Genomic DNA, 144,179 nt, shown 5'->3' with positions numbered 1-144,179 from the left:
GCTGGCTTTTACTCAGGAGAGCGGGACAAGGAAATCCTTCTCTGTTCCTGCAAAGGACTTCCTCTGTGCTGACCCTCTCCTTGTCCATACTGTTCATGTGCAAACTACTTCTCAGAAAGAAGGCAACACAGTCATCCAGGACAATGAGGCAAGCTGGCTCCCCTTCCCCTTCCATACCACAGCTGGCCAGTCACCAGTCTTCCAGGGAATAAAGGCCATCTTTCCTTTGGTACTTCAGAGCCTCAGCACTCTGAGCACAGGAGCAGAGTGGGAGTTTCATGCCTATCCGGGTGACCTCCCTGGGTTTCTGACAGCTCTCTAGCTCCTAAGGAAGAAAAAATAGTCGGAAATGCAGTAAGGTGAAGGAAATGGGCACAAGGAGGGCCAAAGCTCGGCATATCCTGTGGTAATTGGGATCCACTTGGAAAAAAGGTGTCTTACTTCCTTTGCCACTGGCCAGAAAGCCAACTCCATGCCCAAATCTCTCGTCCAACCTACACACAAACATCTGCTGCAACCCTTCCATTGGCCTGGGTCTCTACATGCTTCTGGAACCCACTGAATTAAGGAAGATGGAGCCCAGTGGCCAAAATCTCTCCCACTGTCTCAAGGACTGAGCCAAACTCCCAGGTGGAAAGCAGAGGATAAGACCGTGAGACACTGCCTCTGAACCTATGGTGGGAAGAACCTTGTTTCTAGAAGAGATCAAAGATGAGTAAAGGTGGATAAGGAGAGTCAGAGCTCTTCAGAGATTGGAAGGGGAATTTATGTAGGAAAGGAATGGTCCAGCACCAGCTCCTGGCAAGGTGGCTGTGGGAAGAAGAAACAGGGGTTTCTGTTGCCTCAGGCAACAGTGCCGTCTAGCGTCCACATCTTGGAGCCCTATCAGCAACAGGCCTGCCTTCTTCCTTCAGAAGGACCTAGAGAGCCCTGGACTTTGCTTTTCTTACTTTTCCCATCATTGAATGGAGTGAGCAGTGAGGGTGTTGTGGCCATAACGTGGCCTCAGGTCTTCTTCTAAAGTGGGGAAAGGGTCACTGGGCCCTCTTCCTGTAAAGGGCTCTTTGCTGACAACCTTCTGTTGTTTCCTGCTCCTGTGTGAACTGTCTGCTTTTCAGAAGGAAGGAAACTCCATCAGGTAGAGAAAGGAGGCAGACTGGCTCCCTTCCCCTCACCCCTTGCTAACAACAGCCAATTACCAAGGTCAAGGATTGGAGTTCTCTACTTTGGGATAGCTGATGCTCATGGCTGTCCCTGAGCATGGAACTGAGTGGGAACCTGATGTCCATTACTTGGTGCCGGCTGAGTGCCAGCTCCATGGCTCCTCAGGTTGAACAAAGACAGAGTCAGAATGACAGTAAAGGAGAAGGAATGGCTCCAGCCTGGAAAAAGGGCATTCAGTATTTCCGGGAAATAAACTTTATTTTCCCTAGGTATGAGGGCCAGCTCCCCACTAATACACCTGGCGTAGTCTCCGCACAGTTCTCAGCTGGACTTCTTCGAATGGCCTAGGGCTCTGCATGTCCATGGATTCCTAAAACCAAAATATCAGGGCCTCTGGGGCTCAACCTGTGCCACAAGTCACAAGGGCTGGTCCACATTGGACATTTGCAAGCTGGTGCTATGACTCTCCGCGACTGAATTCGTGGAGATCACAAGAGGAACCGTGGTGGAGAATAAAGCAATGTCATGAAACTTCAAACCCCGAGAGCCAGACACTCTGACCAGCACTGTATATTAGCACGCTCGCTGGCTTGCTCAAGCATCAGAAGAACCCTTAGTCACCTTGACTAAAGGAGTACCCAAAGGATGCCCCTTGGGGCCCTGTGGGCAAGAGACCCACATTATCCCTTAAGACATAGAGGGAAGCTTTGGCTTCTGTTGTCCTTTCTGCACATCGTATCAGTAGACAGGGGCACAGGTTATTCTGAGTCATGGAAACATATGCTTCCCTGTGATGAATAGGTTTGAACGAGGCTATGGTGCAGCATTTATTCAAAAGGCTTTTGGCCTACCCCAGGTGCCAGCTGAGAGAGGGACAGTTCTGTGGCCCTTACGTGTGAACAAAAATTTATTTTGAAACACAGCCATGGGAAGAAAATGACTACGTGGACCCAAGTGCGACCTTCCAAAGGGAATTGGATCAGTCTGGAAAGGAGATGTCTCATTTCATTTCTTCTCAGTGCAAAAAGGAGACCAGCTCTCTCCTGCAACCTCTGGCCCAGCATACATACAAAAGTTCTCCATTGGGCATCTTCCAATGACCCAGGCCTCTTGAAACCAGATGAAGTGGTGGTCCTGTTACCAAACCCTTTGCACACTCGCAAGGACGTCACCACACTCTACAATTGAAAGCGGAGCCCGGTGCTCTGAGACTCACTTGGCATGAACCAAGGGAGAAACCCCTTTGAAAATAGAGCAAAAGGGTTCAAAAGGATATTCGGCTTGCTAGAGTCTGTTGTCAGATGAAGGGAATGGGAGACTGTTATGAATGAAGTGACTAGCACAATCTTTCAGCAAGTTGACTGTCTCAGGAATTAGAAAGAGCCAAGGGCTTCAGTAGAGTGACCTCTCTCCAGGCCACACCTGAAGCACTGTTATCATGAGGCCTCCATTATTCCTTTAAATAGAGAGGGAAAGCCCTGGTTTTCGATGTCTTTCCTGCCATCCCATCGGCAGATAAGGTCAGCAGAGATGTAGCAGGGTATGTGTGGAGCACTGGTGTGTTGTGTTTAGGTGTGTGGTGTATGGAAAGGGCGTGTGTAGGTGGTTTATAAGCAGTATGTCCCTGGAGGGTGTGTGGTGTGTGCATTTCTGTGCATGGCATATGTGAAGTGTGTGTGTGTAATATGTGTGCTGTATAGGTAGTGTGGTGTGTGTGTGGTGTTTGGACTGTGTGATGGATATTTTGTCCATGTGATGTAGTGGGTTGACCATGTTACTTGCAAATTGTGCGTGTCGTTTCTATATGTGGTGTATGTCCCATGCGAGTTTTAAGTAGTATAAAAGCATTCTCCATAGGATTTTTGAATGTGTCTGGTACTTGCGGTATGTTTGGATGTGTTTTGTCCTTGCGTGATGTGTTTGGTGTTTGTGTGTTTCATAGGCACCGTGGGATGCTGAAGTGTGGTGTCTGTGGTGTTTAAGAGGTAGTTGTGTGGAGTGTGCTTGGTGTGCAGACCTTGGTGAGTGTTGACTAAATGTTGGTTGTAGTGCAGTGATGTGAAACTAGATGGTTGTTTGGTGTATTAACTGGGAGACAGTTTCTCAACATTGTTGTTTCACAGGGTTGAGGATATGGCACTTTCCTTAGAGTTCCTTGCATAGGTTTTCAAACACTTCTCACGTAGTGAAACAAGATGTTAGGGGAGAGATGGTTTCTCCATAGTTTTATTTCAAGGAGTTGAAGGTGTATGGTACTGTCCCTATACGTTTAGGCCTAGATTTTCAAACACTTCTCAGGTGGGGAAAGAAGGGGTTAGTTGAAAGATGCGATCTCCACAGTATTTTCTCACAGTGTTGCTTATATGGAACTCTTTTTTCTTTCCCGCATAGCTGTTCAAACCCTTGTCACTCAATGAAACATGGTGTTACTTTAAAAATAGTTTCTCCACACTATTGTTTCACAGTGTTGAATTCGGCACAACTCTAAAAACATGGCTTGGAGTTCACCTCTTCCATTTCAAACACTTCTAAGGTAGTGAAAGAAAATGTTAGTTGCAAGGTCCTGTCTCCATGTGTTGTGTCACAGAGTTAGGTACATGGCACTTTCCTCATAGTTGCCCACTTAGGTTTTCCGACACTTGTTACACAGGGAAATGAGAGATTCATTGAAAGATGGTTCCTCCACAGTGTTATTTCACAGTGCTGAGTCTATGCCATTCCCTTATATTTTCTGCATAGGTTTTCCAAGACTTCTTCCTTAGTGAAACAAGTTCTTTGAAACGTGGTTTTCTCCACAGTATCATTTCACCAAACGGAGTATATGGCACTTTTCTTATAATTCCTTGCACATGTTTTCAAACATGTCTAAGTGAAACAGGAATTTGGTTGAAAGACAGTTTCCCCACAGTGTCTTATCAGAGTTGAGTATACACTGGCCCTTTCCTTATGGTTCCCTGTAAAGGTTTGGAGAAACGTAACTCTGAAAGAAGACATTAGTCAAAAGACCGTTTTATTTCAGAGTTGAGCATATAACACTCTCACTGTACTTTTAGGCCTAGATTTTTCAAACACTTCTCAATGAAACATTATATTAGTTAAAAATGGTTTCTCGAGAGTGTTGTTTGCGAAACAGAGTTAAGTGTATGGCATTTGCCTTAGAGTTTGCCGCTTACTTTTTCAAACACTACCAACTTGGTGAAACAAGAGGTTAGTTGAATGGTGCTTTCCCCGCCGTGTTTTCTTCTTTCACAGAGTTGAGGTGAGGTCACCGTCCTCATAGTTCCCTGCTTGGGTTTTCAAACAATTTTGAAACAGGAGTTTCAAAACACCTGAAGCAATGCATTAGTTGAAGGATGGTTCCTCCACAATGTTATTTCATACAGTTGAGTAGATAGCATTTTTTTTTAGAGTTGCCAGGACAGGTTTTCCAACACGTCTAACTTAGTGAAACAAGAGGTTGGTTGAAAGACAGTATCGCCATAGTGTTTTTTCTGAACTCAGCCTGGGATCCTTTCCTTAAAGTTCCCTGTAAAGGGTTTCAAACACCACTTGATTTGAAAGCAGACTTTAGTTGAAAGGTAGTTTTCTCCATGGTTTTCCTTCAAGGAGTTCAGCATATGGCACCATCATTGTATATTAAGTCCTAGATTTTTACTCACTTCCAACTTAGAGAAGATGTTACTGGAAAGGTGATTTGTCCACAGTGTTTCTTCAGAGAGGTGAGTGTATGGAACTTTCTTTAATGTTTTCAAACGCTTGTAACTCAATGAAACATGGTGTTAGTTTAAGAATGGTTTCTCCACACTGTTGAATCTATGGTATGGCACTTGCCTTCGAGCTCACCACTTACATTTTCAAACACTTGTATGGTAGGGAAAAAATGATCATCTAAAAGTCGTTTCTCCACGCTCTGTTTTCCAGAGTTGAGTATATACACTTTCCTCATAGTCCAGCATAGGATTTCAGACAGTGGATACTTAGTGAAACAAGGAATTAGTGGAAAGGTGTTTCTCCCACCATATTATTCACAGCAGTGAGTCACTGCCATTCCCCTTTATTTTCTGCATAGGTTTTGGAAGACTTCTAAGTACGTGAAATAAGAAGTTACTTGAAAGACGGTTTCTCCACAGTATTATCTCACCGAGATGAGTATATTGACTTTCCCATAATTCCACACACAGGTTTTCAAATACGGCTAGCTAAGATGTTGGTTCAACAAGAAGTTGGGTGAAAGACCTGTTCCCCAGTGTTATTTTCGGAGAGTTCAACTTCCTGAAACATAATGGTAGCTGAAAGATGGGCTCCCCACAGTGTTGTTTCACAGAGTGCGGATATGTCACTTTCCCATTATTCAGTCGCATTGATTTTCGAAATGCGTTTTTAGACACAAGAAGTTATTTGAAAGATGGTTTCCGCACAGAGTTGTTTTGCAGAGTTAAGGTTGTGGCACTTTGCATATTCTTCCCTGCATATGTTTTCAAACACTTCTAACACTGTGAGGGAAACAGGTCGCTGAGAGAAATTTTCTCCACAGTGTGGATTCACACAGAGGAGAGTTCATGGCAATTTCCTTATACTTGCCTGCAATAGAGTCAAAGCCTCCTAACCTACTGAAACAGGGAGTTGGTGGAAAGACGGTTTCCCCTTGTGTTTTCTCAGGGTTGACTCTATGGCCCTTTGCCTAAGTTCTCAGTGTAACCTATCAACCCCCTAACCTAGTGAAACAGGATGTTATTTGAAAAGCGGCCTCCCCGCTCTATTTCACAAAGTTGAGTATATGACAGTTTCCTTACATGTAGTTCCCCACATCAATTCTCCAAGTGTGAAATGAGTTGGTTGAAAGACCATGTCCCCGTTTTGTTTTTCACAGCATAAAGATTGTGGCCTTTTCCTTATACTTCCATCTAAAGGTTTTAAAACACTTCTAACTGGAAAGAAGACGTTAGTTGAAAGACGGTTTTCGACAAGATTTTAATTCAAGGAGATGAGCCTATAATACTCTCGGTTTACATTTAGGCCTAGATGTTCAAACACTTCTAACTTAGGGAACAACGTTATTTGAAGGGTCATGTCTCCGGTATTTTTTTTTCCTCACAAAGTATATATCACTGCCCTCATCATTACCTGCCTAGCTTTTCATACACTTCTTAGTGAAACAAGAGATTCTTTCAACATCGTTCCTCCAGAAGGTTATTTCACAGAGTTAAGTTGAAGACACTTAATATTCCCCAGATTAGGTTTTTCAACACGTCTAATGTTGTGAACCAAGAAGTTGGTTGAAAGTGTCTCGATAGGTTTTCTCCCAGAATTAAGTATAAGCCATATATTTCTTATACTGCTTATAGTTCTCTGTAAAGGATTTTAAACACCTCTCATTGTGAAGCCAGACTTTCGTTGAAACGTGGTTTCTCAGTCGTTTTATTTCAAGAAGTTGAGTGTATGGCACTGCCTTTATACACTTAGGACTACATTTTCAAACACTTCTAACTTCGTGAAGGAAAGTTTTCAGTAAAAGAGGCTTTCCCGACCATAATTTTTCACAGACTTGAGTCTAGAGCTTGTCTGTTATCATTTCTGGCTTAGGTTCTCACACACTTGAAACCTAGGGAACAAGGGGTTAATTGACAAAAGCATTTCCCCCCACAGTGGTGGGCATAGGGAACTTCTCCTGAATGTTCCCTGCTTAGGTGCTCAGACACTTCTCAATGAAACAAGATGTTTATTTAAAAACCATTTCCCTACAGTGGTTTTTGTAAACCAGAGTTGAGTATACGGCACTTGCCTTAGAGTTCGTCCCTTATTTCAAAGACTTCTAACTTCGTGCGACAAGTTTATGGATGCAAGCTGGCTTTTCCACGTGTTTTGTCACGTTGGAGGAAATGCCACTCTGTCCAGGAAGACCCGAATAGGTCCTCAGACACTTCTACTTAATGAAGCAAGAAAGTAGCTGAAAGATGGTCCCTACACTATCATATTTCAGAGTTGAGTAAAAGGCACTTTCTTAATAGTTACAAGGACAGGAATTCCTACACGTCAAAATTAGTGAAACAAGAGGTTGGCTGCAAGATGGTTTCTTTTGCTGAATTAAGTAGAAGGCCCTTCTGTTTTAGTTCCCTGTAACTATTTCAAACACTACTCAAAGAGAAACCAAAGGCTAGCTGAAAGATCGTTTCTCCACAGGGTTCCTTCAAGGAGTGAAAGTAATGGCACTGTCATTATACATTTTAGGCCAAGAATTTCAGTCACCCTTAACTTCCTGAAAGATGTTGCAGAAAGACGCTTGGATCACAGTGATTTTTCACAGAGTTAAGTGTATGGCACTTTCATCTTAGTTGACCGCATAAGTTTTCAAACACTTCTTAGTGAAACAAGAAATTATTTGAAAGATAATTTCTCCACAGAATTATTTCAACAAATTGAGTCTATGGTCCTTTTTAATAATTCCCCACAACCATTTTCAAGCATTTGCAACTTAGTGAAAACACATGGGAGGTGAAAGATGGTTTCCTCAAAGTACAGTTTCACAGAGTTCAGAACATGGCACTTTCCTCCTGGGCCGTGCAAGGTTTTTCAAACCTTTCTAACGTAGTGAAATGAGATGTTAGTTGAAAGATGGTTATGCCACAGTGTTGTTTCAGAGAATTGAGTCTATGGAACTTTCTGCATAGGTCTGCACAGTTTTCAAACACATTAACAAAACCATATGTTGGTTGAAAGTTCACCACGGTATTTTTTCATAGAGTGGAGTATAAGGTAATTTCCTGCTAGTTCCCCACATAGGTTTTCATACACATCGAAATTAGTGAAAAAAATAGTTGAAAGATGTCCCAGAGTGTTCTTTGACAGAGGTGAATATATGGCCTTTTCTGCATAAGTCCATGTAGCTTCCCACATTTCCCATAGTGAAACCAGATGTTAGTTGAAAGATGGTTTCCCCTGACTGTTGAGACTAAAAGTTGAGTCTATACCACGTTCTGCTTAAGACCAGCATGTTTCCCAACCCTTATAACTTAATGAAACAAGATGACAGTGAGTAAAAAGATGGTTTCCTCACAGTCTTTCATTCTACTGACTATATGGCTCTTGCTGTGTTGGACTTGCATTTGTTTTCAAACATTTCTGAGTGAAACAAGATTGTTTAAAGACGGTTTCCGCAGTTGGTCACTAGAAAGATGGTTTCCTCACTGTCATGGGTCACGGAGGTGTGTATACTGCACTTTCCATAAAGGCTCCGTATCACTTTCAAAAATTTTAACTTCGTGAAACCAGATGTCAGTTGAAAGATCCTCCTGTCACCACATTGCTGACATTGGGGTTCAGTTGATGCCTCTTTCCGTATAGGCTCGCCTGGGTTGTCAAACACTTCTACCTTAAGGAAACCAGATGTTCCTTGAAAGACGGTTTGCCGACAGTGTTCTTTCACGCAGCAAAGCACAAGGTTCTATCACACTAGGACAGTGCGACGGGCTCAACTCTGTCAAAAAACACCGTGGGGAGACAGTCTTTCAACTTTCGCCTCGTTTCACAAAGCTACAACTGTCTGAAAACCCATCCTGTATACCATGAGGGAAGTGCAATAGCCTCAGTTCCGGGAGACACCTCGGCGAGAAAAGCATCATCTTCCAACTACACACGTTTGTTTCACTACGTTAGTAGTATTTGAAAACTACGCGGGGCCTACAGGGAAAGTGCCACACACACACTCAAGTCTGTTAAACGAAACTCTGGGTAAACAATCTTTCGCCCAAAGTCAGGTTTCAGTAAGTTGCAGGTGTTTGAAAACACGTGCGGTGCCTAGGCGGATAGTGCCACAGGCTCCACTCTGTCAAACAACACTGTGGGCAAACCGTCTTTCAACGACCGTCTCGTTTCACAAAGTTAGAAGTGCTGGAAAACCCAGGCGGGGCCTAGAGCCAACGTGCTGTCCAGTCTGTATCACAGTCAACCCTGCATAACAACCCTGGGGGATTTCCTCTGTCAAGTAGCCTCTTGTTTCACGTAGTTACAAGTGTTTGAGAACCCGTGCGCCACTTACGGAGCAAGTGCCAAAGACTCAACTTTGTGAAACGACACGGAAGGGAAACCCTCTTTCAACTACCACCGCGAGTCACAAATTTGGCAGGGTTTGCGAACCCATGCAGAGTGCCAGTTATACGCAACTCTGTCAAAGAGCATTTTGACAGAGGGCGAAACCGTCTTTCAACTAATGTCTCACCTCACTAAGTTAGAAGTGTTTGGAAACCATGGCGGAGATTGCAGCAAGTTCCATGGACTCAACTCTTTCATGCAGCACTTTGGGGAGATGAATTTCCACGAGCCACTCTTTTCAACAAGACTTGCTTGAAAAACCAAGGCGGGGCCTACCCCGAAAGGGCCCTGGGCTCAGCTCTGGGAATCACTCTGGGGAAACCCTCTTTCAGCTCACAGCTGCACTTCACCAGCAGGCAGTGTTTGCACACCATCCAAGGCCCAGGCCGTATATTCCATAGACTCCGCGCTGGGAATCACTGTGGGGAAACCATCTTGCAACTAACGTCTCCTTTCACTCAGCAGTTTCTGAAAACTCCTGCGGAGCCCAGGCAGGAAGTTGCATACACTCACGTCTGAAGCAGCACTTTAGGGAACCTGCCAGTCAACTGAGGGTCCCTTTTCACTAAGTGACCTGTCTTTGAAACCCGAACGGGTCACACACTCAACTCTCAGAAACGCTGTGGGGTATCCCCTCTTTCGACGAAAGGCTTGTTTCCCTGAGTTAAGAAGTGTCTGAGAACTTAGGTGGGGCCTACAAGGCAAGTGCCATATGCTGAACTCTGGGAAACGACACTGTCGGTAAAGCATCGTTCAACGGACATCTGCTTTCTCTAAGAAGTGTTTGGACTCCACTGCAAGGCCTACCCACCAGGTGCCATACCCTCGACTCTGGGGGGTGGGGGAAGTTTGGCGAAAACATCTTTCAACTAGCGTCCGGTTTCACGAAGTTAACTCTCGCTCGCAAACTATGCAGGACTTCATGCGGAAAAGTGCCAGACACTCAACTACGTGATCTAACGCTGTGGTGACACAATCTTTCATCTCTTTACGCGAAGTCGGTCGGAAGTGCCGGAGACTCGAGGTGGAGCCTACGCGGGAAGTCCATACACTCAACCCTGTGAAACAGAACCCTTTCACCTAAAGTCAGGTTTCAATAAGTTGCAAGTGTTTGAAAACACATGCGGTGCCTAGGTGGACACTGCCATAGGCTCCACTCTGTCAAACAACACTATGAGGGAAACCATCTGGTTTCTCATCTGGTTTCACACAGCTAGAAGTGGTTGAAAACCTATGCGAGGCCTACAAGGAAAGTGCCATCTATACTCAACTCTAAGAAACCACATTGTGATGAGAAGACCTTTCAACTGACATTCGGTTTCGCTAAGGTAGATGGTATGGCAGCTCGAGGCGGCCCGTGCGGACAGTGCAATGTACTCACCTCCGTCACACAACACTTGGAAAGCCATCTTGCAGCTAACGTCGTTCTCACTGAGAAGGGATTGATATGTATGCGGGGCCTCGGCGGAAAAGTGCCACGCACGCAACTAGGTGAACAACGCTGTGGTGAAATCAGCGTGCAACTGTCATCCCGTTTCACAAAGAAGCGTTTGAAAACCCATGTGGGGCCTACCAAGTGCCATGGAGTCAACGCCGTATAACAACACCGAGGGGAATTCATCTTTCGCCTAACTCCTCGTTTCACGGAGGCAGAAGTGGCTGCAAAGCTCTGCGGGTTCTACCCAGAAAGTGTCACGTCCTCAACTTTCGCAACCAACACTGACTGTGCTCAAACCTCTCAAATAACTTCTGGGGTCACTTGTCCCAAGGGTTTGAAAACCCTATGCAGAAGCTACAGAGGAAGTGCCTTCCAGTCTACTCTGGGAAAAACGGTGGCATAGCCAGCCATCTTTCATTCTACGTCTCGCTTCACAGATGTAGAAGTGTTCGAAAACCTATGAGTGACCTACGTGGACAGTACCATACACTCCACTTTGTGAAATGACGCTGAGCTGCAACCATTTTCGATGGAGATTGAGCCATGCTCTCAGCTGTGTGAAAGAGCACTGTGGGCAAACCGTCTTTCAACAAATATCTGTTACCCTAAGGTAGAAGTGTTTCACAACCTAGGCGAGCCTACACGGAAAGAGTCATCGACTCAACCCCGAAAACAACTATGTGGTGACAGGAGGATCTTTCTAACTGAAAACGGGTTTCACTTAAGTTTAATAAGACTTTTGAAAATGATACCAGGCCTAGGTGAAAGTGCACTAGACTCACCTCTGTGACCCGTGACAGTGAGGCAACCATCTTTTAAGTGACCTTGGGATGAGCTTCACTTCAGAGATGGTGAGGGCACAAGGGAGGCGGCCGCTAAGGATCAGTCTTTGGCTGTAAATGCCACAAACGTCGATGGGCCCCTGGTCAGGGATGCCTCAGGATCCCTTCGGGCAGCTGCAGCCAGGCCTGGGAAACGAAATGCTGAGCTTCCAGGTTCCATTCTGAGTGAGCCGGCACCGCTTCTGGACGCCAGGCGCCTGGTGTTGTCAGACTTTGGATTTGGTCCCCATGGAGAGAGAGCCTTACCTAGGGCTGGGTTCGGTCCAGGGAGGTCGCCAGGGCCGAAGAGACTCTTGCCTCGTGATCTCCCTTGAGGGCTGAAGTGAGGGCCCATGAGACAGGGCAGCTCAACTGGAGGGTTAGGGTTCGAGGCTGGCTTAGGTTTCGGTGGAAGGTTCCATTTCAGTGTAGGGTTAGGGTTAGGGTTAGGTCCTAGTAGGCTCCAGGGACCGAAACCACAGTAGGGCAATGGTCTCCCTGAAGGGCTGAGTTGAGGGCACAAGGGAGTGTGACTGTCGGGATCATTTTTTTTCTGCCAAGGCCACACAAGTCGATGGGCCCCTAGTCGGGGAGGATTCAGGAATCCTCTCGGGCAGCTGCAGCCGGGCCTGGGAAACGACATGCTGAGCTTCCAGGGTCCATGCCGAGTGAGCCTGCACTGCTTCTGGACCACAGGTGTGTGGTGTTGACAGACTTTGGGATTGAGTCCCATGGGGAGAGAGCCTTAGCTAAGGTTAGGGTTCGGACCAGGGAGGTGACCAGGTTCAAAGCGATTCCGATCTCTTTATCTCCCTCTACGACTGAAGTGAGGGCCAATGCGACAGGGCGGCTCAAGTGTATTCTTAGGGTTCGAGGCCGGCTTAGGTTTCATGGGGGTTTCCGGCTCGGGGTAGGGTTAGTGTTAGCGTTAGGTCCAGGAGGCTCCAGGGGCTGAACCCACAGCAGGGCAGTGGTCTCCCCGAAGGGCTGAGTTGAGGGCACAAGGGAAGGTGATGGTCAGGATCAGTCTTTAGCTACCAAGGCCACATAATTCGATGGGCCTCTGGTAAGGGAAGCCTCAGGAATCCTCTCGGGCAGCTGCAGCCGGGCCTGGGAAACGACATGAGCTTCCAGCTTCCATCCCGAGTGAGTCTGCACTGCTTCTGGACACCAGACACGTGGTGTTGTCAGACTTTGGGATTGGGTCCCCTTGAGGACAGAGCCTTAGCTAGGGTTAGGATTCTATCCAGAGACGTCGCCAGGGACCAAGAGATTCCGGTCTCGTGATCTCCCTTGAGGGCTGAAGTGAAGGAACATGCGAAGGGGCGGCTAAAGTGGAAGGATAGATTTCGAGGCCAGCTTAGGGTTCGGTGGAGAGTTCCTGCTCAGGGTAGGGTTAGGTTAGGGTTAAGTCCCAGTAGGCTCCAGGCCGAACCCACAAAAGGGCAGTGGTCTCCCCGAAGGGCTGATTTGAGGGCACAAGGGAGGATGCTGGTCACGATCAGTCTTTGGCTGCCAAGGCCACACACATCGATGGGCCCCTGCTAGGGGAAGTCTCAGGAATCCCTTCGAGCAGCTGCAGCCGACCCTGGGAAGCGATTTTGCTTCCAGGTTGCATGCCTTGTGAGCCTACACCACTTGTGGACTCCAGGCTCCTGGTGTTGTCAGACATTGGTATTGGATCCCCATGTGGAAAGAGCCTTAGCGAGTGTTAGTGTTCCGTCCAGGGACGTCCCCAGGGCAAATGCGACTTCGGTCTCATGATGTCCCTAGAGGGGTGAAGTGAGGGCCCATGCGACAATGTGGCTCAGGTGTAGGGTTAGGTTTCGAGGCATGGTTAGGTTTTGGTGGAAGTATTGTTTTGGGGCAGGGGTTAGGGTAGCGTTAGGTCCCAAGAGGTCTAGGCGCCGAGGCCACAGCAGGGCAGTGGTCTCCCCGAATGGCTGAGTTGAGGGGACAAGATATTGTCCCCGTCAGGATCAGTCTTTGGCTACCAAGGCCACACACGTCGACCGGAGCCTGGTCAGCGAGGCCTCAGATTTCCTCTCAGGCAGCTGCAGCCTGGCCTGGGAAATGACATGTTGAGCTTCCGGGTTGTAACCCGTGTGAGCCTACACCGCTTGTGGACCCCAGACGGGTGGTGTTGTCAGACTTTGGTTTGGGCCCCGTGGGGACAGAGCCTCAGAAAGGGTTAGGGTTCGGTCCAGGTACGTAGCCAGCTCCTAAGCGATTCCAGTCTCGTGACCTCCATCAAAGGCTGAGCTGAGGGCCCATGCGACCGGCCGACTCAAGTGTAGGGTTAGGGTTCGAGGCAGGCTTAGGTTTCAGTGGAGGGTCGTGTTTCAGCTTAGAGTATGGATTAGGGTTAGGTCCCAGGAGGCTGCAGGCTTCGAAACCACAGCAGGGCATTGGTATCCCCGAAGGGCTGATTTGAGGGCACAAGATAGGTCATCAGTCAGATTAATCTTTGGCTGCCAAGGGCACACAAATCAATGGGCCCTTGTTCGGATAGGCCTGAGGAATCCTCTCGGCCAGCTGCAGCCGAGCCTCTGAAACGACATGGTGAGTTTCCAGATTCTATGTATAGTGAGCCTGCACCACCTGTGGACCCCAGGTGCGTGGTGTTGTCAATTTTTGGCATTGGATCCCCATGGGGAGAGAGCCTTAGCTAGGCTTAGTGTTCGGTCCAGAGACGTCGCCAGGGTCGAAGCTACTACGGACTCGTGATGTCCCTCGAGGCCTGAAATGAGGACAATGAAACGGAGCGGCTCAAGTGGAGGGTTAAGGTTTGAGGCAGGCTTAGGTTTTGATGGAGGGTCCCGGTTCGCGGTAGGGTTAAGTTTATGTTTAGGTCCCAGGAGGTTCCAGAAGCAGAACCCACAGCAGGACAGAGGCCTTCCTGAAGTGCTGAGATGAGATCCCAAGGGAAGATGCCTGTCAAGATCAGTCGTTGGCTGCCAAGGCCACACATTTCGATGGGCCCCTTGGTCGAGGATGCCTCAGGAATCCTCACGGGCAGCTGCAGCCTGGCCTGGGAAACGACATGGTGACCTTCCTGGTTTCATGCTTTGTGAGCCTGCATGGCTTGTGGACTCCAGGCGCCTGGTGTTGTCAGACATTGGTAATGGGTACCCATGGGGAGAGAGCCTTAGCTAGGCTCCAGGTTCGGTCCAGGGACGTAACCAGGGCCGAAGCGACTCAGGTCTCATTACCTCCATTGAGGGGTGAAGTGAGGGCCCATGCAACGGTGTGATTAAAGAGTAGGGTTAGGGTTAGAGGCCGGCTTAGGTTTCGGTGGAGGGACGTGTTGTGGGGTAGGGTTAGGATTAGGGTTAAGTCCCAGGAGGCGCCAGCCTCTTAACCACACCAGGGCAGTGTTCTCCCCGAAGGGCTAGTTGAGGGCACAAGGCAGGGTGCCGGTCAGGATCATCTTTGGCTGCCAAGGCCACACACGTCAATGGGCCCCCGGTTTAGGAGGCATCCGGAATCCTCTCGGGCAGCTGCCGCCTGGCCTGGTAAATGATATGGTGAGCTTCCAGGTTCACCAGACACGTGGTGTTGTCAGACTTTGCTTTTGGGTCCCCATTGGGAGAGGGCCTTAGCTATGGTTAGTTTTCGGTACAGGGACGTTGCCAAAGCCTAAGTGATTCCGGTCTCATGAATTCCATCGAGGTCTGAAGTGAGGGCCCATGCGACAGGGCGACTCAAGTGTAGGGTTAGGGTTCGAGGCAAGATTAGTTTTCGTTGGAGGGTCCCTGTTCGACCTAGGGTTAGGTTTAGGGTTAGGTCCAAGGAGGCTCCAGGCGCCAAACCCACAGTAGGGCAGTGGTCTCCCCGAAAGGATGAGTTTTGGGCACAAAGGAGCGTTCCAGTCAGGATCAGTCTTTGGCTGCCAAGGCCAAAGACATCGAATGGCCCCCAGTCAAGGAGGTCTCCGGATTCCTCTTGCGCAGCTGCATCCCTTCCTGGAAAATGACATGGTAAGCTTCCAGATTCCATGACACATGAGCATGCACCGCTTCTGGACCCCAGGCGAGTGGTGTTCTCAGTCGTTGGAATTGGGTCCCCAATGCAGAGACAGCCTTAGCTAGGGTTGGGTTCAGTCCAGGGACGTCGCCAGGGCCAAAGCGACTCCAGTCTCTTGATCTCCCTCGAGGGGTGAAGTGAGGGCCCATGCCACAAAGCTGCTCAATTGCAGGGTTAGGGTTCGAGGCAGGCTTAGGTTTCGGTGGAGGCGCCCTGTTCGGAGTAGGGTTAGGGTTAGGATTAGGTCGCTGGAGGCTCCGGCTGCCGAACCCACAGCAGGCAAATGGTATCCCCGAAGGGTTGAGTTGAGGGCACAAGCGAGGGTGCCGGTTAGGATACGTCTTTTCTGCCAAGGCCACAAGTGATTGGGCCACTGGTCAAGGAGGCCTCCGGAATCCAATCGGGCAGCTGTAGCTGGCTTGTGAAACGACATGGTGAGCTTCCAGGTTCCATGTCGGGTGAGCCTCCACCGCCTGTGAATTCCAGACTCGTGGTGTTGTCAGACATTGGTATTGGGTCCCCATTGGGAGAGAGACTTAGCTAGGGATAGGGTTCTTTCAAGGGACGTCGCCAGGGCTGAAGCGACTCCGGTCTCATGACCTCCATCGAGGGCTGAAGTGAGGGCCATTGAGATGGGGAGACTCAATTGTAGGGTAACGGTTGGAGGCAGGCTTGGGTTTCGGTGGAAGGTCGCGTTTCGGGGTAGGGTTAGGGTTAGAGTTAGGTCCCAGTAACTTCCAGTCTCAGCACCCACAGCAGGGCAGTGGTCTCCCCGAAGGGCTGAATTGAGGGCACAAGGGAGGGTGCCGGTCAAGATCAGTGCCCGCCAAGGCCACACACGTCTATGAGCCCCTGGTGGGGGAGGCCTCAGGAATCCTCTCAGGCAGCTACAGCCGGGCCTGTGAAAGGATATGTTGAGCATCCAGTTTCCATGCTGAGTGAGTCTGCAGGGATTGTGGACACCAGGCTCGTGGTGTTGTCACACTTTGATATTGGGACCACATGGGGAGAGAGTTTTAGTTAGAGTTGGGGTTCGGACCAGGGACGTCGCCAGGGCTGAAGTGACTCCACTCTCGTGATGTCCCTGGAGGTGTGAAGTGAAAGCCCAGGCGACGGGGTGGCTCAAGTGTACGTTTAGGGTTCGAGGCCGGCATAGGTTTCCGTGGAGGGTCCCTGTTTGACCTAGGGTTAGGATTAGGGTTAGGACCCAGGAGGACCGAGGTGATGAAACCACAGCAGGACAGTGGTCTCACACGAGGGCTGAGTTGAGGGCACAAGGTAGGGTGCCGGTCAGGATCCGTCTTTGCCTGACAAAGCCACACACGTCGATCGGCCCGTGGTCGAAGAGGCCTCCTGAATCCTCTCGGGCACCTGCAGCAAGGCCTGGGAAACGACATGGTGAGCTTCCAGGTTCCAAGCCGAGTCAGCCTGCACCGCTTCTGGACCCCAGGCGCGTGGTGTTGACAGAAGTTAAATTGGGTCCCCACCGGGAGAGATCATTACCTAGGGTTAAGGTTCGGTTGAGGGACGTCGCCAGGGCCGAAGCAACTCCGGTCTCGCGATCTCCATCAAGGGCTGAAGTGAGGGCCAATGGAGCAAGGAGCAGCGTTATGGTTCGAGGCAGGCTTAGGTTTCTGAGGAGGGGCCCGGTTCGGTGTAAGGTTAGGGTTAGGGTTAGGTCCCAGGAGCCTCCAGGCGCCGAAAACACCGCAGGACAGTGGTCTCCCAGGAGAGCAAGGGCACAAGGGATGGTTCCGGTCAGGATCAATTTTTGTCTGCCAAGGCCACACACGTGATTGGGAAAATGGTCAAGGAGGCCTCCGGAATCCTCTTTGGCAGCTGCAGCTGGCCTGGAAAACGACATGGTTAGCTTCCAGGTTCCATGTCGAGTCAACCTACACCGCCTCAGGACCCCAGGCGTGTGGTGTTGTCAGACGTTGGAGTTCTGTATCCATGGGGAGAGAGCCTTAGCTAGGGTTAAGGTTCGGTCAAAGGACCTCTCCAGGGCTGAAGTGACTCCGGTCTCGTCATCTCTTTCGAGGGCTGAAGTGAGGTCCCATGCCAGAAGGCGGCTCAATTGCAGGGTTAGGATTCGAGGCAGGCTTAGGTTTCGGTGGAGGGTCCCGGATCGGGGTAGGGTTAGTGTTAGGGCTAGGTCGTAGGAGGCTCCAGGCGCCGAACCCACAGCAGGGCACTGGTCTCCCAGATGGGCTGAGTTGAGGGCACAAGGAATGCTGCGGGTCAGGATCCGTCTTTGCCAAGGCCACATAGGTTTTTGGGCCCCTGTTCAAGGAGGCCTCCGGAATCCTCTCGGGCAGCTTTGGCCGGGCCTGGGAAACGACATGGTGAACTTCCAGGTTCCATGCCGAATTCGAGACCCCAGGCGAGTGGTGTTCTCAGACGCTGGAATTGGGTCCCCATGGGGAGAGAGCCTTAGCTCGGGTTAGGGTTCATTCCAGGGACGTCTCCAGGGCCGAAGCGACTCTGGTCTCGAGATCTCCCTAGAGGTCTGAAGTGAGGACCCATGCCAGAAGGTGGCTCAATTACAGGTTTAAGGTCGAGGCAGGCTGAAATTTCGGTAGAGGGTCCCGGTTCGGGGTAGGGTTATGGTTAAGGTTCGGTCCCTGGAGGCTCCAGGCGCCGAACCCACAGCAGGGCATTGGTCTCCCCGAAGGGCTGAGTTGAGGGCACAAGGGACAGTGCCGGTCAGGATCCGTCTTTGCCTGCCAAGTCCACACACGTCGATCGGCCCGTGGTCGAGGAGGCCTCTGGAATCCTCTCAGGCAGCTGTAGCCGGGCCTAGGAAACGACATGGTTAGCTTCCATTTTGCATGCCGAGACAGCCTGCACCACTTCTGGAATCCAGGGGTGTGGTGTCAGATGTTGGAATTGGGTCCCCATGGGGAGAGAGCCTTAGCTAGGGTTAGGGTTCGTTCCAGGGACTTCGCCAGGGGCGAAGCGATTCCGCTCTAGTGATCTCCTCGGGGGCTGAAGTGAGGGCCCATGCCAGAAGGCGGCTCAATTGCAGGGTTAGGTTTAGATGCAGGCTTAGGTTTTGGTGGAAGGTCCCGTTTCGTGATAGGGTTAGGGTTAAGGTTAGGTCGTAGGAGGCTCCAGACGCTGAACCCACAGCAGGACAGTGGTCTCCCTGAAGGGCTGAGTTGAGGGGACAAGGGACGGTGCCGGTCAGGATCCATCTCTGGCTGCCAAGGCCACACACATCGATCGGCCCGTGGTCGAGGAGGCCTCCTGAATCCTCTCGGGTACCTGCAGCAAGGCCTGGGAAATAACATGGTGAGCTTCCAGGTTCCAAGCCGAGTCAGCCTGCACCGGTTCCGGACCCCAGGCGAGTGGTGTTCTCAGACGTTGGAATTGGGTCCCCATGGGGAGAGAGCCCGAGCTAGGGTTAGGGTTCATTCCAGGGACGTCGCCAGGGCCGAAGCGACTCCGGTCTCGTGATTTCCCTCGAGGGCTGAAGTGAGCGCCCATGCCAGATGGCGGCTCAATTGCAAGGTTAGGGGTCTAGGCAGGCTTAGGGTTCGGTGGAGGGTCCCGGTTCAGGTAAGTTTAGGGTTAGGATTAGGTCCCAGGAGGCTCCAGGCGCTGAACCCACAGCAAGACAGTGGTCTCCTCGGAAGGCTGAGTTAAGGGCACAAGGGACATTGCCAGTAAGGATCCGTCTTTGGCTTCCATGGCCGCACATGTCCATCTCCCCGTGGTCGATGAGGCCTCTGGAATCCTGTCGGGCACATGCAGCCGGGCCTGGAAAACGACATGGTGAACTTCCAGGTTCCATGCCGAGTCTTTCTGCACCGCTTCGGGACCCCAGGCGAGTGGTCTTCTCATATGCTGTAATTGGGTCACCATGGGGAGAGGTTGACTTGTGCTTGACTAGGTTTAGGGTTCGTTCCAGGGATGTGGCCAGGACCGAATGGACTCTGGTCTCCTGATGATCTCCCTGGAGGACTGAAGTGAGAGCCCATGCCAGAAGTCTGCTCAATTGCAGGGTTAGGGTTCGAGGCAGGCTTAAATTTCCGTGGAGGATCCCGTTTCGGGGTAGGATTAGGGTTAGGGTTAGGTCCCATGAAGCTCTAGGCGCCGAACCCACAGCAGGGCAGTGGTCACTTGAAAGATGGTTTCTTCACTGTCACGGGTCACAGAGGTGAGTCTAGTGCACTTTCCACCGAGGCCCCGTGTCAGTTTCAACAGTCTTATTAAACGGAAGTGAAACCCGGTGTCAGTTGGAAAGGTCCTCCTGTCACCCCATCGTTGTTTCGGGGTTGAGTTGATGCCTCTTTTTCCGTGTGGGCTCGCCTAGGTTGTCAAACACTTCTCCCTTAGTGAAACCAGATGCTCGTTGAAAGACGGTTTGGTTTGCCCACGGTGCTCTTTCGCACAGCTGAGCGCAGGGCTCTATCCCCCAAGGCACCGCCCGTGTTGTCAAACACTTGGTAACTGAGCGAATCCTGGTGTGAGCCGAAAGATGGTTCCCCCTCAATGTTGTTGAACACAGCTGGGTGTACGGCCCTCTCGACGTAGGCCCCGCATGGCTTTCAGCCATGACTAATGTCGTGAAACGAGAGGTTCGTGGCAAGATTGTTCCCCCCCACAGAGCTGTATTCACAGAGCTGAGTACCTGGCAACTTCCCTGCGTTACATTGTTGCCCGCAAGGGTTTCCGTACAGTACTAACTTAGTGAACGAAGATGTTAAGTGGGAAGACGGATGGCCGCAGTGTCCCTAGACAGGAAAGGAGCGTAGGGCACTTTCTGCATCGGCCCCGCGTAAGTTTTCAAACACCTCTAACGTGGTGTGCCAAAATGTTAGTTGAAAGATCTTTTCAACACGCCGTGGTTTGTCCACTTGCGAATGTAGCCCTGTCCCTATGAGCCTCGCCTAGGTTTCCAGACACTTCTAACTTAGTGAAACCAGAAGTTGGAAGACTGTTTCTCCCGTGTTCTTTCACGGAGTTGGGGGCATGGAACGTTCCGCTCAGATGCCGCACAGGTTTTCAAACACGGCAATCTTTGCGAAACCGGGTGTTACTTGAAAGATGGCTCCCCCACAGTGTGGTCTTACAGAGTAAGCGGCCCTTTCCGACTAGCACCCTCATGGGTGGTCCTACACGTCTAACGTACTGAAACAAGATGTGGGTTGAAACCCGGTCTCCCCCAAATGCTCTTTGACCCTATGGGAGTACAATGGCACTTTTCGCCGAAGCCCCGCACCGGGGTTCAAACAATTCTAACTTTGTGAAGTGAGGTGGCAGTCGAAAGATGGTTGCAGCTCAGCGTCGTTTCACAAAGTGGAGTGTATGGTACTGTCCGCGTAGGTCGCTCATAGGTGTTCGAACACTTCTACGTCTGTGAAGCGAGACGTAGACCGAAAGATGGCTGGCCATGCCACCGTTTTTCCCGGAGTAGACTGGAAGGCACTTCCCCTGTAGCTTCTGCATAGGGTTTTCAAACCCTTGGGACAAGTGACCCCAGAAGTTATTTGAGAGACGGTTTGAGCACAGTCAGTGTTGGTTGCGAAAGTTGAGGACGTGACTCTTTCTGGGTAGAACCCGCAGAGCTTTGCAGCCACTTCTGCCTCCGTGAAACGAGGAGTTAGGCGAAAGATGAATTCCCCTCGGTGTTGTTATACGGCGTTGACTCCATGGCACTTGGTAGGCCCCACATGGATTTTCAAGCGCTTCTAACTTTGTGAAACGGGATGACAGTTGCACGCTGATTTCACCACAGCGTTGTTCACCTAGTTGCGTGCGTGGCGATTTTCCGCGGAGGCCGCGCATACGTATCAATCCCTCCTCAGTGAGCAAAAACGACGTCAGCTGCAAGATGGCTTTCCAAGTGTTGTGTCACGGAGGTGAGTACATTGCACTGTCCGCACGGGCCGCCTCGAGCTGCCATACCATCTACCTTAGCGAAACCGAATGTCAGTTGAAAGGTCTTCTCATCACAATGTGGTTTCTTAGAGTTGAGTATAGATGGCACTTTCCTTGTAGGCCTCGCATAGGTTTTCAACCACTTCTAGCTTTGTGAAACCAGATGCGAAACCAGATGGTTTCCCCCACAGTGTTGTTTGACAGAGTGGGGCCTATGGCAGTGTCCGCCTAGGCACCGCACGTGCTTTCAAACACTTGCAACTTATTGAAACCTGACGTTAGGTGAAAGGGTTCTGTTTCACAGAGTTGAGTGTATGGCACTTCCCGCGTAGCCCCCACCTCGAGTTTCCGGCACTTCCGACCGACTTCGTGTAAAGAGATGAGAGTTGAAAGATGGTGTCACCACAGCGTTAGATCACGTAGTTGAGTGGCATTTTCCGCATGAAGTCCTGCATAGTTTGCGAGCGAGAGTTAACTTCGTGAAACCGGACGCTAGTTGAAAGATGGTGTCGCCAAACTTCCCCCCCCCCTTCCCCAGAGTCGAGGGTATGGCACCTTGTGGGTAGGCCTCGCTGTGGTGTCCAAACCCTTCTTAGAGGAAGCAGATGTCCGTTGAACGATGCTTTACCGACAGTGTCGTTTCCCAGAGTTCAGTATATGGCACTTGCCTTGTAGGCCCCGCCTAAGTTCTCAGACACTTCTAAACTCAGGGAAACAAGCGGTTCGTGGAAAGAGGGAATACCCCACAGCGTTTCTGAGAGTTGAGTGCGTGAACCGTTCGGGGTAGGCCCCGCATTGGTTTTCAAAGACAGCTCACGTAGTGAAAGGAGACCCTCAGTTGACTGGCAGGTTCCCTAAAGTGCTGCTTCAGACGTGAGTGTATGCAAACTTCCTGCCTGGGCTCCGCAGGAGTTTTCAGAAACTGCTGAGTGAGTGAAAGGAGACGTCAGTTGGAAGGTGGTTTCCCCACAGTGATTCGCAGCGCGGAGCCTATGGAACGTACGGCCTGGGCCCTGGATAGTGTGCAAACACCTGTCTGCTGGTGAAGTGCAGCTGCTGTGAATTGAAAGAGGGTTTCCCCAGAGTGATTCCCAGAGCTGAGCCCAGGGCCCTTTCGGGGTAGGCCCCGCCTTGGTTTTTCAAGCAAGTCTTGTTGAAAAGAGTGGCTCGTAGAAAGACAGTCTCCCCAAAGTGCTGCATGAGAGAGTTGAGTCAATGGAACTTGCCGCAGTCTCTGCCATGGTTTCCAAACACTTCTAATTGAGTGAGATGAGACGTTAGTTGAAAGACGGTTTCGTCCTCTGTCAAAATGCTCTTTGACAGAGTTGCGTATAACTGGCACTCTCCGCATGGGTTCGCAAACCATGCCAACTTTGTGACTCGCGGTGGTAGTTGAAAGTGGGTTTCCCTTCCGTGTCTTTTCACAAAGTTGAGTCTTTGGCACTTGCCCCGTAAGTGGCGCACGGGTTTTCAAACACTTGTAACCAAGTGAAACGAAGAGCTGCTTGACAGAGGAAACCCCCCACAGGGTTGCTATGCAGGGTTGACTGTGATACAGAGTGGACAGCACGTTGGCTCTAGGCCCCGCCTTGGTTTTCCAGCACTTCTGACTTTGTGAAATGAGACGGTCATTGAAAGACAGTTTCCCCACAGTGTTGTTTGACAGAGTGGAGCCGTGGCACTATCCGCCTAGGCACCGCACGTGTTTTCAAACACCTGCGACTTACTGAAACCTGACGTTGGGCGAAAGATTGTTTACCCAGAGTTTCGTTTAACAGACTTGAGTCGGTGTGTGTGGCACTTTCCCTGTAGGCCCCGCGTAGTTTTCAAATACTACTAACGTAGTGAAACAAGCCTGTGTAGTTGGAAGATGATGGTTTTCTCGCCGAGGTGTCTCCCAGAGCTGAGGCTATTGCCCTTCCCTCACGGTATCCAGGGATGGGTCTTCAGACAGTTGTAGCTTTGGGAAACGAGGCGAGAGTTGAAAGACAGTCTCCCCGCGGTGTTGTTTGACAGAATTGAGCCCGCGGCACTATCCGCCTACCTATAATACTGTCACTGGGTATTGGGATTATGTTATGAATTGTTAGGGACCAACAAATTTTCAAACTATTCTAAACATTTTTAATTTCTGACATTTGAAATGGAACTCACAAACTTCTCTTAACATACATGAATGAATAAAGAAGATGTGATGCATTCACAGTAGAATATTATTCAGCTACAAAAAATATTAAAAAGTAAAATTATAACTAGCTACATAATGCATGAAGCTTGGAGATATTATTCTAAGTAAAAAGTGTCAAACAAAAAATGATTTATAGTATGATTCCATTTATATGAAATATTCAGAATGGGTAAATCTATGCAGAGAGAGAACATATTAGTGGCTGTCAGGGGCTAAGGGAAAAAGGCAGTGGAGAGTGCTTATTTAACAGATATAGGAATCTCTTTATGCTGTAATTTTTTTGCAACTTGACAGAGGCAATGATTGCACAACGTTGAAAATCAGTGCTAAATTTCACTGAATTGTACACTTTAAAATTTTTAATTTTATTTTATGTTAATTTTATATGAATAAAAAATATAATAGTTTGATTAATTTCAAGAAGCAGAAACTGTGAGCAGAAACTGTCTAGACCACTTGACATAATGAACTTAATTGTATTGTTAAGCTACACATTTCCCCTTTATTCTTTGGAATTTGTCCTGATTATATGATGTCCTATATGATTATAGGACTTTCAACCTCAAAAATTATGCATTGAGAAGAAATACAACATAGGACTGTAAATGCCTCAATCTTTCTCTAATAATATTGAGGCTTGTGCATGACATTGATGTTATATAAGACCCAAAAGTAAAGCCCAGTATTAGGTGGTACCTTGACATCTGGTTAAGCCAGAAGGTCCTTGAATGACTAAAGTGCAGTTTCTCCTCCACACTCTGCTCTTGTGGATAAAGTCCCTTACCCAAGCAATCCTCCTTATCAAGAAACAAGGTACAGTGCCTACTTATCACCGCCAATCTGCACAATCATTTGTTCAATCCAGTAACATCCTCCCATGGGAATGAGAGGAAACCCCCACAGGCTTCAGTTCTTCACTCTTTTCAGAAGTGCAATGCCCATGTGTAGCATATGGTGTTCTTCCTCCTGAGTATATGTGACTAACAAACAACTGACAAGCTTATCTTTCCAGTGTCAGGTGTCACGTGTTTGGTCAACCACCTAATTCTAGAGTGAGATGCTCCCTTGCCTTATGAATAACAGGTGATGAAAATAATTGGTATCAAAAACAAGGTGGCCCAAACAAGACCAATGACACCTAGTCAGCTTTAACTAGCTTCTCTTGGCTAACTGATGCCATGATACGGTGAAGGCTGCCTGAGGGTGGACCACAATTTGTAGGCTTGGGCTTACAAATAGATACTTGCTTTTCTCTATTGATTAAAATGGTGCATATAGTACTTCTATAGCCCTTATCCAGATCCTGCCTCACCCAGGGAGCCCATGTTAGGGTTTGTTTTTACCCCTTTCATGCTGCCCCTCCCTGCTCATAAAGTCCTATGTATTAAGGGATGACACTCTCCAAAATTGCCCTGAGGAGGTGTTTGATGGAGGTGCTCTTGACTGTGTCACTTTGAGCAGAGCAGCCTCCTCTGCAGTGCCTGCTGCCACTGCATTGTCTTAAATATATGCATCCGTGCTACCCTAGAAGGATTATCTATAGATAACATTTTTCCTCTCGTCCTGAAAGTCACAGCTTAAGGGTTCTCACTCACAACAGCAGAAGCTCCTCCACTTTGGAACTAAGGAGGACCCCACATTCTTGATACTATAATCTTCCTCCGACAGCTCTTGCTATTCAGTCTGTAAAGCCCTATGTGACCCTGCATGGAATGTGGTGTCTTCCTCTCCCAAGATGTGGGTATACATGACTAAAGAGCTGTCAATATCATCTATCCACTCTCAAGTGTCATGTGCTTGGTTATCCCCATTAACTCTATACTGAGAGCTCCTCCTTCACCAATGAGGAGAACCGGAGTTGGATAAAACTCTTGCATAAGAAATTTCACCTGTTTGACCTTCAATGCCCTTACATTAATATAATGTTCTTGGACTCAATTTGAGGATTATCCAGAAATATGCATAGCAATTATCTGGAGAATTGTTTAAAGTCAATAGTGCACTGTTCTAAGACAATTCTCATTTGATGACTGTGGACTGGGACAGCTTTAAGGTTAAAAAGTTTACACCAGAAATTCATATAGTTGATAATCATTGGTGTGGGGATTCCTAATGGGTCTTTATTTATACCCCCATGGTCTCACACAGGGACTGAGGTACTGAATACAGGAGCAGGTACACTCAGAGAAGTCTTGAGTCTTCTCAAGAACCTTGAAACCTTAAGTAAGGAAACCCAAAAATAAGTTTTCTAGGGCCACCTAGGTATAGCTTTTGTGGTTGTATCTTAGATTATCAAGATAAATAAAACAAAATTCAGGCAAAATATATTTTCACAACCCACAATGGCTGGGCTTTTAATATACCATTCAGGGAATAATAATTCTCCTCTACTACAAAGGTGCCCAAACCTCGGCAAGGACATTAATGTCATGAAGACAGCTGGAAAAGACAAGAGGGAACAATCATAAGACAAAACCAGAGAGCAGGCAGAGCAGGGATATGATGAAGATGCAGCTCAGTCTTTGGGGGTGGGAGGGAGGGGGTGGATACTGGCAAAATAACAGCCATGGAGATCCAGGCCCTTACTGGACATGTTTTCTGCCTCTGCAGGGACAGAAAGGCTGAGAGGCCATTGCCTTCCACCACCTTCTGGTATCTGGTAGGTAGTCTGGTGTTTACAATCCAAGAGGCAGAAAGTAACAGCAAGAGTTCTGTGTCCCTCTGGAAGTGGCTACAGGCTTCAAAGGGAAGTTCTAAAAGGTGGATTTTTCTCCAGAAGCCAAATATACTTCATACAAGCTTGTTGTCCTTGGTTTAGCCTCCTAGAGCACACTAGATGGGCAGGAGGAGAGATGAGAGAAAAGGAGGAAATACTGTTAGTATTTTCACTGCCAGCAGCACAAGTGAAAAGGGAAACTCAGGACATGTGAGTGAATACTGGAAATTTAAATAGGGATGAAGTTATTTCCCAAAATCTTAGCATATTCCAAGATATGACTTTCATTATTGGTGGTTTAACTTTAAAGAAAACAAGTTATTTTCATTATTTACAAAAATAAAACACAATCCAAAGCTTCAAAGACCCCGTCCAAGAGAGAGAGAGAGAGAGAGAGATTATTTTCATTATTTTAAACTCAATGGATTCTTTTATCTTTTCTTCTCATTTGAGGAGGATAGAAAGTTAGATGTATGTACCTAAGCTAACCAACCCCTTTCACTCTCAGAAGGATGCCCACATTTGAGATAATGAGTATGAAGGTATTTTATTAGAATTCCAATTTATACAAGAAGGGATCTGAAATATTTTGGTAGAATTATTTGTCTATGATCTTCAAATGGATCTTCTTTGACCTAACAGTACACAAACTCTCCCTATGGGAATGTTTCCCTTCCAGGGACCATCTTGGGAGAGTTGGGTTTGATTTTGATAAGGTATGTTATGTTCCTATGCAGAATCCTTCGTGGTCATTACAAAGTGGAGGAGCTTATCCTGTTGTGAGTGAGATCCCTTAAGCTGTGACTTTCAGGACGAGAGGGAAAATGCTATCTCTAGATAATCCTTCTAGGGTAGCATGGATGCGTATATTTAAGACAATGCTGTGGCAGCAGGCACTGCAGAGGAGGCTGCTCTGCTCAAAGTGACACAGCCAAGAGCACCTCCATCAAACACTCCCTCAAGGCAATTTAGGAGAGTGTAATCCCTTAATACATAAGACTTATATGAGCAGGGAGGGGCAGCATGAAAGGGGTAAAAACAAACCCTAACATGGGCTCCCTGGGTGAAGCAGGATCTGGATAAGGGCTATAGAAGTACCATATGCATCATTTTTATCAATAGCTAAAAACAAGTATCTATTTGGTTAATCTATTGGTTAGGAGATAAAATATGTATGTGCTATTAATAAAGAGTATTTATTTTTTAAATGTGAGGGGTTAGGGAGAATATCAAGCAGGCTCCATGCTGTCAGCACAGATCCCATGATGGGGCTCAATCGTACAAATCATGAGATCATGACCTCAGCCAAAATCAATAGATGCTCAACTGATGGAGCCACGCAGGCCCCACGATAATAATATTTAACAGTATTAAATAATTTTATGCATATTTATATGGGTGTGCACACACAAATACACACACACACTACATACATGTATATATGCAGAGAGCTATATCAATGCTTCTCTACTTAGAGCAAGCATTTTCTTAACAAATGTTACTAAAAAATAAATGGGGGTGGTGTCTGTGGTGAAAAAAAATTGAAAAATTCAGACCAGCAGATATCCATCACAAGGCCCTTCAGAGATCCTGATATGCACCATGTTTCTCAAACATATTTGACTACAGAAATCTTTTTCCCAAGTCTTCTATTGGAAAAGCTGATAAAACAGGAGTGGTAAAAAATAGTTTCTGCATAATGGGGTTATGTATAATTTGTATTTTGTACTTTCTCTCTTTTGCTTATTTGACAATGCATTTTCTACAATGAATATATATTGCTTTTGTCATGATGGCCAAAAAAAATTTCAACAAAATGCAAACTTGTCCTGTGTCAGATTAGCCCTGATTTTATGAACAGTGGGAGGACTCAGCTTGAAGGTGAGGACAGAAGTTGTCATTCCCTGGGAAGGAGAAAAGAGGCAGAGGCTGGGCACATGAAGTGACAGAGTATGAGCACAGCTGTAGTAAGGCTGCCTCTTCTCCCAAGCAACCCCACCGCCAGGCCCTTCCTCTCTTCAGGTTTTTGAATACCTGGTTCTTGTTCAGGTTTTAGCAATAAGAATAGCAGATGGAAGTGAACATGACAGATATTGCTCTGAAATTAGGGTTGGAGGGAGAGTGGCTACAGAAGGGCTGAAACACAGCTAGATGGGCCCATCAGCAACACTAAACAACAGATATTTATTTCTGTGAAGTAAAGGGAGACACAATGGGCTTGAATTTGAAGGGGTGAGGATGCATTTTTTGGTCAGAAAGGAGGAAGAGGGGTCTGGCAAAGGTCCACTGCAGAGCCTGTAGAATGTCAGGTATCCTTCATCTCAGAGTCATTGACCTTACCACAGCCAGGCAGGAGGAAAGCACTGATCCATCTAGCATCAGGTGGCCCCCACAGCTTACTCATCCTTTGACTCAAGGGACCACTTCAGAGGAACACTAGTGGAAGAGTTAAGACTAGTCATTTTATTTTAAAATTTTATTGTTTGAACACCTCATTAAGCTCTTCTGTTCTCTAAGTGAAAGACTGTTTTATTGACTGAGATTCTCTCTCCATATTTCACCTCCCCCTCTGCTGCTCCTGGTACATGCTGGTTCTGCCACCATTTCTCCCCATGATGACCACATATCAGCTGAGTTGCCTGGGTCCAACTCCTCTCCCAAGCTGGAGGCATCTCCTCATCTGCACTTCTATCCCTTGCATCATGTCAGTAAAAGTGTCTTCCCTGATTAGGAGATATTAAGGTGTCAAACAGGTCCTGACACAAGGCCACAGGAGAGAAGGAGAGAGGATGAAAGGAGGAATCAACAGAGTTTATTTATGAAACTATTTACCCCTCTGCAGCTTCCCTGGCTGATCTAAGAATGGTTCCAACAGGCTTTACTGTTGATGTTAGAAGAGGTACAGGTGGGAAAGGGGAGGAAAATGAAATAATAAGAGGAAAGGAAGTGATGTTTTTCTCAGAGATTAGTTATTATAGTAGGTTATTATTCTGCTTCATTGTTCCAGGGAGCTTATTTGTACTTCCATGATTTTTTGAAATGTTAGAGATCTGTTTAGACAATAGATCCATATTTCATTAGGGTTTTAAATAATTATTTTCATGGGGCACTGATAAGATGGATAAAGTCAAATGGGAATGATCTTACAGTGGGTGGCTCTTTTGTTGATTGAAGGGAGCAAATTAACAGCCACATCACCCTGCAGGGGATGACCAGCTTCCTGATGTAGTGTCCTATCCTCTGCCTGGCTCATTCACATTGTGAAATGCAGTAATGGAATGAAAGCTTAGGAGACATTTCTGTCCAGCTCTAGCTTTCCCTCAGTGGTGCCCCCCATCTGGCCTTGATTGTACCACAAAAGCATGAAGAGACACACACACACACATGTGTAAGATTCTCAGGAACTTCTCCATGTTGAAGCAGAAAGACAGATGATTTGCCAGACAACTGCCAGGTGATTGCCAGGACTAATGCAATTAAAGAAAAGTTGCAAAGATAGTACGGAGAGAATGTGTATACACTTTACTGAAATTCCTCAGTGTTGACATCTTTCATTACTGTGTTATAATTGCCAAAACTAAAAAACTGTGATTAATAAATATTAACTTCATTCAGATTTTGCTCATGTTTCCAGTAGTATTGTTTTTAATATTTCCTTACTTTGACATTACAAGATGCTTCAGGATCATCTTGCATTTTCCATGTCCCTTCTATAGAATTAACCATTTCTCCAATAATTATTTTCTGTTTTATTGTAAAATGATATTTAGAAACAGAGATCTGGATGGTGGGAATACTCTTTATTACTGGGGTATTACTGCTCTTAGATCTCAGTGGACAGAGATACAAAATATGTGTATGCATCCTAACCCATGTACGCACACATATCAAGTCATGCCAAAATAATTCTATAACCTAAAAATCCCCTATGTGACCCACTGCAGTTAATCACTTTCTGTTTCCTCAATCCCTGGCAAACAGTAATCTGTTTTTTTTTTTAATTTTTATCGTTCCACTTTCTCCAGAATGTCATAAAAATTAAATCATACAATACATAGTCTTTGTGGTTTGGCTTATTTCACTAAGCAAACTGCAGCTAAGCTTCCTCTGTGTTGTTTCATGAATAAACTATTCCTTTCTTTTTATTGTTAATATTATATGTGATGGATGGACTAGAACTAGTTTATCCCCTTATGTTTTGAAGGACATCATGGTTGTTTTCTGTTTTTAGCATTTGTGAGTAAAGTTGCTATAGACATTCTCATGTAAGTTTTTGTGTGAATGTATTTTTTTTCTTTTTTTTTTTTTACATTTTATTTTATTCTGAGAGTGTGAGCAGGGGAGGGGCAGAGAGGGAGACACAGAACTGAAAGCGGGCTCCAGGCTCTGAGCTATCAACTCAGAGCCTGATGCAGGGCTCAAACCTATGAATGTGAGATCATGACTTGAGTCAAAGTTGACCCTCAACAGACTGAGCCACACAGGCGCCCCATGAATGTATTTTTTTTCAGTGCACTTGTATATATAGCCAGTAGTGAGATTGCTGGTATGCTGGTGTTTACATTTAATATTAAAAGAAATTCCCAAACTGTCCTTCAAAGTTACTGTGCTATTTTAAACTCACACCAGTAACAAATGAGGTATTGTCATGTTTTTTTCCCTAAAATAATTCTAATAGGTATGTTGTAGTATCTCATTTCTTTTGTAACAAATTATGTGGAACGTCTTCTCTCATGTTTATTTTCTATACACATATCTTCTTTGGTGAATTATCCATTCAGTTAATTTGTTTAAGATTGGTTTTTTTTAATTGTTGAATTTTAGGTGCTATTTATATATTCTAAATAAGAGTCTTTAGTCAGATTTATGCTTTGCAAACCAACTTCCCCTATCCATACAGTGGGTGACTTTCCAGTCTTTTAATAGTATTTTTCACAAATATTTTTCAATTTTAATAAAATCTAATTTTACCTAATTTCTTTTATGGGCAATGCTTTTGGTATCCTTCCATTTGTATTTAAAGAAAGTCACTTTATTCCTGTCTTTATCATCACATATATTATTTAAGTGCCAAGTGTAATGCCTAGCAAATAATTATTGATACATTGGATGAATACACAAGGTAAAAAAAAAAAAAGAATAACGTTTGTAATGAGAAATTTTCAGACAGAGGAAAAACTTTCTTGGCAGAAATCAGTCTGCCACTCCCACTCCCCACGGACCTTTCCCCCATCAGAAATTCAGCTCTTTACTCTTTTATGCTGAATGGAGCTTATCTCAATGGAGAACAAATATAATAGGAGTTGCCTGAGCTGCCATGATGTCTTAGGAAATGAAGCTCTCAGAATGGAAAAGGTACCCAGATGTTTGCCAGTCTCACAGAAGTGAGGACAAGAACAGCCTGTTTCACAATAATTTACAAAACCTAGCTGAAAAGAACAACTGGGAGCTGCTTTCTCAAAGAAATAGTATTTATTAGTAATACTAATAGTTTTATCTGGAACACTGAAACAATTTGAGTTCAGTAGTAATTGTGATTATAAAATCTTCCAGGGCAATGTACAGCAATGATATCATATAAAGTTGAAGTCCCTGTGGATCCTGGACAGTGAGTGCCAGATAATAGATCAAAGATATTTATGAATTTTTCCTTGAGTGATATTAAAAATATAAATTCACCTCAAAGCTTTCCTTTATTATTTATCCATGGAAAAATATTTTCACTTACAGTGTGATTAATTTACATTGAAACACAAGAGTGATTTTCATTGAGTGCTGTAGCAATTGCACTACTAGGTAGTTATCCAAGGGATACAGGAGTGCTGTTTCAAAGGGGAACATATACCCCAATGTTTATAGCAGTGTTATTGACCATAGCCAAAATATGGAAAGAGTCCAAATGTCCATCAACAGATGAATAGAGAAGATGCGGTATATATATATGGAGTATATATAATGGAGTATATATAATGGTGTATTACTCAGCAATCAAAAAGAATGAAATCTTGCCATTTGCAGCTATGTGGCTGGAAGTAGAGGGTATTATGCTAAGAAATTAGTCAGAGAAAGACAAATATCATATGACTTCACTCATATGTGAAATTTAAGATAGAAAACAGATGAACATAAGGGAAGAGAAGCAGAAATAATATAAAAACAAGGAGAGGATCATAACAGACTCAGATATCCTGCTGGTATTTTCTCACCTGCCTTACCATTCTTCCTCACCAGGCCTTTCCCTTTGTGTTTTCCCTTCTTTCCTCTGTGAGAATGTGATTAGTATAGAAAATCTTAGTGTTTATTTTCTGTCCCCCAAGAATGTTACTTGTTTCATTACTTTATATGGAGTTCTCTAAAACTAAAATTACAGGAACAAAATCTTTAGAAGACCCAGAGATTTACCTTATAAAAAAGGGGGCTCTTTCATTCTTCTCCTCATCTCCAATTAGAGATAATAATGAGACTATTCTGTGGACTACATTTCCCATAGGGGATCAAAGGAGGTTCATGGGCAGGATTCAGAAAACATGTGTGACACCTCCAATCACTCCTTTCACTGTTATCCATTTTGAAGCTTCTCTGTCCAAGAAAAACCCTCAGCAGTAGTAAGAATAGGGGAGGACATCCTAGAGAAAGCAGAATGGCAGAAGGCCATAGAACTGGGTTCAAAGAAAACCGACTTCCCCACATTTAAGTCATTAAAGACACAGTTGTGACAAATAGTTCCCTGTACAATGACAGAGTTCTACCTAAGTTCAGACCTCTCCTCTTTATTTATCTGCTTGAGGGTCTTCTCTAAAACCCTCTCTAGGCCCGACCTACCTACAAACAGATACAGTGCAGAAGTGCAAAGTGTATTATGTAAAACGTGTAGGAAAGCCCATGGACAAGTATCAAGATAAACAATTTGGGTGGTATTCGGTACACTTCTCGGAGGCAGAATTGGGCCCTTGAACCGTTAGCAGCAACTTTGATAATTTACCCTTGATTGGCCTTTACTCTCTTCTACTTCATTCTCTCTGCTTCCTTACTTCAACTTCCTAGAATCCCAAAATAAACCATTACCATTCAGGTTTTTATCTCAGGTGCTGTTTTTGAGAATCACTCAAACTAAAATACCAGGGCTATTTTCTTTCTTTTACTGGTACAACTTATTCTACCAATAAGGCATAAACCCAACTCTTCAAACATCGTCTCTACCTTTATAGTTTATGTCAATAACCATGTTTCCATTGCTATGAAATTCACCGTTATTGTTGGCCATCTCATAATACACTTGAACCATTTCATTTTTGATCTAGATTACAAATCACAAATGTCACATCTCTGTTTTGTGTACTCTGCTGCTATAGCACATATAAAAGTTTTGAGTTCTATCACTGAATAACTTTATGACCTTGAGTATGTTTATCAACTTCTTTGAACCTTAAAATCTTTACTAAAAAATGTGTACTATAACTATATTTCAGAATCATTATGAAGGTTGAATAACATAGCATACTCCCAATACCTAGATTCTAGCCTCTAAGTGCTATTTCCCACTAAAAGAGGCATGGTTCTTTGGAGAAGTTACCAATTTCAGGTGAGAAAATGTACAAAATAATCCTAGGATATATTTTTGTACTATAAAATAAGATGTCATATGAGAGACACAGAAGTCTACTATTAACAGGGCTCTTATTGTCCCAAAAAGTGACAATCTGAACATAAAAAAACTAACTGATACAGATTGAAACAACAAAATATATACGAATTCATGAGTTTATAAAATAATTTTTGAAAATTTTGTTTAGTGCTGAAGGTAACTAGTGCACTAACTCATTACTCTGAATAATATGAATAACTGTGTGTTTTTACTTTTTCTGTCTTTTTTGAATAAACTGTAATGTAGCATAAGCAAATGCTTTATGAGTAAAATACTTTTTTTTAATTTTGGCTAATAAAAACAGAAGAAATGAGTAAATTTTTCAAAATCAACATTTTCTCAACTATTAACTAATGGATATAGACGATGATAATTAGTAGGTGCTAAAATCATTAGACAGAAAATCAATTGAGCAATTGATAATAGAAATGCCCTATAGAATAGAATGCCTATAACAGATTAAACTGACACCATTTGAGCCCCTGATCAATCTCGAATTATTAAATGTGTGATAGCTAGATTGTACAAGACTCACGATGCAATTCAATAGGAGATATTCAGTGCCAAATATAAAATATTTTTGTCTTTGAAATAAAACCTAAATCTAACCAAGGCTCTAGAACTGATTACCAGTTTATAAGGCTAGTATAACAATTAAACAAAATCACAATGAAGCAATTGCCCGAATTCATAACATGGGACCATTAATAGGGCAAATGTCCTAGTCTATAGTAAAATCAACAGCTTCAAAAATTAAGAGTGTGATGTTACGAAATCAAAGATAATTAAGTAACATAAAATGCTATGTGTGGACAGGATCCCTATTCAAACCAACCCCTATAAGATTTTTTTAAGTTTATTTATTTTGAGAGAGAGGGAGAGAGAGAGCAAGCAGAGAGAGAAGGAGAGGAAGAAAATCCCAAGCAGGCTCTGCCCCACCAGTGCATGGAGCCTGACATGGGGCCCAAACCCATGAACCATGTGATCATGACCTAAGCCAAAACCAGGAGTCAGAGATTTAATGGACTGATCCACTCCGGTGCCCCAAGAAGATATTTTTGGGTATGAGATGATTTTAAAAATTAATAAGCTTGTTAGATGTTATAATGGCATAGTTTGTTAAATGTTATCTTCTATTAGATGTAAATTTCTTAGATATTATTATGACATCAAGTTATAATGTCACAATGACTTTCTATTTTCCATTAATTTCAAGAACATTCACAGTTTCTAGCTGGAATATTTTTTATAACTGTTTTAAAGCCTTTATCAGATAATTCTACTCTCTGGGTCAACAAATGTTGGCATATTGGCTTTTCACATATGAGTTGGTGTTTTTCCTGGTTTTCCCTAGGCCAAGTAATTGGATTTTATCTTGGACATTTTGAATATTTTTTATGATATTCTTGTTTAAATCTTGATAATCTTGGTAACTTTATTTTTGAAGGCAATCAAGGAGATTGGGTACAGACCACACATTCTGATGGACTTCTGTGGGTTGTGGTTTCCACCTCAATTCCAATTTCAAATTTTTTGAAGTGCTATTCTGGTCTGTCCTAATGTCAGTCACCCAGCAGGTAGTGTGACACCTGGATAATTGCCCATCTTTTAGTTACATTCTCTTGGCATGCTGTTTAGAGTCATATCTATGCATACACAGCTCACGGCCGAGCCTGGAGTTCATAAACGACTTTATGGGGTCACTTTTCCTAGTTCTTCCCTCCCTTCAGCCTCACAATACTTTCCAGTTTTCCAGGACTCTCCTTTGTGGCCCTCTGGCCAAAAGACTAGAGTTTTATTCACGTCCACTCTGCCAATCACTTTCCATGACTTCACCTATGTTTGGGTACAAGTGATTGAAAGAGAGGGAGGGAGGGAGAGTGAGAAACAAATGGGGATTTGTTCCACATGTTCAAGATCACAGCTTTTCTTATAAAGAAACTCTTAACTCCTTAACTCTTATAAAGAGTTCTTTCTTATAAAGAAACTCTTAACTCCTTAAGAGTTAAGGCCCCTGTGATCCTGGCTGCCAGGAGACCCTTTTCCTGTTCCTTCAGCCAGAATTCGGAAGGCTGCTCCTGGAGCTATCTTTTTTCCTGTGTCCACAGTCCACGTCTGCCTTTAAAGCTGCCTTGAAACTTGACTGGGGGATGTTGAAGGGAAGTAATGGGTGAAACCCACCATCGGTTTGATGTTAGTGTAAATTTTGATCTTTTCTTCCAATCACCTTATTTACTTATTTTTTTAATATAAAAATTTTAATGTTTATATATTTTTGATAGAGAGGGCGAGCAAAATGGGGAAGGAACAGAGAAAGAGGAGACAGAATCAGAAGTAGGTTCCAGACTCTGAGCTGTCAGCACAGAGTCCCATGAGGAGCTCGAACTTATAAGCCATGAGAATTGACCTGAGCCAAAGTCAGACACTCAATCAACTGAGCCACCCAGGTGCCCCACTATTTACTTCTCAAAGTAGCTCCAATCATTCGTTCCAGGTTTTTATAACTGCACTAATTGGGAGAAGCAGAGTGAAGTGATCATACCACACCTTTCATAACTGGAATCTCTCTCTTTTCTACTGAAAGGACTACTTAGAGACGAAGTTTGATGCACACTCAAAAGGTTACCAGTGTGGTATATTAATAGTCATGTTTTTCTTTTTTTGATTTACTAAATCACTGAAAGTAGTTTTTAATATATCTTGATATTTCACCATAAATATTTTAGCAACTATCTCCTAAAAATAGGAAAATTCTTACTAAAATACAATGAGCCCACTCAGTTTAATTTTGAAATTATCTAATACATAATTTATATTCAAATTTCACACACTTTTTAAAAAATATACCCATTATATTATTACCGTACTTTAAAAAAGCCAAACTCAATGATATATGAAAATAATTATTTTTTAATAAAATCAATTTTACATGCTTATTTCTTCAAAACAAGGTATTTACACCTGTAAGAATGACTAAAATAAAAAAGAAATATCTAGTGCTGGTGAAGACATGGAGGAAAAAGAACACTTGTGCACTGTTGGTGGGAATTCAAACTGGTACATCCACTGTGGAAAACAGTATGTTCCTTAAGGAATTCAAAATAGAACTAACCTATAATCCAGTTATTGTACTACTGGGTATTTGCCCCCAAAATACAAAAATGTACAAGTACCCCTATGTTTATTGCATTATTAACAATAGCCAAATTATGGAAGCAGCCTACATGTCCATCAATAGGTAAATGGATAAAGAAGATGTGATATATACATATATATGTATATATATGTGTCTGTGTGTGTATATATATATACACATATGTGTGTGTGTGTTTAGCCATAAGAAAGAATGGAATCTTGCCATTTGCAACAACATGGATGGAGCCAGAAAGCTTAATAAATGAAATAAGTCAGTGAAAGAAGACAAATACCATATGATTTCACTCATATGGAACAATTAAGAAAAAAATCAAATGAGCAAAGGAAAAAAGAGAGAAACTAAAAAACAGACTCTTAACTATAGAGAGCAAGCTGATGGTTTAAGAGAGTCAAGTTATTGGGGGAAGAGTTAAATAGGTGATAGGGATTAAAGAGTGTACTTGTGATGAACACAGGGTGATGTATGGAAATGTTGAATCACTATATTGGACACCTGAAACTAATATAACCCTGTATGTTAACTAACTGGAATTAAAATAAAAAGCTTTAAAAAGATCCAAGAAAGATTCATATATTGAAATTTCATTAATTTATTTTTAAAAGTTATTTTAAGGGATAGATTGATTCCTCTATACATTTCTCTTCATATTTTTTGTTTTAGTTTTGTTGTTAAATAAGAAAGAAATTGTTTTTCAATGTGAAGTTTCCCATACTATAGCTTTTACTTATTTCATTCCTGTGTTATTGATAATATATAGTTTCTTCTGACTCCTGTATATCCTGTCAACAGTATCTTTTTTTAGGGTGTACTATCTCTCTTTTTTAGAAATTTTATTTATTTACATTAAGGGAGAGTGCAAGTGAGGGGAGGGGTAGAGAGAAAGGGAGTAAAAGAATCCCAAGCAGGCTCCATGCTGATGAGCCACCCAGGTGCCCCTTATCAATAATATCTAAATGTTTAACTAAATTCAGTTTTAAATTTTGGGCAAAAATATTTTCTAGGTTATATTGTGTACCGGTCTAGAAAATATATAATATCTTTTAAAAATGTTATCAGTCATTAGTGATTGTACTTTTTTTTTAATTTTTTGGTCAACGTTTATTTATTTTTTGGGACAGAGAGACAGAGCATGAACGGGGGAGGGGCAGAGAGAGGGAGACACAGAATCGGAAACAGGCTCCAGGCTCCGAGCCAACAGCCCAGAGCCTGACGCGGGGCTCGAACTCATGGACCGCGAGATTGTGACCTGGCTGAAGTCGGACGCTTAACCGACTGCGCCACCCAGGCGCCCCAGTGATTGTACTTTTGAATCATTTTATAAGAAGTTGACAAAATGTGATACTCTTTCTGTCATTCCACCTTTAGTTACTAGCTGGGATAGTTCTATGAAGATAAATTTACCTTCATAAACTATTTATCTTTAGTTACAGTTTGTATAGGAAAGAAAACTTAAGTGTTTACATATTTCTCTGTATTTATAGTTTTTAATATGATGAATTTATTTACATTTTTTGACAATGATGCTGCTTTAATAACATTAATAACCACACCACTTTTTGTTTTAAAAACATTATGGACTCATAAACGGAATTTGTTTCTATCCATTTCAGTTAATGTTTACTGGTTCTCAAGTGATCTCTTCTTTGGCCAGTGGGAGCCCCATTTAGTTGATTCTGAGTCTGTTAACATTACTTTAGTCACATTAACAAATACATTGCTTTCTAGTATGGTAAGATGTCCTAGGTTCATTTGGTACATTTCCAGTTAAGTCTTTAATCAATCTACTTTTCTTGGAACTGTTATGTGTCCACTGCCACTAAAGTGGATATTTTGCCTAAGTATTTGTAGATAATATATATTGATTTAAAGATGAAATAAATCATAAAGTCATGTTGGTAATGCCAATTCAATTTATGACTACAAGATTTTTATTTACCTTACCAATCTTATATCTTTAAATGTCTCCTTCACTGAAATTTATGGTTTTCAGTGGCATCAGGTTATTAATTTTCCCTTTAAATACAAACACAACCATCTCAAAGTAAGAATACCATCACTACTATATGGCTAAATAAGATGTGATATATATATTCATTCCATTATAATAAAATAAAAATTACTCATACACACACACATATACAACAGTGGAATATTACTCAGCCATCAAAAAGAATGAAATCTTCCCATTTACAACAATGTAGATGGAGCTAGAGTATATTATGGTAAGCAAAATAAGTCAGTCAGATAAAAACAAATACCATAGGATTTTACTCATATGTGAAATTTAAGAAACATATAGACAAACATAGAGGAAGGAGAAAAAAAGAGAGAGGGAAGCAAACTGTAATATACTCTTAGCTATAGAGAAAAAAACTGAGCATTAATGGAAGTGGGCAGGGGATGGGCTAAACAGGTGATGGGTATTGAGGAGGACACTTGTTATGATGAGCACTGGGCATAATAGGTAAATGATGAATCAGTGAATTCTACTCCTGAAACCAATATTACACTATATGTTAACTAACTACAATTTAAATAAAAAATTGAAAAAATAATGAAAACAACCATGAAACAAAACAAAAAAAAAAGAATACCATTACTATGTCAACAAAATAAAAAAGTAAACTAAAGAATGGAAGGAAATATTTGTCCATCATATAACGAATGAGAGTCATATCCAACACATATAAGGAACTCAAAAAACTCAATAGCAAAAAACAAAAACAAAAACAAAAAAAACAACAAAAAAACCCCAAAACTGATTACAAGGTGGGCAGAGGAACTGAGTAGACATTGTTTTTTCAAAGGAGACATATAGTTGGTCAACAAGTATAGTTTCCCTATACCTCAATATTACTGATCATCAGGGAAATGCAAATCAAAACCACAGTGAGATATCATCTCACACCAGTTAGAATCATTAACATCAAAAGACAAGAAATAAGTGTCCCCAAGGATGTGGAGAAAAGGGAATCCTCATGCACTATTGGTGAGAATATAAAGTGGTGTAGCCACTATGGAAAACAGTGTGACGTTTCCTCAAAATATAAAAAAAAATAGAACTACCATTTGATCCACCAATTCCACTATCTGAGGGAAATAAAAACACTAACTCAAAAGATATGTGTACTCCCATGTTTATTGCAGCAGTAATTACCATAGGCAAGACATGGAGGCAACCTAAGTGTCCACTGAAAAATGAACAAAGAAATTGTGATTTTATATATATATATATATACACACACACATATGTATGTGTATATATATATCACAATTGTTTGATATATGTATATATATGTATAAATATCACATGGAAGTCATAAAGAAAGGATGAACACTTGCCATTTGTGACAATATGGATGGACTTTGAAGACATTATGCTAAATGAAATAAGTCAGATGGAAAAAGATAAACATCACATGATTTCACTTATATGTGGAATCTAAAAATAAAATAAGAACACTCATAGATACAAGAGAACAGACTGGTAGTTGCCAGAGACAGAAGATGAAGGTGGACAAAATGGGTGAAGGATGTCAAAAGTTATAAACTTCCAGTTATAAAATAATGTCATGAGGATACAACATATGTCATGGTAATTATAGTTAACAATAATATATTGTATATGTTAAAGTTGCTAAGGGTATATTTTAAAAGTTCTCATCACAAGGAAAAAATGTAACTATGTATGGAGATTAATATTAAGTAAATTTTTTGCGGTGATAATTCTGCAACATGCACAAATTGAATCATTATGGTTTATACTTGACACTAATATAGTACCTTATGCCAATTATGACTCAATTTTAAAATATAACTTTAAATTAAGACATTATGAAGAGATAGAAAAAATGGTTAAATCTTATGCCAAATAGCAGAATTTAATCAAACTTGCTTTAAATATCTGTCTCCTTTTCAGGTCCTTGCACTCAGTTCCATATTTTTCCACCTTTAAGTCTTTTAAACTTTTAAAATACCCCTCCATTATCCCAAACAATTATGTTAGAAATCATATCTTCCACACCGTAGTCTGCAAAGCTAACGCCCTCACATGTCTTCTGGGGGTTCTCAGATTTCAACGTTAAAATTTATATTTGTAAGTCTTGATTTGTTTACAGATTTATTCTACCTTATTTCAGATAAAATGTAATGATATCTTTATTTTAACATATATTTGCAAAGAGAAACAGAGAAAGAAAATACAATAAAACATTAACTACTATTAAATTTAACTTGTAAAAATGTGTTTGCTATACTATTCTCTATTTTTCTGTAAAGTTGAAATCCTTTCACAATTAAAACAAACAGCCAAGCCTTACTAGTAAGTTTCCTTGAGTCCCAATGGCAATATTTATGTTCACATCATCTCCAAGATTCTTATTTGTTAGCTTAATATTTTCCTCCTTATTAAATGCCTGATAATCCCAGTTTGCTTTTTATTAAATTTTCCTCAAACTTCTAACTTTTAGCCTGTCTTCTGCAACGTACTTTGTTCTTGATAATTAATATTTTTTTCTTAATTAAAAATAAAACAAACAAACAAAACAGAAGAATACCACAGTGAAGTTTTGGGATAATGGTGGGTGGTCCACAGCTGATGGCCAAGAAAGAATTCTTGAAGACATCTTTGGTGCAAAAAAGGTGATTTTATTAAAACATGGGGACAGGACCCATGGACAGGAAGAGCTGTACTGGGGTCGTGACGGGTAACTTATTATATACCCTCAGGTCGGGAAGGGGTCAGTGATAGAATGTCTCTAAGGTATTTTGGAAGCAAGGTTTCCAGGACCTTAAGGGGCTAGCTGTTAGGGAAACAGGAAAATACCATTTATTACCATTTACTAAAACTTCAGTCATGAAACCCTTCACATGTAAATCATGGGGCCATAAGCTTGGAGTAGGATTGCCAGCAAAAATCTTTGGACAGTTGAGATAAAGGAAGTAGACTTACAGGATCCTCAAGGTTGGGATAATGTTAAGCTAAAATTCTCTTTTTCCCCTAGGAAAGTGAGGCAGCTGAGCTCCTACAGGGAGGTCACTCTGCCAGATTCAAGGACGTGTTGGTGGGCTGCAGACACTAAAGGAATTTAATTTTTCTTTTGCCTTGGTTTCCCACATCACCATGGAATCCTTTTCTTTGTTTCTGGGTAGCCAGGAGTGTCCAAGGAATATCACACATATTCTACTGGGGCGGAGGGAGTGCTCTTAGCCTGTATTTTGCTCTCAGCTTGCCCCACACTCTCTCATCATATCTCCCTGAACAAATTCAACCCTTATATTCTAAGGTTGCTGAAGGTCTCATCTTCTGTAGCTTCTTCCTGCTGAGTAGGGGCATAGAGTTGTAGGTACAATGGTATATGGGTCAATATTGATCAGTTGGGGAAAATATAGGAAAGTTACAAAAACATAGAGGCAGCTGAATCCAATGGGGGCAACATGTATGAATCTCCTCGAGTAGAAAAGATCATCTGTTGGCTTGAACTTGAAGTAATGGAGTCTTGGCACCAGGCAGAGAGACATGGGAGAAAACAACAAAACATAATTAGAATAACTAGAAATATTAGCCTAAATGAAAGTCCTTTGGTAGCTGACAAAAATCCTCCAGTCTAGATGTTTAACCAATCATTAAAGGAAATAGAGTGATTGTTTAAAGTGCCAATTTAAGTATTCATGTCAGTTAGAAATCCAGAAATATTTCTGTGGTAATCTGGAATGTATACATAGCATTTTGTTTTTATGAGAGCACAAATTCCACCTTATGCAGCAGTTAAAACATTTATTTCCATTCTCTTTTGTAGCACAGTTTTATGCATTTGAATTATTTTAGTATTTAATAATATGATATTTTGAGAGTCATTTAAGGTCTTCAGTGGGTAACAGGTGGTGTTTAGCCATCATATAGACTCTGTTTTGTTTATTAAGCCATCAAGAATTAGGGGCGCCTGGGTGGCGCAGTCGGTTAAGCGTCCGACTTCAGCCAGGTCACGATCTCGCGGTCCGGGAGTTCGAGCCCCGCGTCAGGCTCTGGGCTGATGGCTCAGAGCCTGGAGCCTGTTTCCGATTCTGTGTCTCCCTCTCTCTCTGCCCCTCCCCCGTTCATGCTCTGTCTCTCTCTGTCCCAAAAATAAATAAACGTTGAAAATAAATTAAAAAAAAAAAAAAAAGAATTAATAAGAGGTACTTCTACAGAAACAAGAAAAAATATAGGTTAACTGTTAGAGCATATTACAAACCGGGTGTCCAACAGTGCTGTCAGTAAGATATTTAGATGTCAGCCTTGAAGCCTCCTCAGATGGGAGTGAGAACAGGCAGCAGGAATCAGATTGGTCTTTCCAGTTTGTAACTCAAATGTCTGTGGTGATCCTCTGAAAGACCTATTGTAAGAAGGAATTGTTAGCAGAAATTGGGGAAAGGGGGATGAAAAAGAAAGGTACCACTATCATAAGAGAAGTTTGAAGTCTTTCACATGTTTACAGGAATAATAAAGGCACACTAGTTTGCTCATTGATTTCCTGTAAAGGGGTACAGGTTTTACTTAGATACAGGAAGGAGCCCATGAAGTATACCCCTCAAACTTTACCGCAGTTGGAGTACATATGACCAAGTAAGGACCCTTTTATTTTGAAGTTAAATCCCTTGTTGCATAGACTTGGTCAGATAAACCAAATCTTTGGGGTTTATATGGGGTGGGTTTCTAGTAATGTCAGATTAGGTTTAGAAAGCATATGGTTTGCATATTTAGAGATTTATGAGTTAACTTGGCCTCAAGTGCATAATTTAATAAATCACTATAGTCTCTATCGATAGGTTTACAACAAGAAAATATTTTTATATACAATCATTGGGGGAATCCATCCCATATTCCAGTTATTTAAATGATATGTCTATGGGGTTATTATTCCCACAGAATAACAAGCAAGATTGTCTATACCTGTGTTATTGTGACAATTTTTCTAAAGTTTACCACAAGTTGTCTAGTTTAGGCAAACAACAAACAATTAAAGATATCAGAACTAGAATTTAACATCCATAAGGGTGTATAATTAAAACATAGTTTTTCTCTCTAAAAACCTTCATTTTTGGAGATAACCAAATCAAGACTAATTAATTTGTAAAATAAGTCCAGTTTTAACAAACTTGGCCTAATTATTTACATAAGCTCAGCAAGAATAGCGATTGATCATAAGGATCTTTTAGTTTGCTTTGCTGGAACATTTTATAAGGAATCTCCAGATAGAATTTTTAGTAGCCTCTCCAGGCCAGAAGCCAAGCCAAGTAGTTGCCATTGGACATGTCTACCATATGTCTAGAACTGGGTGAATTCCTCTTCATGAGGTCCCCCAAGATATCCTGAGGTGCCTTCACCTGCCAGGAAGTGACATTCTTTACTCACCTGGTAAGGCTTCTGGGAACTCTGTAAGCAACATTTCAAAGAGGCTTTATGGGTCCATGTTTCATAAAGTCAACCTTAGTTCTGTAAAGTTGTAAGATCATATCTGAGTCTATGCATGTCTCTCAAATATGATATTTCAGTCAAAACGTTGGTAAAATAACCAGTAATTCCAATGGTGTCCTGTTAAAAGATGAACAGATTCTTATTGAATTTATGCAAATAATTGTAATTTCCATGAAAGAAAGAATACTTACTGAGTTTTTGAAGTTTAGAGGTTTCAGGTAGAGGGAAAAAAATCAATGCTTCAGTTTAAAAACAAATACTTTATGACATTTCTGAATATCATAGATATCTTAAGAAAGTTTTCTTAATCTGAAAGAGCAAACATTAGAGAACCAGCAATACTATAAAACCAGAGTCAGAAAAACTGCAATCTTAGTTCATTTAGTCCCATTTTCTTAATTCTTATTCAGTTTGAATGCAGCCTTTTTAGTTTTGAAAAGTCTTACCCATTTTAGTTTTAGAATTTTAAAGATGTCAAATACCTGTTTGTGTCTTAAAAGTCCTTTATTTTGAGGATCTGATGGAAAATCATTATGATGCAATTGATAAGGAAATGTGGTTATTTCTAGGACACATAACACTTCTAATCATAAATATCAATTGATGAATTTATTAACAAAATATTAAAACTATAGGAATTGCAGTTTATTTGAGCAGTCATAGCATTTACCCAAACAATACAGCTTAAGGTTTACCATTATATGACAGTGCTTTTCCAAGTAACTTAGAATACCAAATAAAAAGGTCCATTTGCCCTGTTTACTAAGGCCAGTGTTACAGATCAGTCCTTTCCTAAATTTTGCAATCCAAAATGTTTCCAGTGGTTTAAAAAGGCATCTCAAGGGAGAATCCTTGGGGACAGAAGAAGCTTCCATGTTCCTCCTAGAGAGAAAAGTAGACAGAAATGTAGAGAGAAGGTCCATTGCCAGATGAATCCCCCTGACTCCCAGTTGGTGTCCCACACGCAGGATATGTCAGAGGTTCCTGGAATCAAAGCAACCTGAGGCATTCCTCAAACGAAGTTGCTATGATCACTGACCAGCCAACTAAGGGCCCCTGAAGGAGGGATGCCAGCATTCTCCCCATCCCTCCCACTTCCCCATTGCATTCTAGACTAAAAATAGGTACCAGCACATGGACCTGAGTTTGCCTTACTGAGATAGCACAGAAGAAACCACCATTTTTAAGCCATGAAAAACTCTAGAAATGTTTAACAAGAGGAAATTAACTAAGTTTGTAATTTAAGTGGTAGTAGAGGACATTAACTGAAAAGAGTAAAGGAAAAACTCCATCATGATCTAAATGCATTTCAACACATATATTCTTTATAGCCAACTTCCCTAAGAAACAGTCCCGAGTTGGGTTTTAATTCAATTGGGTACTGGTTTTGGCTAGCTCCCGATGGAGGTCTTGAGGCCTGAGCTGATAGATCAGAGATGTGGAGGGGATCACATTAGACCAATGAGGAGGAAATCTCATATGGGAGTCTTAAGATTGGCAGCCATGCTAGTCACTTAGATAGCCATCCCATACCCAAACCAGACAATTTTGTATAAGGACAGGAATAAAGAGAGGACATCAAGTTTCTGGGTCTTATACCATTCTGGCCAGGGTACCAACTTTCAGCAAAAAAGAAGGCTTTCTCCTCCCCCATAGAGTAGCCATAAGATAGAGGATTCCATCCTGAGCAATTGACATAAAAGTGTTCCAGTAAGACCATACTTCTTGAAAATCCCATGATGTGAGAGTAAAGGAAGAAAAGAACAAGTATTCAGCAAATTTGCACCGAAGCTCAGAGTTCAGATGAAAAGATTCATAGCCCCACACATTGGGTGCTAAATGATGAGGTTTTGGGATGATGGTGGGGTGGTCTGGAGCCAACAGCCAATAAAGAATTCTTGAATACATCTTTGGTGCAAAAAGATGATTTTATTTAAACATGCGGACAGGGCCTGTGGGCAGGAAGAGCTCTACTAGGATCGTGACAGGTAACTCATTATATACACTCAGGTTGGGAGGGGGTTAGGGATAGAGCAAGTGTCTAAGGTATTTTGGAAGCAAGGTTTCCAGGACCTTGATGGTCTAGCTGTTGTTAAGGAAATGCCTTTTTTTTACTGTTTAGTAAAACTTCAGTCATGAGACCCTTCAGATGTATATCATGTTTGAGTATAGTTGGCCATTAAGCTTAGAGTATGATTTCCAGCATATATCTCGGGGGAGCTGAGATAAAGGAAGTTTCTAAAGGAATTTTTATATGTTAAATTAACCTTACAGGATCCTTGAGGATGGGATAATGTTAAGTTAAAATTCTCTTTTGCCCCTAGGAAAGTGTCATTGAAGCATCTGCTGATTTCAAGGATTTGTCAGTGGGCTGTAGGCACGAAGAGAATTTAATTTTCATTTATTTTGTTTTCCTACATTACCACAGCAAGTACCTAAATACATTTCCTTTGTTCTTGGGTAGCCAGAAGTGTCCAAGAAATATCACACATATTCCACCTGGGGCAGGTAGTGCTGTTAGCCTGTATTTCGCCCTCAGCTTGTCCCACATTCCCTCATCAGTATCACTACTCTCAGGTTTAACTCCTCACACAATGCCACAAGCTCCAGACCTAGTCTCCATTTCTATAGCAAAACTTACCTGATATATATTTCATGTAGAATTATGACAAGGTGTCTTATAAAATATTTAAATTTGTGGATTTTTTAGAAGGCAATTGTATTTCAGGATCTTACTTTTCCAACTGATTGGAACTGATTCCAACATATTTGCAACTGATTTAATCACAGGATGATGTCCGTTTTTGGGGGGATATGAAGAGGTCCTTAGTGAAAGCAGAATATGCAGATAAAAGCAGATGTACACTTCACTCTGGAGAGGAACAGCCCTGTTTCCTAGTGACATCGGTTACCTACATGAAGTGATCCTCTTACCCAGGGTCTAAGTCCAGAGCCACAGTGATGACATCATCATTTAAAACCTATGTTACCCCACTGGCTGCTCTGAAAAGCCATCTTTGCATTGTCCAAGGGGATGGGTCTCCTGCTGGCTGCAACCACCTCCATCTCGAACTCTGGACACTTTATTGCCAGAATTCTCGAACGCTTGTTTTCCTTTTAATCTGCTGTATCAGGTCATAGAAGTGCCCCATCCTGTCACAAGTAGTTGTGGACATCAGCTTTGATATCACCAGCCAGGACTTACCAGAGAAGAAGGAAGTTGTGGAGGAGTTGAGAATGGAAGAGATGTGCAGGCTGATGGGAGCTCTCAAGAGGAAAATGTGGAACTGGGGGCCAAAACCTACGTAGATGAAAAAGGGAAAGCAGTGGGGAGGAAGAGGAGGAGGAAGGATACAGTGAGGAACAAGATGGAGAAGAAGGTGAGGAGACTGAGGCAACCATGGGCACATGGCAGCTGAAGATGATGAGGATGAAGATATGGACACCCTGAAGCAGAAGACTGAGGATGACTGAACAGCAAAAAGAGAAAAACTAAACTTAGCAAAAACAAAGCCCCCACCCAACCCCATAACATGCACAGCTTCTGCTTCCCATCTCAGACTCTAAACAAGGTCACCTTTGAGTGGGCCATCCTGCCCAGTAGTCCCACATGGGCAGCGCTGTGGCAGGTACTACTCATGCCTTGCCACCCAAAGCCACAATGGGAATCTGCAATGGGAGAAAAAAAAGAACCAAAATTTCCAAGGCGCTGTTATTTTTCTTAAAATAATTTAAAAAGGAAATTTTGTATTTTTTATTTACATTTTATATTTTTGTACATAATTTTAGGGGTCAGCCATTTTTAATGATATTGGATGACCAAATTAGTCCTCAAAGCATTCTCTTTCCTACTTCTGACTTTACCTGTGGTGTGACCATGTTCATTATAATCTCAAAAAAGAAAAAAAACTTGTAAAAAAAAAAAAGCAAAACCAACAGCAACAAAATATCTTATTCCAAGCATTCTAGTAACTTTTTTTGCATGTACTTAGCTGCACTATAAATAGTTTTTATGAGATTGTTAAAAAGGCCAAAGTTAAAAGGTTTCTTTGTTTTTCCTTTTTTATTTATGAGGTTGATGGGTTTTTGTTTGTTTATTTGTTTGTTTTGGCCTGTTTGACGTATGTGTGAGACAATTTTGTCCAAGAAGCTGGAATTTTGTTTTGATAAGTTGTTCTGACAACAAAAAAACAAAGCAAATAAAACCTGAGTATAAGTGAGATCTCTTATTTAACTATAGGCGCCAACAATTAAAACCAGAAACAGACATTACTGCTTAAGTTATGTTCTAACTAAAACTAACTGTACTTTTTTCTTTGTTGTTTTTCTTGTATTTTTTTAATTTTTATTTTTTAATTTGCGTCCAAGTTAGCTAGCATATAGTGTAATGATTTCAGTAGATTCCAGTGACTCATTCCCTATGTATAATATTCAGTGCTATCCCTATAAGTGTCTTCCTTACTACCCCTTATTCACTTAGCCCATCCCCTTACCCACAACCCCTCCATCAACCCTCAGTTCTCTGTATTTAAGGGTCTCTTATGTTTTGTCCTCCTCTCTGTTTTTATATTATTTTTGCTTCTCTTCTTTTATGTTCATCTCTTTTATATATTAAATTCCACATATGAGTGAAATCACATGATATTTGTCTTTGACTAATTTTTCTTAGCATAATACACCCTAGTTCCATATATGTTATTGCAAATGGCAAGATTTCATTCTTTTTGATTGTCAAGCAATACTCCATTGAATATATATATATATAATGCCTTATTTATCTATTCATTTGTTGATACACATTTAGGCTCTTTCAATACTTTGGCTATTGCTGATAGTGCTGGTATAAACATTGCGGGCACCCCTTTGAAACAGCATACTTGTATCTCTTGGATACATACCTAGTAGGGCAATTGCTAGGTCAAAGGGTAGTTCTATTTTTAACTTTTTGAGGAACCTCCCTAGTATTTTCCAGAGTGGCTGCACCAGTTTGCATTCACTAAAGTAGTGCAAAAGAGATCCTCTTTCTCCACATCCTTGCCAAAATCTGTTGCCTGGATTGTTAATTTTAGTCATTCTGACTGGTGTGAGGTGGTTTTAATTTGTATTTCGCTGATGATGAGTGATATTGAGCATTTTTTTCATGTTTCTGTGAGCCACCTTGATATCTTCTCTGGAAAAGTGTTATTCATGTCTTTGTCCATTTCTTCACTGTATGATTTGTTTTTTGGTTGTTGAGTTTGATAAGTTCTTTATAGAATTTGGGTTCTAACCCTTTATATGATATGTCATTTGGAAATATCTTCTCCCCCAAAGAAAGAGGTTAGAGTGGAAGAGAAGCAAAGCATAAGAGACTTTAAAAACTGAGAACAAACTGAGGGTTAATTGGAGGTAGGAGGAAGGGGAGGGTGGGTGATGGGTATTGAGGAGGGCACCTTTTGGGATGAGCACTGGGTGTTGTATGGAAACCAATTTGACAACAAACTTCATATATTGAAAAAAAAAAGGAAATATCTTCTCCCATTCCATTGGTTGCTTTTATTTTGATGATTGTTTCCTTCACTGTGCAGAAACTTTTTATTTTGATGAGGTCCCAGTAGTTCATTTTTGCTTTTGTTTCCCTTGCCTCTGGAGACGTGTTGAGTAAGAAGTTGCTGCAGGCAAGATCAAAGAGGTTTCTGCCTGCTTTCTCCTCTATGATTTTGATGGCTTCTTGTCCTACGCTTAGGTCTTTCATCTATTTTGAGTTTATTTTCGTGTATGGTGTTAAAAAAGTGGTCCAGGTCCAATCTTCTGCATGTTAGTGTCTAGTTTTCCCAGCACCACTTGCTGAAGAGACTTTTATTCCATTGGATACTATTTCCTGCTTTGTTAAAGAATAGTTGGCTATACATTTGTGGGTCGATTTCTGGGTTCTATTTTCTGTTCAGTTGGTCTAAGCATCTGTTTTTGTGCAGTACCATACTGTACCGATGATTACAGCTTTGTAATACATGTTGAAGTCCAGGATTTTGATGCCTCCAGCTTTGGTTTTCTTTTTCAGGATTTCTTGAGCTATTTGGGGTCTTTTCTGGTACCATACAAATTTTGGGATTTTTTCTTTCTAGCTCTGCTGTTATTTTGATGGGGTTTGCATTGAATATCTAGATCGCTTTGGGTAGTATCGACAATATTTTTCCTTTAAATCCATGAGCATTGAATATTTTCCCACTCTTTTGTGTCTTCTTTGATTTCTTTCATAAGTGTCTATAGTTTTCAGTGTATACATTTTTCACCTCCTTGGTTGGGTTTATTCCTAGGTATCTTATGGTTTGGAATGCAATTTTTAATGGTATCAAATCTTTGACTTCTCTTTCTGTAGTTTCATTATTGGAGTGTAGAAAAGTAACTGATTTCTGTGCAAAGTTCTGAAACTTTGCTGAATTTGTGGATCAGTTCTAGCACTATTTTGATCGAATCTTTTGGGTTTTCCACATCGAGTATTATGTCATCTGTGAAGAATGGAAGCTTGACCTCCTCCTTGCCAATTTGGATAACTTCATTACTTTTTGTCTGATTTCTGTGTCTAGGACTTCCAAAACTATGTTGAATAACAGTGGCAAGAGTGGACATCCCATTATGTTCCTGAACTTAGCGGGGGGAAGCTCTTAGTTTTTCCCCATTGAGGATAAATATTAGAGGTGGTACTTTCATATATGGCTTTTATGATCTTGAGGTATGATCCTTCTATCCCTACTTTCTTGAGGGTTTTTATAAAGAAAGGATGCTGTACTATGTAAAATGCTTTCTCTGCATCTAGTAAGAGGATCATGTGGTGCTTGTCCATTCTTTCATTGATGTGATGTATCACATTGATTATTTTGCGGATATTGAACCAGCCCTGACTCCCATGTGTAAATCCCACTTGGTCGTGGTGAATAATTCTTTTAATGTAATCTTGGATCCATTGACTAGTATCTTGATGAGGATTTTTACATCCATGTTCATCAGGGAAATTGGTCTGTAGTTTTCCTTTTAGAGGGGTCTTTGGTTGTGGTAATGCTGGCTTCATAGAATGAATTTCGAAGTTTTCCTTCCATTTCTATTTCTTGGAGTAGCTTCAAAAGAATAGATATTAACTCTTTAAATGTTTGGTAGAACTGCCCTGGAAAGACATCTGGCCATAGACTCTTGTTTTTTGGGAGATTTGTGATTTCTAATTTGATTACTGGTGATGGGTCTGTTCAAATTTTCTATTTCTTACTGTTTCACTTTTGGTAGTTTGTATGTTTCTAAGAATTTGCCTCTTCTTCTAGATTGCCCAATTTATTGGCATATAATTGTTCATTATATTCTCTTATTATTGTTTATATTTCTGCAGTGCTGGTTGTGATCTTTCCTCTTTCATTATTTCTTGATTTTATTTATTTGGGTCCTTTTCTCTTCTTTCTTGATCAAACTAGCTAGGATTTGAGCTGTAAGCACAGACAATTTTGTCAATTTTGTTAATTCTTTCAAAGAACCAGCTCCTGGTTTCATTGATCTACTATTTCTATTTTTGTTATTTTGATAGCATTGATTTCTGCTCTATTTGTTATTCCTTGTTTTCTGCTAGTTTTGGATTTCATTTCCTGTTCTTTTTCTTAATCTTTAAGATATAAGGTCAGGATGTGTATCTGAGACCTTTCTTCCTTCTTCAGAAGGCCTGGATTGCTATATTCTTCCCTTTTATCACTGCCTTTGTTGTGTCCCAGAGGTTTTGGCTGTGGTGTTATTTTAATTGGCTTCCAGGTACTTTTTAATTCCCTCTTTAACTTTTTGGTAAACCCATCAATTCTTTAGTAGAATGTTCTTTAGTCTTCAAGTATTTGTTTTCTTTCCATTTTTTTTTCTTGTGGTTGATTTCAAGTTCACAGTGTTGTGGGTTGAAAAAATGCGTGGTATGATCTTGAACTTTTTGTACTTGTTTAGGGCTAATTTGTGTCTCAATGTATGATCTATTCTGGAGAATGTTTCATGTGCATTTGAGAATAATGTGCATTTGTTGCTTTAGTATGAAATGTTCTGCATATATATGTTTATATTAAGTCCATCTAGTCCAGTGTGTCATTCATAGCTATTGCTTCCTTACTGATTTCTGTTTAGATGATCTGTCCATTGCCACAAGTGGGGTGTTGAAGTGCCCTACTATTATGGTCTTATTATCAGTGAGTTTCTTTATGTTTGTGATTAATTGATTTATATATTTAGGTGTTTACATATTGGGGGCATAAGTGTATAATTGTTAGGTCTTCTTGGTGGATGGACCCCTTATTTATGATATAATGCCTTTCTTCATCTCTTTCTTTTAAATCAGTCTTTCTTTTAAAATCTAGATTTTTCTGAGGGGCATTTGGGTGGCTCAATTGGTTGAGCGTCCGACCTCAGCCCAGGTCATGGTCTCGTGGTTCACAAGTTCGAGCCCCATGTCATGGTCTGTGCTGACAACTCAGAGCCTAGAGCCTGTTTTGGATTCTATGTCTCCTTTCTCTGCCCCTTACCTACTCAAGCTCTGTCTCTCTTTTTTTCTCTCTCTCAAAACAAACATTAAAAATTAAAAAAAATAATAAATAAAATAAAATCTAGATTGATATAAGTATGGCTTCTCTGGCTTTCTTTTGGTGACCATTAGCATGAGAGATGGTTCTCCATCTCCTTGCTTTCAATCTAAAGGTGACTTTAGGTCTAAAATGGGTCTCTTGTAAGAATAATATAAATGGATCTTGTTTCCTGACCCATCCTGTCTCCCTATGTCTTTTGATTGGAGCATTTAGTCCATTGACATTTAGAGTGAGTATTGAAAGATATGAATTTATTGCCATTGTGTCAACTGTAGAGATGGAGTTTCTGGTGGTGTTCTTTTCAGTCTTTGTTGCTTTTGACTTTTTTTGTCTTTTCTCCCCTCAGAGAGTCCCCTTTAAAATATCTTGCAGGGGTGGTTTAGTGGTCACAAACTCCTTTAGTTTTTGTTTGTGTGGAAACTTTTTATCTCTCCTTCTTTATTGAATGACAGCCTTGCTGGATAAAGAATTCTTGGCTGTGTATTTTTCTGATTTAGCACATTGAATATATCCTGCCACTCCTTTCTGGCCCGCCAAGTTTGTGTGGATAGGTCTGCTTTGAACCTGATCTGTCTTCCCTTGTAAGTTAAGGACTTTTTATTCCTTTGTAGCTTTCATGATTCTTTCCTCATCTGTGTATTTTGTGAATTTGACTATGGTATACCTTGTTGATGGTTCGATTTTGTTGGATCAAGTGGGAGTTCTTGGAATTTGATGGCTGTGCCTTTCCCCAGATTTGGACAGTTTTCTGCTGTGATTTGTTCATATAAACCTTCTACCCCTTTTTCCCTCTCTTCATCTTCTGGGATCCCTATGATTCAGATATTTTTTTTTCTAACGAGCCACTGAATTCTCTAATTCTTATATCATTTTTTTGTCTTAGTTTCCCTCTTTTTCTGCCTCATTATTATCCATAAGTTTGTCTTCTACATAGCTGATTCACTGCTCTCTTTCATCCATCCCTGCCACCGTGGCATCCATTTGAGATTATATCTCAGTTACAGCATTTTAAATTTCATCCCTACTAGATTTTACTTCTTTCATCTGTGCAGAAGTGGATTCTATGGTTTTATCAACCCTAGCGAGTATTCTTATCATGATTCTAAATTCTGGTTCAGACATCGTGCTTGGATCTCTACTGATTAAATCCTAGCTGCCATTTCTTTTTGTTCTTTCCTTTGGAGTGAATTACTTTGTTATATCATTTTGGAGGAAGAAAAAATTAATAAAAAAAAAGTTAAAACATTAAAAGCAAGACCAAAAAAATCAAAGAAAGGATTCTAGGTCCTAGATGTGTTCAGTCTGGTTGTTGAAAGAAGCTTGATTGAATTGAGAAGAAAGGGAAAGAAAAGACAGAAAAGAAGAAAGGAAAAGAAAAGGAAAGAAAAGAGAGGAAAATAAGGAAAACGTTTGAAAATTAAAAAATAATACAATTAAATAGCATAAAATGAAATGATGAAAATAAAACAATTTTAAAAATTTACAAAAAAGTAAAAAAACAAAAAAAATAAAAAATATTTTCTATAAAAATGGAAAATGAAAACAATTTTTTTCTCTTTCTGTATTCATGAATAAGAAAACAAAAGAAAAGTAATAAAAAGTAACAGATGGACTAGTGAACAAATGGAATATGATTGAAATTGCCTCCAGTTTTCCTTAGAAGTCAAACTATGAAGCACTTTGTAGTCTGCAATGTAATCAGTTGGAGGGGCTTGTGCTTTTCCTCCAGAGCGCAGTTGGCAAAGTTAGACATGGCTTGGTGTAACTGCTCCATTTTCCACTAGATGGTGCTGCTTAACTTACTGGGGTGGATCCTTGTGGTGTGTGTATGCTTGTATGTGCATGCACCGGAGAGGTTAAAATGGCATCACCCAGCTACTTAGTCTCTGGTATCAGAACTCTGTGCTCTCACCAACCGGCAATCGAGCACCCCTCCCTTGTCAAGCTTCCATCCACTCCCAACTCCTACACCATCCATGACCAAGGCATCAGCCTGCTAAGTGGCACCTCCCTCCTGAGTTTTATCTCAGATGGGGCTGTGTTTCTAAACCCCTCACTCCTGAGGTCCCAGCAGCTTTGATCCTCTCAGACCCTTTGAGAGAAGTTCTCACTGTGCAATGACCAGGTGCCAGCCTGCCCCCAGAAACGTTCACATGACTGTGCTGCTGCAGATGCCCAGAGACTGCAGCAGATGCCCAGATACTGCAGCAGAGTGCCAGACGACCCCAGAAAAATTTCACGTAATTATGTACCAGCATTTCAGGGATTATGGTTAATCTCAACATACATCTGGTGCCAAGCTTCAACACGCCTTAATGTCCTATTCCAACACCAGCAAATGTGGCTATTCTCCAAGACCTGCTGGGACCTTTGCTTGTGGGGAAGCTGCACAGCCTCTACCAAATGTTCCCCCAGCAGGGGAACTGCCTTTCCATGTGTGACCTGAGGACCCCTCAGACCTTTCTGTCTGCTCCTGGTGATTTGCCCTTCCTACCAGAGCTCCACCAGGTATTGGGCTGTGGATTTTCAGACTCTGCACTCCCTTGTTCATAGAGTTTAAGGGTATCCAAACCCTCACCTTTATCCTTTGTCCTTTATCATTTCTCCCTTTCTTGGTAAGTTCCTTATGGGTGTTTCCACTCTTTCTCTTTTTCTCCATCTGCTATTTGGGGGAGTGCTTTTCCTGTATTCTCCCCAATCTCCCTCTCCTCAAGCAAAAACAGCTCCCTACCCACCAGGGTTTCTCTTCCCCCCAATTCACCTCTCTGCACTGTGTACCTTCAGAGTTCTGTGGTTCAAGTTATGCATACTATTGTGTTAATCCTCAGATCAATTTTATAGGTGTTCAAGATTGTTTAGTGTTGATCTAGCTGCATTTCAGCGAATAGGATTCAAAAAATTTCCATGCTGTTCTGCCATCTTCCAATTGCATTTACTTCTTATTGCACTTTCTTGATGCACTGGTGAAGGTGTTTGGCTATGACTGAAACATCTCTACCACCAGACCAGAAAAGCCCTGGTAGCAACAGAATTCTTAGAAGACCACACCCCACACAACTCTTTCCCTGTACATGATCATTGGCTGAGTACATACCAACCCCACCCATGATCACAAGCTCTCTGCCTACTCCCTTGCACATACCACCATTGAACCTCTCCTTATAAAAATCTAAGTATCCATCATGTAGGTGGAGAGATGGATTGTTAAGGCTTTAGACTGCCACCTCCTCCTGGCAGTGGGCACCCAAAATCAATTTCTCCACTTCTTTTTTCAAAACCTTTATCTCTTGAGTTGTTCCACAACAGTGTTGGAAAACCTAGCTAGGAGCTGTGCCTTTGATTTCTCCAGCCCTTTTGAGATACTATGGGTCAGGGCACTTGATTATGGCAGTGTACCAGGGCTTACCCATTTATTTCCTGAGTTGGTGACTATGATAGATCATTGAGTAAAATGGGCATTAGTGCCCAAATGTATTTCTTTTCCCATGAGGATTCTTAGTATTAAATGTGAAAATAGATGTGAGCATATTTTAAAATTCTAAATATCTATTCAAATGTAAGCATTGATAATTACACAATAATACTAGCTATCATTGATTATACCATAGGCTAGGCATCGTTTTAAAATCTATATTTGCTTTACCTTGTTAAGTAATAAAAAAATTCAACCTGGTAAATTTTAAATATTTAATTGACTTTGTTAATCAATTAAAGAATTTGTAGCATCTCACCTAGCAAACAGAGGGAAGCTCCAAAGGGCCATATAAAGGAAAATGTTATTAAAGGATAAGAAAATCATAAAAAGTGAAAAAAAAGGATTATTTCAGATGAAGTCACCTTTTGGGAACAAAAGTGTCTTAGGTGAATTGCCTCATATTCCTTTGTGTGATGAGTAGGGCCCATGTGACAGATTACCTTGTTGCTGATCAGAAAATTTCTAACTGACCAGTGAAAACTATAATTTCTGGGGGAGGTTGAAACTATAATTAGTTTAGGTATTATGCCCTGGTTTGGTGATGTGGCCTAATAAAAGTGGCTACATCTTGGGCATATGGTTTCCTTAACAACTTCTAATGTTTTCATCTGAGAAATTATCCCCATGATATGAAGAAAAAAACAAACTACTTGCATTGACTACATAATCTCAATCCAAATTACCTTTGCCCAGTGTGCTCTGTGATGCTGGGGCTGAAATTTTTCAAACTACATGTTTATAGACACCTTGTCAACCGAGTTTCAGTCAGTTCCTGACAATAAGAGGCACTGGAATGTGACTGGAGACTGCAGGTTGGGAAGAGTCTCTCTATTCTGATTCCTACTGTCATGTTGCAGCAACAGTCTGGAACTGCAGCTCCTTACCTTTAGCCTCCTTAATATTCTCACAAATCAGAGCATTAGCTACATGTGACATCTTAGGATCCAAGACATAAGTTTTTCTTAGAAGTTTTAACTCGAATACAAGTTAGACCTCCACAGTTCTGAGAATCAGATACTTGGCAAACCCACAAAGTTTTCAGCACTTGACAGATGGTACCTCTTTCTGACTACTGGAATTCTGTAATGTCACTTCTATTTTGTTCCCCAAAGACTAGGAATAACAAATCTTTTTAATTTCTGAGTATCTAGGTTACCTTAGTATCTACATTTTATTCCATCTGTCTTCTAACACTTATATATCTAATTTCTTGAATTTTATTCCACTCTGGAAACTCTTGAGAGTTTTCTACTGCCTGAACCAGTGCACCTGCTAGAAGCTTCCTAGGATAGTTAGTGCTATCCTCCAGTGCTACTAACTCCAAATATCTATGTTCTTTCCTTTCTTTTACACTATATTTAAAATATTAATGGTCAGCATTAATCAAATGTCTTAAGTTCCAGATTCGTATCAGGAGCATTACATGTGCCATTATAAAATTTTTTAACGTTTATTTACTTTTAAGAGAGAGGCAGAGTGTGAGTGGGGGAGGGTCAGAGAGAGAGAGGAAGACACAGAATCTGAAGCAGGCTCCAGGCTCGAAGCTGTCAGCACAGAGCCCGATGTAGGTCTCGAACCTACTTACCATGAAATCATGACCTGAGCTGAAGATGAATGCTTAACCAACTGAGCCTCCCGGTACTCCAACATATGCTTTTTTTAAAGGGGACATTTTTATCCTCTTTGGCTGAAACCCTCCTGTGTTTGCAGACTACCAATGTTATAAGCACAGTGAACCTCTAGCACTGAGATGAAAACGTCAGGCCTTTCCTAGACTATTTTGGAGATAGAATAGACTCATGTTCAGCTCTGTCAGTTTTCATGACCATTCTTGACTTCTGGGAACTACAGATGCTCCCCCTGAGGGACAGCTACCAGGAAGTCAAGTTCCTGGGGGAGGTGAGGGAAACAGTGCAGGTGACAGAATTCCAGCACCTATGAGGTTGGAGATGCAGAGTAAGCTGGAGTATTTGATTCTCCCAACTGTTTTTGACAGCTTAATTGAATCTATAAAACCCTTAGCATACAATTCCAGCTTGCATATTTAGTGAATTTACTTGTTCTAAAGTCAATTAGGTTAATTTCCGGTACTACACCTAAGACTCCTGACTGATAACAGTTTTAATTCTGCAACAATTTTGCAGGATAGGTCAAATCTGAATTTTCAGATAAGAATCCTGAGACTTTGATGTGTTAGGTCATCTTGTCCCAAATCACAAAGTAGGCTTGTGTCTGAGCTGAGATGCAAAATCATGTCTAACTCTAAAGCTTTTATTCTTTAGTACATTAGAGTCCTTCTCCAACACTTTTCTCAATGTAAATTAATCCAGCATCAATCTTTATTTTTTCAAAATTTTGTTTCAGTAGTAGAATACAGTGATTCATCACTTACAACACCTGGTGCTCTTTATAGTAAGTGCCTCCTCTAACACCCATCACCATCTAGTCCATCCCCCACCCACCCTCATTTTGTTCTCTATGGTTTATAGTCTCTTATGGTTTGTTTCCCTCTCTCTTCTTTTCCCCCATCCCATATGTTCATTTATTTTATTTCTTAAATTCTACATATGAGTGAAGTCATATGGTATTTGTCTTTCTCTGACAAATTTATTTCACTTAGCATATACACTCTAGCTTCATATAGATATACCATTCATATACCAAATATTCCTTATCCATTCATTAGTTGTGGACATTTGGGCTTTCTCCAGAGCTTGGCTTTTGTTGATAGATTTTATGAACATCAAGGTGCATGTACCCATTCAAATCTGTATATTTGTATCCTGTTGGTAAATACCTAGTAATGGAATTGCTGGGTCTTAGGATAGTTCTATTTTTAACTTTTTGAGAAATGTTTATACTGTTCTCCAGAGTGGCTGCACCAGTATGTATTCCCACAACAGTGCAAGAAGGTTCTCATTTCTTTACATCCATGCCAACACCTGCTGTTTCTTGTGTTTTAATTTTAGCCATCTGACAGGTGTGAGGTGGTTTTGCTTTGTTTTTCCTTGATGATTAGTGATGTTGAACATCTTTTCATATGACTGTTAGCAATCTGGAGGTCTCCTTTGGAAAAATGTATATTCATATCTTCTGACCACTTCTTTGTTTGTTTTGTTTTGTTTTGTTTTTTGGGGGGGTTGAGCTTGATAATTTCCTTATAGATTTTGAATACTAACCCTATACCAGATATGTCATTTGCAAGTATATTCTCCAGTTCTGTGGGTTGTCTTTTAGTTTGGTTGTTTCCTTCGCTATGTAGGAGTTTTTACCTCGATGAAATACCAATACTTCATTTTTGCTTTTGTTTCCCTTGCCTCGGGCAATGAGTCTAGCAAGAAGTTTTCCCAGCCAAGGTCAAAGAAGTTGCTGCCTGTGTTCTCTTCTAGGATTTTGATGCTTTCCTATATTACATTTAGGTGTTTCAAACATTTTGAATTTATTTTTGTGTATGGTGTAAGAAAGTGGTCCCGGCTCAATCTTCTGCATGTTGCTGCCCAGTTTTCCCAATTTTATTTGTTGAAGAGAAACCTTTTTTCACTGAATATTCTTTCTCGATTTGCCAAAGATTAGTTAACCATATAGTGGTGGGTCAATTTCTGGGTTTTCTATTCTGTTTTACTGATCTGTGTGTCTGTTTTTGTGTCAGTACAATACTGTCTTGACGACTATAGCTTTATAATAGAGCTTGACATACATAATTATGATGCTTCCAGTTTTTTTTTTAAATAAGGATTACTTTGGCTCTCTTCATGGTCTTTTGTGGTTTCATACAAATTTTAAGATTGCTTTAGCTCTGTGAAAAAGGCTGGTGGTATTTTTATGGGGATTGCATTAAATGTGTAATTTGCTTGGGGTACTATAGAGACTTTAATGACATTTGATCTTCCAATATATGAGCATGAAATACTTTTCCATTTCAAATTCTTTCTTTAATGTTCTATAATTTTCAGAGTACAGATTTTTTAAATCTTTGGTTAGGTTTATTCCTAGGTATCTTTTTTTGGTGCAATACAAATGGGATCAATTCCTTGATTTGTTTTTCTGCTCCTTCGTTATTGGTGCATAGAAATACAACAGATTTCTGAACACTGATTTTATGTCCTGTACCTTCTTAAAATTTATTGAGGATATTACCCATGGTTCTTTTTTATTTGACCTTTATGATCTTGAGGTATGTTCTTTCTATTCCCACTTTCTTCAGGGTTTTTATCAATAAAGGATGCTGTATTTTATCATATGCGTTCTCTGCATCTATTGTGAGGATAGTGTGGTTCTTTTCCTTTCTTTTATTGATATGATGTATCACATTGATTGATTTGTGATATTGAACAACCCCTGAAGTTGGGAAAAAAAATTCCACTTGATCATGGTGATAAATTCTTTTAATGTATTGTTAGAATCTGTTAGTATCTTGGGAATTTTTGCATCCATGTTTATCAGGGAGATTGGTCTGTATTCTACTTTTTACTGGGATCTTTGGTGTTGGGATCAAGGTAAAGTCGACCTCATGGAATGACTGTAAGTTTTCCTTCCATTTCTATTTTTTTGAACAACTTGAAAAAATAGGAATTAACTCTTTTTTGGATGTTTAGTAAAATTCCCCTGGGAATCCATCCAACCTTGGACTCTTGGTTATTGGGAGAGTTTTTATTATTAATTTTTTTAATGTTTATTTATTTTTGAGAGAGAGAGAGAGAGCCAGAGAGCAGGGCAGGGTCAGAGAGAAGGAGACACAGAATCCGAAGCAGGTGCCAGGCTCTGAGCTGTCAGCACAGAGCCCGATGTGGGGCTCGAATTCACGAACCATGAGACCACGACCTGAACCAGTCAGACGCTTAACTGACTGAGCCACCCAGGCACCCCTGGAGAGTTTTGACTATTAATTCAATTTATTTACTGGTTATGGGTCTGTTCAAATTTTCTATTTCTTCCTGTTTCAGTTTTGGTAGATTATATGTTTCTTGGATTTTGTCCATTTCTTTCAGATTATCCAATTTTTTGGCATACAATTACTCATAATATTCTCTTATTATTGTTTGCATTTCTGCAGTGCTGGCTATGATCCCTCCTCTTTCATTATTGATTTTATGTATTTGGGTCCTTTCCCTTTTCTTTCTGATAAAACTGGCTAAGGGTTTATAAATTTTGTTAATTCTTTCAAAGAACCAGCTCCCGGTTTCATTGACCTGTTCTACCGTTTTGTTTTGTTTTGTTTTTTCTCTTGATATCATTAATTTCTGCTCTAATCTTTATTATTTCCATTTTTCTGCTATTTTGGGCTTTATTTGCTATTCTTTTTCTAGTTCCTTAAGGTGTGAGGTTAAGTTGTGTATTTGATATATTTCTTCCTGCTTTAGGAAGGCCTGGGTTGCTGTATATTTCCTTCTTATTCCTGCCTTTACTGCATCCCAGAGGATTTGGACTGTCATGTTTTCCTTTTCATTAGCTACTTTTTAATTTCTTGTTTAATTTCTTCATTAATGACTTTCATTCTTAGTAGGATGTTCTTTAGTTTCCATATATTCATGGTCTTTTCAAATTTTTTCTTGTGGTTGTTTTTAAAGTTTCATAGCACTGTAGTCTAAAATATGCATGGTATGATCTCAATATTGTCCCACTTATTGAAGGCTGATTTGTGACCCAGTATCTTATCTATTCTGGATAGTGTTCCATGTGCATTTTAGAAGAATGTGATTCCACTGCTTTAGGATGAAGTGTTCTGAATATATCTGTTCTGATCTAGTGTGTCATTCAAAGCCATTGTTTCCTTGTTGATTTTCTGCTTAGATAATCTGTCCATTGCTATAAGTGGAGTATTAAAGTTCCCTACTATTATGGTATTGTTATCAAAGAGTTTCTTTATGTTTGTAACTAATTGTTTTATATATTTGGATTCTTCCAAGTTGGGGTTATAAATATTTATGTGTTAGATATTCTTGGTAGATAGATCATTTAATTATGATATAATGTCCTTCTTCATCTCTTGTTACGTTATTTTCTTTTAAATCTAGTTTGTGTGATGTAAGTATGGTTACTTTGGCAATTTTTTTTGACATCCATTAGCATGACACATAGTTCTCTATCCCCTTACTTTCAATCTGCATGTTTCTTTAGGTCTAAAATGAGTCTCTTGTAGGCAAGATATAGATGAATCTTTTTTTAAATACATTCTGATACCCTCTGTCATTTTTTTGGAGCATTTAATCCATTTACATTTAGAGTGATTATTAGTGCCATTGTGTAGCCTGTAGAGTTGATGTCTCTGGTGATGTTCTCTGGTCCCTTCTAGTCTTTTTGCTTTTGGTTGGTCTATTTTGTTTTGTTTTGTTTTTTCACCACTCAAAGCACCATCAATGATGAGGTTTTAGGGGTGTTCATGGGGTGTGGAGCCAACAGCCAAGAAAGACATCCATGGTGAAAAAGGTGATTTTATTAAAGTACAGGGACAAGACCCATGGGCAAAAGAACTGCACTGGGATTTTGAAAAGTGGCTCCTTTTATAAAATGAAGTTGGGGAGGTAAAAAAATAGGAGGCTTCCAGAGGGACTTTGATACGCTAAAGACGACTCCTCGGATACTTGAGGCCTTGTTATTGTCATGCTAAGGTTGGTTTTTCCTCTAGCAAAGCATTAACATTAAGAAAGTATGGAGTTCCTGCAGAAATGTTTTACTCTGCCTGCCTCAAGTATCTGTTAATGGGCTTCAGGTTATAAGGAAATATAATTTTACCTGTCATTTCTTTTTTGCCTTTGTTCCCCATATCACTATGGAAGGGTGATGTTGGGCTTCTAGGGAACTGAATCTATAGGTTTCTGGATATTAGGCTATTGATAAGACTGCCTTTTTCTTGTAATTTACTAAGATATTTATAAACTGATGGAGACTCATGTCCTGTATTACTATAATCCTTATCAGTTAGCCACCTGTTTCCTTCCTTTCCCTTATCCTTGGGCAACCAAAGCGCCTGCAGATTATCACACATATCCCACCTGGGGGGAGGGGTGTGCTAGCTTATATTTTGCCCTCAGCCTTCCCCAGGCTCCTTCATCATTCAACATTTCTTGCAGGTCTGGTGTCATAATCACAAACTCCTTTAGTTTTTGTTTGGAAAACTCTTTATCGTTCCTTCTATTTTAAATCCAGGCTTTCTGGATAAAGAATTCTTAGCTGCATATCTTTCCATTTCCACACTTTGAATATATCCTGCCACTTCTTTCTGGCCTGCCAAGTTTCTGTGGACAGATCTGCTGCAAACCTGACCTGTCTTCCCTTGTGAGTAAACTGCTTTTTTCCATTATTGCCTTCACAATTCTTTAACTGTGTATTTTGTGAATTATTCTATGCTTTTGTGATGTCAGTTTTTGTTGAATCTAATGGGAGTTCTCTGTGCTTCTTAGAATTTAATGTCTGTGTTCTTCCCCAGATTAGGAAAATTTTCAGTTATAATTTGTTCACGTAAACCTTCTGCCCCTTTTTATCTCTTTTCATGTTCTGGGATTTCTATAATTTGTTATTCTTTTTTAATAAGTCAATGAGTTCTCTAAGTCTTGTGTCATGATCTTTTGTCTTTGTTTCCCTCTCTTTTTCTACTTCATTGTTTTCCATAATTTTATCTTCTATCTCACTGATTTGCTGCTCTGTTTCATCCATCCTTATCACAGCATCTTTTTGAGATTGCATCTCAGTAACTGGGTTTTTAATTTCAGCCTGACTATTCATTCTTTTATCTTCACAGAGAGGGATTTTCTCGTGTCTTTATGCTTTTTCAATCTTAAGATATCTTACTTATATCTGTGTTGATTAAATCCCTGGCTATAATTTCTTCTTGTTCTTTATTTTTGGGCGAGTTCTTCCATCTTTTCATTTTGGAGAAAGAAAAAAAATTGAAAAAAGGAAAATTAAAAAAGAAAAAAAAGAAGCAAAACAAATCAAATAAAAAAGGTATCTCCTAGGTGTGTGTCAGTCTGCTTGTGGAGAGAAGCTTTTCAGAATTGAGAAAAAAGACAAATACAAAAAAAAGCTTAAAAAATTCTTTAAAATAAAAAAAATTAAGGGGTGCCTGGGTGGCTCAGTCGGTTAAGGGGCTGACTTCGGCTCAGGTCATGATCTCAATGTCCGTGATTTCAAGCCCCGCATCGGGCTCTGTGCTAACAGCTCAGAGCCTGGAGCCTGTTTCAGATTCTGTGTCTCCCTCTCTCTGACCCTCCCCCGTTCATGCTCTGTCTCTCTGTGTCAAAAATAAATAAACGTTAAAAATTTTTAAAAATATATAATAAAATAATTAAATAATGAAATATAATAAAATAAAATAAATCAGATAAAAATTTTTAAAAAGTATAAAAGAAATTTCTTTTTGTGTCTAAGAAAGAGAAAGGAAGAAAGAAAAAAAGAAAATGATGTCAGCAAAAACAGGAGCAAAGAAATTGAACAAATAAACTAACCAGCAAACAGAATGAAACACAAATGAAATTACAACTGTTTTCTCCTAGAACTGAAAGTATGCAGCACACTAGAGTCCATAGACTAAGCAGGTGGAAGGGATTTGTGCTGGCTTCTGAGGGCTGTGCCTGGAGGGCACAGGTGGGCAGGACTTGGTGTAACAGCTCCATTCTCCACTTGGTGGTGCTGCTTAGCTTACTGGGGTTGATCCGTGTGTGTGTGTGTTTGTGTGTGTGTATGTGCACAAGCTAGAAGTGAAAAATGGATTCACCCATCTCCCTAGTCTCTGGTGTAGGAGTCCCATGCCCTCACTGACCTGTGATCAGGCACCCCTCCTTTATATCAGGCCTTGTTCTGCTCCTTTCTTCTACTCTGTGTCTAAGCTATCTACCTGCCAGGTGGCACCTCCCTCCAAAGTTTTATCTCAAAGTTTTATCTCAAAACCTCATACTTCAGAGACCCTGCAGCTTGGGCCTGTACCGACTGTCTGGGGCAGTGACTCATAGAGCAATGGCCAGGTGCTGGCTTGTCCCAGAAAACTTTTGTGCAATCACTAAAGAGCAGAGGCCCAGAGTTCATGGCAAATTGCACCACAGAGCCTGCGCCAGGTTTTGCTCCCTCTGGTGTCTTTGTTCCAATATCAGGAAACCTGACTGCTCTCCTGGATCTGCTGGGATCTTTCCCTGTTGGAAGGCCATCTGGTCTCTACCAAATGCACTCCAATCAGGAGATCCACTTCTTCCCAGGTGGCACACAAACCCCCAAACCATGCTGCCTTCTCCTGAAGATTCACCCAATCTCCTCACCAGAGCACCACCAGGCACTGAGCTCTGAACCTTTAGACTCAATCCTGGCAGTATTGAATACCTTTTCTTTTTCCCCATCAATGTTTTGGGGGAACAGATTTTTTTGTCCTGTTCCCCGAGAGTATTTTCACTCCTTGTCTTTCTCTCCAGCTATTTTCAGGGGGAGTGCTTTTCTTGCACTACCTTGATGTGCTGCACTTTCCCCCTTTCTTTGTCTCTGTCCTCTCCATGAAAATGGCTCCCTACCCTCTGCGGTTCCACAGGTTTTCTCTCCCCCAGTTCACTTCTCTACACCTGTACCTGCCACATTCCCTGGTTCAAATTATGCATATTGTTGCAATAATCCTCAGATCAATTTCTTAGGTGTTCAAAGAGATTTGTTGCTGATCTATCTGGTTTTAAGGACAAGACAAACTCAGGATCACCATACTACTCTGCCATCTCAACTCCTTAGAAGTTTGTACCTTTTATTAGCTTTACCCATTTGCCCACAACTGCCCCCTACCTATGGCAATCACCAATCTCTTTTTTTTCAACCATTCATCTTTTCAACCATTAATTCTTTTTTTTTCAACCATTCATCCCTCAATAAGCACTTAAATAGTTTTCATATCTAGATTTAAATAATGCTGCAATGAACAAGGAGATGTCAATATCTCTTCAAGATAGTAATTTTTATTCCTAGTAAAATTGATGGATTAGATAGTTCTATTTTTATTTTTTTGTTATTTAAAAAAATTTATTGAGGAGCCTCTATAGCGTTTCCATAGTGACTGTACCAATTAGCCTCCATACCAACAGTGCACAAAGTTCCCTCTCCTCCACATCCTCATTGACACTTGTCTCTTGCTCTTTTGATAATAGCCATTAACAGATGAGGTGATATTTTATTGTGATATTTGCATTTCCCCATTGATTAGTGATGCTGAATACATTTATATGTATCTGTTTCTCATTTGTATTTTTTCTTTGTAAAAACGTCCATTTAGTTCCTCTGCCCTTTTTTTAATTAAAAGCATTTTTTCTATTGAGTTGTATGAGTTATTTTGGATTAAAAATTTAATTATACATTATACTACATTTTATTTTCTTAGTACTTGTTAACAATATTGTGTCATTGTTTCCTTTCCTTGTAAAGTATATCAAGATCATGCATTAAAAATCCTGTAAATTTGGGATAAGAATGCAGACACTGGGTTCCTAAGTTACCACTTATAAGTCTGTGATTTTGTGCAAATACTGAACATTAATGGAAATGGTATCAGAAAAAAATATTTAGCCCATGACAAGCATTCCATATATTTTTTAGTTATTATTGAAGATTTTTATTCAAAAAGTATTTTCAAGAGGCATATTGGATAAAGGGTTACTATCTAAAGATACAAAGAACTTACCAAACTCACACCCAAAACAACAATTAATCCAGTGAATAAATAGGCAAGAGACACAAATAGTTTTCCAAAGAAGACATCAGATGACTAAGAGACACATGAAAAGATGCTCAACAGCACTCATCACCAGGCAAATGCAAATCAATACCACAACAAGCTACCACCTCACAGCTGTCAGAATGGCTAAAATTAACACCTCCGGAAACAATAGATATTGTGAAGAAAGGGGAATCCTTTTGTATTATTTGTCGGAATGCAAACTGGTGCAGCCACCGTGGTAAACAGTATGGAGGTTCCTCAAAAAAACTGAAAATAGAACTACCCTATGATCCAGCAATTGCTCTACTAGGTATTTTTCCAAAGGACACAAAAAAGCTAATTCCAAGGGGCACATGCATCCCAATAGTTTATAGCAGTGCTATCAACAATAGTCAAATTATGGAAAGAGCCCAAATGTCCATCAGCTGATGGATGGATAAAGAAGAGGTGGTACATAAATAAAATGGAATACTACTCCGTGATGAAAATGAGTGAAATCTTGCCATTTACAACAACATAGATGGAACTAGAGTGTATTATGCTAAATGAGTCAGAGAAAGATATAAAATTTCATTCATATGTGGAATTTGAGAAACACAACAGATGGAACTTGAGGAAAGGAAGGAAAAATGAGATAAAAACACAGAAGGAAATAAACCATAAGAGACTCTTAAAGAGAACAAACTGAAGGTTTCTGGATGGAAGGTGGTGGGATGATGGGTAAAATGGGTCATGGACATTAAGGAGGGTAATTTTTTGGAATGAGCACTGGGTGTCATATGTAAGAGATATCCCCTGGGTTCCATTCCTGAAGCCATGACAATATTGTATGTTAACTAACTTGAATTTAAATTTAAAAAAATCCTGAGGGAGGGGAAGGTGGAAGCGTACGAAGATGCTGGGCTCACCATGTCCTGGTGATCACTTAGATTCCACCTACAGCTGCTTAAATAACCCAGAAAACCACCAGAAGACTAGCAAAATGGATTCTCTGGAGCCAAGCACAGACGAGAGGCCCATGGAAGAGGGTAGGAAGGGCGGAGAGGTGGTGCGCACTACTCGGACTGGTGGGAGGGAGCCGGGCTAGAGGGGCAGCTCCCCAGCCAAGCAGAGACCCCGAGTCTGGCTACAAAAGTGGAGGGGCCAGAGGGAATGTGTTCTGACAGCAAGCCGGACTAACATCTGGAAGGTTATAGGTTAACAGCTCTGCTCAGAGAGTGGTAGGGCTGGAGGACAATGGGAGGGAGAGGTGCTGAGTCCCAGACAACAGAGCTCAGCATGGCTGGGAGCAAAGGCGAACTCGAGCGCCATCTCCCTTGCCCATTCCCCAGCCAAAATCCCAAAGGGAACCAGTTTCTGCCAGGGAACTTACTTGCACCACGCAAACACCCAACACTATGCTTCTGCGGGTCCATTCCTCCAGAGATGGGTCTGCCCTCCCAGTGCTGCAGGGCGCCTCCCGAAGCCAATCACTGGAAGATAAGCGAGCTGAGTCTGCCCCTCCCGCCTCTGTGCACATTGCCTATCCACCCCAGCTAATACACAAGATCCCAGCACCACAAGCCTGGCAGTGAGCAAGTAGCCCAGAGAGGCCACATCACCCCACAGTGAATCCCGCCGCTAGAAGAGGGGAAGAGAAGGTACACACCACTCTGTGGCCCCAGCAATGGGCTGGGGGCAGACATCAGGTTTGACTGCGGCCCCACCCACCAACACAAGTTATTCAAGACAGCACAGAGGAAGTACCCTGCAGTTCTTTCCAAAATGACTAAATGGAAGAATTCCCCTCAAAAGAATCTCCAGGAAATAACAACAGCTAACGAACTGATCAAAAAGATTTAAACAATATAACAGAAGGTGAATTTAGAAAAATAGTCATAAAATAAATCGCTGGGCTTGAAAACAGTATAGAGGACAGCAGAGAATCTATTGCTACAGAGATCAAGGGACTAAAGAACAGTCAGGAGCTAAGAATGCTATAAACGAGCTGCAAAATAAAATGGAAATGACCATGGCTCGGATTGAACAGGGGGAGGAGAGAACAGGTGAACTAGAAGGTAAAATGATGGAAAAAGAGGAATCTGAGAAAAAGAGAGATAAAAAAATCCAGGAGTATGAGGGGAAAATTAGAGAATTAAGTGATGCACTAAAGAGAAATAATCTACGCAAAATGGTATTCCAGAGGAGGAAGAGAGAGGGAAAGGTGCTGAAGGTGTACTTGAAGCAATAATAGCTGAGAACTTCCCTGATCTGGGGAAGGAAAAAGGCATTGAAATCCAAGAGGCACAGAGAACTCCCTTCAGACGCAACTTGAATCGATCTGCATGACATTTCATAGTGAAACTGGCAAAATACAAGGATAAAGAGAAAATTCTGAAAGCAGCCAGGAATAAACATGCTCTAACATATAAAGGGAGACCTATAAGACTCGTGACAGATCTCTCTTTTGAAACTTGGCAGGCCAGAAAGGAATGGCAGGAGATCTTCAATGTAATGAAGAGAAAAAATATGCAGCCGAGAATCCTTTATCCAGCAAGTCTGTCATTTAGAATAGAAGGAGAGATAAAGGTCTTCCCAAACAAAAACTGAAGGAATTCGTCACCACTAAACCAGCCCTTCAAAAGATCCTAAGGGGGATCCTGTGAGACCAAGTACCAGAGACATCGCTAAAAGCATGAAACCTACAGACATCATAATGACTGTAAACTCATATTTTTCTATAATAACACTGAACGTAAATGGACTAAAAGTGCCAACCAAAAGACATAGGGTATCAGAATGGATATAAAAACAAGACCCATCTATTTGTTGTCTACAAGAGACTCATTTTAGACCTGAGGACACCTTCAGACGGAAAGTGAGGGGATGGAGAACTATTTATCATGCGACTGGAAGTCAAAAGAAAGCTGGAGTAGCCATACTTATATCAGACAAACTAGACTTTAAATTAAAGGCTGTAACAAAAGATGAAGAAGGGCATTATATAATAATTACAGGGTCAATCCATCAGGAAGAGCTAACAAGTATAAATGTCTATGCGCTGAATACAGGAGCTCCCAAATATATAAAACAATTACTCACAAACATAAGCAACTTTACTGATAAGAATGTGGGGATTTCAGGGGAATTTAACACCCCACTTACAACAATGGATAGATCACCTATACACATGGCCACAAAAGAAACTACGTCCCTGAATGATACATTGGATCAGATGGACTTGACAAATATATTTAGAGCTGTGAATCCCAAAGCAACAGAATATACTTTCCTCTTGAGTGCACATGGAACATTCTCCAAGATAGATCACATACTGGGTCACAAAACAGCCCAGCATAAGTATACAAGAATTGAGATCATACCATGCATATTTTCAGACCACAATGCTATGAAGCTTGAAATCAACCACAGGAAAAAGTCTGGAAAACCTCCAAAAGCATGGAGGTTAACCAGGCAGAGAAGAAATTAAAAAATATATGGAAACAAACGAAAATGAAAATACAACAATCCAAATGCTTTGGGATGCAGCAAAGGCAGTCGTGAGAGGAAAATATATTGCAATCCAGGCCTATCTCAAGAAACAAGAAAAATCACAAATACACTCTTACAGCACACCTAAAGGAAATAGAAGCAGAACAGCAAAGGCAGCCTAAACCCAGCAGAAGAAGAGAAATAATAAAGAACAGAGCAGAAATAAACAATAAAGAATCTAAAAAAACTGTAGAGCAGATCAATGAAGCCAAGAGTTGGTTTTTTGAAAAAATAAACAAAATTGATAAACCTCTAGCCAGGCTTCTCAAAAAGAAAAGGGAGATGAGCCAAATAGATAAAATCATGAATGAAAATGGAATTATTATAACCAATCCCTCAGAGATACAAGCAATTATCAGGGAATACTATGAAAAATTATATGCCAACAAACTGGAAAACCTGGAAGAAAGAGACAAATTCCTAAACACTCACAGACTTCAAAACTCAATCAGGAGGAAATAGTAAGCTTGAATAGACCCATAACCAGCGAAGAAATTGAATCGGTTATCAAAAATCTCCCAACAAATAAGAGTCCAGGACCAGATGGCTTCCTACCAGACGTTTAAAACAGAGAAAATACTTATCCTTCTCAAACTATTCCAAAAAAATAGAAAGGGAAGGAAAACGTCCAGACTCATTCTATGAGGTCAGAATTACTTTGGTTCCTAAACCAGACAGAGACAGTAAAAAAAGAGAACTACAGGCCAATATCTATGATGAATATGGATGCAAAAATTCTCAACAACATACTAGCAAATTGAATTCAAAAGCATATAAAAAGAATTGTTCACCATGATCAAGTGGGATTCATTCCTGGGATGCAGGACTGGTTCAACATTCTCAAATCAATCAAAATGAATCATCACATTAATAAAAGAAAAGGTAAGAACCATATGATCCTGTCGATCGATGCAGAAAACGCATTTGACAAAATTCAGCAACGTTTTTTAATAAAAACCCTCGAGAAAGTCGGGATAGAAAGAACATACTTAAACATCATAAAAGCCATTTATGAAAACCAAGAGCTAATATCATCCTCAATGGGGAAAAACTGAGAGCGTTCACTCTGAGATCAGGAACACGACAGGGATGTCCACTCTCACCGTTGTTTAACATAGTGTTGGAAGTGCTAGCATCTGCAATCAAACAACAAAAGGAAATCAAAGCCATCAGAATTGGCAAGGTGAAGTTAAGCTTTCCCTTTTTTGCAGATGACATGAGATTATACACCAAAAATCCGATAGACTCCACCAAAATTCTGGTGAACTGAAACATGAATTCAGCAATGTTGCAGGATACAAAATCAATGTACAGAAATCAGTTGCATTCTTATACACTAATAATGAAGCAACAGAAAGAGAAATAAAGAAACTGATCCCATTCACAATGGCACCAAGAAGCATAAAATACCTAGGAATAAATCTATCAAAAGATGTAAAACATTTGTATGCTGAAAACTATAGAAAGCTTCTGAAGGAAATTGAAGAATATATAAAGAAATGGAAAAATATTCCATGCTCATGAATTGGAAGAATAAATATTGTCAAAATGTCAATACTACCCAAAGCTATCTACACGTTCAATGCAATCCCAATCAAAATTGCACCAGCATTCTTCTCGAAACTAGAACAAACAATCCTAAAATTCATATGGAATCACAATCCCCGAATAGCCAAAGTAATTTTGAAGAAGACCAAAGCAGGAGGCATCACAATCCTAGACTTTATCCTCTACTACAAACTTTTAATCATCAAGACAGTATGGTATTGGCCAAAAAAAAAAAAAAAAAAAGACACAGAGACCAATGGAATAGAATAGAAACACCAGAACTAGACCCACAAAATTATGGCCAAGTAATCTTTGACAAAGCAGGAAAGAATATCCAATGGAAAAAAGACAGTCTCTTTAACAAATGGTGCTGGGAGAACTGGACATCAACATGCAGAAGAATTAAACTAGACCACTTTCTCACACCATTCACAAAAATAAACTCAAAACGGATAAAAGCCCTGAATGTGAGACAGGAAACCTCACAGGAAAAGATCTCTCTGACCTCAGCCGTAGCAGTTTCTTACTTGACAAATCCCCAAAGGCAAGGGATTTAAAAGCAAATATGAACTACTGGGACCTTATGAAGATAAAAAGCTGCACAGCAAAGGAAACAATCAACAAAACTAAATGGTAACCAACGGAATGGGAAAACATATTTGCAAATGACATATCGGACAAAGGGCTGCTATCCAAAATCTATAAAGTGCTCACCACACTCCCCACCCGAAAAACAAATAACCCAGTGAAGAAATGGGCAGAAAACATGAATACACACTTCTCTAAAGAAGACATCCGGATTGCCAACAGACACATGAAAATATGCTCAACGTCGCTCCTTATCAGGGAAATACAAATCAAAACCACACTCAGATATCACCTCACACCAGTCATAGTGGCCAAAATGAACAAATCAGGAGACTATAGATGCTGGAGAGGATGTGGAGAAAGAGGAACCCTCTTGCACTGTTGGTGGGAATGCAAACTGGTGCATCCACTCTGGACAACACTCCTCAAAAAATTAAAAACACAATAGTCTTCAAAATATTAAAAGTTCCTCAAAAAATTAAAAATAGACCTGCCCTATGACCCAGCAGTAGCACTCTAGGGATTTACCCAAGGGATACAGGAGTGCTGATGCATAAGGGCACTTGTACCCCAATGTTTATAGCAGCACTCCCAACAATAGCCAAATTATGGAAAGAGCCTAAATGTCCATCAACTGATGATGGATAAAGAAATTGTGGTTTATATACACAATGGAGTACTACTTTGCAATGAGAAGGAATGAAAAATGCCCTTTGTAGCAACGTGGATGGAACTGGAGAGTGTAATGCTAAGTGAAATAAGCCATACAGAGAAAGACAGATACCATATGTTTTCACTCTTATGTGAATCCTGAGAAACTTAACAGAAACCAATGGGGGAGGGGAATGAAAAAAAAAAAAGAGGTTAGAGTGGGAGAGAGCCAAAGCATAAGAGACTCTGAAAAACTGAGAACAAACTGATGGTTTATTGGGAGGTGGGAGGGAAGGGACGGTGGGTGATGGGTATTGAGGAGGGCAACTTTTGGGAAGAGCACTGGGTGTATGGAAAGCAATTTGATAATAAATTTCATATATTGAAAAAAATCCTGAAAAATTAGAAAAAATCTTTTTGGCAAAATTGTGCCACTGGAATGTGAGTCACAAAAAATGGAGGTCATTCCTCTTCCCTGTGGATGGGAACCAGATTCACATCTATCGCTGGACAATGTAGTTATACTGACTAAGCTGGAAGCTTGCATTTCAACTTCTCTGTTCACAGTCTGTGTCATATCTCAGTGAGGAATCTTGGCCCTATGAATGCTTGAGATCTGGAAATCCAGAGGCCAGTGGGTCTAGGGAAAGGCTGTGAGGATAGCAGGCCTGTCTGCAAAACTGGGGGAAGGACATGCATGCAGATGTTCCTCGGAGACTTCCCCACAGTGGATGATGAAATAGGTAAGAAGCAGGGGAGGTAATGAATGTGTATGTTTCATTTCTGACCAGGTGGAGTTGAGGAAAGGAGGCAGACATCCTCCTTGCCTCTAGAGACATAAACACTTGGTCGTAAAAGTTTACTTGAAGATTTTTCCACAAGTTGACAGGAAGAATGAAGGCTGGGCAAGCTTCCATGAATAGCTGCAGGTGTTTGGGGGTGTCAGGACAAGAAATAAGGAAGAAAAAAGTCATTCCTAGCTAGGATCCTAAGCAATGTGGATTCATTCAGGCTTAGGAAGGAACATTTACTTTTTCTTTAGTATTAAATCTAAGGTGAGGTTTTTCACTGGTGTCTTTGAAAAGTACAGCCCTCATTATTTGCCCGAAAGAAGACCAGAGTGGAAACATTTATCATATCCAGGACTCTAGGACCTGTAGGGATCACCCAAAGTGCAACCTATTTGCCTTTGGGGGGCTGTGGACACAGAGAGACACATATTCTGATCTTCTAGAATGAGAAAACTATATTTCCAATTCTACACAGTTCCACCCCCCCCCATAAGTAAGGGTTTCCCATAGATTCAACCAAGGAAAATGTTGGGGGAATGGGGCTTCCATCCCCCTCTTAAAATCTTATTTAGCCTCTCAGTATGTGATCACCTTCACAATTAGAATGTAGGGGGGAAACTGGGATTGGAGCCAGAAGCCAGGAAAAACACCCACATGTTTCTATTTCTGATAGAAATCTCTGGGGTTCCTCACTGTACTGTGGGGCCTGAGAACCTGATTAAAGTGTTCAGTGTCTCAGTTTTCTTATCTCCATCTACCTGAAGGGATGATGTGAGAACTAAATGTGCATACATGTAATTGTTCACAATATCCAAGATGTGGAAACAATCCGGGTGTCCATTGCCAGATGAATGGATAAATAATGTGTAGTATACACAAACAATGGAATATTATTCAGCCTAAAAAAGAGAAGGAAATTCTGCCATTTGGAACATGTATGACTCTGGAGGACATTATGCAAGGTAAAATAAGCCAGATAAAAAATACAAATACTTCATGATCTCATTTATATTTGGAATCTAAAAAAGACAAGCCCACAGAAGTAGATGGTGGTCGGGAGAGTAGGAGAAATACGGGGATGTTGATCAAAGGTACAGAATTGTAACTCTGCAGGACAAATAAGTTCTGGGGATCTAATGTATGGTATGGTGACTATATTATTGTACTGTATACTTGAAATTTGCTAAAGAAATAGATGTTATGTGTTCTCACTAATCACAATAACAATAATGAAGAAAGAGAAGGAAGTGGAGGAGGAGGGGAAAAGAAAAATGAGAAGAAGAGGAAAAATTCATGTTAAGCGCCTCTTTACTACTCTGAAGATAAATGTTCAATACATTGTAGCTATTATTGTTATTACTGTGTCTAAAGGACTGAAGATACAAAGATTAAAGAAGCAACTTTCTTTTTTGCTCTGGGATTCTTCAACCCAGAACTTTGTAAAAGGCAAAGCATGTCACCTAGGCCAGGGCCTCTGCCAAAAGTTATTTAGATTGGGGGCGCCTGGGTGGCGCAGTCGGTTAAGCGTCCGACTTCAGCCAGGTCACGATCTCGCGGTCCGGGAGTTCGAGGCCCGCGTCAGGCTCGGGGCTGATGGCTCGGAGCCTGGAGCCTGTTTCCGATTCTGTGTCTCCCTCTCTCTCTGCCCCTCCCCCGTTCACGCTCTGTCTCTCTCTGTCCCAAAAATAAATAAACGTTGGGAAAAAAATTAAAAAAAAAGTTATTTAGATTGTGACTGGGGTTCTGGCCATCCAGGGAGATACTGTTCTTACCATGGTGGCCATGAAAATTAGATTACAGGCTACTACACATCTTTCTTGAAGGGAAATCTTTCCTTCAGTCATTGTATAAGTTTCACATTGGAGTTCAAGTAATGTTTTAGTTACAAGAAATCTAAGATCTTTAATATAGCACACTAACCTGCTACTTTGAGAGGAATTTGATCTGGGAAGATTCTAATCCACTGGTAATTAGAAGTTTGTTTCCAGACTATCAAATGTTTAAAAAGTATAAAGCCTAAATCGTGGTAAAATCTAATAGGAAATATATAGAAAAAAAATAATGCTTAAAAATCGCTCATTTTTTCATCTTATAAGAATACTGAAACAAATCTTATTTTAATGGGACAATTCTAATTGTAAATAAGGTAGCAAATGGAACGCATTTGCATTTTGTAAAAGAAAGCATTCCTGAGACTACCAAACACTAGAAAATAAAACACAATAAGAAAGGAATCAAAACCAGCATCTATGAGAGGAAAGCAGTAGTTGGGGCAAGGTGTAGGAGGACAAAGGACAGTTTTTGCTGCTGTGCATGGGATATGTGCACCACTCTTTGAGACTGCTGCCATCAGATTCCATAGGGACCCAATGCCTTCCCTGCAAGGTACAGTCACCCACTGGCGTCCTGTTCCTTTATCCTTATCCTTATTGAAGTCCTCAGTAAGTATTCACAGTCCCTCTCTCTATTTCTGTCATCTTGAGGCCTTCACTATGTGATAAATGAACACCTGGCCTCTCAACCTTAACCTTTTGTCTCTAGGGATCTTTTTTCAATTCCAATGGCATACTCATGGTCATGCCCTACAGTCTGTTATCATCAAACTCTGTTAAATCTTCAACATGAATTCTAGTTCACTTTGACCATATCCTTTACTTCTACCCCACAAGCTCAAGTAACCTACCTGCAATGATTATTTACTCTCATTGGTTATGACTGTCTATACATCTGTCTATCCATCTATTCATCCATCCATTTATCCTGTTCTTCTAAAATTTATTTTATTCATTAAATGCCTAAATCTGTGTTCTTTACAGGACAATGCAATGTTCTTGTCCCATCCTCACTCCGTTGTACTTATTTTGCTCATCAACCTTAAAAGATACCAAATATGTCTTTTTGTCTTTTTATACTTTCAGTATCACTATACATTTATGATTATTACCCCAAAAGAGCTTACTATATTGCCATATTTCTCAGACAAGTTCACTCTACAACTTCCCTAAATGTCTGTTTTACATATACTTCTCCTTGTTAACCCCTTTGTATCCTCATCCCATCTTCAGTGTTAGCAGAGTTCACCTTTCATTAGAAAATAAGTCTTCAGAAAGACACTATTTCAACATCCCAAGTGAGAGGTGATAGCTTGCTATAGATGAAATGTTTATGTCTTTCCAAAATTTATATGTTGAAACCTAATCCTTTAATGTGATGATATTAGGATGTAGGGCCTTCATTAGATCCTGAAGATAGAACTCTTCCAAGTAGGATTAGTTTCCTTATAGAAAAGATCTCTTGTCATTTCTGCCATATGAAGACACAATTAGAAGACAGCCATCTATCAATAGGAAACAGGCCCTCAGACGTCAAATCTGCTGATACTTTGATTTTGGACTCCCCAGATTTCAGAACTGTGAGATATAAATGTTTCTTGTTTGAGCCACCAAGTTTATCACATATTTTACTATAGCATCCCAAATCAACTAAGAGACAGTTTGAGGTAACTTTCATGATTTTGTAAAATTATTTTTTCTCCCAAAAATATAGAGAAACTAAGTCAAAATCATTGGTTGTGGAGTCAGCATTTGACACATGCCATTACATCCTCAACCTGAAGTATATTATTTCCATGTTTTAAAATGAAGAAACCAAGGCACATAGGATTAAGTACTTTGTCCAAGTTTACACAGTAACGGATTTGAGACTGGGAGCCAGAAATCTACCCTAAAGTCCAAACTCTGAACCTCTGTGTTCTCCCCACATGCCATGATCATCATGTTTTCAGTTTCTTTTCTTAGAAATCTCCAAGTTTCCTATCTTTTCATAATCTTTCTCAACTGGCTTCCCAGCATTCGAATGCTCAGGACCAGGAAAATAATTCTCCGCTTGTTTGAATATAGTCTCACTTCTTGAATATATCTTCTCACTAGAGTAGATTCTCAAGGGAAGCAGAAGTGCCTGCTTGAAAATCACTATTGAGACTGAGAATCTATCTTTATCATCCACTCCTACTAGGCAAGGCCAAGTGTTGGAGGCAGAATAATAAATTCCAAAAATTATGGAGGATTTCCTCTGTCTACAATCCCAAAAAGCTGAAGTTACTCTCTTGTCAGAGTTGGTCAGCTACGTTTTCCTGAAGGGGGTGCTGTGAGCACAGTTGGGCTGGCTATTGAATGCAGTAGTATGTGGTTGTCCCTCTCAGCAGTTCCACCCAACCTCTCTCTCCTTTCCCTCTGTTCTCCTCCACCTCCAGCCCCTGCCAATCAACTTGCCATCACCAAGGAGTAATTGATTCCTGATGAGAGGTTTATATTGTAGTTGAATTAACTGCTCCTCTGACCATGTGCATTATTTCTCCCTGTCCTGTGACAGAAGGATCTAATTATTCTCTCTCTTCCTCTGCTCTGGGGTCAGGGCACAGATCTCGGCAGGCTCATTAAAGTGTATACATGTCGAGGAGCATCTTGTTAGGAGGATTCATTGCCAGTTAAGCTTCACTACTGTTTTCACTGGAGAGGTGACTGATATGGTAGTGAAGCCTCTGTTCTGACACTACTTATTCATCATCTTAGGAGCAGTTCATTCTGAAAGATGCAGAAAAAAAGTAAAGCAGGAGAGAGGGCTAAGAAGAGACTGTATGTGCCCCAGCAATTGTCCTGGACCCTTCACTTCCAGGACTCAGCTTTAAGGTAAAACCATCAAGAATGTGCCCCCAGCCGTGGACTCAAAGTTAACGGGAAAATCTCCTTCAGTTACAATCTGAGATTTCTGTGTATAGAATTCCTGCCCACCTTTATCATTCTGTAGAATACATGATACTTTCAAGATAACTTCACTCGGTCCAGAAGAAAAACCTCCCTGCTCTAGGACCTTGGATTTTCAGAGAAGGAAGAAATAGACTTCATGTCTGGGTGGTTTTATCCTTACAAGAAATGGATAAGATTAAATCTTGCAAATTGTCTAGACCCCATGAGCCTTGGTTTCCTCACAAGAAATGGGAGTAATTTGTTCTACCTGATCTATAAGCTTATTAGTGAAATACTACATGAGAATGAATTTTTAAAAATTCCCTAAGACCTTTATTCTGTGCTCAAGAAATATTTAGAAAGACTCATCTTGATTCGCAGTATATTTTTAGCTTTGCTATTCCCCTATTTGTCTTGTTGTGCTACACAGTGTAAAGAAATACCATAATTAGAATAATCAACACAACTAACTCACCAACATTCTCCAAATCTGTATGGGACTGCTGTCTTAACACAATTGTTTTTTTAATTTTTTTTTCAACGTTTATTTTTGGGACAGAGACAGAGCATGAATGGGGGAGGGGCAGAGAGAGAGGGAGACACAGAATCGGAAACAGGCTCCAGGCTCTGAGCCATCAGCCCAGAGCCTGACGCGGGGCTCGAACTCACGGACCACGAGATCATGACCTGGCTGAAGTTGGACGCTTAACCGACTGCGCCACCCAGGTGCCCTCAGGACCTGCTGTCTTGAGGTAAGCCCTCAGCAACCTTCATAGCTTCTTATTCATTGGAAAACCTCCAGAGAATCTCATAGAGGACCCAGCGATTGATCATAATTATAATTCTAACATCTATGAATTGAGTACTGGGAGCTTGCCATTGTTCTAGTTCTTTATATGCATTACCTCAAATAATCCTCACAGAAATGGAAAGAAATATTTATAATAGGGGGAAAAAACTTAGGTTGGATAAGTTAAGCAAATTGCTTAGGATCCATTTATAGTGAAATAGCCAAGATTTGATACCAAGAAGTCTGATTTTTAACCCATGCTACTAGATATTTTATTTTATTATATTTTATACCAGAATTTTTTTAACGAAATTTATTGACAAATTGGTTTCCATACAACACCCAGTGCTCATCCCAAAGGGTGCCCTCCTCAATACCCATCACCCACCCTCTCCTCCCTCCCACCCCCCATCAACCCTCAGTTTGTTCTCAGTTTTTAACAGTCTCTTATGCTTTGGCTCTCTCCCATTCTAACCTCTTTTTTTTTTTTTCTTCCCCTCCCCCATGGGTTCCTGTTAAGTTTCTCAGGATCCACATAAGAGTGAAACCATATGGTATCTGTCTTTGTATGGCTTATTTCACTTAGCATCACACTCTCCAGTTCCATCCACGTTGCTACAAAAGGCCATATTTCATTTTTTCTCATTGCCACGTAATATTCCATTGTGTATATAAACCACAATTTCTTTATCCATTCATCAGTGGATGGACATTTAGGCTCTTTCCATACTTTGACTATTGTTGAGAGTGCTGCTATGAACATTGGGGTACAAGTGGCCCTATGCATCAGTACTCCTGTATCCCTTGGATAAATTCCTAGCAGTGCTATTGCTGGGTCATAGGGTAGGTCTATTTTTAATTTTCTGAGGAACCTCCACACTGCTTTCCAGAGCGGCTGCACCAATTTGCATTCCCACCAACAGTGCAAGAGGGTTCCCGTTTCTCCACATCCTCGCCAGCATCTATAGTCTCCTGATTTGTTCATTTTGGCCACTCTGGCATGAGGTGATACCTGAGTGTAGTTTTGATTTGTATTTCCCTGATAAGGAGCGACGCTGAACATCTTTTCATGTGCCTGTTGGCCATCCGGATGTCTTCTTTAGAGAAGTGTCTATTCATGTTTTCTGCCCATTTCTTCACTGGGTTATTTGTTTTTCGGGTGTGGAGTTTGGTGAGCTCTTTATAGATTTTGGATACTAGCCCTTTGTCTGATATGTCATTTGCGAATATCTTTTCCCATTCCGTTGGTTGTCTTTTAGTTTTGTTGGTTGTTTCCTTTGCTGTGCAGAAGCTTTTTATCTTTATAAGGTCCCAGGAATTCACTTTTGCTTTTAATTCCCTTGCCTTTGGGGATGTGTCGAGTAAGAGATTGCTACGGCTGAGGTCAGAGAGGTCTTTTCCTGCTTTCTCCTCTAAGGTTTTGATGGTATCCTGTCTCACATTTAGGTCCTTTATCCATTTTGAGTTTATTTTTGTGAATGGTGTGAGAAAGTTGTACCAGAATTTTTTTGAGAAATAATATGAAAAATAATGGAGAGAGTTGCGGCAAGATGGCGGCTTAGGAGGACGCTGGGCTCACTGCACGTCCTGCTGATCACTTAGATTCCATCTACACCTGCCTAAATAACCCAGAAAACCGCCAGAGGATTAGCAGAACAGAGTCGTCGGAGCCAAACGCAGACGAGAGGCCCACGGAAGAGGGGCCCCTCCTGAAGTGGATCACCTAAGGAGAAGCGATCTAAGCCTGCCCCTCCTGCCCCCGAGCACCTTGCCTACCCACCCCAGCTAATACGCCAGATCCCCAGCATCACAAGCCTGGCAGGGTGCAAGTAGCCCAGACGAGCCACACCACCCCACAGTGAATCCCGCCCCTAGGAGAGGGGAAGAGAAGGCACACACCAGTCTGACTGTGGCCCCAGCGGTGGGCTGGGGGCAGACATCAGGTCTGACTGCGGCCCCGCCCACCAACTCCAGGTATACACCACAGCACAGGGGAAGTGCCCTGCAGGTCCTCACCACGCCAGGGACTATCCAAAATGACCAAGCGGAAGAACTCCCCTCAGAAGAATCTCCAGGAAATAACAACAGCTAATGAGCTGATCAAAAAGGATTTAAATAATATAACAGAAAGTGAATTTAGAATAATAGTCATAAAATTAATCGCTGGGCTTGAAAACAGTATACAGGACAGCAGAGAATCTCTTGCTACAGAGATCAAGGGACTAAGGAACAGTCACGAGGAGCTGAAAAACGCTTTAAACGAAATGCATAACAAAATGGAAACCACCACAGCTCGGCTTGAAGAGGCAGAGGAGAGAATAGGTGAACTAGAAGATAAAGTTATGGAAAAAGAGGAAGCTGAGAAAAAGAGAGATAAAAAAATCCAGGAGTATGAGGGGAAAATTAGAGAACTAAGTGATACACTAAAGAGAAATAATATACGCATAATTGGTATCCCAGAGGAGGAAGAGAGAGGGAAAGGTGCTGAAGGGGTACTTGAAGAAATCATAGCTGAGAACTTCCCTGAACTGGGGAAGGAAAAAGGCATTGAAATCCAAGAGGCACAGAGAACTCCCTTCAGACGTAACTTGAATCGACCTTCTGCACGACATATCATAGTGAAACTGGCAAAATACAAGGATAAAGAGAAAATTCTGAAAGCAGCAAGGGGTAAACGTGCCCTCACATATAAAGGGAGACCTATAAGACTCGTGACTGATCTCTCTTTTGAAACTTGGCAGGCCAGAAAGAATTGGCAAGAGATTTTCAGGGTGCTAGACAGAAAAAATATGCAGCCAAGAATCCTTTATCCAGCAAGTCTGTCATTTAGAATAGGAGAGATAAAGGTCTTCCCAAACAAACAAAAACTGAAGGAATTTGTCACCACTAAACCAGCCCTACAAGAGATCCTAAGGGGGACCCTGTGAGACAAAGTCCCAGAGACATCACTATAAGCATAAAACATACAGACATCACAATGACTCTAAACCCGTATCTTTCTATAATAACACTGAATGTAAATGGATTAAATGCGCCAACCAAAAGACATAGGGTATCAGAATGGATAAAAAAACAAGACCCATCTATTTGCTGTCTACAAGACACTCATTTTAGACCTGAGGACACCTTTAGATTGAGAGTGAGGGGATGGAGAAATATTTATCATGCGACTGGAAGCCAAAAGAAAGCTGGAGTAGCCATACTTATATCAGACAAACTAAACTTTAAATTAAAGGCTGTAACAAGAGATGAAGAAGGACATTATATAATAGTTACAGGGTCTATCCATCAGGAAGAGCTAACAATTATCAATGTCTATGCACCGAATACCGGAGCCCCCAAATATATAAAACAATTACTCATAAACATAAGCAACCTTATTGATAAGAATGTGGTAATTGCAGGGGACTTTAATACACCACTTACAGAAATGGATAGATCATCTAGACACACGGTCAATAAAGAAACAAGGGCCCTGAATGAGACATTGGATGAGATGGACTTGACAGATATATTTAGAACTCTGCATCCCAAAGCAACAGAATATACTTTCTTCTCGAGTGCACATGGAACATTCTCCAAGATAGATCATATACTGGGTCACAAAACAGCCCTTCATAAGTTTACAAGAATTGAAATTATACCATGCTTACTTTCAGACCACAATGCCATGAAGCTTGAAATCAACCACAGGAAAAAGTCTGGAAAACCTCCAAAAGCATGGAGGTTAAAGAACACCCTACTAACGAATGAGTGGGTCAACCAGGCAATTAGAGAAGAAATTAAAAAATATATGGAAACAAACGAAAATGAAAATACAACAATCCAAACGCTTTGGGACGCAGCAAAGGCAGTCCTGAGAGGAAAATACATTGCAATCCAGGCCTATCTCAAGAAACAAGAAAAATCCCAAATACAAAATCTAACAGCACACCTAAAGGAACTAGAAGCAGAACAGCAAAGGCAGCCTAAGCCCAGCAGAAGAAGAGAAATAATAAAGATCAGAGCAGAAATAAACAATATAGAAACTAAAAAAACTGTAGAGCAGATCAACGAAACCAAGAGTTGGTTTTTTGAAAAAATAAACAAAATTGACAAACCTCTAGCCAGGCTTCTCAAAAAGAAAAGGGAGATGACCCAAATAGATAAAATCATGAATGAAAATGGAATGATTACAACCAATCCCTCAGAGATACAAACAATTATCAGGGAATACTATGAAAACTTATATGCCAACAAATTGGACAACCTGGAAGAAATGGACGAATTCCTGAACACCCACACGCTTCCAAAACTCAATCAGGAGGAAATAGAAAGCTTGAACAGACCCATAACCAGCGAAGAAATTGAATCGGTTATCAAAAATCTCCCAACAAATAAGAGTCCAGGACCAGATGGCTTCCCAGGGGAGTTCTACCAGACGTTTAAAGCAGAGATAATACCTATCCTTCTCAAGCTATTCCAAGAAATAGAAAGGGAAGGAAAACTTCCAGACTCATTCTATGAAGCCAGTATTACTTTGATTCCTAAACCAGACAGAGACCCAGTAAAAAAAGAGAACTACAGGCCAATATCCCTGATGAATATGGATGCAAAAATTCTCAATAAGATACTAGCAAATCGAATTCAACGGCATATAAAAAGAATTATTCACCATGATCAAGTGGGATTCATTCCTGGGATGCAGGGCTGGTTCAACATTCGCAAATCAATCAACGTGATACATCACATTAACAAAAAAAGAGAGAAGAACCATATGATCCTGTCAATCGATGCAGAAAAGGCCTTCGACAAAATCCAGCACCCTTTCTTAATAAAAACCCTTGAGAAAGTCGGGATAGAAGGAACATACTTAAAGATCATAAAAGCCATTTATGAAAAGCCCACAGCTAACATCATCCTCAATGGGGAAAAACTGAAAGCTTTTTCCCTGAGATCAGGAACACGACAAGGATGCCCACTCTCACCGCTGCTGTTTAACATAGTGCTGGAAGTTCTAGCATCAGCAATCAGACAACAAAAGGAAATCAAAGGCATCAAAATTGGCAAAGATGAAGTCAAGCTTTCGCTTTTTGCAGATGACATGATATTATACATGGAAAATCCGATAGACTCCACCAAAAGTCTGCTAGAACTGATACAGGAATTCAGCAAAGTTGCAGGATACAAAATCAATGTACAGAAATCAGTTGCATTCTTATACACTAACAATGAAGCAACAGAAAGACAAATAAAGAAACTGATCCCATTCACAATTGCACCAAGAAGCATAAAATACCTAGGAATAAATCTAACCAAAGATGTAAAGGATCTGTATGCTGAAAACTATAGAAAGCTTCTGAAGGAAATTGAAGAAGATTTAAAGAAATGGAAAGACATTCCCTGCTCATGGATTGGAAAAATAAATATTGTCAAAATGTCAATACTACCCAAAGCTATCTACACATTCAATGCAATCCCAATCAAAATTGCACCAGCATTCTTCTCGAAACTAGAACAAGCAATCCTAAAATTCATATGGAACCACAAAAGGCCCCGAATAGCCAAAGGAATTTTGAAGAAGAAGACCAAAGCAGGAGGCATCACAATCCCAGACTTTAGCCTCTACTACAAAGCTGTCATCATCAAGACAGCATGGTATTGGCACCAAAACAGACACATAGACCAATGGAATAGAATAGAAACCCCAGAACTAGACCCACAAACGTATGGCCAACTCATCTTTGACAAAGCAGGAAAGAACATCCAATGGAAAAAAGACAGCCTCTTTAACAAATGGTGCTGGGAGAACTGGACAGCAACATGCAGAAGGTTGAAACTAGACCACTTTCTCACACCATTCACAAAAATAAACTCAAAATGGATAAAGGACCTAAATGTGAGACAGGAAACCATCAAAACCTTAGAGGAGAAAGCAGGAAAAGACCTCTCTGACCTCAGCCGTAGCAATCTCTTCCTCGACACATCCCCAAAGGCAAGGGAATTAAAAGCAAAAGTGAATTACTGGGACCTTATGAAGATCAAAAGCTTCTGCACAGCAAAGGAAACAACCAACAAAACTAAAAGGCAACCAACGGAATGGGAAAAGATATTCGCAAATGGCATATCGGACAAAGGGCTAGTATCCAAAATCTATAAAGAGCTCACCAAACTCCACACCCGAAAAACAAATAACCCAGTGAAGAAATGGGCAGAAAACATGAATAGACACTTCTCTAAAGACATCCGGATGGCCAACAGGCACATGAAAAGATGTTCAGCGTCGCTCCTTATCAGGGAAATACAAATCAAAACCACACTCAGGTATCACCTCACGCCAGTCAGAGTGGCCAAAATGAACAAATCAGGAGACTATAGATGCTGGAGAGGATGTGGAGAAACGGGAACCCTCTTGCACTGTTGGTGGGAATGCAAATTGGTGCAGCCGCTCTGGAAAGCAGTGTGGAGGTTCCTCAGAAAATTAAAAATAGACCTACCCTATGACCCAGCAATAGCACTGCTAGGAATTTATCCAAGGGATACAGGAGCACTGATGCATAGGGCCACTTGTACCCCAATGTTCATAGCAGCACTCTCAACAATAGCCAAATTATGGAAAGAGCCTGAATGTCCATCAACTGATGAATGGATAAAGAAATTGTGGTTTATATACACAATGGAATATTACATGGCAATGAGAAAAAATGAAATATGGCCTTTTGTAGCAACGTGGATGGAACTGGAGAGTGTGATGCTAAGTGAAATAAGCCATACAGAGAAAGACAGATACCATATGGTCTCACTCTTATGTGGATCCTGAGAAACTTAACAGGAACCCATGGGGGAGGGGAAGAAAAAAAAAAAAAAAGAGGTTAGAATGGGAGAGAGCCAAAGCATAAGAGACTGTTAAAAACTGAGAACAAACTGAGGGTTGATGGGGGGTGGGAGGGAGGAGAGGGTGGGTGATGGGTATTGAGGAGGGCACCTTTTGGGATGAGCACTGGGTGTTGTATGGAAACCAATTTGTCAATAAATTTCAGAAAAAAAAAAATAAAAAAAAAATAAAAACTCTAAAAAAAAAAAAAAAAAAGAAAAATAATGGAAAATTGATGATATAGCCGTATTTTATTGGGGAAACAAAATAATGTAATTAGATTCAGCTTTGTTTTCTTGCTATTTTTCAGCTATGCCCCTAGGAAGCCTCAGACATTAAGACTGGTCCTTATCAACCCCATTCCATACCTAAAAAGCAAAACTCTCTGCAACCATATTATCACATACTCTCATCCAATCCAGTTATTGCTCTTATCTTTCTTCTTACTCATTTTATATTAGGTGTCCTTATAAATTTTTAACCTTATTCAATATTTCATTACAAGTGCAGAAGCCAGAGCTGGGCTAGTCATAATTCTAGCTCACATTGCCACTTCCAAAGTGCTGGCTTTCAGTGCCAGGCTGATATTTTTGGTCTTTATTCTATAAATAATGGGGAAACTCTGACAGGGTTCAAGGGTGAAAATGCTGCTGAGCATTTACTTCATTTTGAGCACTTAAGAACTGTTGATTATCTTTGGAAACTTAAACTTTCTTTGCATAGCTATGTCCATCCTTTCATCACATTATTCCCATATGTTCCAATTATCAATGACTTATAAACTAGAACAGGGATCAGCAAACTCTAGCTCATTGGTCAGTTACCTGTTTTGTAAATAAAGTTATACCTCTGCTGGCAGGGCTGAATAAAAGAATGCAAGCTCTTTCCTTAAGGGGGAACCCCATCCTGGTAAACCATGTGTCTTATTTATATTTGTTCCACTAGAAACTGTCATTAGTCCTGGAATAAATTAGTCAAATGAATTAATGTGTAACTTTATAATGCCTGGCTTTAGCCCATCAATTCTGAATCATTTCTGAATCCTTATTTTGAATTCTGATACTTGAGTGACCCATAATAACATGACCTTAAGGAATGCACAGATTAATTTTGATTAGTGTGAATCTGATTCAGCTGAGTTAAGCTAAGGAATCCTAGACTGACTCATATGGGGCACTTCTGAAAGGGAGAACTGGGGAAATGAAAGTCTATGAGGAGGCTTCTTAGCCTTAGATTGAGGTTGAGGGAAGACTAGAGTTTGCATAGATAACCCAAAAAAATAACGGCTCCCCAAGAAAGAGAGCAGCTTCAGGTAAGCCCAGGAAGGGAAGCAGGGATGACTTGGGAAGACAAACAAGGCAGACTTTGGCTTGGCCAAACAAGAATTATCAGTACACAGTGGAGGTGCTCTTTTGGAATCTCCTGTCTCCTGTCCCCCATTCCATCTCTCCCTTCACAGTACCACCTCCTACATGTTCTCCACCTCTTCTATGACATCTCCTGTTTTTCCAAGCTTTAATTTCCTTTTTATCTTAAAAGTCATGAGACATTATTTAGAAAATATTATTCCCTTTACATAATTTTATTAATTTAATGAACACATATTATTAAGCATCTCTTCTTATGGCCTTGGCATTGGAACACAAAGACAATATGGAAAGAGAAGACCTTATATTCTATTTGTATACTTGTTCCAGTCTAGGCCACTTGCCAAGAGGTTTGGGTACGTAATCATGGAGACCTTAGAACCGAGAATCTCAGTTGTGCCAACAATTTATTAACATGCAAAGCATTTGTTACAGGTTTTCATACATTGTAGGCATCTGTATTTATTTCCTATGGCTTCTATAACAAACCACCACCACCTTGGTGGATTAAAACACTCTAAGTATATTATCTCACATTCTGGAAAGTCTGGAGGCTGGAGTGCCAAATCATTTTCACTAGGCTAAATCAAGGATTTGAAGTGGTGCACTACTCCCAGAGACTCTAAGAATCCATACCTTACCTTTTAAGGCTTCTGGTTACTGCCAACATTTCTTTCTTTTGGCTGCATCACTTCAATTTCTGCTTCAGTGATCATATTGCCTTCTCCTCTCTGTGTATGTCAAGTCTTTTTTGTTTGTTTCTTTATTTTTTAATGTTTATTTATTTTTGAGAGGGACAGAGACAGATGTGAGTGGGTTAGGGGCAGATGGAGAGGGAGACACAGAATCCAAAGCAGGATCCAGGCTCTGAGCTGTCAGCACAGAGCCCGACACAGGGCTCGAACTCACAGGCCGGGAGATCATGACCTGAGCCGAAGTCGGATGCTCAACCAACCTAGCCACCCAGGTGCCCCTCTTCTGTTATGTTTGTGATTACATTTAGGGATCACCCAGATAATCCAAAATAACCCCTCAATCTCAGAATCCTTACTTTAATCACATCAGCAAAGAACATTTTTCTCCATAAGGTAACATTTACAGATTGTATGGATATGATCTGATCTCTTTATTCAGCCTACTAAAGCATGTAACACATACTTCCTTCTGGCCCACAAGCATTGAATCGTAAGAAAAAGGAACTTTTTTCTACTCTCTTTACTGTGGTGCCAATCCCAGAGTTTGAACTGGTTTATGTGTATTTATTGTCCTAAGCCCCAACAATTGACTGTTTCACCCTTCCAGGGAGGGAAAGACCCCACTACCCTGGCCCTTAGGCACATGGTTCATTTCATGGTCATTGATGGTTCTCTTACTGTTGTCTGGTCTTGGATCCTTGGGAGCAGTTTCTATGTGTAATGATTCCAGGAAGCTATCCCAGTGCTGTACAATGCAAACATCCTGCCATGGCTCCACTTCTCTGCTGGAGAAAACATTTGTTTCAGATGGTTTTGAAGTCAAATGTGAAGGTTATGGGGCAGGATGGGAGGCAGGAGGCTCCTGGGGCATCATAATGTTAAAGTTCCTCTTAGGCATTCTCTGAATACCCTATGTGTTCTAACAGATATTTCAGTTGTGTGGGGTTGCATTATTTAATAAGTGACTTTTGTAAAAACAAGTTTAAGAAAAACCCACTTAAAATGGAATCAAGAATCCCTGAAGGGGAGCTCTGATATATGTACCACTGTTTGTTAGAACAAAAAAGAATTATCTTGACAAAGGGGACCATTCTTTAATTTTAATTACATTGTAGTTAACATTCATTGTTGTATTAGTTTCATGTATAAAATACAGCCATTCAACAGTTCTATTTAGTACTCAGTGCTCATCAAGATAAATGTACTTTTAATCCCATTCACCTAGTTCACACATCCCCCCACCTAACCCCCCCCCCCCCCGATAACCCTCTGTTCTCTGTAGTTGACACTCTATCTCAGTTTGTATCTCTCTCTCTTTTCCCCCCCTTTGGTCATTTATTTTGTTTCTTAAATTCCATATATGAGGGAAATCGTATAGCATTTATCTTTCTCTGACTGGCTTATTTCACTTAGAATTATATTTCCAAGGTCCATCTATGCTGTTGCAAATAGCAAGATTTCGCCCTAAGACTGAATAATATTACATTGTGTGTTTATACCACATATTCTTTATCCATTAATCTATCAGTAGACACTTAGGCTGCTTCCATAATTTGAATATTGTAAATTATGCTGCAGTGAACATAGGGATACAGGTTTCCCTCCAAATGAGTTTTTTTATTCTTTGGATAAATGTCAGGTAGTACAATGACTGGATCATAGAATACTTCTATTTTTAACTTTTTGAGAAATCTCCATACTGTTTTTCCAAGTGACTGTACCAGCTTGCATTCCCACCAACAGTTCAAGAGGGTTCTTTTTTCTCCTTGTCTTCACCAACACTAGTTATTTCTTGAGCCTCTGATTTTAGTTATCTTGACAGGTGTAAGATAACATCTCACTATAGTTTTGATTTACATTTCCTTGATGATGAGTGATGTTGAGCATCTTTTCATATGTCTGTTGGCTATCTATATGGCTTCTTTGTAGAAATGTCTGTTTATGTCTTCTGCCTCTTTCTTTCTTCTTTTGGTGTTGAGTTGTGTACGTTCTTTATATATTTTGGATACTAACCCTTTATTGGAAAAGTCATTTGCAAATATCTTCTCTCATTCAGTAGGTTATCTTTTAGTTTTGTTGGTTATTTCCTTCATTTTATAGAAGTGTTTTTTTAACAAATTAATTTTTTAATGTTTATTTTTGCGAGAGAGATAGAGAGAGAGTACGAACAAGAAGGGGCCGAGAGAAGGGGAGACACAAAATCTGAAGCAGGCTTCAGGCTCTGAACTGTCAGCACAGAGCCTGATGTGGGGCTCGTACCAACTAACTGTGAGATCATGACCTGAGCAGAAGTCTACTGCTTAACCAACTGAGCCACCCAGACACACCAAAGTTTTTTTTTATGTAGTCCCACTATTTATTTTCACTTTTAATTCCTTTGCTTCAAGAGACATATCTAAAAGGATGTTTCTATGACCAATGTCAGAGAATACTGCCTGTGCTCTCTTCTCAGAGTTTTATGGCTTCAGGTTTCACATTTAGGTCCTGAATACATTGGGGTTTATTTTTCTGTATGGCATAAGAAAGTTATCCAGTTTCATTCTTTTGCATGTTGCTGTCCAGTTATCAATACATTTGCTGAAGGGACTTTTTCCGAGCTCATATTTTTGCCTTCTTTGTTAAAGATTAATAGATATATAATTGTGGGCTTATTTCTTGCCTTTCTATTCTTTTCCATTAGACTATGTGTCTATTTTTGTGTCAATACTATACTGTTTTGATTACTACAACTTTGCAATATAAGTTTCAGTCTGCAATTGTGATAGTTCCATTTTTGTTTTTATTTTCAAGATTGCTTTGGCTATTTAAGGTCTTTTGTATTTTCATACAAAGGTTAGAATTGCTTGTTCTATTTCAGTGAAAAATGATGTTTGTATTTTGAGAGATTGCATTAAATCTGTAGATTGTTTTGGGTAGTATGGAAATTTTAACAATATTTGTTCTTTTAATCCATGAGCATGGGATGTCTTTCCATTTCTTTGTGTTATCTCCAATTTCATTCATCGCTGTTTTAGTGCTCAGAGTAGAGGTTTTCTTTCACTTCTTTGGATAGTTTATTGCTAGGGTTTGCTTTGTTTTTGTTTTCCATTTTCAAATTGTTATTTAAATTCTAGTTAGTTGACATGGAGTGCAATATTGGTTTCAGGAGTAAAATTCAGTGATTCATCACTTATATACAATAGCCAGTGCTCAGGGCAAGTGCCCTCCTTAATACCCTTCACCCACCTATCCCTACCCCACCAGCCTCCCTCCATCTACCCTCAGATTGTTCTCTATCTTTAAGAGTGTCTTGTATTATGTTACCCTCTCTCTCTCTTTTTATTTTCCTCCTCCCATATGTTCATCTGATTCATTTCTTAAATTCCACATGTGACTGAAATCAAATGGTATTTGTCTTTCTCTGTCTTATTTCACTTAGCATGATTTCATTGTTTTTGATGATTGAGTGATATGCCATATATATATAACATCTTCTGTATCCATTCAGCAGTTGATTTTCCTAGGTTATTTTATTATTTTTTGTGTAACTGTAAATGGGATTGTTAATTTCTTTTTCTGCCACTTTATTATTAGTCCAAAGAAATTCAATGAATTTCTGTGTATTGTATGAATTTTGTATCCTATGACATTCTTGAATTCATTATATATATATAAATTAATAATATATATTATATATATTATATATTATAATATATATTAATAATATATATTAATATATGTATATAATATATAATTATATATTATATGTTAATATATATTAATATATAATTATATATTATTATAATTATAATGATATATTTATATATATTATATATTATATTATCTATATAATATATATTATAATTATAAAATTATTATATTAATTAATATATAATATATATTAATTACTTAATATATAATATATAAATTAATATAATTAATATATTATATATTGATTAATATAGTTAATATTAATATTAATATATTAATAATATAATATATTAATTAATATAATTAATATATAATATATATCAATTAATTAATATAATTAATATATAATATATATCAATTAATTAATATAATTAATATATAATATATATTAATTGATTAATATAATTAATATATAATATATATTAATTAATAAATTAATATATAATATATATTATTATATATAAGATATAAAGAATATATAATATATTTATATAAATATATATATTCTTTATATATATTCATTTATATAAATATAGTATCATGTAACCTGCAAATAGCGACAGTTTTACTTATTCCTTACCAATTTTGATTCTTTTTATTTCTTTTTGTTTTATAATTGCTGTGGTTAGTACTTCCAGTAGTATGATAAATAAAAGTGGTTAGAGGAGACATTCTTTTCTTGTTCCTGACCTTAGGGGGAAGGTTCTCACTTTATTGAGTATGATGTTTGCTGTTGGTTTTTCACAGAAGGTCTTTATTATATTGAGGTATCTTCCCTATAAACCTACTTGGTTGAAACTTTTTACCATAAATAGAAGTTATATTTTGTCAAATGTTTTTTTCTGCATCTATTGAAATGGTATGTGTTTTACCCTTTCTCTTATTGATGTGATGTATTATGTTGATTGATTTGGGAATATTGAACCGCCTTTTATCCCAGGAATAAATACCACCTGATCACGGTGTAAGGTTTTTTTTTTTTTTAATGTATTGTTGGATTTGATTTGCTATAATTTTGTTAAGGATTTTTGTATCTATATTCATCAGAGATATTGGTCTGTTATCCCATTTTTAGAAGGGTCTTTATCTGGTTTTGGTATCAAGGTAATTCTAGCCTCAAAGAATAAGTTTGGAAGTTTTGCATACTCTTCTATTTTTTGAACTAGCTTAAGAATAGATATTAACTCTTCAAGTGGTTGGTATAATTCACCTGTGAAGCTGTTGGGCCCTGGACTTTTTGTTAGGAGTTTTTTTTTTTTTATTACTGATTCAATCTCCTTGCTGGTAATTGATCTTTTCAAATGTTCTCTTTCTTCATGTTTCTGTTTTGTTATATTATGTGTTTCTGGGAATTTATCCATTTATTATTGGTTGTCCTAGTATTTGGCACAGAGTTTTTTTGTAATATTCTCTTAAAATTGTTTGTATTTCTGTGGTGGTGTTGTTTTTTCTTCTGTTTCATGTGTGATTTTGTTTGAGTACCCCCCCTTTCTCTCTCTCTCTCTCTCTCTCTCTGTTGTTTTTGAAAATATGGCTACAGGTTTATCAAATTTGTTGATTCTTTCAAAGAACAAGCTCTGGTTTCATTGATCTGTTCTATTCCCTTTGTTTTAGTTTGTGTATCACATATTCTGCTCTAGTCTTTACTATTTTTTTTTTTTTTTTACTTTTGCTGGCTACAGGATTTGTTTTTTGTTCTTTCTCTAGCTCTTTTAGGTATAAGGTTATTTTGTTTATTGGAGATTTTTCTTGCTTCTTAAGGTAGACTTGTCTTGCTATATTTTTCTCTTAGGAGCAATTTGTTGCATGCCATAAGTTTTGTACCCTTGTATTTTCATTTTAATTTGTTTCCATGTATTTTATTTCTTCTTTTATTTCCTGGTTTACCATTCATCATTTAGTAGCACATTTTGTAACTTGTATCTATTTGTAGTCTTTCCAAATTTTTTCTTTGACTGACTTCTAGTTTCATAGCATTGTGATCAGAAAATATGCATGGTATGAGCTCAATATTCTCGTATTTGTTCAGACCTGTTTTGTGGCCTAATATGTGATCTATTTTGGATAATGTTCCATGTGCACTTGAAAAGAATGTGTGTTCTGCTGTTTTAGGATGGAATGTTTTGAATATATCTGTTAAATCAATCCGGTAAAGTGTGTCATTCAAAGTCATTGTTTCTTTATTTTCTTTTTGGATGATCTATCTTTCAGTGTAAAGTATGGTATTAAAATCCCTTACTATCATTGTATTACTGTCAATTCATTGCTTTATGTTTGTTATTAACTATTTTATGTATTTGAGTGTTTGCCCTCATGTGGGGTGCATAAATGTTTATAATTGTTATAACTTCCTGCTGGATTGTCCCCTTTATTATTATACAGTGTCTTTGTCTTTTTTTACAGTCTTTGTTTTAAAGTCTATTTTAGGGGCTCCTGGGTGGCTCAGTTTGTTGAGTGTTCAACTTTGGTTCAAGTCATGATCTCACAGGTTGTGGGTTTGAGCCCTGCATTGGGTTCTGTACTGACAGTGCAAAGCCTGAAGCCTGTTTCAGATTGTGTGTCTCCCTCTCTCTGCACCTCCTCCACTAATGCTCTCTCTTTCTCTCAAAAATAAACATTAAAAAGTCTCTTTTATCTGATATGAAATTGCTATTCCAATTGTATTTTGACATCCATTTGCATGAAAAATATTTCTCCATCTGTTTCTCAATCCCTCCACTTTCAATGGGCAGGTTTCTTTAGGTAAGAAATGACTTACTTTTAGGCAGCATATATGGGTCTTGTTTTTTATTTACTCTGTCATTCTATGTCTTTTGATTGGAACATTTAGTCCATTTACATTCAAACTAATTATTGGTAGGTATGTATTCATTGCATTGTATTTTTCTATGGTTATTTTTGTAATTTTTCTTCGATCCTTTCTTCTTTTACTCTCTTTAATGGATTTCTTCTTTTCTTTAGAGATATACTTGGATTCCTTGCTTTTTATTTTTTGCATATATATTACTGTATTTTGATTTGTGGTTACCTTTTGGTTTATATATGACACCTTCTGCATATAGCACTTTATATTAAACTAATGGTCACAATTTTAAAGTTATTAAATCCTCTCTCCTACATGTTTCACATATTTGGTATCATCATGTTATTTTGTGCTTTTCTTGAATGAATTTTACTAGTATATATTTTTTCTGTTTTTGTACTATTTTTCTTGATCTAACTTATAATTTTTTTGTTTTCCACTCAATGGGAAGTTAAAAGTCCCCCTTAACCTTACTTGTAGTGGTGGTTTAGTGGCCATGAATTCTTTTAACTTGTTGGTCTGGGAACATCTTTATCTCTTCTAGTCTAAAAGATAGTTTTGCTGGATAGATTATTGGTTGCAGTTTTTTTTTCCTTACAGCACTTTGAATATATCGTGCCACTCCCTTCTGGCCTGTAACCTTTCTGATTAAAAATCAGCTGGTAGCATTTGGTGGATTCTGTTGTATGCTACTGTCTTCTTTTCTCTTGCAACCCTTAAAATTTTATCTTTATCACTAATTGGACATGTTATTTACTATGTGCCTTGATGTGGACCTCCTTGAATTTAATTTATTGGGGGATCTCTGTGTGTCTGAATCTGGATCTCTATTTTCCTCCTGAGATTTGGGAAGCTTTCAGCTACAATTTGTGCAAATACATTTTCTAACTTTTCTATTTTCCTTCTGGGATGTCTACAATGTGGATGTTGTTATACTTGATAATGTCACTGTGTTTTCTAACTCTATTCTCATTAGGCAGTATTTGTTGTTCCCTCAGTTGTTCAACTTGATTGCTTTCTAGTATTCTATTCCCCAGGTCACTGATATGTCTCTCTGCTCTCTGTAGCATACTATTTATTCCATCTATTGTATTTACCTCCATTTATTGAGTTCTTCATCTCTGATATGTTATTTTTTATCTATTTGTTGATAGTCTTCCTGACTATTTTTCTTAATTCTATTGAATTAAGATATGATAATTACTTTAAATTTTCTGTAAGGCATATTACTTTTTGAGTTTTGCTGATATCTCCTGCTGTGATTTTGTCTTGCTTTTTTCATTTGGGATATATCCCTCTTTCTCCTTGCTTTTGGGCTGAAGATTTTTTCTTTCCTTTTAGTATTTTGAATATATCATATCATTGCCTCCTTGCCTACAAATTTTCTGCTGAAAAATCTGCTTATAGCCTTGTGAGGTTTCCCATGTATGCAGCAACTTCTCCTCCTTCCCCTCTTCTTCTTCTTCTTTTTTGTCCTGATAGTTTCAAAATTCTTTCCTTCTCACTACATTTTAACATATTAATTACTACATGTCTTGGTGTGGACCCCCTTGGGATGATTTTCTTAGAGAATCTCTGTTCTCTCCCAGATTCTAAAAGGTTTTGGCTTTTATGTATTCAGTAAATTTTCTGCCCCCCTTTCTCTATTTTTCTCCAGGGATCCCTATAACATGAATGTTATTACACTTGCTGGAGTCACTGAGTTCTCTATTTTCACTCTGCATAGGTTTTCCCTATCACTTCCTCAGCCTAATTAATTTCCATTACTCGTTCCTCTATATTGCTAATTTGTTATTCTCTTTCCTCTAGTCTGCTATTTATTAAATTTAGTGTATTATTTTATTTTATTTATTGTGCTCTTCATCTCTGATTGGTTCTTTATGTTTTCTAGCCCTTTTTTAGGTCTCACTGATGTTCTCCACTCTTTTCCATAGTCCAGTGAGTATCTTTATGATCATTACTTTAAGTTATCAATCAGGCTTGCTACTTATATCTCTGTTATTTAGGCCTTTTTCAGTGGTTTTGTCCTTGTTAAAAAAATTGGGACGTATTCCTCTGTCTCCTCATTTTGTCTAACTTTCTTCATTGATTTTTCATGTTTCTCTGTGTTAGGAGGATAAGCTAGGCATCTTATCTTGAAAGTAGTGGGTAGAATGCACACTTTTTGCAAGGTGGCACTGGTTCTTTCCAATAGGAGGCATGCCTTTATTGCTGTGATGGGGCCTTGCCAGGGCCACTCTGCAAAGTGTGCATGGTTGGAATGTGTAGTGTCAGCAAGTTGTGCACCCTGGTCTTCTACCACAGGGGCTGCAAAGACATTGACAAGACAGGAACAGCTATGACTGCTCTGCAAAGTTTGCCCAGTTTTAACAAAGTGGTCCCTTTTCTGTGGGAGGTGACAGGCCATCATGACAGTCAGGACTGAGGCCCCCAAAGTTCACAGTCTGTAGGCATAGTGTTGATAAGGTTTGTTCTAGTTTTCTGGAGGAGAGGACACACAGTTCCAGGACTGTAGCAGGCCTCTCTGGAGGGATGTGTCATGGTTTAAGCAATTTAGGTAGTGAATGCTGGGTGCTGTGCTGGTTCCTGCTGGTGGTTGTTTATGCTGGGAATTAGGTAAAGGAAATGGCATCTGCCATAGTAGGAGTCTCCAACTAATCTCTGTCCCTGTGGGACCCAATCTGCAATTAGTAAATAAGTCCCCCTCCCATAGGTCCCAGAAGTTTTTCACACTGGTGCTTCTATGCTGTATTTTTACAGGTTCTTTGTTTTGCTGTCTTTTAAGGGCATGCAATTACTTTCCTATTACTCTTGGAGCTCTGTCTCCCAGAGCTGAGTCTGCTGATTTTCAAATATCTAGGCTTAAAGTCCCACTGCTAGTAAGAACTCAGGAATGAAGTCCCCTCTGGTTTTCAAAGTCAAATTCTGTGTGAACTCACCTTCTCCATGTAGACTCCCCAGTGTGGGGGGTCTGTTCCTCTCCCTTCTCTGTGCCCATGATTCTCTCCTTCAAATAGCCCATGAGTCTAGCTCCTGACCACATCTCTGCTCTTCCTATCCTCCTCGATGTGGCCTCTTCTCTGCATTTAGTTGAAAAGTTTATTCTACCAATCTTCATGTCATTTCTGGGTTATTTACACTGATGTAAGTGCTGTCTAGTTGTATCCGTGGGATGAGGTGAGGTTCGTGTGCTTCTACTCAACCATATTCCATGGACATAGGAAGTGTATTTTTAAATGGTAATTTTGTCTCCTGCTTTAGAAGAAGAAGGAAAAAAAGAAGAAGAAGGAATATGAAGAAAGGGGAAGAATAAGAAGGAAGAAGAACAAGAAGGGAGGAGGAGGAGGAGGAGATGGATGAAAGGAAGGGGGAAGGGGAGAGGGAGGAGAAGGAGGTGGAAAAATTTCCTCTTTGACCCAGTAGCGATCCACTAAGTATCATTGGCCACCAACAAGAAATCACCACAAACTTGAACTCTTGTTTTTCTCCAATAAACTTTTGTTTTAAAAAAACATTCCAAATTTTCTCCTAAAACTTAATAAAGCTGACCATCCTTTATCTCTTCAAATTTTCCCATGTTTTTCTACAGTTTGTCTTTACTGAATTGCAATTCTCCTGCTATTCTTGAATAAACTCATTCTTCTTGTAAAATAATTGGCTATTTTAAGATTTACACTTTACAAGCACACATGTTCTGATTCTCTTTTTGTGCCCTTCTGTCTTCTCTCCTTTCCTCACCCTCCCTCATCTCTGTCACCTAATTGATCTCTTGAACCACTTAAAACTTGTGTTTTTTCTACTTTTACTCAATTCTTCAATTCTAGAATCTTATAATTGGGTTTCCCCTTCTTCATTCTTCTATTTCTATGTCTAGATTTAGTACTGTTCTTTTCTCCTTTAGTTCCTGACTCAATTCAAGTCAAAAAATACTCTTAGGACAAACTACACATCAGGCACTCTACAATTTAATAGAACAGAACATCATGACAGACTGGTCTGAGCCTGGGTGAATTTACCACTTCCCTGCCTTTTCCTGAAACCTTTGGTCTCTTCAAATATCCATCAATCTCTACCTCTCTTCTTCACCTTGTGTTTCTTTTCCTTCCTTTCCACTGTATGTCATTTTCTCTGTCTATTTTCTTTTCTTCCCCCCCCATTTTTTTTTGGTCTTAGATGGCATCAGAATTCTATAATAGAAACTCATATCCCATGTTACATGGCTAAGTTTCTGTTTTCTCATTATATTTGTCATAAATGAATGTAATGCAAGTAATTTTTGAAATATTATTTAATTAAATAAATTATGAAAAGTACACAGCAAACACAGGGATTCCTATAATTATTTATAACAATTATTAAATCTCTGGGCAACACTACATATTGAACTACATATGGATGGCTTCTAGCCTTTGTACATTTAAAAAAGTCCTTTAAAATTAAAGGATTTTATATCACCTTCTTTATCATTTGTGCATACACTCTTCATCCACATTGCCAAACTTCACACTTTAGTTCTTTTTATTCCATACTTAATTTTGTTTAAAAATAAAGTTAATCCATGAAGTCATTGTATTAATACTGTATATGTTTTATTTGTTTCCCTGCAGTCCACTGTGATTGTAAAATGAGAAAGTGGGTCTGAGATTGGTTTTGGTAGTGCCAGTCTCATAAGCTAGGAATTGATCTCACCTTTCTCTGAGAAAACCTGAGCACTTTCAGCTGCTATGGTCAATGGTTGGGCATAAGAGGAGACTGGAATGAATTCGGGAGAAAAAAGGCCAGTCCCTGTTCTGGTGGCTATGAACATGACCTGCTCTCAGCCATTCCTGGTCTAAGTTGCAATGAAATGGGCAAAGCCCTCATATGGGTCTTGGGGAGCTGGACTCATTGGGTCCAAATGCCCAAATATGACTGTTTAGGAAAACATAAGATACAGAGCCTGGCCATATCACCAGCACATAACCTTGTCATCTCCCCATTGTAATGGCAGAATACCCATTCTAATGCCCTTTGGGTCTGACTTTTCCCTATCTCATACTCACTTGTGCCCACTTCCTCTCTCCCAACTGACTTGATTTTTCACCAAACTCCTGAATTCTCCTGGACACATCATTTTATTCTTCCACATTCTGCACTTGCACTTTTACTGCCTTTTATTCATTTCCCCTTGTCTTCCTGGAGAACACTTATTCTTTGCGTCTTAGCATGGAAGTCATCATCTCATGCAACCTTCCCTCATTTCCAGGTGCTGTGTGGCCACTGGTCACTCTATACCTCAGTAGACATGCCCATGGCTCAATTCTAACACACTCTGTTCTCACTTCATTTGCTCATTTGTTTTGCCAAGACTTTTGTAAAGTCTTGGAGGACAGGGATTATGTCCTGTTAATGTCTGAGCCCTTGGCACCTTGCCTGGACCTCAGCTCAGAGCAAATGTCCTGATGTTTTATAACTGAGTAAATGAGTGAATTAAGAGTGCAAGAGGGATAAAATCTGGGTTCAAATTGCTGAATTCCAGGCCTCAGAACACAGCTTCCAGTGCTACTGATGGGTTTCTTCCCTGTAGTATTGGAGAATGTTGAGCTGACTCAGGAATATCTTTGAGGGGATGACCATTCCTATGATCTTTTCTCCCTTTGAGAACAAGTTGTCCACTTTGCTATTGTCAAAGTTCCCTACCATTTGTTCTCCTGTCACCCATAGATAGGTTATAAACAAGGTGGGTTGTGAGTCTCTCTGTAAAGAGACAAGGTTGCCAGTTTGAGGATGTGCAGTCCCTGTGTATGCAAATGCATCCCTCTGTCACCAGATAAGGCTGGAGAAAGTGGCACACAACCTGGGTCTACCCTGTCACTGACAGAGCTATGTCTCTGTTCTTTGGTATCCTAGTGAAGGGAAGTCACCAGGAACAGAAATGACAATAGATGGCAAAGTTGAGGCATAAATGAGGTAATCTGCCCAATGTCCTGTACATCATAAGTGGCAGAGATAGGAACTGACCCAGGCAACTAGAGTATATCCTCATAACGTCCCTGTTCTGACAGCTGTTAAAAAAATAATATCTGCTAAGCTGATCGTTTAGTAGGAAAAAAAAAACAGGTTTATTGGTTAGGAAACTCATATGAGGTTTTTTTTTTATCATCTGTGAGCTACCTCCATCCATCCATGTTTATAAGCATATTTGCCACATTACACACAAATGCTTTGTGCATTTGGTTAGTTTATTGTATATTCCAGAATAAGTAATTTACCTATGGGAAGCCCAAGGCTTGGATAATTAGAGACTTTACATTTTTTTAAATTTTATAAAATGTTTATTTATTTTGAGGGAGAGAGGAAGCAGGGGAGGGGCAGAGAGAAAGGAAGAGAGAATCACAAGCAGGCCCAACACTCAGCATGGAGCTTGATGCAGCACTTGATCTTATAGCCATGAGGTCATGACCTGAGCTGAAATCAAGATTTGGATGCTTAATCAACAACCACCCAGGTGCCCCTTGAGCCTTCTAATTTATGTGAAAATTCATTGTCCCTACTACTCACTAGTCAGCCTGCTATAAATGTTATTAACTACTACTGATCTGAGGGTCAGATTCATTAGATTAAAGACCATTGTTCTTTGCTGAGCACAGGTTCTTTGCTCTATAACTGTGAAAATGAGGAGGGTTGACTTTTATGTTGACCTTGGTGCTAAAACCAACATCTGGGGTCATTCATGATTCAATTACCACTGTGTGTCTTCACAAGGCTCCATCCCCACATCCATTTCTGCCTGTGTTATCAGGAAAGGTTTTAAAAACCACACAAAGGATATATATATATAATTTTTAAATTTTTATTTATTTTTGAGAGAGAGAGATCAGGGAAGGAGCAGAAAGAAAGGAAGACACAGAATCCAAAGCAGGCTCTGGGCTCTGAGCTGTCAGCACAGAGCCTGACGTGGGGCTCGAACTCAGGAACAGAGAGATCATGACCTGAGCTGAAGTCAGATTCTCAACTGACTGAGACACCCAGGAGCCCCACAAAGGATATATATTTTATCCAAATATCACCGAATAGCAATTGGAGGGTTTTAAGCAATGTAGGTAACATGATTTGTTTGAATTTTTGAAAGGGCATTCCTGTTCTGATAGAAATGTTGATTAGACTAAATAGGCAACTCTTTCAGAAATTCTGCCGGAAAATAAAATTTATTTTGGAAAGAATTTTGATGGAGAGAGTAATATAATATAAACTTAAATAAATAATAATATAAACTTAAATTATGTTTAAGAAGAAAAACAGTAATAGTTTGGATTATGATGTGAAGCAGAATGAAGAGTCAAGGGTAAGTACTAGTTTTCTAACATGTTATTAGATGACAATTTATTTTAAGTTGCAATGTTAAGGCACATTAAAAGAAGAGGTCTAGTTTCAGAGAGATAGAAGATCATAAGCTCTCCTTGAGACATGTTTTCTTTCAGGTATGTTGAGACATTTCAGAAGAAAAACCATGGAGGCAGTTGGATACATAAGTCCGAAGCTCAGAACAAAGCTCTGCACTGGAAATAAACACTTGTGTGCCATCTACCTATAGGGGTAATAGGATCCATAGTTTTGGATGAGATACTCTAGGAAAATTTTTGAGTGATTAAAAAAAAAGTCAGCTTAATATCTAGCTTTGATTGACATATCATGGTCAGGTAGAAAAGGATGAGCCTACAAAAAAAATGAAGTGAGCATTTTTTAGGGACTAATTTTCTGTCTTCTCCCTATCTCCATCAAGGCCAACACTGAGCATACTGAGCCTTTACAGTTGAAATTAGTCAAGGAAGAGAGCAGACGATACCAGATAGGGTGGCCTGACATGCAGAGGAAGATCTTTGATAGATTTTCCTTCTGAAAAATGATACTTTACCCATCACTTTAAGAATGTGGCTGGAGTAGAGACAGTCATGCTATTTTAGATTCTGTTTCCCTAGCTTAACCTAGATCAATCATAGATCTTCTTATTTCTTTTTCTTTAATATAAGCCCTGTGAAAAGCTGTTTCAGTCCCTCTTTGGGGCTCAATGTGGAACATGTGCCTGGACATGTGCTTGTCCACGTGGTTGTCTGAGAGACATTTATCTATGTGCTAAGTAAATGATATTAAAGAAAAATATATTTATTTACTTGTTAAAAAAACAGTAAGACAGAATATTCAACAGGAGCCATCAAGATAGGTGTAGGGACCACTTCAGTGGGGTCTTGGAGGGAGAGAGAGAGATTGGGATCAATTATAATTACAAAAAGTTAAAGTAAGAATTTACATCCAATAAGCAGAATGGGAGTCAATGGATGGAAAATTACAAAAAGAAATATCAAGATAATGGGTATTCTGGCTTAACTGGCCTAAAAGTTTTCTTGCTTAGGCAGATCAAGGTTTTTAGACATTATCTGGGGAATGGTGGAGGATGAGGATTCCGATCATATATGCAGGGTGAGAAGATATTGAGGGTGGCTAAACAGACCTAGCAGAATTCTTTTTTTTGTTTTTTTTTTAACGTTTATTTATTTTTGAGACAGAGAGAGACAGAGCATGAATAGGGGAGGGTCAGAGTGAGAGGAAGACACAGAATCCAAAGCAGTCTCCAGGCTCTGAGCTATCCGCACAGAGCCTGATGTGGGGCTCAAACTCACAGACTGTGAGATCATGACCTGAGCTGAAGTCGGACGCTTAACCGACTGAGCCACCCAGGCGCCCCTAGCAGAATTCTTAATAAACTCAGACAATTCAAAGATGAACAAAAAAAAAAGTCCAAAAACTGAGACCTAGTTGAAAAAAATCAGAGAAAGCTATTTAGAATTTGGTCAGGGAGAGATTCTTTGTCAATGATCATCTCTTGACCAGAAAGTGCCATTACAGGTCATGAAGAGGCATTGATGGGGATTGTAAAGTGGCTGAAGATGAGAACTCACTCTCAGGAGTGAGGAGCCCATAACACAAGTGGGCTGTAAGTTTTTCACTGAAGGGACCCTGTTCTTCACTGGGGATGGGTGGAAGGAATCAGCTCAGAAAGGGTCACATGTGTATGGTTTACTGTGAATAACATGTGTTATATTTTGTGAATTTTGTGTCTTGGATCTGGAGGTGTCATCTCTTACAAAGTACTGAAGCCTTGAATACACCACTGTACTTATGCTGATTTCTGTGGAATCACTGGAGAAACTGCCTGACTCTCTGAGGTGGAGGGATAAAGGGAAATGCCTCTAGGTAGAAGGAAAGGACATTCATAGCCAGGCTTTCTCTGACTGTGGATTCCTCCTTAGGATCCACATAATGCATGTTGGGGCCAGAGCAGGACTGTGTGTTGTACAATATATAAAAGCAGAGTAATTTAGAACAAAATCTTTTAATAAAATGATTTTCCCTTGGTTATATGAGATTATTTACTTATGTAAATTATTGGTCTAATAAATACTTTCTGTGTCAAAGAGAAAAATATAGTAGCTAGCATGTATTTTGCCACCAGCTGCATGCCTGGAGACATCACTGGACACTGGGCACTCATCATCTTTCACCTTCTCAACAAATATGAAGGGTCATCATCCCTCCCCTCACTTTATGGTTAAAAACATAGACTCAGAGGGGCTGGTGACATAGGCAAAGTCATTCCTGGAAAGACAGCCAGTATCCAAATCAGGATCAAGGAAACTGAACTCATAGTCCTGTCACTTCTCATAGACATGATTCTGTGATCTTATCAGTGATTCTTATTTGATGAGTTGAAATAACTGTTAGCAGGCAAGAGAAATACTGATCTATGTTGTGGCTCCAGTGTCACCACTTACCTTCTCTCTGACCTCCACTGTTAGTCTCAGCCCAGGATCCTGAATTTTATGGTCCTTGGAGGACCCTGACTGAAAATACCTCAAGGTTAGGAAGGTCTATGTCACTTGGCATGTTTTGGCTGGTTGCTTCCTTGGGAAACAGGGTGGAAGGAAGGAAAACACTGGGACTGTCAAGCAGGAGTTGGCATGTTTGATTAAGGGAGGTAATCAATCCCATACCTCCTCATTTCTCATGCACAGCTCTAGAACATGCTTCTATATCTTGGCCTGGTAGTCTATTTTGTGAGGCACCTAGCCCTTCTTGGGCCTTGATTCTGGAAATGGTGACTTTGTGGCAGTCAACATCTATAATTTTGAGCTTTTTGCCAGAATAAGAGGTTGAGGGAGAAAACTAAAAAGGGTCTCTAATATGAGAAGGGCTGCTCCTGCCTGTCCAGGATGCCTTTCTTGTCACGTGTGTGGGCTTACACAGATTGCTCATACAGACTGTCACCATGGAGCTTCCCTAAACCACTGATCTAGCTGTAATTAAATTTCATGGAGGGGTTGCATTGCCATCCCTACATTATGGCTATGACAGCACCACATCAAAGTAGGAAATCAACTTCTAGTTTGAGAATTACTGTGACAACCAGTTGCCCAACAGGAAGCCAGGGATGTGGCTGCCCTAGGAGAGGAGAGACAGGGACTCTACTTATTTCCACTCAGACCACATAACTCAGCTGGTGGATTTTCTGAGCCAAGAGTCATGTGGGGGACTTTTTTTTTCAATTTTTTAAATGTATATCCAAGTTAGTTAACATACAGTGTAATAGTGATTTCAGGAGGAGAATTTAATGTTTTATCACTTACATATAACACCCACTGCTCATCCCAACAAGTGTCCTCATTAATGCCCATCACCTATTTAGCCCATCCCTCCACCCACCTCCCCTCCAGCAACCCTCAGTTTGTTCTCTGTATTTAAGAGTCACTTATGGCTTGCCTCTCTGTCTTTATCTTATTTTTGCTTCTCTTATGTCATTTGTTTTTTAAATTCCACATATGAGTGAAATCATACAATATTTATCTTTTTGTGACTGACTTTTTGCATAGCATATACCCTTTAGTTCCATGTATGTTGTTGCAAATGGTAAGATTTCATTCTATTTTGATTGCCTAGTAATATTCCTAGTTATATTCAATGGAATATACCACATCTTTATCCATTCTTCAGTTGATGGACATTTGGGCTCTTTCCATAAGTTGGCTATTGTTGATAGTGCTGCTATAAACATTGAGGAACATGTGCCCCTTCAATCCAGCATTTTTATATCATTTGGATAAATATCTAGTAGTACAATTCCTGAGTCATAGGGTACTTCTATTTTTAATTTTTTTGAGGAAACTCCATACTATTTTTCAAAGTGGCTGCACCAGTTTGCGTTTCAAAAGTTATATGGGGGACTTTGGGTGACAGTGCAGAGCCCATCTCCCTCTGAACAAGCCAACACTATTGTCTTTAAGTCTTTGGCTTGATCACTACCCCAGGTGCATCCTCCTGCCTCTGTCCCTCTTGTAGTCTTTTTTATTAGTCTCACTGTCCTCCATCTCCTGTGCAGATATTTTTTCTCTTCTACTTTTTCTGTCATTAAAATCATTGCTCATGTTTTTTTTCCTTCCTCCCATCCTGCTCTCCATCAGTATCCCCACATGTACAACTGTCCCATCTTTTCTTCTCTTCCCTCCCTCATTCTTTTTTCTTACTCTTCCTCACTTGTAGTCTCTCTATATTATTATTTTCTGTAATTTCCTCTTTCACTTTCACCTTTCATTTCCTATTTAACTCTGTACTTTTTTCTTTCTCTGTGCCTTCATCTCCTGGTTTCATCTTTTCCTGACTCACTCTTTTCACGTCTAAATACTGGCCTGCAGCCATGTGTCTGGTCAGATAATCATCCTGATACGAGGTCATTCAGCAGGTCCTAAAGAAGTTCATGACTGCCTGGGAAGAGGAGTCTAGATGAGAGGAAAAGAGAAAGGGATTCATTCACAATCAAACCAGTAGTTTTATACATCAGAATCTTCAGTGCTTCTGATCACACCTGATTTACTGCTCTGAAAAGAACATGAACACAGTTGGGACCCATTTAACTAATGTCTCCCTTGGAGGAGATTTGGCAAGGATCTAGGTGTCTTCAGGTCTTTCACTTCATGCTTCTGCAAAGTCTTCTGCCAGGACACTTGCAAACAGAGGAAAAGTTGATCTTCTTTGGGGATTCTAGGACCAGCCGGGCTCAATCCATTGGTGTTTATTTGGAAGCATTACATGATCATCTTCTCATTCTTGTTAATGAGCCATATGTTCCTAGATAAAACAAGTCAGCTTTTCTTCTTTGGATAATTTTGCTAGGACAATCCCCTAGGACTAGGGTGAAAATTGAAAACACTTTTCATTTCAGAAACTAAAGGATATGTAATATCTTGGCAATGATACTGGGAAAAGCCAACAAGTGTAAAAGGGAGTTGAAAGAGAATGAGGCTGTGGAGAAGGGCCCCCACGGTCAAGTCTGGCATGAATATGATGCCATTATCAGAAGACAAGCATGCTTTATCTTTGTTCTTTTCCCCAGATTTCATTGTTTCTTTTCTGGAAAACTCAGTGGTTTTTGCCTTTCTCCCACTGTCCCTTATAGTTACCCCTGATAATTCGTCTTAAACATGCTGTTACTTATTCAAAGTGTACTGCTTCTCTCATTGAAAGTGGGATGTCAGTAATACATCTTTATAGGTTTCTGTTTATCTCAAAATCATTATTCTGTCAGTAATATTATTACTAAAGATATAATTAATGTAGGAGTTGAATTAATGTCTTTCAGGACATGAAAGCATATTCTTTCTTTTTATATAGATGTTCAGTGGAGTGTGTCTAATGTTATTAGGAGAGATCCCTTGGCCCCAGTCATAGAGAGCTGGGCTGTCTCCCCTCATTCCAAAATTTCCAGATATTCTGTTTCCTGATGCCACAGTCAGTCACAACAGATGACACAAAGAGAATGGAGCGGAAGGCAATATAAGACTCCACATGTTTCAATGTCAGAAGATGTTAACAAGGAGGTCGAAGGAGAGAGAGAGAATCCCAAGAAGGCTCTGCACTGTCAGTACAGAGCCTGATGTGGGGTTTGAACTCATGACTGTGATATGACCTGTGGCTGAAACCAAGAGTCAGATGCTTAACTGGCTGAACCACCACAGTGCCCCGCACTTGCTTTTTATTCTCAGGAAAAAAAGTTGCAAAAATTTTTCTCCCCACTGGCCTCACTGGTCTGGTTACTTTGAAAACCAACTCACTGCTTGCCTGCTTGTATTCCTTCTTTCTTTCTTGAAATGTTTATTAATTTTTGAGAGAGAGCGAGAGAGAGAGAGAAGGAGACACAAAATCTGAAACAGGCTCCAGGCTTTGAGCTGTCAGCACAGAGCTTAACACGGGACTTGAACTTGTGAACTTATGACCTGAGCTGAAGTCAGGCTTAACTGACTGGGCCACTAGGTGTCCTAATTCACTTCTTTCTGTAGCTGGAGCCAGATAACTCCTAAACCAACCACTGTACATGTTTAAAAGTGCTCTTCTGGATTTATGCTGAGCTTCAGACAGAAGACAGAGAGGCCAGGAGCAGGATTGGCAGCTCAGAGTATGTGGTCTGGTGCTGAGAATGATCCGGAGAAGGTGCTGGAGAGGACTTTATCCCACACAGGCCTCTAAACCATGACTTGTGTGTTCAGGCTTCATCCACCTCAAGTGGGTTGTTCTAGGAGAAATTAGTAGATTCCCAGAGAAGGAGAAGGTCAGTTAGCAGGGCCCCACAATGACTGTCAGAATGAGTCTGTAGTCAGTTGATGGAATGGGTGTGAAGGCTTGACAATAAATGCTCTGCCATCTTCCTGGCATTCCCCTGTGCCCATGCATTCATTTATGTGACTATGTATGAGAAGCCAGGCATGGTGTAAGGCCCTGAGCTACAGAGTATTATTTATCAAAGCCTCACTCCCTATGTTCCACTCCTTGTTGCACAACTAACTTAATATGTTACCTTGGCTATATCATAAGATCATTCTGAGCTTATTTTTGCTCAGTTATGAGCAGTATGTAATGACACCTATCCTGTGCCCAAGGTTACGGGGAGGATTATTTGAATTATATGTCAAAATTAGTCATAATAGTATCAAGAAGGGGCAAAAAAAGATAATGACATTCAGAGCTTTCAAGACATACTCCTGTCCTCAGAGAGCTTGCAACTTCCTGGGACTATAAAACAAAGGAGTTAGGCAGCAAGGTCTCTGGATTTTGTAGTAGGAAATGATTTAGAAATAAGTATCTGACTTCCTAAGCTCCTGCATGTACCCAAGGCATCCCCAGTCTCCTACAGGCTAAATGTACAAGGGGTAGTACCCCTTGTAATCTAGGCTGCTTCTCTTCCTCAAGCTGTTTTCACAAAGTTAACAAAGCATTTCCTTCATCAGTGTGGGCCTATCTTATTGATGCTTTAGTGGAAAATATTTTGTGTTGATATTTGGAAAACTTGACAAGTTAACAAGTGGAAGTGTGTGTAAGTTTACGCATGTATATTGCAAGCACACACACACACAAAGACAAACACAGACACATACATACACTATACACATGCACATGCACACACACTTGCAGAACAAAACAAGCACCATATATACACATGAATGTACACATATCACACACACACACATATGCACCTACTCCTTTTTATTTGTCTTTCTTGGAGCATTTAACAATGCCTATTGACTGCTGCATATGAAACTTTGGCATTACTGGCCCTGTAGACAAATGAGATGTTTGTATCAAGGTCTTTATTTGCTTGGAGAAAGGATAATAGGAACGCAGAGAGGTGAAGACCAGTGGTGGTGAAATGGTCAGGTGGCAGGTGTTATCAATGGGGAACTCAATGAGAAAGGGGGCATAGCAACCAGCACATGTTTTTAGCCACCGTTGCTTCTGTGAACCTTGAGGAACATATACTGTACATTGTGATGCCCTCCACCATACCTCTTGTTACTATTCCTACCTCAAACTACACATACCACATCACACACACATACACACACACACACTACACACACTACTGTCATACACATACTGTCATACACTCCCAGTGAGGGTAGACTTTATGCAGTAACTGCATTACACACACACACACGAATGAAACATTGTGAGAAATCCTGTAAGGGAAGCAAAGATGAGTAAAGCAATATCTGTTTTATAAGAGTTCTAAAATCAATGGGGAAGGTATACAGGTAGACAGAAAAACTGGAATACAAGGTGATGTGTTCATAATTAAACTGAATCATGGTAAAGTTGCAGAGAGTCAGTGTGTTTAAAGCAAGAAGCAGAACTGCTGGCTCTGCCAATTTATCAACATGTAGAAAATCCATTCTTAGCTCATTCTTGTTAGTGCTATTGTTTTTTCATCTGTAAAATGTAGATATGGATACTTATCTTAGAAGCTGTCTGGAAGTACCAAATAAAAACTTTTAGACTCTGCATTACAACAGAACTTGAGCAAATCTCTGGCAACATTTTGCAGTATAGAAAATAACATGATCGAAATCAGGAAGGTGAAAGTACTGTTGGTGTGGGGGAATACACACTATTAGAGTCAGACTGTAGTGTTGTACATATAGGGAGTGTGGTGTGGAGTAAAAAGTTAGGCTTTAACTTGACCATGAAGAACCTTGAATGCCTAAATAAGAAAAAAAGAATGGGAGATAATTGGACAAGGTCATAAAGCCACTGACTGAGTTCATCACCAGCATGTTTCTTTTGCCTAAGATGGTGCTTTTAATTCACTTTTAAAATTAATTCAAATCCATGCAGACATTCCTGGGGCATCCAGGGTTAATCACCAACATGTTTCTTTTGCCTAAGATGGTGTTTTTAATTCACTTTTAAAATTAATTCAAATCCCTGTAGACACTCCTAGGGCATCCAGGGTGCCTTAATACAGGGTATTCCCCTGTATTAAGGAAATGTTGTGGTGATTAATCAGGTTCCAGGGTGAAGAATGTGCTAGGCTTTCAGAGTCTGGCTTAATTCATGCATTCTTTCAACAGCTACTGACCATGAAACATGGACAAGATCCTGTGCAAACCTTAAGGATACATTAGTACATACAGGGCCTTTCATAGTGTTAAGTTAGAGTTGTCCTGTTGATGTTTAGATCAGACATTCATCGGGATTAACTGAGATATAGATATAGATGATGTGGATATATATAGATATACATAGATTGAAGTAGATATATGTAGATATAGCTATTTAGACAATCCAGGTGAGAAAATGGATACAAGCACACTGTTAAAAAACAAAACAAACTATAAGAATTAAACTGTGCTAGAAGGAATTTCACAAGCTAGCACTTGCTAATTACCAAGCTTCCCTACAAGTCATGGGGCCTTTGATACTTAGCTTAATGTCTCTGAATCTGCTCTGAAATCTTTGGGATGTAGCAAAGCAGTTCTAAGAGGGAAGTTTAGAGCAACACATGCCTACCTCAGGAAGAAAGAAAAATGTAAAAAAAATAACCTAATGCAGAAACTAAAACAAACACACACACAATAGAACAGATCAATGAAACCAGAAGCTGGTTCTTTGAAAATAATTGATAAGCCTCTATCCAGATGTGAGAAAGAGAGAAAGAGAGACAGAGAGAGAGAGAGATAGAGAACTCAAATAAATAAAATAATAAATGAGAGAGTAGAAATAAGGACCAAAAGATTGAATTATACACAATTATAAGATAATATTACTAAATACTGTATGTCAACAAATTGGATTACCTAGAAGAAATTGACAAATTCCTAGAAATATATAACCTACAAAAACTGCAGCAGTAAGAAATAGGAAATTTTAAAAGATCACTACCCAAGAAAGAAATTAAATCAGTAATCAAAAAATTCCCAACAAATAAAACCCCAGAACCAGATGACCAGATGACTTCACAGATGAATTATACCAAACACTTAAAGAAGAGTTGATACTTATTCTAAAAACATATCTATTCTTCTGCAAAAAAAAAAAAGTAATGAAAACTTCCAAATTTATTCTATGATGCCAACATTACCCTGATGACAAAAGCATGCAAAGACATCACAAAAAAAGAGAACTACAGGCCAGTTCAATATCCTGTTGAAGACAGATGCAAAAATCTTCAACAAAATACTAGCAAACTGAATCCAACAATGTATTAAAAAAATCATTCACTATGACCTAATAGAATTTATTCCTAGGTTGCAAGGGTGGTTCAATATTCCCAAATCAATCAATGTGATGCATCACATCAATAAGAGAAAGAATAAAAATGATATAATAATTTCAATGAATGCAGAAAAAGAATTTGACAAAGTACAACATAAATTCATGATTAAAAACTCTCAACAAAGAAGGTTTAGAAGGAACACACCTCGACATAATAAAAGACATATATGAAAACCCACAGCTAACATCATCCTTAATGGGTAAAAACTGAGGTTTTTTCCCCCTAAAATCAGAAACAGGACAAGGATGTCCACTCTCATCACTTTTGTTCAACATGTAACTGAAGCATTCAGAGCACAAAAAGAAATAAAATGCACCCAAATTGTTAAAGAAGAAGTAATACTTTTGCTATTTGCAGATGACATGATACTATATATGAAAAACATAAAAGACTCCACCAAAGACTGGTAGAACTGATAAATTCAGCAAAGTTGCAGGATATAAAATCAATGTATAGAAATCTGTAGCATTTATTTTTTTAATGTTTATTAATTTATTTTGAGAGGGATTAAGAGAGACAATGCGCATGTGAGTGGGGTAGAAACAGAAAGAGAGGGAGAGAGAAAATCCCAAGCAGGTTCCACGCTGTCAGCACAGAGCCCAACATGGGGCTCAATCTCACAAACTTAAGATTATTACCTGAGCTGAAATCAAGAGTCAGACACTTAACCAACTGAGCCACCCAGAAATCTGTTGCATTTCTAAACACCAATGAAGCACAGGAAGATAAATTGAGAAAATAACCCCATTTATTGCTGCACCAAAAATAATAAGATGCCTAGGAGTAAATCTGACCATCAGAAACTAAAAGGCAATTTATGGAAAAGGAAAAGATATTTGCAAATGGTATTTCTGATAAAGGGTTGGTATCCAAAATATATAAAGAATGTATAAAAATCAACATACAAAAAGGAAATAATCTCATGAAAAAAAGGACAGGAGACATGAACAAACATTTCTCCAAAGAAAGACATACAGATATCTAACAGACACATGAAAATATATCATCTCTTACCATCAGGGAAATGCAAATCAAAACTATAATGAGATATCACCTCATACTGTCAAAATGGCTAAAATCAACAACACAAGAAACAACAGGTATTGGCAAGGATGTGGAGAAAAAGGAAGCCTCTTGCACCGTTGGTGGAAATGCAAACTGGTGCAGCAACTCTGGAAAACACTTTGAAGTCTCCTCAAAAAAGTTACAATTAGAACTACCCTAAAAACCACAATTGTACTACTGGGTAGTTACCCCAAAATGCAACAACACTAATTCAAAAGGATACATGCACCCAATTTTTATTTTCAGCATTATTTACAATAGCCAAGTTATGGAAGTAGTTCAAATGTGCATCAATTGGTGAGCTGATAAAGAAGATTATACACACACACACATACAATGTATATGTTACATATTATATATGTATATATGTGTGTGTGTGTACACACATACATATATATATCTATACACACACACACACAATGGAATGTTATTCAGCCATAAAAAATAATGAAATCTTGCCATTTGCAGCAACATCCAGCTAGAGACTATTATAGTAAACTACATAAGTCAATCAATGAAGACAAAGAGAATATTATTTAATTCATATGTAGAATTTAAGAAACAAAACAAATTAGCAAAGAGAAAAAAAGAGACACAAATCAAGAAAAAGACTTTAAACTATAGAGAACAAACTGATGGTTAACAGAGGGGAGGAGGGTTGGGGGATGGTCTAAATAAGAAATGGGAATTGAGTGTACTTCTCATGGTGGGCACAAGATGTATGGAATTGTTCAATTACCATGTTGTACACCTGAAGCTAATATAACACTGTATGTTTAAAAAATTAATAGTGTATTAATCTCTATTTTCTGAAACAAAGATTTAGCAACTCTCCTTCTTATCTTGCTACATTGCTGATTGAATCAAATGAACAATAGGGGCACAGTATTGTAGGACTGCAAGAAAACCCAGTAACTCAATTTGCAGATGGTGAAACAGAATGCAGAGATGTCTAGCAATTTCTTTCCCTTTGCTCTTAGGCTAGCAATGATAATTGATAAGATTTTATTTTATTGTAACTTACTCTTAAAAAGATGCTGAATTCATGGAATATTTTTACAGATGTCTAATTTAATCATACTATTTTATGAATAAGCAGTACTCCATCCCAAGTCCTGTGTTAGGCTCAGGGTGAGACATACAGTGCACTCGGGGTGAACAAGATTAGCAGTAAGTTCTGTCATCTTAGAGCTATAGCCTTTCGGGGGGATATGGACATAAAACCCACAATAGGCTGGGGATGAAATGTATAGCAGTGCTGGGGAAGCACACAGAAGAGACCAGAACAAGCCAGGAAAGCCAGGAAAGGCATAAGTCCTGTTGTACAGTTACTTCCTAGGATGGCAGCCAAATGGGAAAGGAACATGTGGTCTTCAGCTCCAATGTCAGGGTCAACTCTGTTGAGGGTCAGTGTAAAGACTCCTTATGTCCAGCTGGGTTGTTGTGGCTGAAACTATGGATTAGGAAAGATTTGGGGGTTAGACTTCCTGGGGCCACATCTTGGCAGAACAAGTTACTGGAAGTGTGACCTTGGACAAGTTATGTCAATTTCTCTGTGCCTTTGTTTTCTTATATGCAAAATAGAGATAACAAAGCAGTTATGAAAATTGAATGGGGTAGAGTTTCTTAAGGATTTAGCCTAGTGCCTAGTACACGCAAGCACTGTAAGAATGTTTGATAAACTCTTGTCCACATATAGGTGATATGAAAACCAGGAATGGTTATTTTAGACTTAATTTGACTTGAGAATCTTCAGTAAAGATGAAGGATTTAAGTAAAGAATTAAAGGAAACTTTGGGTTTAGATGGAGGCTTGAGAATAGACAATTATTTCAGGTGGAAGAGAGAAATAAAAGTTCTGAATGAATAATGTTTGAAGACTCCTGGTTTTGCCATCCACATTGCCAGTTCAAAGTCGTGGTGTGAGTATCCGAGTAAGACCATGGAAAATTTCACACTGAATGCTTTCCTTCTCAGGCATTACTCACCTTTAAAAACAGTGGCAGCTTCCCAGAAATTTATTTCACCACTTTCAGTTCTGGGGAGGGCAGCATGCCAAACTATCATGGAATCTTGTGTATAAATTGATTTTTTTTTTGAAAAAAATTTTGCTCCAAAATGGAAAATGATATTTTGTCAAGTGGCAGCAGGCTGGATAATGTGGACAAATTGCACAGGGTTGTGGTCATTCTGACAATCCTGCTCTGGTTGTCATGTTGCTGCTTTTCTTATTTTTTTTTTTCAACGTTTATTTTTTTTGGGACAGAGAGAGACAGAGCATGAACGGGGGAGGGGCAGAGAGAGAGGGAGACACAGAATCGGAAACAGGCTCCAGGCTCTGAGCCATCAGCCCAGAGCCCGACGCGGGGCTCGAACTCACGGACCGCGAGATCGTGACCTGGCTGAAGTCGGACGCTCAACCGACTGCGCCACCCAGGCGCCCCTGGTTGTCATGTTGCTGCTTTTCATGACTGTTTCTATCCCCACATAGCTCACTCAATTTGAGGCAAACCTCTTGCCCTGGGTGGAAAGGTTTCCATGTCCCCCAGTTATTTGGAGAGAGAACTACTGCTATCTTGATGAAGGCAGACAGTGTCTACAACAGGATCTGGATACCTGGGTTCTTCCACCATGGCACAAATATGGGACCAAGCAAACTTTGCATATTTAAAATGATAAAATTTACATTTTGAGATTTCAATTTTTTTAGGATAACTTTCAAATACTTTACATTTAAGTAGATGCTCAATTACATAAATTAGGAATAGAAATTTTTATGAATAAAAAGTAACACCTAGGTGGTCTTGTAGTTAAGATGGTGGAGCAGCATGAAGACCCTTAGCTTATCTCATCTCTGAAATGCTGCTAGATCAGCACCAAACCATTTTTCACACCTAGGAAATTGATATGAGGATTAACACAACAATCTGCATAACTTGAGCCACATAACTTGGCAGGTACTCTGTGCGGAGAGGTGAACTGGGATAGAGAAAAGCCATGGAGGGTAGGGAGCTGTTTTTGTAGAGACAGGGGGAGAGTGTGGCACATTGGGACAGTGTAGGAAAAACACTCCCCTGAAAGTAGCTACAGAGAAAGAGTAATAGTGAAAACACTTGCAGGAGACTGAACAAGAAATCTGTTCCCAAAACCACTGACGGGTAGAAAGGAGATGGTTTAAATACCACCAGGATTCTATAAACAGCAGAGTGCAGAGTCTGAAGTTCCAGAGCTCAGTGCATGTTGGTTTCTGGTGAGGTAAAAGGGTGAATCCCCAGGAGCAGGCAAATGGATGTGAGGGGTCCTTGTGCCATACAAGGAGAAGTGGTTCCCCTGCTTGGAGAGCATTTGGTAGAAGCCATATGACCTCCCCACAAGAAAAGATCCCAGTGAACCCTGGTGAGAAGCCATGTTTGCTGTATTGGAACAAAGACACCAGAGTGTGGTGAAGCCTGGCACCATCTGTGTGTTGTGATGTGCCATAATCTCTGAACCTCCACTGCTACGTGATTGCATAAACATTTCCTCTGGCATGCCGGCACCCAGCCATTGCTCAGTGAGACCCTCACCCAGAGAGACAGCACGGGTCCAAGCCACTGAGGTCTCTGAAGTGTGGGGTTCTGAAACACTACCCCATTTGAGATAAAACTCTGAGGAAGGTGCTGCCTGGCAGGGGGCGGCTTGGACACAACAGTGTATAGGTGGGGAGTGGATGGAGCCCTGAGACAAAGGAGGGGTGCTTGATCATGGGTTGGTGAGAGGGCAAAGTTCCTATTCCAGAAACTAGGGAGCTGGGTCAAGCCATTTCCAGCTCTCCCGAGCAGAAGCATGCATGCGCACGCCATGTGCGGCATGCTGATCAACTCCAGTAAGCTAAGCAATGCTGCCTAGAGAAGAAGAGAGCCATTACACCAAGTCCTGCCCAAAGGCACCCTCCAAGCATACCCTACAAGAACAGCACAAGTCCCTTCACCTGCTTAGAATATGAACTATAGAGTGCTTCATAGCTTCAGTTCTGGGAGAAATTGGATATAACTTCATTTGAGTTTCATTCTGTTTGCTGGTTCATTTAGTAGTTTCATTTTTTGCTTCTGTTTTTGTTTAAATTTTTTTCCTTTTTTTTCTTTTTCTTGGATAAAGAAAAAGAATATTTTTATTTTCTTTTTAAAATTAAAAAAATAAATTATTTTTATTTTTTTTCTATTATTTAATTTTTACTCGATTTCATTTTATTTCTTTCATTTTATTCTATTTTTTTACCTTTTAAAATTTTTTCTTACTTTTTTCTTTTCTTTCCTCTCTTCTTTTTTTCCTCTATATTATCAAGATTGTTTCAAAAAGCAAACTAACACACACCTATGATCTAGCTTCCCCTATTTGATTTTTTGTTGTGGTTTTTTTTTAATTTAAACTTTTAAATTTTATTTTCTTTCTTCATCAAAAATGACAAAACAAAAAATTACCCCAAAAGAAAGAACAGGAAGAAATGACAGTCAAAGACTTAACACAGATATAAACAAGATGTCTGAACTAGCATATAGAACCATGGTAATAAGAATACTAGTTGGGATTGAAAGGAATCATGGAATCCCTTTCTGCAGAGATAAAAGATGTAGTCTAGTCAGGATGAAATTAAAAGTGTTATAACTGAGCTGCAATCTTTAATGGATGCCATGATAGCAAGGATGGATGAGGCAGAGAAACGAATCAGCAATGTAGAAGACAAAATTATAGAGAATAATGAAGCAGAAATAGGGAGAGGAACAAAGGCAAAAGAGCATAATACAAGACTTAGAGAACTCAGTGTGCCTGGGTGGTTCAGTCAGTTGAGTGTCTGACTTCAGCTCAGGTCATGATCTCATGGTTTGTGGGTTCGAGCCCCACCTCGGGCTCTGTGCTGACAGCTCAGAGCCCACAGTCTGCTTCAGACTCTGTCTTTGGCTCTCTCTGCCCCTTCCATGCTTGTGCTCTGTCTCTCTATCTCTAAAATAAACATTAAATTCTTTTTAAAGACTTAGAGAACTCAGTGAATTATCAAAAGGGAATAACCTCTGTATCATCGGAGTCCCAGAAGATGAGGAGAGAGAAAAGGGGGAAGAAAGTTTATTTGAGCAAATTATACTGTAAAACTTTCCCAATCTGAAGAAGGACAAGGCATCAAAATCCAAAAAGCACAAAAAATTCCCATTAGAGTCAACAAAAAACCATCACCAATGCATATTATAGTCCAATTCACAAAATATAAGACAAGAAAAGAATCATGAAAGCAGTAAGAGAAAAAAGTCCTTAACCTATAAAGAAAGTACACATCAGGTTCACAACAGACCTATCCACAGAAATGGCAAGACAGAAAGGAGTGACAGGATAAATTCAACATGCTGAATTGGAAAAATATGCAGCCAAGTATTCTTCAGCAAGGCAAACAAACAAAAAATAATGGAGTTCATGACCCCTAAATCAGTCCTGCAAGAAAATTTAAGGGGGACTCTTTGAGTGGAGAAAATATGAAACAAAACAAAAAAGACCAAAGGAAACAAAGAGTAAAAAGACCAGAGAACATCGCCAGAAACACCAACTCTAAAGGCAACACAATGGCACTAAATTCATATCTTCCAGTATTCACTGTAAGTGTCAATGGACTAGACGCCCCAATCAAAAGACATAGGGTATCAGAATGGATAAGAAAATAAGCCTCGTCTATATGTTGCTTACAAGACACCCATTTTATACCTAAAGACACCTTAAGATTGAAAGTAAGGGGATGAAGAACCACCTATCATGCTAATGGTCACCAAAAGAAAGCCAGGAGTAGCCATACTTGTAGCAGACAACCTAGACTTTAAAATAAAGACTGTAACAAGAGATTAAGAAGAGCATTATAACATAATTAATGGGTCAATCCACGAAGATATAACAATTGTAAATATTTATTCCCCCAACGTGAAAGCACCCAAATATATAAATCAATTAACCACAAACCCAAAGAAGCTCATTGATAATAATACCATAATAGTAGAAGACTTTAATACCCCAGTTACAACAGTGGGCAAATTATCTAAACAGAAAATCAACAAGGAAACAAAGGTTTTGAATAACACACTGAACTGGGTGGACTTAACAGATGTCTTCAGAACATTTCATCCTAAAGCAACAGAATAAACATTCTTCTCAAATGCACACAGAATATTCTCCAGAATAGATCATATAGTGGGTTATATATCAGCACTCAACAAGTACAAAAAGATCAAGATCATACCTTCCACATATTCAGACCACAATGCTAAGAAACTTGAAATCAACCACAAGAAAAATTTTTCAAAGACCATGAATACTTGGAGATTAAAGAACATCCTACTAAAGAATGAATGAGTTAACCAAGAAATTAAAGGAAATTAAAAAGTACATGGAAGCCAATGAAAATGAAAACACGGCACCAAAACCTCTGGGATGCAGCAAAGGCAGTCATAAGGTGGAAGTTCATAGCAATCCAAGCCTTCTTAAAGAAGGAAGAAAGGTCTCAAATACACAATCTAACCTTACACATAAAAGAAAAATAACAGCAAATAAAGCCCCCAAACAGAATACAAGAAATAATAAAAATTAAAGAAGAAATAAACGATATCAAAATAATAATAATAATAAAAACAGTAGAACAGATCAATGAAACCAGGAGATGTTCTTTGAAAGAATTAAGAAAATTGATAAACCCCTAGCCAGTTTGATCAAAAAGAAAAAGGAAAAGACCAGGGCACCTGGGCAACTCAAACATCGGACTTTGACTCAAGTCATGATCTCATGGCTCCTGAGTTTGAGCCTGGCGTCAACCTCTGTGCTGACAGCTCAGAGCTGGGAGACTGCTTCGGATTCTGTCTCCCTCTGTCTATGCCCCTCCTCTGCTCTCACTCTACCTCTTTCTCTCTCTCAAAAATAAATAAGAATTTAAAAAAATAATTAAAAAAAAGAAAAAGGAAAGGACCCAAATACATAAAATCAAAGAAGAATGAAAGAAGAGAGATCACAACCAAAATACAAAATACAAAAATACAAAATACAAAAAATAATAAGAGAATATTATGAGTAATTATATGCCAAAAAGTTGGGCTATCTGGGAGAGGTGGACAAATTCCTAGAAACACATAAATTACCAAAACTGAAACAGGAAGAAGTAAAAATTTGAACAGACCCATAACCTGTAAAGAAATTGAATAAGTAATCAAAAACCTCCCAACAAACGAGAGTCCAGGGCTGGATGGTTTTCCAGGGGAATTTTAGCAAATATTTAGAGAAGAGTTAGCACCTATTCTTTTGAAGCCATTCCAAAAATAGAAAAGGAAGGAAAACTTCCAAACTCATTCTATGAGGCCAGAATTATCTTGATTCCAAAACCAAAGACCCAACTAAATGGAAAACCAAAGACCAATTTCCCTGATGAACATGGATGCAAAAATTCTCACCAAAATACTAGCCAACTGGAGCCAACTTTACATTAAAAGAATTATTCACCATGATCGAGTGGGATTTATTCCTGGGATGCAGGGCTGGTTCAATATACACAAATTAATCAATATGATATATCACAGTAATAATAAAAAAGGATGAGAACCAAATGATTCTCTCAGTAGATGCAGAGAAAACATTTGACAAAATACAGCATCACTTCTTGATTAAAAAAAAAACTCAGGAAAGTAGGGATAGGAGGATCATATCTCAGTATCAAAAATTACATACAAAAGACCAACCAGTAAAATTATCCTCAATGGGGATAACCTGAGAACTTTCCCCCTAATGTCAAGAACATGACAAAGGTGTCCACTCTAACCACTGTTATTCAACATAGTATTGGAAGTCCTAGCTTCAGCAATCAGGCAACACAAAGAAATAAAAGTCATCCAATCTGCAAAGAGAAAGTCAAACTTTCACTCTTCACAGATGACCTGATACTCTGTGTGGAAAACCCAAAAATCTCCACCAGAAACTGCTACCCAGCAATTGCACTACTAGATATTTATCCAAAGGATATACAAGTCCTGTTTCAAAGGGGCACATGCACCCCAATGTTTACAGCAGCACTATTGACAATAGTCAAAGTAAGGAAAGACCCCAAGTGTTCATCAACAGATGAATGGATAAAGATGTGGGATATGTGTGTGTGTATATATATATAGGAATATTACTTGGTGATCAAAAAGAATGAAATCTTGCCATTTGCAGCAATGTGGATGAAACTAGAATATATTATGCTAAGTGAAATAGTCAGAGAAAGACAAATATCATATGATATCACATATATGTGGAATTTAAGATGCAAAAAAGATGAACATAAGGGAAGTGATGCAAAAATAATATGAAAACAGATGTCAGTTTTTCCCTTAACAAATGCTTTCATCATTTGTGTGTCTTCTAACAAACAAAAATTAAGAGTGTCAGATGCCCACTGGGGGGGCTGTGAGGCACTCTATCAAGGCTGGGCTCCACTATGCCAGGCTGGTTCTAGGCTTCTGGCTAGGTTTAGTTCTGCTCCATGGGTCTTATTCTGCAGAAGGCTGAAGGAATGGTGGCTACATGGGTCATGCTGTTTTCATGGAGGGGCATAAAATACAAGAGGCCAAGCCACAGTACACAGCACATTTTCCGTTTCTGCTTGGATCATGACTGCTGAAATTCTGTGGGTCAGAAAATCTTGAGCCAAGCCTATCAGCAATGGCATGAAGAGATGTTACAGGGGGAAGAACTGTGGGTCACACAGCACAGGGTTTGCAGGGATAGTCCTAATACCCATGAAGAATATCAGGAGCAATGAATGACTTGATCTCATAAACTGCTAGTGGGACTGCAAAGAAGTATGTGCCATGTCTGGGGAGGCTAAATCTCACCTATCCAATAATCCAGCCACCCACAAGACATGTGCTCTGTAGACACTCAAATGCCAATGCTTTATAATGTATGGTCCCCCAAACATGCAGTACTCTAATCATTATTTTTAAAAATACTTCTGGGTAGGTATTATTGTTCTTACTTTGCAGATAAGAGCACTAGGGGTCAGAAAGTTTAAATAATTTGCCAAGAAAGGAAGGAACCAGGCCCTAGAAACAAGGCTTTGAGTCTCAGTCACGTGCTATCTCCACTACTCCATCCTGCCCAACTGCCCTCCATGTGCACCCATGGAGGTGGAGAAAAAATCCTCTGTAATGTTGGTTATATTGGGGCAGAAAACTTTTCCCTTCTTCCTTCTAGGTACTATGGCTGGCCTAATAATTCATTTGACATAAGACAAATTAACAGTATAAAAATACTTTTGTACATTGGTAGCCCCATAAAAATATGAAATTTAAAGAAGCGACCAAAGAAACATGCTTTTATACCTTTTAAAGAAGGAAACAATGCATTTGTGAAGAACTGGAAAGGAATAGAAGTTTGGGATGGGATAGTAAATTAGTGAAGTAGTTAAGTTTTGTTTATACAAACTTCTTGGCCCCAAATTCCCTATTTCTTGTGATAGGGATGCCTTTTATCTTCTTGGTACAGGGAAGGTACCTTTCGCATGGAAGATTTATTTCCTGATTTTAAGGGGACAAAGGAGGGTAGAAGTATAATTCTCATACTCTTTCTTAAATAACTTTAATTTAAAATAATTAATATGTCAAAATGGCACATTTTGTGCTTATATATTCTGCTCCCCCTCAGTTCTGCCTTTCAAATTTCCCTAAGAATTTTAGTAGTCTGGAAGCTGAGTTGATAGATTGCTCTCTCACTGAACCAGTCTCTTAGTCCTGATAATAGGTCAGTTCAGTTAAACTTATCCAGGAGGTGGCAATGAAGGTGTGCTCTCAAAGACCTATATTGCACAATCAGGTATTTAATAAGAGGAATTTCTATAGAGGCACAGTAAAAATAATGGTTAATGATTAGAACAGAGAGTAAATCCAGTTTCTGAGTTCTGAACTCAGTCAGTCTAGAAAATTTCTAGAGGTCAGGCTCAAATCATGTTCAGATGAAATGAGGGCAGGCAGTGGCAGTCTGATAGCTTTACTGGTTTTCAGTTTGACTGTCTCTGGTGCTTTTTTGAATGGCCCATACAGCAACAGGCATGAAGATTGTTCATATACCAGCTGTTGTGATTTCTCTGAAGTTTATATTAAGTTGCCCAGCTTTAGCTTGCTTGGCTTTGAAAACAGGGAAGTTTAGTTCTTAATGATTCCAAATCAGAAGGGTAGGAGAAAATTAGAAACCTTAGTTCATACAGTTGTAGTCAGATATTGGAGGAAAAAAAAAGATATTGGAGGAAATGAGAATTTAGGATCCAGTCCAGGTGACAGGTAAAAAACAAAACCTCAAAGACAACAGCACTAGAATCTGATATTCACAAAGGTATATTACTGAAATATTTTTTCTGTAGTTACTCCCATTTCAATCAGAGATAATCAAAGTAAGACTAATGTTTACAAAACAAGTTTTGTTTCAGTAAACTTGGCCTTAGTATTTACATTAGTGCAATAAGAATAGTGATTTACCATATTGACATTTTTACAAGTCTGCTTTGCTGGAAATTTGAGATTGGACTTTTAAAAAACCTCTTGGGGCTAAGAAGCCAAGACCGGAACTTGTTATCAGATTTTGCCTGAGATACCTACAGATTTCGGTGAAATCTTCTCGTCTCGAGGTTCCCCAAATCGTCTGAAGTTCCTGGACCTGCCAGGAGGTGACCTTCCTTCCTTACCTGGTGAGCCTGTTAGGAACCTTGTAAGCAAGGTATCAGTTTTTTAAAGGGATTTTATTGGCTTAATAAAATCAACCTTAATTCCTGGTTGATATGTCTGGTTTATGCAGATCTCTCTCAAATGTAACACTCTAGTCAAGCCTTGGTAATGTTTCTAGTTGTTTCCTGTTACAAGAGAACAGATTCATATTGAACTTACATAAATAACTACATTCTGATGAAAATAATAATATTCACTAGGAGTTTCTGAATTCTGGATGTGGAGGGTTAGGTAGAGAGAAAAGATAATCATTTCATCTTTGTTCACAAAGGTATATTTTACCAAATTACTGATAGCTTAAGAGAAAAGAGGGATAAATTTTCTTAAATCTGGAAAAAGTATCAAAGAACCAGCAATATGTCAAACAAAAAGTCATAAAAATTAATAATGATCCTCATCAGTCTATTCAGTCCCATGTAATTAATTCTTATCAACTTCAATCTTCTGTTAATAGTTGCATGAAGCTATCAGTTTCTCCACTAGAATTTTCTAAATTCTTACCCAGTTCATTAGTATGATCTGAAAGTTACCAGAAACCTGTACTGCTTCGCCTTTTCCATGAATCTCTTTGAAGGTAAAGCACTTTTGCAGGAACACTTTTGCAAAACCATTAGAGGGAAACACCTGTCTACTAAAAACCATGGTTAAAGATCCAATAGGTGTTTATTGTAATGCAACTGACGAGGCAAATTGATTACTTCTATGACACACAACATTTTAAGATAATAACTGGAATTATGATGAACATTATATATCTGATTTTTAGAAATTTTGTGCAATTTCTGGAACACTTACACTGATAAGGTATAACCACACAATCTAAAGAAGAGTTAGTATGGCTCCTTATTTAATAATGCTTCCCATGTAATTTAGCATATCAAATACTAGTTCATCATCTCTATTATTATAATGATAGTATATATATACTATATAACATATAAAATATGTTTTTTAGGTATAACCACACAATATAAAGAAGAGTTAGTATGGCTCCTTATTTAATAATGCTTCCCATGTAATTTAGCATATCAAATACAACTAGTTCATCATCTCTATTATTATGATAGTATATATATATACTATATAACATATAATTATATAGTTTTTCTGAGACATTCTAGGGACCATCTAAAAATTCCCAAAGTTATTTTGAGGTCAAAAAGTCTAAATTTTGTATTTTATTTTTGGAAAGTTTGTCAAAAATCAAGTTTAGGGGTGCTTGGGTGGCTCAAATGACTGACCTCAGCTCAAGTCATAATCTCATGGTGAGTTTGATCCCAGGCCTCTGTGCTGACAGCTCAGAGTTTAGAGTCTGCTTGGATTCTGTGTCTCCCTCTTTCCTTGCCCTTCCCTACTCATGCTCTGTTTCTCTCTGTCTCTCAAAAATATATAAACATTAAAAAATAATCAAAAGTTTTAACACATTTAATTAAATAAGATATTAGATCACTTTGAAAAATAACTCAGTTATCTATTTAGTCAAAGTGACAATTAAAGACTTCACAGGTAAATACAGAAAATAATAGAGACAATAGCTCTTTTAAAGAGAGAACAATTTTCTTAAGTAATCAAAGACCTGATAAAGACAATATGAAACAGAGAAATCATTTCAATAAAACATACAATCTTTGTTTTCTAGGCACATTACTTAAAAGATAAAGAAAAACTTTTTATAATCTTATCAAGAACAGACCAAGAAAACTTTCTTCTTTTAAGCACAAGGAAGAAAATTAAGTTTTTGCTTACAATTGATTTTAAGCCTTATTTAATTTTTTTAATTTAATTTTTTTAAATTTACACCCAAATTAATTAGCATATATAGTGCGACAATGATTTCAGGATATATTCCTTAATGCCCCTTACCCATTTAGCCCATTCCCCCTCCCACAACCTCTCTAGTAACCCTTTATTTGTTCTCCATATTTACGGGTCTCATGTTTTGTCCCCCTCACTGTTTTTATGTTATTTTTGCTCCTTTCCCTTATGTTTATCTGTTCTGTGTCTTAAACTCCTCATATGACTGAATTCATATGATATTTTTCTTTCTGTGACTGATTTCACTTAGCATAGTACGCTCTAGTTCCATCCACATAGTTGCAAATGGCAAGATTTCATTATTTTTGACTGCTGAGTAATACTCCATTATATATATATACCACTTCCTCTTTATCCATTCATTCATTGATGGACACTTGGGCCCTTTCCATGCTTTTGCTATTGTTGATAGTGCTGCTGTAAACATTGGGGGTGCACCTGTCCCTTTAAAACAGCATACCTGTATCCCTTGGATAAATACCTAGTACTGCAATTGCTGGGTCATAGGGTAGTTTTATTTTTAATTTTTTGAAGAACTTCCATACTGTTTTCCAGAGTGGCTGCATCAGCTTGTATTCCCACCAGCAGTACAAGAGAGATCCTCTTTCTTCGCATCCTTGCAAACATCTGTTGTTGCTTGGGTTGTTAATTTTAACCATTCTGACTGGTGTGAGGTGGTTTTAATTTGTATTTCCCTGATGATGAGTGATGTCCAACATTTTTTCATGTGTCAGTTGGCCATCTGGATATCTTCTTTGGAGAAGTGTTTATTCATGTCTTTTGCCCATTTCTTCACTGGATTATTTGTTTTTGGGTGTTCAGTTTGATAAGTTCTTTATAGATTTTGGATACCAACCCTTTATCTGATATGTTGTTTGCAAATATCTTCTCCCATTCTGTTGGTTGCCTTTTAGTCTTGCTGATTGCTTCCTTCACTGTGCAGAAGCTTTTTATTTTGATGAGGTCCCAATAGTTCGTTTTTGCTTTTGTTACCCTTGCCTCCAGAGACATGTTGAGTAAGAAGTTGCTGAAAGATATTAAACCTTATTTTTAAAGCCCCTTTATAATAAATTCACTTTTAGCTAATTTGACCACACAAGTAAAATTCCATCTTTTTCTGTCTCTCTTTTCCTAATATCTATGTCTATTTAGTTGTCATTTGTTCTTTTATTTATTCTTTTGAAAAAGTTTTTTTTTTATTTTAGAAAAAGATTTCCACATTTTTCTCTTAACAAAAATACATTTTACCTCTTTCCTTTTCTTAGCCAAAAGTACATCCTATTTTCTCTGCATACAGAAACATTTCCCTATTATTATTTCTAGTAGTTAATTGCATATTATAATTCTTAATTCTTGCAAAACATAGTTTCTAGTGAAAACTAAGGTATAAACAGTTGTGAACTGTCTGTTGTAATATCATTCTTTACGTTGACAAATTTATGAATAAGAATAACCTCTAAAAGTGTAAGCTATCTCAAAGTACACATATTTTCAATGTGGCACAACTCTTATTTACTGAAAGATTTATTTTTAGTTTATCTGTAATAAGTAGTCAAAAGTGGATAAACCTTTGTTCAATAAATTATGTTTCCGTATTTTATCTTACTTGGAAATTATCGAGATATTCAATGAATTTCCATCATTTCACTTAGATTATCGAAACATTAAGGGAGTAAGTTACCAAAGAGATATAGGAAACTAAGTCAACATATTATATAACATAATTATTGTTGAAAGTTTTACTTAAAAACTTTTAATTCACTTATGTTTACATTACTCATGAATATTTTATGAGACATGAAAAGTCAGCTATCATCTCAAGGTATTTTTCTTGCTGATAAATTTTGTAATAGAGATAATGAGTTTACCTGACTAGTAAACCCAGGAAGAATTTTTGAAAAATGTGTGTTTGCAGTATATTTAATGCTAGTAACTCAGAAGGCATGCCAATTTTAATTAAAACAAACTTAAACTAGCTTTTATTTTCTGAAAATTATCTCATACCATGTGAACCCGAAAACCATTTGAGTTGATTTTTATTATTTTTATGAGTTTAGAAATATTTAATTTGATAAGTGATGCTTTTTCCTTAAGCTAATTATAAAGCTTTTTTACAAATTAATTTTGATAATATCTGGATGAAGAAAATTTCACATATCTACAAGTATATATATATACACATACACACACACACACACTCTCAAACATTCAGACAGACACAGAGACCTTATAGTTAACATTCTAAAATTTGGTCTGTGAGTGAGGCACAATAATACAAAACTCTGTAAATATCAACTAGGTCCAAATTTTATTTCTGGCAGTTGGAATAAGTTAAGTTAACCCACTCAGGTGGATAATTTTTTTTTTAACCACTTGTGGAGACTTTTAAGATTTGTATTTGCCCTTGACAAGTAATTTTATGGAGACCCTGGGCTACAGTTTGGACAGGGGAGCTTTTACAGCAGCTTGCATTTAAAAAGTTTTTTTTTTCTCCCTTCAGTGGTAGGTTAATTGTAGGCAGTGTCTTAGTATCTCCTGGGATATTTACATTTCAAAGACAAGGGAAGATTTGTTCAAGAGATGGAAAAAGAATATAAGTTTTCTCCCAGGAGTTTTAGAATATATTAGATTATCAGAAATCTAGGGTAATTATTATTTTAAATTTTCCTTTTTTTTAAAAGGCAGTACAATTGTATTTCCAATTCACTGTATATATATATATATTTATTTATTTATTTACAATATCTACAAGCATTATGAGATGAATAAGGAAAGTTTAGGGCTTGGCAAAAGATAGATGGACTGAGGGAAGATGGCAGCGTAGAGGATGCTGGGCTCACCGCCTCCTGCTGGTCACTTAGATTCCACCTATATCTGCCTAAATAACCCAGAAACCTGCCAGAAGACTAGCAGAACGGAGTCTCCAGAGCCAAGTGCAGAGGCCCATGGAAGAGGGTAGAAAGGGCAGAGAGGCAGTGCGCACTACAGGGACTGGTGGGAGGGAGCCGGGGCAGAAGGGCAGCCCCCCTGCCAAGCAGAGACCCTGAGTCTGGCTGGCAAAAGTGGAGGGGCCGGACATAGTGTGTTCTGACAGCAAGCGGGACTTGACATCTGGAGGGTTATAAGTTTACAGCTCTGCTTGGAGAGCAGAAAGGCTGGAGGACAACAGGAAGGAGAGTTGCTGAACCCTGGGAAGACAGATCTCAGTTTGGTGGGGAACAAAGGTTCTCACCAGCGTCATCTCCCTTGCCCACCCCCCAGCCAAAATCCCAAAGGGAACCAGTTCCTGCCAGAGAACTTGCTTGCACCACGCAAACACCCAACACTGTGCTTCTGAAGACCCATTCCTCAGGCAGCGGGTCTGACTCCCCCCCCCCCCACTGCCACAGGGCCCCTCCCAAAGCAGATCACCAAAGGAGAAGTGAGCTAAGCCTGCCCCTCCCGCCCTTGTGCACCTTGCCTATCCACCCCAGCTAATACACCAGATCCCCAGCACCACAAGCCTGGCAGTGTGCAAGTAGCCCAACAGGCCATGCCACACCACAGTGAATCCTGCCCCTAGGAGAAGGGAAGAGAAGGTACACACCAGTCTGACTGTGGCCCCAGCAGTGGGCTGGGGGCAGACATCGGGTCTGACTGCGGCCCCGCCTACCAATGCAAGTTATTAAAGATAGCACAGGGGAAGTGCCCTGCAGGTGCGTACCACTCCAGGGACTATTCAAAATGACCAAACAGAAGAATTCCCCTCAAAAGAATCTCCAGGAAATAACAACAGCTAACAAACTGATCAAAAAGGATTTAAACAATATAACAGAAAGTGAATTTAGAAAAATAGTCATAAAATTAATCGATGGGCTTGAAAACAGTATAGAGGACAGCAGAGAATCTATTGCTACAGAGATCAAGGGACTAAAGAGCAGTCAGGAGGAGCTAAAAAATGCTATAAATGAGCTGCAAAATAAAATGGAAACGACTACGGCTCAGATTGAAGAGGCAGAGGAGAGAATAGGTGAATTAGAAGATAAAATTGTGGAAAAAGAGGAAGCTGAGAAAAAGAGAGATAAAAAAAATCCAGGAGTATGAGGGTAGAATTAGAGAACTAAGTGATGCACTAAAGAGAAATAATCTACATGTAATTGGTATTCCAGAGGAGGAAGAGAGAGGGAAAGGTGCTGAAGGGGTACTTGAAGAAATAATAGCCAAGAACTTCCATAATCTGGGGAAGGAAAAGGCATTGAAATCCAAGAGACACAGAGAACTCCCTTCAGACTAACTTGAATCGACCTTCTGCACGACATCATAGTGAAACTGGAAAAATACAAGGATAAAGAGAAAATTCTGAAAGCAGCTAGGGATAAACGTATAAACCCTAACCTATAAAGGGAGACCTATAAGACTCGTGACCGATCTCTCTTTTGAAACTTGTCAGGCCAGAACGGAATGGCAGGAGATCTTCAATGTAATGAAGAGAAAAAAATATGCAGCCGAGAATCTTTTATCCAGCAAGTCTGTCATTTAGACTAGTAGGAGAGATAAAGGTCTTCCCAAACAAAAACTGAAGGAATTCGTCACCACTAAACCAGCCCTTCAAAAGATCCTAAAGGGGATCCTGTGAGACAAGTACGAGAGACATCGCTACAAGCATAAAACATACAGACATCACAATGACTCTAAACCCATAACTTTCTATAATAACACTAAATGTAAATGGACTAAATGCGCCAACCAAAAGACATAGGGTATCAGAATGGATAAAAAAACAAGACCCATCTATTTGCTGTCTACAAGAGACTCATTTTAGACCTGAGGACACCTTCAGATTGAGAGTGAGGGATGGAGAACTATTTATCATGCTACTGGAAGTCAAAAGAAAGCTGGAGTAGCAATACTTATATCAGACAAACTAGACTTTAAATTAAAGGCTGTAACAAGAGATGAAGAAGGGCACTATATAATAATTACAGGGTCTATCCATCTGGCTTATAGACAGGAGTCCATGTTCCTTCTCATCTCTAAGATGTAAACAATACTTCTAACATAAGCAAGATGCCATTTCTGTACTGGTCCCATCTATCAACTGGGCTACAGGCCCTTCGTGGACAAGACCTGTAGTTGACCAGCTTCTCTCCTCAGAGTTCCAAGCCACAAAGTGAGAGCTCACTACATGTATATTAGGTAGCTATGAAATATGGGACAGAAAAAAAAAAGAAATATGGGTCAGAACTCTTCTTTTCTATAAGTGGGACATAGAGATTTGCCCCAAAGGACAGTTACTAATGATAATTAAAATTTATTGCAGAATCAACTTGATAATAAATAAAAATCTGTCACTGGGATGGGCAGTTGTACACATTTATATATTTATGAGTAGGAAGTGGAAGATACTGCATAACATTTGGCTAAAGATAAAGGAAGAGAATAACTGAATTGGAATCGAAGGGAGCAGAATTTGCCACTCCAAAATATGCCTCTTTGGCATAAGGATTACTTTAGGCCAAATATTTTTAAGAAACTTCAAACATAAGAAAAGCTCTGAAAACTGAGTAGAACTTACCCTTTGTGCGGTCCATTTACATTTATAAGGTAAATATCCATTTATAAGGGTGTCTGTGTGCCAGAAAGAAAAGGATGACTAAAACCCTAGAAATTCTTATCAATAGAAGACAATAATGAAGATCTGAATGACAAACTGACTCTTGTTTACTGGGTTTTCCTCATAGACTTTCATGACTAGCCTCCCCTCCCATCCAAAATCTTATTTTGTCTTTAGCTAGAAATGTTATTTAAGGGGATAACTTGGGCCATTTGGAGGAGTTACTCAGTTTTCCTTGGTATCTCCCATGTATACAAATGATATTAAATTATATTAAATTTGTTTTTCTCCTATTAATGTGCCTTCTTAAAATGTTATTTTTAATTTTTAATTTTAATTCCAGTATAGTTAATATAAAGTGTTATATTCGTTTCAGTTGTACAATATCATTAATCAACAATTCTATATATTACTCAATGCTCATCAAGATAAGTGTACTCTTAATCCCCATCACCTATTTTACCAACCCCTAAACTACTTCCCTTCTAGTAACTCTGTGTTTTTTTTTCTGTAGTTAAGAGTCAGTTTTTTGGTTTATTTCTTTTTTCCCCTTTGTTTTGTTTCCTAAATTCCACATATAAGTGAAATCAATTTCATTTACACTATACTCTCTATCTCCATCCATGTTGTTACAAATGGCAATATTTCATTCCTTTTTTTGGCTAGGTAATAGTCCATTGTATACACATTGCACATCTTTTTTTTTTTTTTTTTTTTTTTTTAATTTTTTTTTCAACGTTTATTTATTTTTGGGACAGAGAGAGACAGAGCATGAACGGGGGAGGGGCAGAGAGAGAGGGAGACACAGAATCGGAAACAGGCTCCAGGCTCCGAGCCATCAGCCCAGAGCCCGACGCGGGGCTCGAACTCACGGACCGCGAGATCGTGACCTGGCTGAAGTCGGATGCTTAACCGACTGCGCCACCCAGGCGCCCCTACACATTGCACATCTTTATCCATTCCTCTATCAATTATGGGCTGCTTCCATAATTTGGCTATTGTAAACAATGCTGCAATGGACATAAGGGTGCAAATATCTTTTCAAATTAGTGTTTTCGTATTCTTCAGGTAAATACCCAGTAGCTGAATTACTGGATCATAGTGTATTTCTATTTTTAATTTTTTGAGGAAACTCCATTCTGTTTTCCATAGTCACTGCACCACTTTGTACTCCCATTAACAATCCAGGAGGGTTCCTTTTTCTCCATATCCTCACCAACACTTGTTGTTTCTTGTGTTTTTTAATTTAACCATTTTGACACGTGTGCGAGAATATCTCAATGTGGTTTTGATATGCATTTCCCTGATGATAAGTGATGTTGAGCAACCTGTGATGTGTCTTTTGGCCATCTTTTGGTATGTCCTTTTTGGATAAATGGCTGCTCATGTATTCTACCATTTTTTAATTGGATTATTTTGCTTCTTTGGTGTTCACTTGAATAAGTTCTTAATATATTTTGGAAACTAACCCTTTATCGAATATGTCACTTACAAATATCTCCTCTTATTCAGTAAGTTATCTTTTAGTTTTGTTGATTGTTTCCATTGCTGTGCAGGGCTTTTTATTTTGATGTAGAAAAATAGAAAACTGTTGCTATGGCTGAAGGCAGAGGATTTACTGCTGGTTCTCTATTCTAGGATTTGCAAGTATTTAGTTCTCACATTTAGGTCCTTAATCTATTTTGAGTTCATTTTGGGGTATGTTTTAAAAAAATGTTGCAGTTTTATTCTTTTGCATGTAGCTGTCCAGTTTTCCCAACACCATTTGCTGAAGAGACAGTCTTTTTCTCAGTACATATTCTAGCCTCCTCTGTTAAAGAATACTTTATAGTATTCTGTACTTTATAGTAAATCTTCAAATCTATGATTGTGACACCTCCAGTTTTGTTTTGTTTTGTTTTGTTTTTCAAGATTGCTTTGGCTATGCAAGGTTTTTAGTGTTTTCATTCAGGGTCTTTTGCAGTTCGACATACATTTTAAGATTGTAGAAAAAAAAATGTTAGTATTTTGATAGGGATTGCACTAAATGTGTAGATTGCTTTTTGTAGTATGAAAATTTTAACAATAGTTGTTTTTCCAATGTATGAGCATGAAATATTTTTCCAATTTTTTGTGTTGTCTTCAATTTCTTTCATCAGTTTCAGAAAAACTGTCACAATATTTCATGTATAGACAGTCTTCTGTGCTTGTTATTATGTGGGGATAATATTAAGACCCCATGGGCATATGATTATTTAAACAACTGGAAAACAGGTATCACCCCATGGGTCCATCACTCCAAAGTTAAGAAGGCCAACTCAAAGGAACCCTCAGCCTGGTGAAGTGATCCAGATCCAGTCAGCCCACTTAAACTGACCCTGAAAAAGACACTGGCCCCTGAGATCTCCAGCCCTGCTCCAGCCACACCCCAGAAGTTGGCTGGCCTGTGCATGGCAGAAGCTTGAGGATTCAACGTGTGGATCAAGCCTCCGGGTTCGGATGCAACTCTGCCAGCCCTTGCCTCTTGCTGGTGTCATTTCCCCACCTCATACCTTCCCTTATTTATTTCTTCCATATGGCTGTTCCTGAGTTGTATCCTTTATAATACTGGGAAATGTAAGTAAAATTTTTCTCTGAGTTCTCCAAATTGTTATAATAAATGCCCAAACCTGAAGGGAGTTGTAAGAACTCCTAATTCCAGCCAAGTGATACAGAAGTGTGGGTGGCCTGGGCACTCCATTTGTGGTTGGCATCTGAAGCGAGGGCAGTCTTGTGGGACTTTGCCCTTCAACCTATAAATGCAGTGCTAACTCTGGGTAGTTTGTGTCAGAAGTTTAAACTCTGGGACACCCAGCATGCAAAAATTATACATTTTGTGTCAGAGGTGGTGTCAGTAAAAAGACAACGTAGTGGGGTTGAGCCAGTGCTAGAACCAGGTCTCCTGGGGTCTTTCTCCACCACATCCCCCTTCAGAAGAATTACTTTTCAGGTGTCTTCAGGTGACAGAATCCAAGGGGAGAACAGGAGGACCACATTATATATTTGTCTAGGATAATGGTTGACAAGGAGTCTAAGATAGAGAAGAACAGGTCTTCCCTTGACCAACTTGCTTAAAGGAGAGAACAGAGTAGACCTCACACTGGACTCACACATGGATATGCTGCCTTCATGTACCTCCTCTCAGACACAAATGTTCACTTTTCTGGGTGATGAAATAAAACTCATCTCCTCTGATTGTATCTGAGAAATAACAGAAAGGGAATTTATCCATGGTCACTAGATTAGTCACTTAGAGCACTCAGATTTGATATGCTCTAATTTCTATCTTATCTAAAGGCAGCTTTTAACAAATCCCCCTTGAGTTATCTCACACTGAGTGGTCTAGGAGGTCACAGTCAAGCTACCCAAATCCAAGGAGGCCAAACACACATTTTTTATATTTTGTTGATTAAGGGCTTCAGGTCCATTCTCCTAGAACAGCTATTACTCTGCCCAGGTGCAGAGATTTTTGCCTCACTTTTTTTTTTAATCCCATCCTATACTCTGGGTTGCACCTAGTGTAGTGCAAGACTAAGTAGTGCCCATTAAATGTTCTTTGCCTAGATGGCTTGTGGGCCTGACCATGATGTCTTTCTTTAGGACCCTCCTGATTTTTATCTCCTCAAATTCTCCAGTCTACACACACCTGTTTTGCTTCTGTTGTGTTACCATCTCACAGTGATGCCAGCCTACTCTAGCTAGTGGCTCTATTTTGGGAACTCTAAACCTGCAGCAGTATCAGGTGCCAGCATTAGTCTTTCTTTGCATTAGCAGTACTAATATTTATCATATGGTACAGAAGAATGGGTGGGTCAGAAGCGGAGGAGAAAGGACACATCAAAGACAATTGGGAAGAAATGTGCTGAGCCTCTCAAGTCATGTTCATTGATACAGATCTTTCTCTATTTCTTATAGCCTCTCTCTCAGCCTTCCCAAAATATGAAAAAAGTGACAAGCAGCAGACAAAAAACTGCTTTTCTAAACTCTCAATTTTCCTGGGTTTAATTCCAGGAGTCACCCAGGTAATAAATCCATTCATTTTGCCATAAAAACAAATGCTGTTACATGAGGTCAACATCCTTGATTACATATGCATTTATTTACTTTTTATCACTGAAGTAAGCACATTTATTAATTCCCTCTCTATCTTAGGCTTCAAAGATTACAAAGGAAGCTTGAGAAGATGGTAGTTGGTTTTCCAATCTGTTCAGGTGTCTCTGGCCTTTGGAAGCCTGACCTGGAAAAGTTCCCCTATCAATGTCTAGTGTGAGTCTGGTATCTCCCCAAGTGGCAGGGATGATGAGCATCTGAAGGATCCCATTAGAGAGTATAAAGACAGTATAAAGCAGCACTGCCAAAATGCAATTCTCATTAATTTTAAGGAATTAAATTACATAATTGCCTCAACAAATGCTTCTGAGGCTTCTTAGCAAAATGTTTTAGCATATTTTATTCTCTGCCACAACTCATGGACACAGTATAATAACTCCAGAATCGAGAAGAGGTTTCTGTCTACTTACATGGGGGAACTCCAGCAGTGCTCCTCCTGCACTAGGAAATCCTTTTTTTTTTTCTTCCTGTAACTGCTAAGATCTACTTTAGGCCTGTCAGTAATTCAATCTTGAAAATACACAGGAAGGGTTTTTTGACCTATGAATAACTTTTACCAATACAATGAATTCATTGAGAACACACTCAAATGAAGCAACTAATAAATATCCTAGAACTCTGCATGTTATCTCATTTAATCATCACAATATTTCTATGGCATATACACCATAAATCCTTACTTCATATGCTGAAATGGAGTTCTGAAGAAACATTCAGAGAGGTTAAGTAATTTATCTGAATCCACACAGCAAGTGGTAAAACACTGCTAAGATTTGATCTCAGATATTTCTAACCCCAACAAGTATTTTTCTTTCAATATTCTGCCTTATATGATTACTTATATATGTGACAGGATGATATATTAATTTTGTATTGTTATCTTCATGTTTCCTTCTTTTCCACTCCAAACACAGTGAGTCCCCTTCATATTTATGATCCAATACCCAGGGATTTGTCTCAAGGCAAAAATCAAAAACAGCCTAAGGTTAGGAATCATTTCTATCAATTGTAAAAACCCATGTCCATCACATAGAGGATATTATTGAGAGGAAATGGGGGGAGGAGTTGAAGAGTAAAGAGAGAAGGGGAGAGATGTGCCAGGACTGAGGCTGGAAAGAGAGCTATTAAGCAGTGATGGCCTCAGTCTGAGTTTCTGGCAGTACCCAGCGGTTCACAAGATGTGTAAGAAAAATAAAGCAAAGGCATAACTTTCAGCATCAGGCCTCCTACCCAATCTGACAAAGAGCCCGACCCTAACTAGGCACAATGATTCCAGACCTAAGGAGGCCACGTGGTCTGAGGCATCTATCTCTGCAGAGACCTGTGAAAGCTGATGACTGGCAAATGAGATACTGAATTTCCATAAGCCTAGTGTGAGGGAGCTCATAGAGAAAATTAGGGTGCTTGGTGGAAACAATGCAATAAAGAAGCTCTTGCCCAGCTGAATGCATAGTTTGTCACTAACATATTAACTTTGACAACAGCACTTTGTGCTATCCTACCATCATGTTGTATTGTTCACAAAGCACTTTGACATTACTCTAGTTGCTCTCCTTTATTAGTCCTCAAAGATGAAGGGGTTTGCCTAATTTATGGCTCTGCTCTTCTTTTTCCACACCTGATGCTTTGCACAGAATTCTGGATATATGGGGACACCATTCTATGTTTTTCTAGTGAGGAAGGAGATATGTCTGATCAGAGGGGCAGTGTGAGCTAGCAGTAATATATGGGTTGTAGACCTTTCAGGATGTGACTATGTGACTGACACATAAGGGGCACCTGGTTGTATGTTCACTGTTCATCTAAGGCCTGCAAAGGGATTTCTAAGAAACCAGAAATCACATTTACCATGGCATAAATGAAATTGGCATGCCAGAAGGTTATTTGCCTTGGCAGAAAGATAAAACATTGTAATCCCTATACACAGATATATTTTCCATAAGCTATAAGAAGCATAAAAATGACTGACTTTTCTATAGGCACTATACTATGGGCCTTCATTTTTTCATCATAAAATAATGTTAAATGAGTTAATATAGTATAGTTTTTAGCATTGTACTTGACACATTGTAAACACCGAATAAATATTGGCTATGATTCTTACTAGCCTACTCTCCATTCCCTGAACACTCTGTTTTCTTACATCCATGCCTAGGCCCTAAAGCATCCTTGTTACTGTTCTTCAGGTGACAAAACCAACACAATTTAAAATAAGTATAATATCTAGCATATGCTGAATGCTTATCATCTGCCAGGTACTATTGAAGTGCCTTAAAAAAATCAACTTATTATATAATCATAAAAATCTTAGGTTTCTCTTATTATCCTTATTTTACAGACGAACAAACTGAATCATAGAAAAATAAAATCACTTTTTCTAGTCTGTACAGCAGAGAAACACACCAAGGAGATGTTACTTTCTAAATGTTACTTTCCACAGTCTCCCAAACATACAATAGTTATTCATTTACATTTCCCAAGACAGAGTAGTTTGAAATTTTCAGTTGCTTTATATTTTACATATTTAATTCCATAGCGCCTATTATTTCCACTAGTATAGCACATGAGCATATAATGTAAATATTTTATTGTCTTCTCCCCCAAGAGGCAGAGACCACTGGCTGCTTTACCAATGTCTCCCTTGTACCTTGCATGGTGCTTTTCCTTTGAGAATAAATATATAAAATATTTACAGGGTAAGGTCTCTGGATTTTTAATAAATTACATCAAAGGATTTGGATTCACACCAAAAGGTAAGACACTAATAATTTGTACCCAAATCACACTTGTTTTAAGAAGAAGATTTGGGAATTGAACCAAATCTTCTCTCTAAAGCCTTATAATATTCTTATCAAAACACAGAACCTCTCATGGCAACCACCTAAGGTATTCCTAGTTAGATTTAAGATAAATCCAACTCAACCCTTCACTGGATCTTCAGCCTCAAAGGCCTCAGCTGGTTGCCATTGTGCTCAAAAAGTTTTAATTTTTAAAGGTTATATGGTAAGGAGTGCTAGACATGAGCTGAACATCGGGACACCTGAAGTACCAGGAATGAAAACACACAAGCCAACTTTACCACAAAGACCTTGAGTGATACTAGCAACTGATCCTTTTGGTCTGCAGTTTTCCCACATGCAAATGAAATGATTGACCATATGATCTTGCAGCTCTGAAGGGCTATACCGTTTACTGCAGAGCACTCAGCTCTTGGAAACTCAAAAAGGTGATGGCAATGTCATTGTAGTCCCTTCTACACATTTTCTGGAAGCTTTGAGTGCTTGCATTTGCCAATCTATGCCCTGGGTTACATCATCTTTGTGTTATTTAATATCTATGGATTTTTGTTTTTGGCTGAATCTAGGGTATCCATCATTGGAAAGATCTTGACTATCATATATCTGTTATTACTAGTTTTTAAAATAATTGCAATTTGATAATAATAAAGGAAAAATAATGACTGTAAGAAATGTTGAAAATTCAGATTAATACAAATCAGGAAAATCCAACAGAGATGCTTAAGTTCTATGGGATAGAATCCTCAGGTTAACCATCCAAGCATTTTTCTCATAGGGAAGAAGTTTATAGCACTGAACATTCACTTTTCTAAAGATATTAGCAATATTTAAGGGAAGTATCTTTTAAGTGCAAAAACCATAAATATCATGAGAAAAAATGATTGGCTGTTCAATTTGATTTGCCAGTGGATTGATTGTAGTGAAGCTTGTTGTAGGCTCAACTTCAGTCCATTTCCGTTTTTCTAGGAATTGTGTTGACACATCAAGTCTATTAAGATGAGTAGAAATAGCATAGATCACAAAGCATTCCAAGATTTTATTTTATTTAAGCTGTTCTCTTTTCTGAAAAATATTAAAATTCCTTTGTTTGGATTTCTGACCACTTGTTATCTTAAAAGCTCTTATACCCTTCAGGTGAGAAAGTATGTGTGTATTTACTCAAGGACCAGGAAAAATTGCCTATATTGACAAGTAAGTCATAGCTACACTGCAATAATTATGATTGGGAGGCAGCTCAGAAAAAAACTTATTTGTCAGAGAGTGTTCTTCATATGATGAAATCAGAGCCCATTCCACAAGAACAAAAAGGAGGAAAAAAAAAGGGAAAAAAATGGTCGTCTGTTGGTGTCTCAGGGTTGCTTCATGTGCTGGTCTAGAGGTGAGGACAGAGGTGTGGGCTTACAGTCAGTCTTGCCACAGTAAATAAGCAGTTGCCAGGTATAGAGAGGCAGGACTTGGTGTAAGTGGTCCTATCTCCACTGGGGGCTGCTATGTTGCTCTCTGAGGTCCTACCATGTTGATGTTGGGAGGAAAAATGGTACCACCCCAATCTCTAATCCCCAGACCAGGGATCTCAACTCCTGCTATTCAGGAAGCCCTGAAAGAATACAAGGGATGTCATCTCACCCTTCACCAAAACTCTCTCGAGTTTTTTTTCTTTGATGAATGGCTGAAATTCAAAACCCAAAGTCTTAAAGGACCCGTCAAGGTGTGGATTCACTCCCCTACTCAGGAGTGGAGCCTCTCCACTCTGCTGATGAAAGGTCTTTGGCTGACCCCTGCAGGATTTTTGTCTTTGGGGAGGCAATAAACCCTCTTCCAATAACACTCCAGGAAGGGGACTATTTCCCAGTGCACACTGGAGATCACTACACCACCCTATGCACTCAGTTCCCTCCTTTTTTTTTTGAAGTTGTTCCAAAAAATAGAAATGGAAGGAAAACTTCCAAACTCATTTTATGAAGCCATCATTACTTTGATTCCAAAACCAGACAAATATCCCACTGAAAAGGAGAATTACAAACCAATGTCCCTGATGAAACTGGATGCAAAATTTTACAATATTGTAGCAAATCAAAGACATTAAAAGAATTATTCACTATGATCAAGTGGGATATATTCCTGGGTTTCAGGACTGGTTCAATATTTACAAATCAATCAATGTGATATACCACATTAATAAAATAAAGAATAATCACCCTATTATCCTTTTAATAGATGCAGAAAAAAACATTTAACAAAATACAGCATTCTGTCTTGATAAAAAATCTCAAGTATTGATAGAAGGAACATACCACAACATCATAAAATCCATATTTGAAAAGCCCACAGCTAATATCATCCTCAATGGGGAAAATCTGAAATTTCCCCCTAAGGTCAGGAACACAACAGGGATGACCACTCTCACCAATGTTGTTAAACATAGTACTGGAAGTCCTAGCCTTAGCATTCAGACAAAAAGAAATAAAAGACATCCAAATTGGCAAAGAAGTCAAATTTTCACTCTTTGTAGATGACATGATGCTCTACGTGGAAAACCTGAAAGCCTCCACCAAAAAAAAAACCCTGCTAGAGCTGATATGTAAATTCAGCAAAGTCGCAGGATATAAAATCAATGCACAAAAATTGGCCATATTTCATTTTTTCTCATTGACAAGTAGTATTCTATTGTGTATATATAAACCACAATTTCTTTATCCATTCATCAGTTGATGGACATTTAGCCTCTTTCCATAATTTGGCTATTGTTGAAAGTGATGCTATAAACTTTGGGGTACAAGTGCCCCTATTCATCAGCACTCTTATAAAGAATGAAATATGTCCTTTTGTAGCAACGTGGATGGAACTGAAGAGTGTAATGTTAAGTGAAATAAGTCATACAAAGACAGATACCATATGTTTTCACTCTTATGTGGATCCTGAGAAACTTAACAGAAGACCATGGGGGAGGGGAAGGAAAAAAAAAGAGAGAGGGAGGGATCCAAACCATAAAAGACTCTTAAAAACTGAGAATAAACTGAGGGTTGATAGGAAGTGAGAGGGAGGGGAAAGTGGGTGATGGGCACTGAGGAGGGCACCTGTTGAGATGAGCACTGGATGTTGTATGGAAACCAATTTGACAACAAATTTCACATTAAAAAAATTTTTTAAATGGACTAGGACATAAAAAAGTATACAGAAATAGGTTGCATTTCTATACACCAATAATTAAGCAGCGGAAAAAAGAAATCAGGGAATTAATCCCATTTACAATTGCATCAAACACCACAAGATACCTAGGAATAAACCTAACCAAAGAGGTAAAAAATCTGTATGCTGAAAACTATAGAAAACTTATCAAAGAAATTGAAGAAGACACACACACAAAAAAATGGAAAAAATATTTCATGTTCCTGGATTGGAAGAGCAAATATTGTTAAAATGTCAATACTACATAAATCAATCTACACATTCAATGCAATCCCTATCAAAGTAACAACGGTATTCTTCACAGAGCTAGAAAACAACAATCCTAAATTTGTATGGAACCACAAAAGACTCTGAATAGCCAAAGTGATGTTGAAAAAGGAAACCAAAACTGGAGGGATCACAATTCTGGACTAAGCTGTATTACAAAGCTGTAATAATTAAGACAGTGTGGTACTGGCACAAAAACAGACCCTATGATCAATGGAACATAATAAAGAACCCAGAAATGGACCACAAATGTATGGCCAATTAATCTTTGACAAAGCAGGAAAGCATACCCAATGGAAAAAAGACAGTCTGTCCAGCAAATGGTGCTGGGCCAACTGAACAGTGATGTGCAAAAGAATAAAACAGGACCACTTTCTCACACTGTGAACAAAAATAAATTCAAAATGGATTAAAGATCTAAATGTGAGACATGAAACCATGACAATCCTAGAGGAGTACACAGGCAGCAATATCTTTGACCTCAGCTGCAGCAACTTCTTACTACACATGTCTCCAGAAGCAAGGGAAATAAAACCAAAAATGAACTTTTGGAACCTAATCAAGATAAAAATCTTCACAGTGAAGAAAATAATCAACAAATCTAAAAAGGCAACTGATGGAATTGGAAAAGATATTTGTAAATGACACCTCAAATAAAGGGTTTGTTTCCAAAATCTCTAAAGAACTTATCAAACTCAAAATCCAAAAAATCAAATAGTCCAGTGAATAAATGGGTAGAAGACGTGAATAGACATTTCTTTTCCAAGGAAGACATCCAGATACTTCAAGACACATGAAAAGATGCTCAACATCACTCGTTATCAAAGAAATACAAATCAAAGCCACAATGAGGTACTGCCTCACACTTGTCAGAATGGCTAAGATTAACTCAGGCAACAACAGATGTTAGCAAGGATGCAGAGAAAGGGGAACACTTTTCTACTGCTGGTGGTGACTGCGGTGTGCAGCCACTCTGGAAAACAGTATGGAGGTTCCTCCAAAAATTAAAAATAGAACTACCCTATGACCCAGAAATTGTACTGCTAGGAATTTATTCAAAGTCTACAAAAATTCTGATTTGAAGGGCCAAATGCACCCTAATGTTTATAGCAGTGCTATCAATAATAGCTAAATTATGGACAGAGCCCAAATGTCCATTGAATGGAGAAAGAAGAGGGGCATGCATATATATATATAATGGAATATTAGCGATGAAAATGAATGAAATTTTGCCATTTGTAAGAATGTAGATGGAACTAGGGTGTATTATGCTAAATGAAATAAGTCATTCAGATAAAGACAAATATCATATGATTTAACTCATATGTGGAATTTAAGAAACACAGCAAATGAGTATAGGGGATGGGAAGGAAAAATAATTTACAAACAGGGAGGGAGGCAAACCATAAGAGACTCTTGAGTACAGAGAAAAAACTGAGGGTTGCTGGAGGGAAGGTGGGTGGGGGTATGGGCTAAATGGGTGATGGGCATTAAAGAGGACACTTTTTGGGATGAGCACTAGGTGTTACATGTAAGTGATGAATCACTGGACTATACTCCCGAAACCATTACTACACTGTACTACACTGTAACTAACTTGATTTTAAATAAATAAATTAAAAGAAAAGATGCATTAAAAATACCTGCACTGGGTGGGAAGCTGCAACATTATTTCTATTCCAGAGACATAGGTCAAATAAGGGCAGGCATTAGCTTTCTGCACAAGTGCAACAGGCACAACAAACTTAACTCTTCCTTTTGTGGAGATATTGTAATCACAGACCAACAGCTGGATGGATGGAATGAAGTGGTCCCTGGGCAGTCCTTGGTTGGGGCACTCAGTCAGGACATCTAAGGTCTATCCTCCTATTGCTCATTCCAAGCTTCCTGCCTAATACGTATGTGACTGTAAAATGCTTTGTTAAGACTTGACTTATTTTAAGGTGAGGCTTTATAAACCCTTTCAGATGAAAGAGTTAAGAATCTTACGGTTTCACAGTGGTCTCTCAAGGAACCCAAAGTAGGTAAAAGGTTGATATCAAATATAATTGAGTGTGAATTTTATTGGTGT

The sequence above is a fragment of the Prionailurus bengalensis genome, chromosome D1 (genome assembly GCF_016509475.1).
Source record: "Prionailurus bengalensis isolate Pbe53 chromosome D1, Fcat_Pben_1.1_paternal_pri, whole genome shotgun sequence".
NCBI classification, from domain to species: domain Eukaryota; kingdom Metazoa; phylum Chordata; class Mammalia; order Carnivora; family Felidae; genus Prionailurus; species Prionailurus bengalensis.
The sequence above is the reverse complement of the archived record's forward strand: the minus strand, read 5'-3'. Positions refer to the sequence as shown.